Here is a 123227-nt window from a genome sequence, read left to right on the forward strand (position 1 = left end):
TGGAAATGGCATTAGTATGGAAGTTGTTCACAGTTGTGGTTGTAACAACTTTTTGAATCCTCTTGTGTCAGAATCACAGTTTAATCAATTTTTTTTATTCAGATAAACAGATTATATTCTTGATCATGACAGTCAAGATAGTAATAATATTTTGATTCATTATCTTGACTGATTAAAAAAATATTATTCTGTTTTCTCAATAAACCGAATTTTATCTCAAAATCGCATGACAATTAAATGAGATCATTATTTTCTTACCTTGACAGCCACAATATTTTGTTTACTTTGAGATAAAAAGTTGTCATGAGAAAATGATTTTGTTGTAGGGATATGATCTTCTTAAGATAAGGGAATTAAAGCATACTTGCAAAAAAGGCTCTTGACTTCCATACTTTAATTAACCGAAGTCAGTGTTTTTCAAATATTATGTTAATATTCTTCACAGTATGTTGCAGCAGCACAACAATGTGTTGTCATTTGTAATGTTGACATACGTACATGCAGTATGTTGACAAGACTGTACAAGAGTCTTCAGCCATGCCAGCAGCTGTGTGAGGCTGTACTTCAGCACCACAGCACTTCGGCTTTTCTCAGCATGCTAACATTTGCTAATTAGCACTAAACACAAAATACAGTTTAAGCTGATGGACATGAAAAGTCTGGGATCACCAAAAACGATTAAAAATGGAATACATGCATATTGTTGCATTTGAATTGGATGGTGGGATTTGTGTTGAAATTTTGTTGAAATTATATTAAATTTCAGACAATATATTTTGATGACGGTCACTTTGTTTTGTTTTTGCTGTAACCTATTCTTTTGTATATAAATGTGTAACCAGAGTCAGGGCATATCTTTCTAAAGCGTGAACATATTTTGTTTACTTCAGTATTTTGTTATATACATGCAACAGTGCTGGGAGAGAGCCTGCCAGCATGTGTGTGTTGATTGTACCCCTGCTACTCTGTGATAGAGAGCAATTGTGCAGACCCTGAATTCTTGTGTGACTGCTTTACTTCAGATTTAGTTTGCAAAACGTTGTTGTCCTCAGAGAGACAATCTGTGTTACAGCACATAGGGCAGATAGGTAGACACAGGGACACATCACAACAGCAACAACATGCTGTGTCAGCCATCCCAGCATCCTCGGTCAAAGCAATTCAAATCATGTATGAATAAATACATGACTTGCAACCCCCCCGTCAGCATGCTAAAATTGTGAATACTTATATGCAAATATTGAAACTGCACCCTGCACATGTGCTCAAATCATCAATCAGTTCTTTGGCCTGTGAGCTGCCATCTTGCAGCTGCTACACTGTCATTCAAAAATATTCATACCTGGCGTATGTTATGTCTGTGCAATTAATCAGTGTGTGCTTGCAGGTGCTTGCTGTCTTATATGGGAATAATAACTGGAAAATATGCAGACTGCAGCTTCAACAGCACTGGTATGATGAAGTCTAAGATATCTAAAATGGGTTGGGGTCCAGCTTTCTCTGACCGGACCCCTCTCTGTTGTTTAGGAAACAGTATGTATCATCTAAGTATCTGTCTGGAGAGCTGTAAAGACACAACATAACAACATAATGTCATATTATCATGATCCAGTTTGTTATTTCCTGTTTTATGTTGAAAGTTTTCCTCATGTGTCATCTTTTGTTTACTTCCTGTGTTTCCCCGGCCTTTTGATCATTTGATTTGTGTCACCCGTCCATCATTTGTTTTCACCCAGTGTATGAGTTTTTTCTGCCTCTTTTTTTTTTTTTTGCATTTATTTTGGAATTATTACTTTGGTTTGACTTTTACCAGCCTCTTTCTCCCACAAGTCTTTGTTTGATCACCTTTGTTACTAAGTTATCAAACTGCATTTGGGTTCCTTTTTTTTTTCTTGCAAAAGAACATTATGCTTTACGCAGATAAGAGTACAATTTTTTTTATCATGACAATATTTATATGAAACCTAAATATATATATTTCTGCAAAATGAAACACAGTCTACCTCTATAACCAACATACTCTGGCTCTCATCGTCGCCACTGCTCAGTAGCATCATTAAATCATGGCTCAATAATGCTTCCTGATAAGTCAAAAATAATTTCTGCTTCAGTTACAACCAATGTGACCCTTCAAAGAGGAAGATGAATCTTCCACAGCATATTGCCACAGGAATGTAGCCCTCCCCTCCCCTCCCCTCCCCTCCCCCTCCTCCCACAGTCACAATTCCAGGTGCAGGCAGTAAATACTATACCTGATATGTGCAGGGTATCTTATAGCTCCTCATATCAGCTCATCTTCTCATTTTGGACAAATACTTCACGACTGCCAAGAAATAATAGGGCTGGCCCCTGTGTTAATTGCATTTTGAGATTCAGAATTATACAGCAGTTGGAGCCTGAATTAAGTTATTTCCAAGCAGCAAGTGGGAGGATTCCTTGTGAATATTAAGTTTGTATAATGTGGGACACAAATGTGATGCATACTGCTGGCAAAGGCAGCAGTGGGGAAGGTGGACTGTGGTTACTGTAGATGCAAATATTTGCCCAATCTCTGTATGACTTTTAAAACTTTAATTCAGGGTGACTAAGATGCCTCATTTTTAGAAATACTTGATCATTTGTCACCTACTTAATTCTCAATGGATAAAGTAAACAAACAAACAAAAAAAACATAATGTCTGGATGCACCAGAGGATTCTTCACAGACACTGAATGTTTAGAAAACCAAAGTTAAAGCTTTCCCAAACTGTTTAAGGGCTGAGTCATCACTGTTTTATCAGTCGGCAACAGTCACAGAACAGATATGTATTTGTATGAAAATGTGAGAAAAAGCCATGCAAAGCAAATATGAAAGAAAGCAACTGTGGAGTGGTGTTGAATTTAAAGCAGTCAGTAATGGCAGGTCACCAAGAGAGTGTTATGAACTACAAAGGCTTTGGTGCTTGTGGGTACACAGGCCGTTAAAATTAAAGAGAAGTTGATCCAGCAACAGCGCAGTTCATGAAATGTTCTATAATCAGGCTTCAGAGTCACTTGCCACCTGCCATCCCTGCTTCCTCAAACACATTACAGAGAGGAGCATTGCAGGCCTACTGGGAAATGCTTATTTTCCATTTTCTGGGATTTACACAGGGACAACAATGAACTGCCTCGCCAATTCAACATATGCCAAGCCAAGGAAATGTCATGGTGACAGTTCATGGTACGACTAAACTAGAGGATTTCCAAGTTATGAGGAATGAGAGGAGCTTGGCAGGATGATACATTAAACACTGATATACAGTCTGTTAATAAGATGTCCAAGCAAAGTTTTGCTCTGAACAGTGCGTCATCAGTCAAAAGCTTCTGGTCCAAAACTTCAGTTCCATATTCTGCATTTAATTATGGAGACTGTATGTGCCGTGATCCAGTTTCCTCTGAGACTTGTAGTCATCATGAAAGGCTCCTGCACACCCACACAGGTGTTTTCAGTTACTGCGGTTGATTAAACTTCTGCCCAGGCTGAAGTTGGACACAACTGCACAATGCTGGGCATTAGGCCACATTCATGTCATGTTATTCTAATCACCAGTTTTCAACTTCTTAACACCAAAAACATTGACAACCAAGTTGCACTTAAGACATGGAAACTGAGTTTTGTCTGGTTCTTTCTGACTAGGATGAAAATGCCTGAAATACAAACAAACACTGATGGCTCACAAAAAGTCACCTTCACTTAAGATAATTAAAGTTGAAATTTGATGGATAATGCATTACATTGTTTATGCTAAAGTATTTTCAACGAACACAGTGTAAAGGTACAGTCGCACATGTGCGAATGCAGGTAAATGTTTATCACCTGCTGAGGCAAAATTAAGATGTGTGTCAGATGGTGTGGTAGGAGAGACCAGCGCTGTGGACGCTGCTGTCTGGTACACCTGTGGCAGGTTGGAGATGTCAGACATCTGTCTGTGAGGTGGAAAGCTCCATCGCTGCTGAACTCATTTGACTATTTCAAAATAAAGTTAAAACATCCATCCATCCATCCATCCATCCATCCATCCATCCATCCATCCATCCATCCATCCATCCATCCATTTTCTATACCCTGACTATCCCTTTCGGGGTTGGGGGGGGGGGCTGGAGCCTATCCCAGCTGTCAACGGACGAGAGGCGGGGTACACCCTGAGCCGGTCGCCAGCCGACTGCAGGGCAACATATATCGACAAACAACCATTCACGCTCACACTCACACAGGACAATTTTAAGTTTTTAAATTTTAAAATCAGTAAATAGGGCAGGCAAAGCTTTATGACAAAGAACTGGAATGCACTGAATGTCACAAATAGATGATGCAGTTTATTGCACTGCAAGAAGACCTGAGTGTGGATTTTACCCTTTAAGAGAATATTAGTTGTCCTGAAATGGTTGAGGGCTAAATGCTGACAAGTCTCTGTAGAGGTGCTTTGAGCTCAACCTGCATACAAGCATACTCACAATGACAATGCTAACAAGTTGCTGAAGTTCAGCAGTATAATATTTACCATGTTACCCATCTTAGTTTAGCATTTTAGCATTATGGCATTTGATAATTAGTACTAAATGTACAAAAGTAAAGCTGAGGGTGATGGGAAAGCCACTCGAGATGCAAGTATTTAGTCATAAACCAAATTTTTGGACAATTTAAAAATTTACCCTGATGATGGCGCTAAAGGAAAAGCTAAGGGATTATCAAAGTTATTACTATAATAAGGTGGGCACAAGAAGAAATTTAATTGGATGACAAATGTCAGCAGGATTACCCCACCTCTTTGGCTGCACAGGAGAACTCTTTATGTGATGTCCTCCACCCACACTAGTGCTTTCCCCTGTAACAGCCCTAAGACATAACCATCCATCCATCCATTTTCTATGCCGCTTATCCCTTTCGGGGTCGCGGGGGGGCTGGAGCCTATCTCAGCTGTCGATGGGCGGGAGGCGGGGTACACCCTTGACCAGCCGATCGTAGGGCAACATATATACACAAACAACCATTCACGCTCACGCTCACACTCACACCTAGGGGCAATTTAGAGTCACCAATTAACCTGAGCATGTTTTTGGTCGGTGGGAGGAAGCCAGAGTGCCTGGAGAGAACCCACGCATGCACGGGAAGAACATGCAAACTTCACACAACACACACTGGAAAACATGTTTATGAAATCTATGTATTTTGACAAGCTGCAGTCTATATGGTCCCATGTGGTCACATGATCGAGTTTGCATCACATGAAAACATGCTGAGATCCACAGAAATATTGTCTTACCTTCAACATTGGTGGGGGCCTTCCTCCCAGTCCTCTTTCTCTTTTTGCCCGACACAAAAACAAACACATAAGACTGACATCAGCTGGCCAGAACACCACTCTTTTCAATGACTTTCATCAGCTCTAGTGGAGTGATGGAGTTGGATGTGAGCAGAGTATACATACATAATTGTCTCTACATGACCAGCCTGGGTGGAGCTGTGCGCTCTGTCTGCCTCTTCATAGTATTTCTCCTGCTCTTCTTTGGCCAGTGACTTCCACTGTGGATAGATGACAACACACTGTGTTGTGTGTCTCAAACATAGAGAACAAAAACACTTATCCTCTGTCCCGGGACAGCGTTCACCGCCGCGCTGTCAGTGATGTTCAGTTCAGCCACAATGTTTGGCCTCTGCTCTGCTCCTTCCTGAACAACATGAGGGCGTTTGGTGGTTTCTTTATGTATGGCCCATCATCCTGTTGGTTTTGACTTTTTCTCTTTCAATGGGAATCCAGAAAAAAACTAAATAAGAGCACACACATGTAAAACTGTCAGAAAAGAAGAAGGAAACAATAAGCAAAGCAGAGCAACACAAGACAGAGGTACAAACCACACTTCTCTGTGCTGTGCTGCAAATTAAAACAATTTAAAGAGATAATATTCAAGTATAATATTCATGCTCGTGTTTTGGTCGTTTGCATTTGCGGGGGTGTGTGTGTGTTAGTTACAGCAATCCAACAACAGGCAAATTCTGGTCCAGGAAGCCTGACCACTGGCACATTGCTATAATGGAGCTGCAATGGTGTCATGTGTCTACCAGGTGTCAGCTTCTACTCTCTTTTAGTTCTACCAAGTTCTTCAATTAACAGAAGTGATGTGTGGAGGAACAAGACTGAGAGTCATATCAGCAGCTGTAAATAGGCTCAGGAGTGTGTATTCAAAAAGCTAGGATGCCTTATTAATGCAGCATTTAATGATCCCAACCTCATTAAATCTAAATGTTACCTCTAGTTCTTTTCCAAAAGTGGCCTGTTTTTATTGGAGTTACATTTAACATCCACCTGTGAGCTGTTAGTTTTAGATTTGTGGTTATTGAATTACAGAAATGGTTTTGAGGATTCAAACCTCCTTTGAAAGCCTTCACTAACCATTCCAAACTTCAGTGGTGGATGTTAATATTATTACTGAATACTAACTGATCAGAACGTGAGTGACACAGTGTGCAACCTGTTTTACATCCACATGTCACTAAATGCAAATATGGTCATTTTTGTTGGTTTATTGATCTAATTAATGTGTAGTTCGGCTGAATTATATTATATACATATGAGGCCTATCTATCTTTTCAACAATTATTAAAAGCTTCAGTGTCCCTTTTTGGCACAGACCTATGCTTTAATCAAACTGTAATTTTCCAAGCCAAAAAATTCCAGCACCTCTTTCTTCCCTTGTTGACATTTTTTGGTGGGCGTAGCAACCTGTCAGGATTGACAGCATCCTCCTGTCTGTTTCCTTGTGTCTCTTGTTTCCCCTCCCTTGTGTTTCTTGTGTGTTCTCTCTCTCCATCAGTCTGTGTCTCTCTGTGTCTGAGCTGAACTGGTTGTGGTTCACCTGCCCCCCTGCTGCTGCCAGTCCACCTGCACACCTGAGTTTCATCAAGCAATCAATGCTCACATTATACAAACCCTGGTCCTTCGCTCTAGTCTTCACCAGATCATCAGTTGTTCCTTGTCTCCTGTCCAGATCAATCTCCAGCAAAGTGCACATTCTGAATATTGATATTGATTCAACGATCTGCTTGCACTGGTTTCTATCTCCCATTCTGCTTTTGCATCCTACACACTCACCCATTATGACACAACCACCAACTTTAATATGTATTATTTCGATTTGTGGGACAGGGGCAGCTTCTGTTACCAGTGAACCTGTTTATCAGTGGAATGTGCCAAACAGATGTTTTTTGTTTTTTGTTGTCCATGTCCCAATTAGTTTGAAACATGTTGCAAAGTTTAGACAGCAGGACATGTAATGTCCATTACAACCAAGAAAAACTGGACAAAACTGGACTGTTTGAACCTGCAGATCAGCCGGAAATAAAATGAAACAATCAACAAGAACAATAACCAGTTACCAACATACATTAGTTAGTTGAAAGGTTTCTGCAAAGAATATACATGTTAGAAGCAAATTGCTGAATTTCCTTCATGGTAATTATTAGAATGCTTTAAAGTGCATCTGATTAAACAAACTGCTTTGGGATTATATCTTATAGTTTTCATAAACAGCAAAGGTCATATGAACAGAGGTCTTATTATTACTTTGAATCAGCTTCTCTTCCAGATCTTTCATGTGAGTCAGTAATATTTTTGCAGAGTTGTCTTTTATTGCAGCTCAGCTTGAGGATGCTAAGTGCCAGAAAGTAAAAGAACTGAGTCATTATTTTCTGCCTTGCTGTGTGACGACAAATGGGGCCAAAAAACAGTATTATAAATAAGGTGTTTGATAAATAGTGTATCTTGAGTTCCTACTAGACTAAACATTTTCCAGGGTTGATTTGTGTACTGCTGGCCACAGAGACAACATCACAGGATCTCAAGTAACTCAAGAAGACAGCATGAAGATGTCTTTAAAAGACAAATCTTTTATCCTCCAAATGTTTGTTTTTGGTCTCTGTGTGAAGCAGGAACAATTACTGGAAACACTTCCAGCTATTTTGTGCACCAAAGTTGGGGGCTCGCTTCAGGGAGGCACTTTACTGTATACCTCCACCTGTACTGCATGAAATACAGAGACCATTAAGCTCTCCAATAAAGAACATTAATTACATACTGTAATTCCAGATTCTATGAGCATAGGTGTAGCCCTCTGAGCACTGTCACAATTGGGCTTACCACAGTGCACACTGTCACTACCTGAGCTCTCCTCATAAACGCCAGTTTTTCTCCATCTAATGCTTTTGGACCAGGGTGGCTAAGTCTTAAGGGGCTAAACCTATATTCATAGAATCTGGAGTTACAGTATGTAACAAACATTCTATTACTGTTAGGCTTATTGCTGCATCCGATTCTGTATCAAGACTCCTATAAAGACTTTTTCTTAACCTTCTTTGGCTAGTGCAAGCCATCACTGCCAACTCTGACAACATTTACCATTTGCAGCGGTGTGCTGCTCAGATTGCTGAGAGCTCACCTTGTGAAGCACACACCCTACCCCAAGGCTGTGTCCATACGGCTGTGGCCCGGGTTTGATCCCAATAGGGGCATGCAGCTACTGCTGCCATAGCGCCTCCCCTGCCATGGAGTCCTCCTCTGACTCAGCAGTGCCCCAGCAAAAGCCGGCAGCCAGCGTGCAGCCTAGTTGCACAACCTGCTCTCACAGAAAGCTACCTTCAGTGGCAATGATGGGATGTGGGGAACATGTGTCTTAATCCAGCTGAGTAAAGGGAATACAATGGTCCTTTTCAGGGCCAACTACGTTACCTTAAATGAGCAGCTTCCTCTCAGCCAATTAGGTCATTGAGCATTTTGTGACTTCTTTCACACACAGGCTCCCCATATAAAACAAACAAAAGAAAACAGTCATGATGAGGAATGATTTTGGACCTGTCTCTGTTCAACAGGTACATTATGAAGTGGCCTTCACATGCTGACAGTCAGACTTGCACTCAAATGTGTCATTTAATCAACCTGAGAGAGGCATACGTCCAAACCCCTGTCTCCCAGACACAGAGAATTTGTGCGCTTCTTCTTCTAAGGAGTACAATACCAGTACAATCAGCTACCATTTGGCTATTGTCTGGTCTCACGCAGTTGATGCATCTTCTGGCTATGATGTCAGCCATGTGGTTGTCTGCTTAGGGCACCTGCACATGAGGAAAATCCAGAGTTAGTTTGGCCATGTGTGCTTCAACCCATAAAGCAGAAGAGAGAGCAATGTCACACACATCGGTGTACATGGATGTGTCTCTCTACCACTTGAAAGTCTCAGATGGTGGCTTTAAGATGGGAGAATCCTCTGTCCCTCCACATAAACTGTCTGGAGCAGTCCAGTGAAAGTGTTAAAATACTTTGCTCTGCTGCTGACGTAAATACATGTTGTTTTAAGTACAAACAACATGACCACGGTGTGCTCAGCCTGGCTACTGAAGATACCCAGGAGCTTCCTGCTGTGGTCACACAGATACCCGCTGTCCATCGGAGCGGTGTACATCCCCAGGGTACAGAACTGCACTGCAGATGTGATGTCTTGTGCAGGTTCCTCCCACAACAAGTGGAAATTGAGCCCTACACGTGTTCAGATGTTGTGGGACAGGTTTGGGAAAGCGACGGATCTGTCTTTCTCAAGAGAGAATGTGCAATGTGGACTGTGATTTTCCATAAATGCACAGCCCTCCACTGGGAGTGGATACCCTCTCTCACCGGCTGTGGCCCAGAGCTCTCCCTTACATGTTTCCCCCCGGTAACAGTGCAAATTCAGGAGGAGAATTTAGAGGTCATTCTCGTGGCATCAGAATGCATGGACATGTCATGGATTCCCAACCATGGAGCACCTACTGGGAGGGAAACTGTGGCAGCTCCCATGGTGAGGACCTGCACAGCTGGATGCTGTGATCTTAGTATTTGGGTATAACAGCTTCAGTTTCCTGTTGGAAAGTGCTTCCTGATGGCAAAGTAAATCACTGAAAATATTCCAGTGCAAAGGTGGCACTCGGTGGCTAAACTGCATTTTGCTCTCTTGCCAGTAGCCTATTTCAAAATCACAACTGAAGCATCATTTGTAAGTGATGTGTTCATATCCTTCAAGTACACACATAAGGAACATGTGGACAACAGTAAGGGTGGTGGGATAACCCAGAGTGGGGCATTGCAAAATTTGGTTGCCAACCTGTTGAGCCACAGCTTAGCCAGCAGAGAGAGGGGAGAGCATTTAGATAGACTTCATTCTCACAAGACCTTACCAGACCTTTCTCTTGAGTATCAGCTGATTTATTTGTGTCTAATGAGACTCAGCTGTTGGTACCAAATATAAGCCACTGTAAATCAAGGAGGGCATAAGAGATGAAGAAGAGGCCAGAGACGTTCCACTGTTGTAGTTTCTACACGTCTTCGATAAATAGGATAGGACTTACAGATCATCTAGTTCCCTTTTACGCCATAGATTTTCTCCATGGTACTGCAGCAACAAACATCATAGCCTTTGTGCTTCTGCTTTCCCCTCAGCCCATTCTCTGTGTAACATGTGATGAGTGCCTGAGACAAGAATATTTCTATGCACACTGTTATTATCTATGAGAAGAATAGGCACCCTGCAAGGCTTCTGTATCTGTATTTAGACCTCAAGTTCTGCAATTATCCATGTAGATTAGAATGAGATGAGCAGGCAGGAGATCAGTCTTTAAAAAAAGCTTCTAAGGCACTGAGGGAGGTCAAAGCTATTTCTGCACATTGGAATCATTTAAAAGGTGCTTGATGATTGGTAGATAAATGTCCCCCAATCAATTTCACATTGGATGCACATGCTGACACAACTCTGGCATGACATAAGACATGCGGTGTGTATGCAGTGTGCATATGGTTTGTTTACAAATAAAAGTGAAAGAAAATGAGGGAGTACACTGTGTGGGAGAAAAATTAGCGACACACAGTCTGAAAGATATGTTCAAGTGACATTTTAAGAGGAGGAACAAGCAAGAATTTAAACACAAAAAAAATCGACACACATCACACATTTGAAAAATAGACATGAAGTGCACAATGTTTACCTCAAAACTGATCAAATACGAAAAGATGAATTAGACAACAAGAAAGCAAAAACCACCACCACAAGACTCAGTTCTTGATAACACAGCATCAGAGAATCAGGAGAACGTTCTCCACAGACAGTGCCAAAAATAAAAGTATCACAAGGTGATGGAGTTCATCAGATTCTATCTATCTATCTAGATAGATAGATAGATAGATAGATAGATAGATAGATAGATAGATAGATAGATAGATAGATAGATAGATAGATAGATAGATAGATAGATATAGTGCCCCAACATACACTTACTCTACCTAAAATGTACAATGTTGTGGCTTGCGACATTCCCCCCATCAGTTTTTAACTAATAAATGGCACACAGCACAGTGGATTGACAAGGATTTTAACTTGATAAAAGTAGTGTTACACTCCCAGGAGTTCAGTGGCTCCCACTCCTCTTCCGCTATCTCTGAGGCATTTTAGAAAATGTTTGAAATGTGGAAAAATCACAAATTCAAACGCATGCTGTCAGAGATAACGCCCGAAAAATGGCAAGAGCTATGATGGTAAGTGGTCTTGCTGGTTTTTGCTGCATAGCACACACCCTGCAGCTGGCTCTCCACAATGGTGCTCTGAGCCAGTGCAGTATCTCCGAAGTGGTGGCAAAAGGCCAAAAGACAGTCGGACACTTTAAACACTCACCTCTTGTCTACTCGTGTCTGCAGGCTGTGCCAATCTAGTTGAGGATGAAAAAAAAAAAAAGGCTACAGCAAGATGTTACCACTTGGTAGAATAATGCTACATGATGGAAAGTCTTCTGGCTGCTGACATGATCCCCTCAGTGAGAGCCATGTGATGTCTTTTAAGCATGGAGGCTGGCACAGACTAGGGTGTTAATCCAACAGATACCATATTATTAGAAGCTGTAAAGAAACGCTTTGCTCAAATGTAGTCTGATCCCATTTTCTGCATTGCAACTTCATTGGTGCCTGGTTATAAAGACCGCTACTTTGATGTGGATGCTAAACAATGCATACAAGTAATTGATGGATAGCTGGTGCTGGTGATAAGATCCACGGTAGAGAGAGAGCTGATCACTCACAGAGCAAGAGGGCACGAACAGACAGGGAACGGCCCACTACATGATGTGTTGAACAGACGCTTTTGTTTTCCAGCACAAATGGCAAACAACTACCTATGTGCTCCATGCACCGGCAGAGGCAGCGAGCTGCTGTTCAGCTCTGAGAAAGGATATAGACTGAGCGGCAACAAAGCAGAGATGCTTGACTTTGAAAAGCAAAATCTCACAAGTAGACGATAAAGTACCAATGATTTTTCTCTCTTTTAATCATTATCGTTCAAAAGAGGGCGAGACTTTTCCTAAGAGGCCCGTTTTTTGTGTTGTTAAGTTTAACTGTGGCTGTGCCGAGCCTGTTGGTCATACCGGGTCTTTTGGGCTTTCTGGGCCTCATGCAGATTGAACTTTGCCTCTTTCTGGTATCTTGTCAGCCATTTCCTCATCTCAAGAACAAACTGCCCCACCCCTCTGTTGTTTGGAGTGGTGGGAAGGGCCTCCCAATGGCCCCTGTACATGCCTGCCACACAGCAGTTCAAATGGGGAGAGACATTTGAACAGGCAACAATCCCAGTCCTTGCAAGCATCATCCCCAAATTTCTTCAGCGTTTTTTTCAGTGTCTGGTTGAATCTTTCAAGAGTAGCATAAACCTAGAGGTAAAGTTGGTCCCCTGGTCCATCAAAATCTCTTTTCGTTTTCCCACTCTCGAGAACAGTTGCACCAAAACAGCAAAACTAATGTTTGTGTGAGTGTATGCGTAAATGAAAAGAGAACGGGGAATGTGTGGTATGTGTGTGTGTGCGTGTGTGAGAGAGAGAGAATGAGCATATGTGGGTGAGCTGCCTGCACTCACTGACAGGGCCAACCCATCACATTCTAATTAGCAGCTTTCAACTTTACACTTTTCACATCAACATCCAAGTTGCAATTAAGACATGGAAACTCAAATTTGTCTGGTTCTTTCTTATTTGTACAAAAATGCACGAAAACCACCAAAAGTGCCTCACTTAAGATAAAATAAAATGTAATGGATAATTCATACATTGCAGCCAAACAACCATAAGATAATGTGAAGTTCCCAAGTTGTAAATATGGGAATCTTTTCCACCTCTGCCATCCATCCCATATATGATGTGAATGCAGTGTAAAGGTACGATCACACAAGTGCGAATACAGGTGAAAGTCTATTTTCTGCCGAGACAAAATTAAAATCAATTGCATAATTGTGCCTTGAACATTCATGACAATAGTATGACAAGTTTACACATTTACCAGGTGGTAATTATGGAAACTATGGTAATTTATGCAGCATTATAGCGAGCTGTCAAATCCATCCAACATACAGCTGTAAATCAAGGCAAGTGTTGAGTAGGTAGTGTGCTCTCACTGGAAAAGTGTTTGATTTTTCTTCTTGTTTTTTTTTCTGTAATAAATAGAAGATGATGTTGAGACTGCTTTCAGAAAACGGCCCAAAACAAAGCTTTCTTTTTGTTGAGGTTAATCGGCAGTGACATTCAGAAGCTGCCATTTGATCGATGTCCATCAGTGTTCATATTGCATCATGTTGTTGTTAGTCCACAACACAATAGCTCATGTATTATGTGTATTAGTAAGAGTAAAAGTATCACTTATACTTTTCGAGCAGGAGCAGCAAACCGGAGAGTCTTGAGAAGTCAGTCAACTGCAGGCTGTATGTACTCACAATGAAGCAGAATGAAAACACCTGTCTATGTGGACTACAGAGGTACAGCTCATGTCAAGGTGTCTTAAAGATGTGAGTGTGTTTCTCATTTGTTAAATGATGGATTGCTTATTGAATAAATTATGACTAAGTCCTCAAGTTCATCTTGTTTTCTTTTGAAGATGTTAAAACCACAGTAGTTTGTTGTAAATTGTTTCATCTGCACCTGAACTTTGGTCTCACTCAACAGCTGGGTTTGTTTTGACTCAATGGATTTCTGTTTTTTACCACCAGCTTCAAAGTAATAATATATGACAATTAAGCACGAGTGTTGTGAGAACATTTAATGAAAATATTAGTGTGTTCGCATACATAGTGACACTCCAAATGTAAAACTAAACTCTGCTGAGGTCTTTCTCTTAATGGAAAGGCCAGTTCTTTCATATCTTGACACATTTAAGTACACATTTAAACTGTGTTTGTTCGTGGCTATTATTTTGATCCTTGACTCCATGGACACACTTATTCTGAACCCCAAAATAAACAAGATTCAGTGTTTCAGATTACAAACTTCATACCAAAGCCATCATATTCACAATTTTATATTTGGGACACGAGCTGATTGTAAACACAATTGGCTGCTTATGGCTTCCACAGCTTACCATCCATACCCAGTTCACACAGTCAGTGATGGAAAGTAACCAAATACAAGTACTCAAATACTGAGCTTCAGTCCAGTTTTGTGGTACTATACTTTAAAGTAGTGCTTACACATTCATACATTCTAATTATAATCCAATAATATAATATATAATTCTGAAATGGTTTGTTTGTTTCAATTAAAGTTTCTGCTCTCACATTTTCCTTTAAAAAAAAAAAAAACACAATGGGAATTATGCTGATAAATCATAATGAAGTTACACTGCATGGCAGCAGCTTTGAGTAAACAGGCAGCCTACCTTGTTGCTGTCAAGCTGTCTTTTATCATCGACTCCAAAAGAGGACCGATAAGGCTCGACGTTTGTGGTGATGAAGGACTGCATCGGGGCCTTTGTTCAAAATAAATATGTCTGATGTATGAGAGAGGTCATTCTCCTCTGGGTCGTTTTGCTGCTAAAGGTTTTTGCTCTCTAATGCTGCACCTTCAGGTATCATAACCCTTATGGACAGGAAATGAGGCACAGATAATTGTTTCAGTTGTCAAGTGATTATTACCAAAATGTTCAACCTCATACCTCAGATATCACTGTAGATACATCTTCTTTTTTGTTTCAATGCAAACAAGAGTTACATTTACATTTAAAGTATTGTTTTTCTTATTGTATTAGTATTATTTCATTTGATGACATATTGGGCATATCTGTTTTTTTAACAATTAGAAATACGTTTGAATCAAACTGTAATTTTCAAAGCTCAAGAATTTCGAGCGCCTCTTCCTTCTCTTGTATTGAACATGCCAACTTCTGGCTTAAAAATGAATTATTTCCATTTGTGGAACAGGATAAGTATCACCTGTATAAGTAAACCTGTTTACCTGTGGAACGTTCCAAAGTGCAGTAGTGCCTGGCCCAAGTACTGTAAGATGTGTAAAGTGCTCAGTTTACAGTCTGTATCATTCAGTTAAAAAAATTGTATTTTTGGTAAAAGAAGCAAAAATGTAAAGATAGAGAAGAACAATAGAACAATACAGATAACAGATGTGTGAGATTTGTGTGCAAAGGAGAGTCTTTCATGGGTAATGTGTGTCTCCAACACTGCAGGCTCAGCTACCGACAGTTTAGCAAACCATGTGCCACAGATAGGCTGCGCTTATTAATACGTTGTGTCACTGTTGAGATATATATGGCATTAAAACTACTGTTTGTCTCATTTGTGCTTCAACCACTTTGGTATACATTATACAGGATTTAAGAATTTATTTTGTTGTTTTGAATTCAAGCCTTGAAAAGCAGTTAACGCCAAAGCTATCCAACAATGAAGAAAAACTCCAGAGCAGCTCAAAAACACTCCAATCCCTTCATGCCCTCAGAGAACAGAGAGGCAATCTAAAGCTAATTATAATGAACAGCGTGCAACAATGGCATCAGAGTGTTTTGGTTTTTTTTCTTTTTTCCAGGGAGCTACAGCCTATCATTAATCCCATGGCAACCGATGCGGCATCAAGGCTCAGCAGGTCCCCACTTATGCCTTTGAACCAGTCACTGCACAACAGTTGAACTCAACCAAATCCATTCATGGAACAAAGAGTGAAGTTTCACAGTGCAGTACTGACTGTATCTCTTTGAAAATATTAAAAAAGTTGGGTCTCATGCAAGAAGCGGTATGAATGAGTGATTTATAAGATCTGGTTGCATTCAACAAATTTTCTGAGTTTCTGAGCGCAGGATTGTTGTGCAAGTCATGTACAAATCACCTGCCTCTCTCTGAGAAATTTAAATTTGAACATTTCAGTATTAGCCTGTGATAAATTTGGAATTTAAATATGTTATGGAAAATATTCTGTTCCCTTATCAATGTAAAAATGGGTTCAGAGGAAAAGGCACCAAGTCCAAAGAGAAGTGACTGAGAATCCACAGGTTGGCAGGAATGAGGCAGCAAAAGGTGCAGGCCCCGGCACAGGTTCAGGTTCAGGTGGCCGGGCCACAAAGGCACGCAGGAACATTCAGTCAACTGACTGAGTGAAAGGGCTCGATGTTCTGATAGGACGATCAGAGAATGAGACGCTGATGAGCCGGTGGATGTGGGAGTTATGCGACTGGGAGAAATGGGAAAATCTGAGAGTGTGGATGGATGGAGAATAGAAATGACTGCAAAGCTTTATAGAAATGCAGGTACTGTGGCTGAAGAGACTGACAATTGGCAATATAAAAGCAACTGAGGCAGTCATTATGACACTTTTGTAGAAGTTTGGGGGCATAAATTACGCTAATATTCAGCTCTCACAAACCGTGCCCACTCTTGAACAGGTGGCATTCATCACACTGAAACAAGCAATTTACAACAAGTTTGCACAGTTAAGAGGTTTTGCTGACACTGACTTAAAACTGTTGTGTAACCAACCTTCGTGGGAAACAGGGAAGAGAGGTTAGGCTAAAAATACAAAAATGCTTTCAGAGTGTTTTTACAGAAGGGCCTTGTTCAGTAAGACAGAATCATGAGAGACATGAGTGTTTGAAAAGCAAATTCTGTAGTTAACCTTGTTCCTGTGATCCCCTCTCCACCCCAGAATTCATGAACTCATTCAAAGACATCAGCTACATTAAGTTCACGATAAAAGACTTTGGGAAAATATTATGATATAAAATACCATCGCCTGTGTAAGCAAAAGTCTTCATTAAAGAATGAAAACTGCTGCATACTCTCAGTCTTAATATTGCTTTCATTTATCATAGCCCTGAAAGAGCAGCATGGGATGCAGAGGGATCCATGTGGGACATCAACATTTACCCGAGAGCAGCCTGCACTCTTTGCATTGCTTCCCCTTTTCAGCCTCACTACTACAACCTCACAGTACTTTCCTCAAGTACTGAAGAGGAAGAAGAAACTTGTCCCTGTCAGTACGTAACTGTACATTTGTTTGTCTCCCCCAGCTGGCAAAAGCCTGGGGTGTGACAGTGAATGAAGTTTAATGATACCAGCGAAGTGCTGATTGCGCTACGTGATCATTTTTGAAGCAGCAGTTACTATTGTTGTTGTCGATCAATATTATCCATGGATTCTACTGCACATTTAGCTCCCTTGTGTCATTTATGTGTTTGTTTGTGTTATTGTGTTTTGTGTGCAACAAGCTGCTCCATACAAATTGCCCCTGGTGGGATAAATAAAGTTGTTTGTGTTGCATTGTACTTAACTTTATTATATATGATGTGTTTCTGTTGTTTTCTCAAGCTTGTGTTAATATATGTGGAGAATAAGAGAAGGGCAGAAGCTGAGGATGATGGCCAAATAAAAACACACTCTCACATGCAGTTACACAATGCCCTTATTGTGATTGGAGCCAAACATATACTACACACATGTATCTATGCTGAATCTGTCATTTCTTGAAGATGTAAAAACTGCATTAGTTTCAGTTTCAGTCTGCTTCTGGATCTTATTACCTCTTTGGAGGGGTTAGCAACCTAAAAATAAAAGTATATGGTGCGATTAATATAATGTGTTGGAACTGATATAAGTACACATCGTTCATTCCAACATGGCACACAAAGAGTGTGTGTGCAGAAAAGGTGAGTGCTGATGAGAACTTTGCTGCTAATTGGTTTTATTAAATGAATGCTACCAAACTTTCACCCCATTTACACCAAGTATCAAAATCTGCATCCAGATCTGTTATCTGGATAATTAATGGTGTGATCCTGCCTTTGCGTTTACAGCCGGTATTTTTAATGCATTCTCATTATTCTCAGTGAGACCGTCTCTCTGTCCTCCACAGCAAAATCTGTGCATGAGTAATTAAGGGTAGCCACAAATCAACCCCAGACTCCCTTAAAAAAATCTAAATTTGTGAGTTGTTGATAAGGTGGAGTTTCTAGTAGTTGCTCCAGAAAGGTAGCCCACAAGATCAAGTATTGGGCCTTTTGCTGCACACTCCATCTTGCATAATTTCGGGGTAATATTTGATCATTCCTCGTTGTTCAACATTCAGCAGCAGACCATATCTTGTATTTTTCACTCCCTGCTGTGTGTAAGATCCAGTTTGAAATTCTCATTCTTACTTACAGAACATTGCACAGTCTTAACTACTTGACCCTCAGTCATCAGAATGCTTTCTGAAGGGGCAAATAAGCAAAATCTTCTGTCAATCCAACACATGATAGTGGTGATAAAATATCTGAGACCTGCAGTATGGAATGCTCTGCCTGCACTCTCTTACCTGCATGCACCAGGTCTGCATTTGATCTATTTTATCTCCCTGCCAGCCCCCTGTGTTTCCTTTGTGTTTCCTGTGTGTTTTCTCTTTCCCTGTGTGTCTGTCTCTGAGCTGAGCTGGGCGTGGCTCACCTGCTCCCCCCTGCTGCCAGCCCGCCTGAACACCTGAGGCTCATCAGTAATCAACCCACGCAGTATATAAACCCCGGTTCTTCACTCAAGTCTTTGCCTGATTGTCAGTTGTCTTGCATGGTGCTTTGTGTCAGCTCTTCTTTTGCTCTAGCTCTGGACCTGGATCTCCTGCCACAAATCAGCCAACTCTCTCTGCCTGGTCTCCCTGGCCTGCTGCAGTCTGCCATTCTCCACTGGCTGCCCAGTTCAGCTCCCTTTAATTGCACATTCTGAATATTTGTTCTGTCATGCAACAAACTGTGCACTGATCTCTGCCTCCCGTTCTGCCTTTGAGTTCAACAAAGCAACACCCTTTAATGAGGGCCCAGGTTCAAAAACACCAAAATTACCTGTCAACAGCAGATCAGCTACAAAGATGAGTGCAACACACACCTTCTCACATGCAATCATGTCTCACTGTATACCTGTACTGCTTTGGTTTTGTTTTTCTCTTCCAGCCTTCTCACTTGCTCACTCCCTAGTTTTTAACAACCTATATGTTAGCTAAAAACAAATATCTCTATCAGTGTTATGTTGTATACTGATGGCAGCAGGTTGTATGTGTTGCTTAATCACTTGTCTAAGATCTGAACACAATGTGAGCCAGACTCCCTCCAAATGTGGTCAGACAGATTTAACTGCTTTTGTATCATGACGCATCACAGACTGCATGTCAGATAAACGAACCATAAAAAAAAATAGGGCTTTGTCTTCAGATACAGTGCACGGTCACATTCCAAGCAAATGTTGGTACATGAAGTTTACTGAGCAACATTTTTTAAAAACAGGATTGACACGTTATGTCCACCAAAACAGACTTGTTTGTGAGAACATGTCTTCCACAACAGATGGTGATATTAAACCTCAGATTTTAAGGAGATATTTTTGTCATTAGGGTTCGTATCAATTACACTGGCAGCAACATATGTGCATGACAAACAGATAGGGAGGCACAGTTAATATGATAAATAAGTACAACAAAGCTGCATAAGATCAAGTTAAAGCACAGCTCTGCAATCTACCCTCAAGTGTTTACACCGTGCACAAACCACAATAACTGTGGGATTAACAGAACTCTATTTTATGAATGAACACAAAATTAATTATCAGAAAACAGAAGAAAATATGTTTTGTGTTTTTGTGATTCTGCCATTTGATCAAAGGAGAATTCCTGGTGGCATAACGTTTGTTTGCCTCTTCTTGTGTTGACTTCTCTAACCCCTCGGTGTACACGACCGTATGCAAGAACAAGCGTGCAAATATCTCCAATAGCACACAGGAACGTGTCATTAGATCTGTCAAGCATGTCCACAGTATTCATGAATTTGTTCATGTATGCGTTCAGAAAATGATTTGCATCTGAAACATGATCATCATTACTTCAACTGTGCTCACACTGCCGCCTGTTTTCTCAGTCTGCCAGGAAGCATGTCATGCTGAGGTCAATACTGTAGGTTGAGGCAAAAAAAAAATGCATCGAAATTTACGAAATAATCTGTATTCTTTTAAGAAGGCAACACATGATTAGCTGTTTTTTGTGAGCTTATCAATCACAAAACGAGGCAGGCTTTATTGCTGTCTGTTATTCAACATTGCCATCAATATTCTCTGAGTGGCTGTGGAAGTGGACAGAGAGGGTGAACAGAGTGCAGCAACGGTTTGCATTTTCCTGGCAAGCTAATGGTCAGTAATAAATTAAATAGAGTAAAAATATACCTTCAGGATTTTAGTTTAATTGGGGGTCTCAAATTTGGTAGGACCAGTCTGATTCAATCCACTCAGGTCTTAGAGACAAGGATACCAGCCAATTTCAGGGGTCACATGCATAAACAGAAAGCATTATAAAGCTGCACATATGCCTGATTCTGTTTTCTAAATCTCAGCCATTGTGCATCAGGGACACATGCACGAGCCTCATTTCCACTCTCACAGTTAGACATAAGTAAATGTAGATACACCATTTGCATATTGATACTCGTGCCTCCTTGCCTACTTATCAGACCTGTCAATAAAAAGGACGGCAAGTGCAATTTCACTGACTGTGTTGCATCTGCCTGATTCTCCAGAGCAGCTGTCATTACATATGACTGTTACGCATGGCTGTGGATATTTATTTACCACAAAATCATCACTTCTTGATGAATTTGACCATGGACGGTGATATCTCAGCCGTCGTTCAACATCAGACAGATGATCAATGGCTCATTTACAGCACTCATTTTGAAACTCAGTGGTTCGCAATTCAAGGTAAAATAAGAAGACCATTAACAGGAGAAAGACGGCTTTTATCAAAAAGAACGTTCAAATGAATCACTCACACTTTATTTAAAAAATTTCTAGTGTAACTGCATCATTTAAAGACATTTTACAGAATACTGTGTGAATTTCCAAAAATAATAACGCAATCAGTGAAACCTACGCAAACAGTATTTCACTATAAATGTATGTCTCTCACCTCCTGCGTCATGTCCATCTTATCGTTATAAGGTTACATTATCAGCTATCTCTAATCTAAACTAGCTTCATATATATTCTCGCTCTAGGTTTCATTTATAGGCCCATGAATGACTCTTACTATTACAGTCTATCCAATTTCTGTCATAATGGGGCATAAAAGCAACAAATGATATACTAGTTGTTTGTGGAGAGTGGGCGACATGAAAGAGGTTCTAGGAATGCTTAAAATGTCACTGACAGCAGTTGGTACATGTGATTACAGCCATCATCGTCCTAACCCTTAGCACAGAGCCCTAGCTGGTGGAGAATTTGTGAAACTAAAGCCTCCATTGCTAGCATCCCTCTTTGTTTATCTGAAGTAAAATGCACATTGATACACAAAGTAATAAATCTTGCCTTTTAAGTGTGATCAAAGACATTTTCCAGCATCAACGTCCCTAAAATCCAATATTATCACTTCGAAAACCAACAAAACTCTGTTGGAGAAAACCAGTGGGCTCCCAAATCAGATTTAACCCAAGATGAACTCACTGTTAGTACTTTTTGTTAAGCAGTCCAGCGATTAGTGATGTCTGGCGGGTAAAGGCCATTTGAGTGAAGAGGAACAAAACCCCTCATTGCCCATGATGCATTTCAACGAGAAACCACACATAAAAGCGATTTGCCTTCAAATGATTTTTCTTACGGGGCCATCTTCTGTGAGTGTCCTCTCCCATTGAGTTCTTCTGGCATAAGAGCTCCATTACAATGATTTAGTCTGCACAGAACGAGCGTGCACTTGAATGAGCGCACACACACACACACACATGCAAGCACATACGCACTCATGCCTCAGGCCAAGGGACCCATCAATTAGAGTGGGCTCAGTCAAGTCATCATCATCTTCCTCCTTTCTTTTTTTTTTCTCCCTCAGTGCACAGAAGTGGCACAATATGGACTCTCAGACCCTCTGAGGGCTTTAAATCTGGAGCACTTGCATAAGAGTCTATTTTATAGGCACGTAAGCAAAAATAAATCCCAGATCCCGTCGACGTCCTGGGAGTGGATCTTGTTTTATGTCAAGGAGCTGAAGGTGTGAAAGTCAGCGGGGTATTTCAGGGAGGAAAGATTGGCAGAATGAAGCTGAGGCCATCAGATCGTGTTTGTCTGCTTTTTTCTGTTTTGCTTTGTACTTCTGCTGTTGGCTGTCCTGGATGCGAAGGCTGGTGAGCTCGTCAGGGAACTACGTTTACCTTGTGCTGTCAGATGTCATCTCAGGAAGATGTTGAGCACAGCACACGCACACATACACACACTCCACCCTCCCACACCTGTCTTTGATTTCAAGTCCTCTTCACTGTTTACAAGCTTATGCACCACTGTGATGTGCATGTAGGGGTTATTAATGGGCAATATTTTTTTATTCAATGCAGTTTGCTCTGATGTTGCAGCGAAATTCAAAACTGGCTTTAAAGACAAAAACTAAAGCTGCACTAGGTATTTTTAGCCCTGCTAGCGGCAGGGGTCTCTGGCAATGTCGGTCATCACCACTTCGGTCCAGAAAAGTTGGCCTGTTTTGTGAGGACAGAAATGCATTCACTGCTTTTATTTGACCTCGAGAATAAATACAGTGAGTTTTTTTGAGTAACAAAAAAAGAACAAGAAAACCCAACAGGGCACTTTTGAGACAGTCAATAAGGAAAACACAAATATCTGCTAGACATTAGCATTATCGCTGTGAGCATGTTAGCATGCTGGTATTAGTGCACTGCTGTTTCTATGTGCAGCCTCACAGAGCCGCTAGCATGGCCGTAGACTCTTGTTCTTGATTAAATATAAAAATGCATGGCCTAAATAAAGTAGAGTGCACATTCAATATCTAGATTCACTTCTTTACCTGCAGTAAGACACAGGTGTTGGCAGACTGTTAAAAATAGCGTGACTGCTGTTTGCTGGTGTGGAATACAGCAAAATTCATGCCTGTACAGTATAATGCATTTCATTTCAACAGTCCTGCAGTAAAGCCTCCCTTTGAAGTTTTTCTGTGGTTATTTGTGAGAGTGCAGTTTGTGGCTGACTGGTATTGGACTATTCCAGTCCTTTGTTCATCCCTTTTAATGTACATGAGGGGGGCACAATAGGGACAGTAGAGCACGTCCATTTTCAATCTGTTTTTTCTCAAGCCATTACCACTGTTGACATTTGCAGTTACCAAAGGGAGAGTTCGCCTTTTTGGGAATTAGCACTGATTTGCTTTCTTTCTTAGAATGAGACTGTCTTTTTCTTGTGTTTCTTGTGTGACTGCAGTGGATAGGAGTGAATTCACATTCAAGCAGTCTTTATACAACAGTGTTGATTTGAAAAGACCACTACATCAGGTGTTAGAACACACTTCTAGAGCCCCTCTGTAAACTTACTTTGTCCTGCACCGAGCGGTGCACTTCCTGAACAACCTGTTTGTAAGTGAATCCACTGATGGACTCCTCTGGCCCCAGGGTCAGAGCAGAGGCCATATTGATTTTGCTGTTTATAAAGACAGTTGCAAACAGGGCAGACTCTGAATGCCAACAGGAGTGGCTTGAAAAAGGCATAGCCTGGAGGTATTTCTCTATTCCCTGTCTCTGCCTTCCTCTGTTTACCTTGAATGCATTTTGCTCTCTCTCTGCTTCTCTGTGCTTTCACCATCACTGTCACTCGTCTGTCTGTGTGTCTCCCTCTTTATCTTCCATTCACATACTCTTTGGATGAGTAATTTTAAATAAGATAAACAAGAATCATGACAATCTGAAAAACACAGCTGTTATGAAACTGAGGTCCATAAGAGACGTGTTTGTTGTGGGAATTTCTCTGCCGTCCAGCTATGGATTTCTCTGACAAGTTGATAAGTAATGCAATTAAATGGACTGCATGCTGCAGAACAGGGATTATTTATTCACGGCTAAAGCTCATTAATTTTTTTTGTTACAAAAGCTTCCTCTGAGTCTTTTTATGGCATGTGTGTTTTATCTCATTTATGTTAATTCCTGACGGTTGTGGCCAGTGTATGAATTATTGCATAGTGTACGTGGTGCAGGTTAGCTTAGCACACTTAGCTCTTGCTACCAAACATAAACAAAAAGGTGAAAAAATGCGGGTTACCTATCTACCCAGAATGTGGGTCTCTTTGTCAGATGATTTGATACACAATCTGATTTTAAAAAATGAAATACAGATATTTGTTACGATACAGTAAACTGCAATTCAGATTTGTCTCATTCATAATTGAAATGTGATTTTTACCTCAAGTGACTTCAGTTGTTATTATTATAATAACGCCGTATCAAAAAACAATGTGAGAGTGTGAAAGGGGTTGCTCATTGTAGTGAACCTACACAGTGAAATTGACAGAACCTGTGGTTCTCATCGGCTTTACAGAGTGTAAAAGCTCTAAAAACTCTCTACACTACCTGTTCATTGTCAGAGAGTACACAGACAGAGGTAGAGACTAACATAGTGGAGCATTTAGCAGCTAATGAGCCACATATTTCCTTCAGGAGTTGGTCGAGACCAAAACCACGCGTAAAAGACTGTGAATATTGGACTTGCATGTCTTGCATGCTGATTCCTTTTATTTCAAGATAGTATTTCACTTTTCTAATTAATCACTGCCAGCAATTTAGCATCAACAATGCCCTGTCAGAGCTCAAATCGGTCAGCACTGGTGCTCCTCGAGGTCAGGGCAGGGCTTGCGGACAGGCAAGCCAGGCAGTTGCTTGGAGCCCCCTGCCACTAGGGGGGCCCCGGCCACTTATTTGAAGCAACGATTATTGATAGGCCTGGGCTTTCAGGGACCTCTGTTGGTCCCTGGACCTCAATTTGAGAACCACTAATCTATAAATTTTTGCGGTGTGCACGGGTGGGATGGGGGGCCCCAGTGATTTCTTGCTTGGAGCCCACAAGAGACACTAGCAACGCCACTGCTAGAAGTTGTGTCAGTTCCCTGGTCCTTCACACTGTAAATAAATTACAAGAGAATCCACCCTGAGAGCTGAATAATTAAGTTCTCAGACAATACAACCCATCCCGTGCTTCATGCACAGACAGCAGTTCATCAGTTTACCACTCTGAAACAGGATAGTTTTGAGGAAAGGTGTGACACTAACCATCTTGAGCTGAATGTGAAGAAGACTGAGGAGATGGTGTATATGTAAGGGATAATGCCCGGCGACGTGTACATTATCAGACTTCACGGAAGTTCGCTTCGCGTCGGACGGTTCACACCTCCGCGTCGTCCATTCATTTCTGATAATGGACACCTCGAAGGGCATTATTCCGCTTATAGCATGGTCACTTACGAAAGAAATGAATATTAAATCAATTATGAATACGTTAATGTTGTTTGGTTTTTTTTACTGTTACGTTGCCAAGGTAACCAGCTCTGGCTGCAAACCTGCAGCTTGGTCGGCCGCAGCTGTTATATTAGGCCTAATCAGTGGAGGGAAGTGAGATGATTGCTTAATGTTATGTTACGTGTTACAAAGTATCATTTCAGAGGGCAAGTGCACCTCTCACCGCTTGTGTGTGTCCTCTACTGTCTTGCTGTTGTGATAAATAAACTGTGAAATAACGTATGATAACGTATGTTCTGAGTTTCTGTTGCCACGGGTACCAACTAGCGTTTGAGCCAGCGCAATAATTTAGAACAATCAGGCTATTTGACTGGAACTATTTTATAGGTGTCCTACAACACTTTTTAACGGACACCCTGCAGCCAATCAGAATTGAGTATTCACCCAGACCATGGTATAGGTATGTGTAAACTGTTGCATGGAAGCTATGCGTATTTTTGAGATGTAGAATTTTTTCTTTCATGTGCAATATGTATGATTTTATCTTCTGAGGAACTGAAGAGACTCAGAAGAAATTTCCCTGTGGAAAGCTGCCCCCAGCTTTCTCAATTTTCATTTGAAGAGCTGCAAAAGAGATCCCTTGAAAACTCTGCCACACACAAAGATGAATAGTGTTAAACTGCAAAACTTCTGAGCCAGACCCAGAGGTGGATGAATTTATAACTTAAATGTTGCTGAATGAGTATTGTGTACCAGAGTTCATGGGTCAGTGTCATCCCTCTGAGTATCAATAATATCACACAGTGTGTGATAGTAAACTCACACAGCTTCAGTAACAGGGAGAACTTAGAGGCAGGTGGAAGTGGCATCAGCAGCTAATTCAAGCCTTGTGTTGACTGCCCCTGTCATTGCTTGTTAGTGCCCATGTCACCTTCTTATATGAGGATTTTGAGGTTTGTGTGCCACCAGCATATTTTATCATACTGCTGCACATTTGAAGGCTGCTAATGCACTGAACTGTAAATGTCAGGCAGCGGTGGACGTGGCGGTGCCCATTTTCCTTTAGAAGAGGGCGTCTTGAAGATTTGTTTTTGTGAAAAGGCTGCCAACTAAAAGGAGAGAAGCATGTTAAACACACACACACACACACACACACACACACACACACACACACACACACACACACACACACACACACACACACACACACACAGAGTCATAAGTCCATCACCCTAACATAACATAATAAGTCTTCACCCTAAAATTTAATGATTTATGTTATGGGGACTCTGTTTGTCCCCATTAGGTATATGAGATCCCACAATCCACCTGTGTAAACAACTTTATGTCCCCACAATATGAGTAATACACACACACACACACACACTTATGCCAGAGGCAGAGAGAGTGCAGAGAGGGTATACTTGGAAATATTTCTTTATCAGCCATATCGATATTTCTCAGAATTTCATGCAGAATTCGGGTCAGATCTGTGGTTGTGTATTGATGTAGCCAAATCTCTGGCTCCTGTATCGGCTAATCTTTGCGCCGCTGCTGTGTAGTATTCCCTCTTGTTCATTTGAGCACAGACCCATAGATATCAATTACTCGACCTGTAATTGGGTGACGGAATCCCTCTTGTGTATCCAACCACTTCTCATTCCCAGACTGTCAAATACCGGCACTTTTTCACGCTCCCTCGGCATGTCCTATGGACACATGGTAGCCTTGAGCATCTGTTTGAGAGTCACCAGGCTTTCAACTAACTCCACTGTAAAACCCATCCACATCAATATCAGACAGCCAGAGCACCTGCTCCAACTGTCCAACGTGTTCTCGTCTCAGTGACGCACGAAGCCTTCTTGCCAGAAAGCCTTTCCAACACCTGGTTAATGTTGTGAAGCTGTCGCGGGGTGTTTAGATTCAGTCATCAGTTCTTCTGGTTAGGTTTAGCAAAAAGTTGTTAAAATTTGGTTTCCCACAGGACAAGAACCCTGGTCTCCTGAGTGAAAGTTGTGTGTTTCTTTGACCCATCTGTCAACATCACCTTCCTTGATTTTTGGACTTTCTGCTGTGTATATTACGTGACATTGCTTTGAGTGTCTAATCTTGCCGCTGGTGGGTTTACAGTGGAATTAGCTGAAAGCCCAGTGCATCTCATACAGACGCTCAAGGGTACCTTGTGCGTCTGTACGGGCATGAGACGAGGCAGTCTTTGGCACTCTACTAATGAATTAGTAGTATTTAAGTATTTCTAAGTATTTCTAAAATATAACATATTAAGTTAACTATTCATCCAGTGTCTGATTTCATCAGCAAAAGAACCACACTCTTGTATTCAGGGCCTTCCACTTTCCTCCAGTGCATGATGGGAAATACTGACACTGACTGTGTCAGAGCCGTGGCCTGTGTCACAGCAGGTCCTCTCGGGGCGGCAGAAAGTCTCGCTCTGCAAATGAATATTAGACATGAGGCCACACCTTCTACCTTGTCTTAATTGCCAGCTGTATTTATAGATAAAGTTCTGAGCCATGTAGTGCTGGAGGGCAGAGCTGCAATCGACTAGAGCAACAATTGCATCAGCCGGATCTTTGTCATCTGTCAAGGGGGCTGATTTTCAGAGCAATGTTTTGGCTACGCTGAGTAGCTTGTCTATGGACATGTAAAGAAATGACTAAAAAGTTATTTAATCATACCTCACTCATTTGACTGGTAAAAACTATCATGCATTACCTGGAGGTATCCTGTAAGACAGTATAAATGCATGTAATCAACAAGAACAATAACACAACTTTGCTGCTCTAGTAAACTAAAAGAGGCATTTCTCTACTGAAAGTTATTACAGGCCCATTAAAAAGAAGCTGAGCAGACTCCAAAAATTCCATATTTTACAACAAAGAGACACAAATAATTTTCTCCCTTTGTGGGAGAGGTCTGTAAATTCTGGGTGAGTCTCACAACATGACCGCTGTCCTCTCAGATGACAGCGTATGAGGTGACCCTCAGCTTGTCTTAAGGGGCTCTGTGTAACCTCCAAGGGCCCGCGGTGACACTCACCACAGATGTGCGTTATTTTCTGTCTCCGGGGCCCCCGGCAAAGCAGATCTGCTGTACAGAACCCTGCGGTTTATTTACCCTAAAGGAGACTCGTAATTTCATTTGGCAAGATGGGAGTGTCCTCTTACCCTTGCTCTGTGGTGCAGCTGGGTCTCTCCTTCGCACGGCCCTCCCTGACCGCCTCTTCACCTGCCTGGCTTGCTTACACTGTGCTGAGTCACAAAAAAAAATATTTTAGAGTCTGCACATCTGGTAGGTAATGGGAGCAGCCAGGGAGGGGCTTTCAGACGATTGTTACCCTCGTTTTGTTCTCCGTTCTTTAATTATAACATTTGAATGAAATCAAGTCTAGCTGATGCTTTGACCTTATTGAGGCATTCCTTTGTGTAAGTAACGCTCGGGTGCACAGTTTCTTCATGACGCTCACTGGTAACAATTAATGCTGTAATTGTTTCAAGTTAAAGGTTACTATGAATGTATCTGGAGAGGAAACTGGTATGAAAGTTTCTGGCCAAATATATTGTGGTGTGTCATCAGTTATGTGAAAAATGCACACTCACGGTAGCAGAAGTATTTCAGCACTAGCTAGTGCACCTGTGTTCACCTAAGGAATAAGAGCAAAGTCATTCATTTGGCAAGCACAGGTCAAAAACATTGCTTTTTTGTAGTGTGCTATGGAAAAAAATATATCTGGATAGTTTAAAAAAAAAACATCTTTTTTCTAAGACTGACTGCACTATATGCACAATCACAATCAAACACGTGTAATACAGTTTGATGTAATACTGGTCATGCAGGTAGCCAAGGATACAGTTTTTGCTAGTAGTGTGTGATTATTGAACCTGCTGAAGAAAAAATGGGAAGAAAACAAGGGGAAATGTCTGTAATTTCTCCAAAAAGCCCCTTGTGACCATTCCAAAAACAATTCATGTGCACATGTGCTGAGAAAGCAAAGGCCAGCCTGAAGATGTTCCCTTCTTGACCTTCTTGACTCGGTCATGGTTTAATTTCTCGCAGCTTGCGATTATTAGATACATGGTATGTGAAGGTCAGTCCAATGTCGTGTGCTTGCTGTCATTGAAGTGTCTGTCAATTTGTTTAGCCGAACAGCAATCTTTGCTTATCAGAGCAATAAGACGTATTGATTACTGACAGTGTATGCAGATGTCAGTCATAGGAGGAGGATGTATCCTCTTCCTGAACTGTATTATTGAGCCTTTATTTCGCAAAAAGCTGTTCTGGTGTATGTGTTATAAATTGTGCAGCCTTATTGTGCAAGTTCATCATGCCCAGTTCTTTTGTTTTATACAAGTAAATCAAAGTAATTTTTATATGTTCAATCATAAAGAATGAGCAACCTCTCAGTTTGATTTCTCTTGATCATGGTGATATTGTATGCATGCTTCTCCCTCTACCCTAAAGCCTCTGGACTCGGCATCACAGTGGGCTACGCTTCATCACAGCTGATAGATTCCTCACTCACCATGGCATCTCACGAAAAGGTGAGGGAACCCTCTTTAACAAACAGACGGGAGCAGCATTATATGAAGTTCAAGGCTTCTCTGCAAAAACTACCCAGTTACCTCTCTGGTCATATTTAAGTACAGTACTTTCGATGTCAATGTCAAGACATTTGAACATTAGCTGTGCTTCTTGTTGACACTGAACTTGGAGAAAGTGGCTTCAAATACTGTTCTGCATACACATGGAATGAGCCACATTCTCTTATTTCTCTTGAACATGTTAAAGGCTTGTACTATTTAAGTATTTGCAGTCACACTTAAACGCTTTCCTTAATTCATGAAAGTATATATTGTGTGTCTGTTAAATATCAGTGCCTCTGTTTGTGTTTCAACTTGATGTGTTTATTTCTTTGCACACATCCTGATCTCAATCAGACCGCCTGTTTTAATAAAGAAACAGACATTTTCTGCCTGTCGGTATTTGCTCTTTGGTTGAAGCACAGATTCAACTGGTCAATTTTCACATTTTTATTATCCTTAACTTGCATTAAGCTCCAAGTTTCTATGGTGACAACCAGCACGGTGAGGTAGTGTTAGGTTGGGTGTGAGGGATTATCTTTATTTTATCTCTTCATGCACCTAGAGGGAAGGAAAGGAGCTATGAGCTGTACAGCATGATGGTAATTACACTGCCAGACTGACTGCTTTGCTGGTTTTATCCAGCGTTTCTGAAGCTGAGACACTTTTCTACATGTATCCACCCCTCTCTCTGTGGCGGTGCTGATGGGGAGATAGAATTGGAATGGGAATGCATTTATATTCTGTATGATATGCTAATGGGAAGATTCAGAAAAGCAACTTATCCCACTATATTTCCAGTCAGTCTGCACTGCTCTTATTGTAAAGCTAATTCTAGTCATTATGATAGTGGTGCTGTTATGTGTCTGTGTTTGGTTGCACTGTTCATTTCAACAAACATACCAACAATATTAGCTCCCCGAGCTGCTGCACTCATTGTGCAGCAGCGTCAGCATTTGTACCTCTTCCCTTTGTTAATTTTACTTTTATCAGACATCCTCCTCACACCTTGGCCCCCCAATGCCATGTCACACAATAGAGTCAGACCAGGTCTATTTACTTTCCAAAACTGCAGTTGCCTGAAAATGAAATATCTTATCAGCTTTGAGCAGCCTGAGCCAAAGCACCTAGAATTTGGGGTTTACATGTTAATGAGGGGATTCTGAGTAAACTGTTAAACCAATTGAAGAGTCTGTGTCTTTGTTGGCAGCAACACAGTAACAGTGCACGCCTGGCTTTCTTCTGTAATGTGTTGGCCCTGCTTTAAAAAAGTTATTTGTAGTTTATAATTGGAAGAAGAGCCTCAAAGTTTAACTTGAGGAGATTTGTTTTAGTCCTGTCAAATATTACAGAGCTCTGGTGGTGAGGGACCACCTTTGTGATTGTGTACAAATTCATTACCTGAGTGCACAGTTACATTAACAGTGAGGTAAAACAGTGTTTGGGTACAAAGCACCAGCCATCTTCACCTTTGCAGATTCAGATTAGGAATGCAAAATATAATAAAAAATATTGATTTATTTATGTACCTTTACCTCAACATTAAAGTGGTGTACACGTTACTGTATCACCAATCATAATCCAGTAGTATAATGCAAATTGTTATAAAATGAGCCATTCTGCATCATGTGTTCTTTTACTTTTGGTATTTTCAGTGTATTTTGACACTAATATGCTTGGACTTTTACCACTACGTAATCTGTATTACCTTTACATTGCACTATTGTGCTGATACTTTTGCTTACTTTTACTTGCTTCTTCCACCACTGAGCACAAGTTGTCTGGTTTTGTATAAGCTGAGCAACTACAGGAAGTAGTAAAAAATGGGTCACAGATAAAGTTTTCATTGATGTAAACGATTTTCTGAACAACAGTTTTGACTGGTGCGTACCAGTGGAGAAGAAATTGATTACAGCTGTTCAAAGCTTTCAAACATCTAAAACATTTTTTGAAAGACTAACGGGATGAAAGGAGAATGGATTTTCCTTTGTTGGAATCAGTTGTGAGCTGTGGAGTGTTTATTTATTTTATTTTTTTTATCCTACATACCAATGCACAGTCACTCTGAGGATACATTGACAAGCACATGCTGCAGAACTACATAGCTTTTTTTGCCTGTTCAAAACTTTGTGGCGTTGTAGTTGCAAAAAATATCTGTGAGGTTATTATCACATAATTATGAGTTTGACATGTCAGAGATCGTGTGAGTCATTTATGCATATTAACGTATATTAAATGCATATTTGCTACTTTTAAACCACATACGAAATACCTATACCATACAAACTAATTCTTAAAAGTGCACACTTACTGTACACTACCGCAGTACTAAAATAAAAATGCTGTACTAATAGTACACTGTAAAAATACCACATTGAAAATGTCCCCTGTAACTTATGCTATTATATGTTTTTATCATTAAATTGTTATTACTCATGCATTAGTGTAAAAGCAAGGTTTTACCATTACTGTTGGTCGAACTGGAGCTCTTCTCTAACTAGTGTGTCTACAGTATATGAATGTAACGAATGTTTATTTTGATTATGGATTAATCTGCTAATTATTTTCTCGACTGATTTTTTTTGGTTTGCAAAAAAATCAGAAAATAGTGATAATATAATAGTGACACCTGTGTTTTGTCCGAGCACTAGTTCAAACCTCAAAATTATCAGGAATAAATTGTGAAAATGATTTCAAAGAAAAGAAGCAAATCCTCACATTTACATAGGTGGAACCATGAAGTGTTTTTATATGAAAAACAGTTACAGTAGATCAAAATAATGAGTCTTTTGTCAGTCAATTAATTCACTTGCTGTTTCACTTGCTATTCTTGTACATTTTTTACGTTTTGGATGCAAAAATCGTTATTTATAACGTAACTATTGACTAAAGCTGTCAAATAATTGCAGCGCAGTTGAAAAGTGCAACTTTTCTCTGAAAGAAGGAGAGTACAGCTTCCTCAAATTTATGTTGAAGTGACCGGATTAAATGTTACATTTCACCACTGGACTGGGGGAATTCCATCTAAAATATAAAAATCTGTTATTGGATATTGATCATCACAAAAATTAATGCTTGTCCAAACTGACTGAATACATCATTTCTACCACTTTCTCTTGCTCCCCTCCTGATACTCCTCCAGGTTCTGGCATTTCCCCCCTAATTTTTTATGGCATCATTTTTTCTATTCTCTGCAAGCAAGGGCTTTTTCAAATGACTGCAATATACTTCAGCTTCATCTATTATTCTCCATTTTGACATCTGTTATACCTTTCCTCCTCGGACAACAATGAGAGAAAAAGTGCTGCATTACAGCTTGAGCTGGAATGTGTTCATATCATCCTTCCAAGGCGGCGCTCTCACTTGGACAGATGCACAGCTGCTGCGATCAAACCAGTAACAATAAGTCAGAAGAAGGCACAGAAGCATTCGATTAATCATCCTGACAATAACATGAATCACAGGGGTTCAGAAAGCAGAAATTGTCAGATATGGAGGCTGCACATTTCTCTTAGTTTTCAGGGCTCGTTAGCTGAACTATAAAGCTCACGGCTGCATCCTAAACTTAAAACTAAATGTACAGTAAGGCTGCAGAAACAAGTAGAGCGGAGAAATGTTCTTACTGTCATATCTCTTCAAAACTTTGACAAAAGTAAGCTTGGCTGTCCCAAATGCTGTGGTGACAGCTTATCCCCAGATAATACCAGCGATTGATTTCTCTTGAAGTTATGTGGAGGTGTGCATGCTGGAAGTGAAAATGAAATAGACATGAACAATGGTATGAAAAGAAAATAGTTCTCAGGGTTTTGAAAGAAGGGTGAAGCTTAACGTCACTGTTTTCTTCTGAGTTTCACCAGAACAAAAATACAGTAACTTTCAAATTATGCATCAGTGGCACAAAAACATATTGATTTGAACACTTGCTGGTACAGAGAAAGAAACATTACATTCCTGAACAATTTGTCTTTCCCCTTTCTTGTTGAATAGATTCAAGGCTTAAAAAAATCCATAGAGATGAAACTGTCTGCTCTAACAACTGCAATTACTGTCAGCTTCTAGATCTGTCTGTGCAAAGCCATCAAACCCCACCAGTAACATTTCATACATTCTTTCTGCTTCTTCTTAAAAAATCCACTAATTTGTGGTTTACTTTGAATGGAAAGCACTTCATGCTTAGCTGTGGCAGTGTATCAGCTCACCTAGAAATTACAGAGGACTGTTCAGTTGCCGGGCTGCACGGTGGCGCAGCAGGTAGTGCGCGTGCCTCACAGCAAGAAGGTCGCAGGTCGGGAAGGTCGATTCCCGGGTCGGGCCTTTCCGTGTGAAGTTTGCATGTTCTTCCCGTGCATGCGTGGGTTCTCTCCAGGCACTCCAGCTTCCTCCCACAGACCAAAAACATGCTCATTAGGCTGATTGGTGACTCTAAATTGCCCCTAGGTGTGAGTGTGAATGTGAATGGTGTGTGTATGTGCCCTGCGATCGGCTGGCGACCGGTCCAGGGTGTACCCGCCTCTCGGCCATTGACAGCCGAGATAGGCTCCGGCCCCCCCGCGCCCCCAAAAGGGATAAGCGGCATAGAAGATGGATGGATGTTCAGTTGCCTCGTTGATATGCTTAATGAGGTGATGACGTGCAGGGCTCGGGGATTTATGTGAAATTGATTGATTTATTTTGAAAGATGTAAACATTCAACAGAGGCTCACCCGACACTTAAAAACTGAATTCACAGCAACAGAGTACAGTTGCATATCTTCAGCGATAAACACTCCTAGTGTATTAGTCATTGCTGCAGCTTGCACAGACATGAGCTGCTGCTGCTAATCAACTCTTTCAGCTGATGCTGTCTTAAACAACATGTCTGAATTGTTTCCACAGACTTCAGGTGAACGATGTCGGCACCCAGTTGTCGTCGGATCCACTTGTCTCTGTCCATCTTTGCTGAAACTAACAGAGAAACACACAGAGGATCTAAATGTCTCAAGAGGATCCTCCAGCTCTGGTCTCTCATTTGTGTTTGCCAGTGGTATAGCAATGACAGCACATGAGCTTGGCTAATCAAGCTAAGCTGACTGGTGTGCTACAACTGGTGCACTGCCAGAACTTTCCAGGGAAAACTCTAGAATGCTCTAGAATTTCTGTTCTGTGCATGCAAATACGTGGACACAGTTTTGACAGTAATATTTTGGGTCACGGGATGTCCCGAACAGAGGAAGTGGCATTCCGGCCTGAACTTCCTGTACTAACAGGATGAATACGCTCAACGCTGCACCCCTGCTAGAGCTGTGAGCAAAGATGCTCAATTAGAAATGATTTCAGTTTTTCGTGGCGTATTGATGCCCTGTCTTTACCACTATAACACAAGCACTATTCATCATAATTGGTGCTATTAATTCTTGTGTGTATGTGATGCCATGTAACACTTCAAAACCAATTACTGCCACTAGGTGCAATTCTCTCCAAGAAAACATGAAGGCTAAAACATGAAATGATGTCTCCCCACAGTTTAATGACTTTTCCTACAACAGCTCTGTGTCCTTCAGCTCAACTTTCCATATAAAACCACTGCTAGCAAAAGCACTTCATAAAAACACTCAGCAGGAGGAAGTCCACCTCATTGCCCTCAGCACAGCCCTCCAATATAACCTCGACTTCATCTCACACCAGAAAGGGCTGTTTGATATTCCCCACCATAAATGAAACATATTCTGTGTTTTGCCGGAGCGGTTCATCTCTGCCCTCTGGTTTGATTCAAGAGCCTCTGCTCCATCTTTATGCAAAGCACACTGATGAAGCAGCCACTTATCATTAGGTGACTGCAGTTGTTATACATCAGGGTTTCATGTTATCAGCTAATATATGCATTATTAATCCAGACAAGGTACCGCACTATGTCTTTATGCATACCTATTAGCAAGGAGAGCTATTAATTCCTGCCCACGCCTATAACTCATCATCAGGGGAGAGAGAGGTTCACATGACAATGCTGTCAGCAAGGGAGTATTGTGATACAATCATCCTGGTTCATTCTGTATAGAAACAAGGTGGTACACTCGTCCTCATATACACAAATGTCCAGTCAAAGTCCCCCAGAGCAGATGTACAATAAGCACGTGTGAAGAAAAAGAAATTACACAATCATAGTAGTCTATCATTTCATCTAAAGAATATGAGGTTGCTAAAACCTGCATCCACAAAACTTTGTAGATGAAAGCTGGATCTATCAGGCCATCTTGTGTTCATAGCTGATCGTTGTAGAGCCTCTTGACGAACATCGTTCATTATAAGGTTGTGTCATCCTCTAATGATAAATGTATCTTAAAGTACAAAAGAGGCTTTATTTATATATGATTATTTTCATTATTGATCACTTAGTGTGTTATTCTGTACCAGACCATCTAATTGTTTAGTTTATAAAATGTCAAAGAAGAATGCACAATGCCAGTCACAGTTTGTTGACAGTGATGTCTTCAAATGACTTGTTTTGTCCAACCAACAGCCCAAAGCCAACAGATGTCCAGTTTAGATATCCAACAACCTGTCACTTTAGAGAAGCTGGAAACAACAAATGTTCCTGCCTCTCCTGATAAATGACTTAAATGATTCATGGATTGTCAGAGTTTTCTGATGAATTGTTTCATTACTAATATAGAGCAATAATGGGAAGGTTTGCCTTCTCTCACTACGGAAAATGAGACTACCATTGTTCAATCATGGATATCAAATTAATAGTGTTTACATGCGTTGAGTCGAGTTGAGCTGTACCATGCAGTGTATTTATTATCAACAGCTTCATCGTGAGAAAATGAAAACTTGGGCTGGCCAATCACAGTACAGTACTCCCCCTTGTTTATCTCTAGTCCCAGTTCCAAATGTTTGGGCACATAAGAGATTTGAGCTCTCAGTAGGGCTGGGCGATAAAAGGATAGCGATATGTCTCACGATAGACACGTCATCAATATCAATATAAAATGCGTTCGATAAAGCATTCTATAATTTTTTTTTTTTCTGCGGAAGAAACCTGAAGTTGCGAAGCGAGGTTGGTTGCATGAACAAAGGCACTCGCTCTCAGGTAACCAAGCAACGTAGGGAGTAATCGCTGATCAGTGAGAGAGACACGCTAACATGCCAATCATGTAACAGTATCAAGTTCGGTTGCGCCATGTCGCTGTCACGTGTTTGTTGCTCCGCAAGGAGTGAGATGAGAAATAGAAAGTGAGCGCTGCAGCGAGTGAAGAAATCGTCGATAGAACAGGGAAAGTCAGCTCGCCAGTATGGAGTTTTTTGGATTTTATAAGTCGGACCGTAGTCAGACTAATGTGGTCTGTAACTTATGCAAGACTGTCGTCCCCACCAAGACCGCTAACACCACAAACTTATTTAACCACCTTAGCCGCGCTCACTCTTTGGAGCGCAGTTGTATTCACCAACGTCCAACATCTGCAACCACAGCACCACCGCACAAGCAGCTGACCACCATGCAGAGGTATCTGCTTCATTGCCTGATGACAAATCATCTAAAAGGCATGAAGACGTAACTGAGGCAGCGGCACATCATATAGCTAAAGCCATGCTTCACTGAGCACTGAGGAGAAGCCAGGTTACAAACATCTCTTACACGTGCTTTTTTTTTTCTTAAACACACTTGCAATGAAAATATAATTGAATAGTTCATGTATGTTTAGAGTAAGAAGAGTGACTAAAGTTGTTCATATGTCTAGGCTGGGTTTATAGTTCAGTCAGTGTTACTGTACGGTCTATCATGTTTGTTTGTTTGTTTGTTTGTATGTTACAGATGTCAAGTCTACCTCAGTTTCTGCTATGTTTACAAAACACTGCACATATTTGAAAACATTTTATTCACCAGAAGGTGAATCAGCTTGTGAACTTCCTGCACTAAACCTGCAGAAAAAAAGTTCTCAGGTTTCTCTCTGTTTACATTTTTACACTTTTATTTACATTTATTATTTGAGTGTTTTCCATGGTTGTGTTGACATTTCCTTTCTGCCTTGATAGCTGAGGGGATTATAATCAGAGGAAGGTTAGATTTAAAATAAAAATGTTTAAATTGAATGTATTTTTCTCCCGGTCCTTATTTTAAATAGGTCATAAAAAATATCAATAATTATCGATATCGACCAATATAAAACACTTATATCGCAATAGAGTTTTCTGCCATATCGCCCAGCCCTAGCTCTCAGATAAGTTTTACCAAGGTCTCAGACCTTAATTAGCTTCATAGGTCTATGGCTTGTCCACAATCATCATTAGTTAAGGCCAGGTGATGCAAATGTCAAAACCTTTTAAATACTGCGACTCTTCAGACCTCGTCCCAGCAATCAACAGCCGTAGGTTCCTCTAAGCAGCTGTCTGACTCTCTGAAAATTAAAATAATTCATGGCCACAAAGCATAGGAAGGCTATAAGAAGACAGCAAAGTGTTTTCACGTATCCGCTCCCTCAGTCGAGTCATTATGTGATTAAGAAATGACAGTTAACAGGAGCTGTGGAGGTCAAAGTGAGGTCAGGAGAACAAGAAAACTTTCTGAGAGAGCTGCTCGTTGGATTGCTAGAAAGGCAAATCAAACGTTCGTTTGACTGCAAAAGATCTTCCTGAAGATTTAGCAGAGTGTATGGGAGTCATGCTCTGTTGTACTGTGCAGCCTCACCTGCACAAATATGAGCTTCAAGAGTCATCAGAATAAAACCTTTACTACATCCTCACCACAAAATTCAGCATCAGAAGTTTGTAAAGGAACTAAACAGGCCTGATGCATTTTGGAAACAAGCCCTGTGGACTGATGAAGTTAAAATAGAACTTTCTGGCTGCATTGAGTGAATGTATGTGAGAAAAAGGGTGCAGAATTTCATGGGGGAAAAAAAAAACCTCTCCAGCTGTCAAACATGGACATGGATCGATCATGCTTTGGGCTTGTGTTGCAGCCAGTGGGCACAGGGAACATTTTAGTGATAGAGGGAAGAACAGAATCAATTAAATACCAGCAAATTCAGGAAGCAAACATCACAGTAAACATCACTGTAAAAAAGTGCAGACTGCAGATGAAAAGAGGATGGCTTCTAGGACAGGAAAATAAACACACCTCAAAATCCACAATGGACTACCTCAAGAGGATCAAGTTGAAGGTTTTGCCATGGCCCTCACCCTCGCCTCACCTAAACATCATTGAAAATCTGCGTATAGGCCTCAGAAGAGCAGTGCAACCCAGCAGTCTCACAGAACTAGAAGAATTTTGCTGGAAGAATTGGTGGAAATTTCACAAACAAAACCTGAAAGAGTCCTAGCTCCCTACAAAAATCTTTATAAGCTGTGGTAGTTGCCAATGGGAGTGTCACTAACTAATGACCGTGCAGGGTGCCCAAACTGTTGCTTCTGGCCCTTTTCTTTTTTGTTATTTTGAAACTGTAAAAGGAAATAAAAGCAATAAACAAAAGGAAGCAATCTTGCTTAAAATTTTAAAGTAATATGTCTTTATGCTGTTTGGAAATCAAGCCATCTTTTACTTGTATAGCTATTCACAGTGACAGAAACTTTGACCAGGGGTAATATGGTTGTATGCCACCATATTATACTCTGGATTATAATTATGCTGTTGTGTGAACTAAACAAGCAATTGTGCTTCCAGAAATTATTATGTTTTCTTTGCTTTTTGTTTGCCATTTTTTTAGACTAGAAAAACAACTATTTGTAAAATAACAAGCACTGGAGTATGGTTATAAGTAGAGTAATGCAAAGGCTGTGATTTGTTGTATTTAGTTTTGCAAGCAGGCAAGCATAAAACATAGAAACAGACACATTTTTGTACACTGCTTGATGTGAAATGAAGGTTTTCTACATTGCAGTTATAGTATATCAGCCACATTTGCTGTCTCATGTGACACCTTGCAAGCAATTCCAAAAGTCTATAAATAGTATTTATCCTTCAAGGTATTACACAGACTGTTTGTTGTAGCTTAAACAGGGGTGGCATCCCTGTAGTACTCAATAATCCCCCCCAAGATTTCCAAATAGAGTCCCACAAGTTACAGCAGTGGCAAACAGCTGATGATACACAGCATTAGAAATGGAGCTAGGAAGAGAGGGAAAGGGTGGGGATGGAGATTATTGAGCTGCTGCTCTGTGTTATGTGTCGTGTAGAAGCAGACTGGAGAGGAGAGGAGGAGGTATCCGACGGCAGGGAAAAGCTGAAACCCCCGGGGGGGAGGTTTGTGTCAGCCACAGGCTCCTGCTGGTCCTCACTGAGCCAAGCCTTTTGTTATGCTGATTTACTCGGCCTTTTGTCCAAGACACTGATGGAGAGTGTGTGTGTGTGTGTGTGTGTGTGTGTGTGTGTGTGTGTGTGTGTGTGTGTGTGTGTGTGTGTGTGTGTGTGTGTGAGAGAGAGAGAGAGAGAGAGAGGGGGGGGGGGGGGGAGAGGACAAGAAAGAGAGAAAGACTGACAGAGTTTACAACATTTTGCAGACTATTTGTAGAGTGGACCTATCAATAATCGTATACTCAGGGGATATAGAAAATGATAGCATCATCCTATACAACACTTAATAAATACAAACTGAAAAGGGTTAATTATTGATGAGACTGGACGAGACAGTTGTTGATTCAACTCTTTGGTAATCCTTCAGGATGATGTTAAGAGGGTTGCAGTATTTCATCAGCTCTTTGTACAGATATCATTCGATAACTGCCGTGCAGACAAAAGATGTGGCGTCAACACATATGGCTATACGATGACATTTATTGGATAATTTGACTTGTTCACCATCAACATTAGTCACGGTGGTGGTGACAGGAGGTTCAATATAACAGGCATAAAAAAGGCAATGCATCGCAAAGCGGTAATGAGCAGCAGCATAACACGTCACAGAAAGGTTGACTGGAAGATGGGATGTTTTGGAGGGAGCTGATAGGTTTGACGTTTGTCACACAAAAGAGATGAGGAGGCTAAAAGCGTGGTGATAAAACAATGGGAATGTCTGAGTGGTTGCATTGTCATTGCATTGATTTGTCTGCCGTCTGTACACCCAGTGTACATGTAAAGGAAATGTAAAAAATAAAAGTGTCAATAATGACAAAAAATACAATCATTTACTGAGCGAAACCTTGAAACTTCATTTTGTCAAGCATTATTTGCTTTAAGAGGGGAAATTGTCAGGCTGAAACTTTTTATTATCGATTTAGTTTTTGGCCTTTAAATGTCAGGAAATAGTAAAAAATAAAAAAAACACATCACAGTTTCCCAAGGCCACAGGTAACACCTACAAATGTCTTGTTTTGTCTGTCCAACAGTCCAAAACCCCAAAATGTTCCATTTACAGTGATAAATAAACAGAGGAGAGCAGCAAATCCTCACATGGGAGGGGAAAAAAAACTCAAGAGATTAATCGATTGGCAAAATAGTTGCTGATTAATCTTCTCTTCCCGAACTCATCGATTAATTGAGTATTTGTTGCAGCTTTAGCAGTTACTGAAAAAAGAAAGGATGGAAGGAAAGAAGGATGACAGAAACAGAGGCACAGAGAATCAAAGGATAAAGAGAGGGAGAAGCTGATGCTGGCGTTGGCACGATGAGACGTGAACCTCATCAAGGGATAGTGGATTGAGACAAGTGTAACAGAGAGAGAGAGAGAGAGAGAGAGAGAGAGAGAGAGAGAGAGAGAGAGAGAGAAGGTGTCCCTCTCCCCAGCGTCCAGCCCCCAGCCCTGACGTCACAGGCTGAGAGACACAAAACAAGCGTCTCTCAGCTGAGCTTCTCACTCCATCCTGCACTCTCGCGCTCTCCAGCGGACCCTCACGCCTGCCCTCAGACACTGACACCCGCTCAGCCCTGAGCCGGGCTGCGTACAGCCATTGTCTCCCTGCACAGCAGCGCACTCCAGCAACAAGACAACTGCCTGGTCCCTCACTCCTCAGGACTGAAACATGCTCCGTCTCTTGCAAGTGATGCCTGGCTCTGTGTGATCCTGCCGACGGGAGTGCACACGGGAGAAAGGAGTGCTCCGCAACCCCCAACCCCCCCTCCGTCCCCGTCCCAATAAAGCAGATGTGACAGAAGAGGAGAGGCGAAGAGAGAAACACAATCTCCCCCACCCCTCCTTCCCTCATCTGGGAGAACAATACCCAGCCTCCAGTTGGAGAGGGTCAGCTTTTGTCCCTCTCCCCACGCTCCCGCTCCAGAGCCAAGAGCAGACAGACGCGCTGACACACTGACCTGCTGCTCTGAGAGGAGAAGACGGCGCAACAACAGTTGCTGCGCTTTTTACGCGGTTTGATTCAGTACTTGGACAGCTCCTGAGCAACAACCAGCCCGCGAGCGCGCGCGTGTGTGTGTCCATGAGCGTGTAGACTCTTCTGGTTTGGTTTGGAGATCAAGAGCTGCAGATGCAACCCGCGTGTTCCCTCCAGCTTGGCCCCTGCGGCCCCTCTGCACCCCTGGGGTCGCAGGACAGCACCACCGGCCTCCAGCAGCTGGGAGAGAAACAGCTCTTTGAGAAGTTTTGGAAGGGGACTTTCAAAGCTGTGGCCACCCCGAGACCGGAGAGCGTCATCGTGGCCAGCATCACCGCCCACAGGAGGGTGACCAAGTGAGTCCTCTACTTTCTTAATGCAAACACATCTGTTTGTAATCCATGTGTTTGCTGTCCAGCTTCTTCAGTGAGAGTTGTCAAAGATCGTCAAGCTTTTTGTATTTTCGAGTAGCTCTCCATTAACACATGCTTGTTTCTACAAAACATCAGCAAGCTGTTTTTGAAGTGATTGCTGAGGATGCTGACAAGTTATGTAAATGTACTGATCAGGTTCTGTGTCACATACAGTATGTATTCATCGGATTTCTTCGAAGATTTCACACAAAGAAAAAGTCCCAGAGTCAGTGCATCTCCAAACACCATGCTTTTGGTTGTAAAGTAATTATTTTAGACGTCTTGGTTGCATGAAACAGTTGTTTCAGCAACATTAGAACACACTATTGTCTTGCAATGCGGTCACGTAAAGATAAAAGTCATTCTAAAAACCCTTCACCTTTCATCCAAATTCAGGCCAGTTTTGACACATAGGCATCTTTTGACCCACAAATCAATGTTTATCTGCGCCTTTTAAGAGGTTAAGACCTCAAAACATGTCTTTGGTGTTGATTTTTCACCAAACACTATGCTCTCTCTCCACTTTTACATACAGTCGTGCACATGTGACGTACAGCCAAACGCAGCTGGCACGAACAGTGTGTCGTTCAGTTAATTGTCAACTGCAAAGGTTATGTGGCAGCATCATCATGCCTCTAATGTCAGCCTTGTCCCCTCTTCCCCACTGTGACATGGCTCTGTGCCAGTGTCAGTTGAAGGAGCAACATGCCACACGTTTGTTCCCCCACTTTCATCCCTCCGACAAAAGGTTAGCTGTAGCTCTCAAAGCCTCAGAGGGGAGGAGAGGGAAGGACGAATTATCTGTTGCCCTTTCTCCTCCTTATCCCTTCGTTTTATCCGTCTTTGCTCCTGTGTGCACGATCAAACATCAGCCATCTTTTATCCATGCACTGCTCTGCCTGCTGGGCCTGTTTGTCAAACACTTCACAACACCGGCAATGACACCGCTTCCTTTGAGAGACGCGTACAGTATTTGTAACAGAACACCTGACAAATGGTCCAACAGGTAGAACGTTTTGCTCAAGCATACTTGCAGACACACATTTGCACTTGCGTACTTGCATATCAAATGATGCAGCTTGCTTGGATGACCTTTGAATGGTTTTGACACCCACTATCAACTTTCTCTTATGTGAAATTAGCAATGTTAATGAGGATTAGAATGGCCCATTTCATCCTATATCGGCACAGGCAGCGGAAAGACACACTGAACCAGATAATGTGTCTTTAATGGGTTCTATTACAGCAGGACCATAATGCTGCACATGGCCTGGTTATAAAGGATTTTATTAGCTTGTAGGATATAACCAAAAAGAAACACTTTATTGCAAAAACATTACCAAACCAGCCTCTTTTTCCCTTTGTGCGCCAGCTCAGCCATCTAACCAAATAAGCTGCAGCCTCAATTTTCCCGTCAATCAACCACAGCCCGGCACTGACGAAAGACTCAAATCTATTTGGAGAAACTGGCAAAAAAGAGAATGAAATTAGAAACAAAGCAAATGAAGCCACAAAAAAAGAAAAAGAAATGTAATGTCCCTGGCTGCCGTGAACTGAGCAGCCTTTTTCAAATAGCTGCAGACTCTGGAGCGGGGCCCAGCTGTCTCTTCAGCTTCAGCTTCTCTGGGAAGGAGGCTCTCCTCAAGTGGCTTTGCCCCTCCACGGGCTCCGTCCGGGTGACAGTGACAATGATGACAGCATGGCAGGGGCAGGCGAGAGCGAACGTCCCCAGAGAGCAGACATAATGTTGCTAATTCGCCCGAGTCTCTTGGTGAAAGAAGGCAGAGGCATCTCCGTTGTCTGCCCGCCCTCTCTTGCCCCGCCTCTGTGTGTGTTAGCAGGAGGGTATAATGCAGAGGGACTTTCGGGTGATACAGATTGTACATAATGAGTAAAAACACAACAAACAAACCCAACGCCCAGAGAATATGGATGCAGGAGGAAGCTTAGGCGTCCTCCCTCCCTCCCCGCTGCACTGTTGATTTTGCCCGAGCTGAGTGTGACTGGGGAATGCTTAGACCATCAGAATGCATGGCCTTAGGCTTGCTCCTCTGCCTCGTTCTCTCCAAGAGGAAGCATCATTATTCACTGTGGATAACTGAGGGGTGATGAACAATTGCAGTGAAAGTGAGGGGGCATTATGTACAACAAGCAGAGAGGGAAAGAAGAGAGGAGACGGAGGGGGAGCCACGGGGAGACGTTTCATGTTCAATCAGCACAGGTCTTTTTTCTGCTCCTGCTGTCCTCGCCTCGCCTTTCTGTTCTCCTCCTTCTCTCTCCCTTAACTCCCAAATTAAAAATGCTGGAGGGGCCCGAGAGCCACAGAGGAGTAATTAGAGTTTGTTGTTCTCCCTCTGTCCTCCCCTCTCCGTCCTCCCTGTCTCCTCCTCTTCAGGCCAGTCACACCGTGGAGGGGAGGAGTTCATTGGCTCTGTGCAGCGGGGTGGGGCTCCGCTCAAAACCATTATGACCCTGCAAGCTGTTTTGTTCACGGGGGGCTCCTCATTTAATATGCAGCCTGGCTAACTGTGGGTTGTGTGTGTGCGTGAGCGCAAGTGTGTGTGTGTGTACTTGCGTGCATCTGCACTAGAAATGTTTTGCACCAACTGCAAAGGTCTGAAATGAGGGTGTAAGCTTCTGCGTACGTGCGTGCGCGTGTGTGTGAGTGTGTGGCTGGCGTGTTACTGGGGTCTTGTCCAACTCCATGGCAGATGGCAGGCTCGAGTGAATGCAATAGAAGGGAGGGGGGAGTGTGTGTGTGTGTGTGTGTGTGTGTGTGTGGTAGGGGGTTTCAGGCCTCTTACCTCAGCAGATGCTGGTTTAACGAGGAAAAGAGGGAAAGGGTTTGGAGGGGCTTGTACACTGACAGCACCAGTGGGAATATCCAGCGGGGTGGACAAAATAACAGAAACACCTCAGAATAGAAAGCAGTGTGATCCAAATACAGCCCAAAAAATGACCATTAAGTCGAATCAACGATCATGGGGGGACTTCTGCAGCAAAGGCTGGACAATCACAGGCCTAAACCCAGATGGGAAAGTGCCAGTGGAAAGATAAAAGCTAATAACGGACAGAACATTGGGTCCAATGGTGTGAAAAAATGATTTTAAGACCCAAGTGGGTAAGACATCCAGAGAGCAGGGAGAGGATTTCATGGAGGGGACTATGTCTTCCAGGGTTGACAGACCGTTTAGCCCATAATGAGAGTAAAAGAGCAGGCTCAGGAGAGATGTAGGTTTCACATGAGAAATCTGTAGTCTGATTTCTGCTGTTTTTAATGATAAAGTGATTAAGGAACTCTTTACAGGTTGCTGTGGTGACTTCATGAAGTGGCTCAGAGGAGGGCTCATCACTGAGTCAGTGGTCTGAAATAAAACCCTGGCATTGTGGCTTTGAGAGGTAATCAGCTGGGAAAAAATATGTATTCTTTTCTTTTTGTGTGACACTAGATTTTCATTGGACTTCAGAGGGTAAATAAAGGGTCATTAAGCTTATCTTTCTGCTTTCCTGCACTTTCTTTTATGTGATCATTTAGCTGCAACATCTCATATTAAACCCATTGTGTTATATTGAAGGATAATAAAAGTTTATTATGGCTTGAGCATTCATTTAATAACTTGCCATCCTATCAGTTATAATAATACTGATAATAATACTCAACAAGTTAATAGCTGAAATCTGGGAATACATTGCTACAATTAAGTCTGACAGACAGGTTGTAAACATGCCAGAACATGTTAACCACTTTATTTTGAGGTAAAACTGAAAGTGAGTCAACCTGAAATTACAGTAATGGAATAGACGAGCTGTTTCGAGTGCCCCTAGTTTTGGAAGTCAAAGTCAATGTTAGGTGACTGACAGCGAGCTCTGCATTGCAACTTGGATCTGCAGGAAACTCTCCCGGCCAAAATGTTAGTGCCAAATATGAACAACTGTGTGAGAAAATATCAGTCAAAGAATTTAAGAGAAGTTAACTGTGATTCCCAAGGGGCATTTCTGCATCAAACGTCCATCATCAAGTTCAAAACTCAGTTAAAAGCATCTCTAATGAAAGCTAAATACGACGCTGTGGTGAAAACTAATGTGTCTGCAGCTGAAATGTTGGATTCTGGGTCTATTTTGGATGGATTTTCAACTGCAGCAACAAATATTTTAAATTTGCTACCACTGAGACTAATGGGTATTGTAATATATGCCACTTTGCAACTCTATTACCCCCCACTCACACACAATGAACAGGAAACCTGTGTGTGCAGACAAGTTACGCAAGTACGGCCGATCAAATCCTTCTGAATGCCTTTCTTTTCAAAATAATAATGCGGTTTGTTTACAACCTGTATGGCTGTCAGCCTGCTTTGGTTCCTTTCGCCATCACAATTCATATCAGCAAAGTCACCACAAATGTGTGATTGCAGTGGAAACGATTTGTCTTGAGTTTGAATTTCTATGATGGCCACGTTAGTCCTAAAGCACGCTGGAAATCGTCCGCAAATTGACACAAATACAGGCATAAAAATGTTCTGAGCGTGGGAATAAATGAATACAGGATATAGAGTCTCAAGAACATCAAGCAGTAGCAGGCAGAGCTCCCCCCCGGGACGAAGCGTCTCTCTCTCTCTTTCTCTGCAAGAATGACAAACATGATTTAGTGAGGAACGGGGGGTTTGTCTGCCGTTATATATCTCTCTGTCTGTGCTTCTGCTGTCTTCATCACCGAGTATCTTTAGCCGACTTCCCTCCGTGTCCTCACATCAGTATCTCTCCCCTTTCTGCTCGCAGTATCTTTCCAGCGTGCGTTAACTCGCCCTCTCTGTGTCTGTGTCATATTACTCAGAGCACTCATGATGCGGCTGCTGAGGCATGCTGACAACAGAGTAGGAGATGATGCCCGCTCCCCGGGCAAGAATCAGACTTATCACTAAAATGGATTCACATTTGATATTGATTCCCACACAGCCGATCCATTTGAATCAAGCCAGTGTCAGTGACTTAACACTCGATGTACCGTTCCAGTGTGTCTTACAGCGGGATGCATTTCATATGTGACAGGAATGGGGGCTCGAAGAGAGATGCTAATAGGTGTAGATTTCTATTTGGCATTGATTTCTGCATTGCCAATCCATTTGAAACAAACCAGTGTCACATGATTGATACCTGCTAACACTGTCACAGCATGTATTTGAGCATTTGGAGGCATTTAAGGAAACTAAGACAATGATGTTTAAGTTTCAAAACCGGAGTTTAAAAAAGCATGCAAACATGCAAAGTCATATCAATACGTGGGAAAAGTTAAACATAAAGATTTTGATTAAGTCATGTACAAACATGCAGTGTACAAACTGGTTGCCAATAAAAGGGGAGTGATCTGCTCTCTCTTCTTGTCTTTTGTCAGTAGTCTGGCTGCTGCTGCTTTTGTCCAATTTGCAAATTGTTTTCTGATTTATGCCTGTTAGGAGGCCGTTACAGTAATCTCACCATACAAAAATAAAAGCACGCACGGTTGACAATTTCCCTTAAATGCTAAAGCCAAGACTGGACAACCTTGCTAATAAACAATCCGAAAAGAGGGTTCAAACAAGACAGAAGGCTGAGTGCTGTTGGAAAACAGGACAGTGTGATGCAGAAGACTGCTAATTTGTTGTTTGGGTGTACACTTCTTGAAAAGCCTTTCAGTAACAAAGAGAAAGTTGTTTATAGCTTTGAAGATCAAGCATTCTTGAGTTTGTCCAATGCGCTTTGAAAGGGTTTCATAAGAACTAAGATATGCACAATTTCCACAATTTCCCCCACAAAAAGTGAATTGCTCAGCTGAAATAAAAAGAATTTCAAAGGATTCACCAAAATGTGGTTATAGAAAGCCAAAATTGTACTCCAATTTGCTGTATTTACAGACCGTGGAAGCAACCCTGAAATGGACGATTGGAGTCATTCTAATTAAATCCTATTTTCTTTCATATCGTATCAGAATGCTAAGAAAGTAGGATCACTGAATTGGGTCTCTTTGGGTCGCATGCATCGAGAAATTTTGTGGGGAAAATAATAGCCAGCAGTGGCTGTTGGAGGATTGTTGCAGAAAAGCTGAGGCATATTGATACTCTCCAATCATTTAATTCATTTTGGGAGTCACTGCCAATCAATCTATTCAGTTGATTGATTATTAAGATATATTGATATTTTTAATGGATATGCTCATAACAAGCCAAGTAATGCTGTAGTGGCAAAACTACTGAGCGTACCGTATTAAAAGAAGTGTTTTATAGCTTAAGAATTTAATGTTTTATTTGTTTTTTAAACTGTACGTGTTGCCTTGCTGTACTGGAGCAGCATGTGTTTCTCACATATGGCTTATTGAAAAAAATCCTTTTCCATCCATCACTTAAACTCAAGACATGAATACTTTGAGCTAATTTTTAGTGGCAATTAAGTAACGCCACCATATATTCTAAAGTGAAGGCAACCTGCAGAGGCAAGCCAGTCAGGGTACTTCTGCTGTTTCAAGCAGCAGCGTAACCATCTGTATTTCCTGTGAATACCTGCAGCGTGCTATTGCACCACGTCCAGTGCCTTTCAAGGACTGCTGCAGTTGGATAGAGAGGGAAACACGAAGGTTGTTGTGATTTAATCTCATCTTAATCTATAACAACTGTGTATTATTTAGTGGAGGATTCAGCGAAAGGGTTTTTTAACTTTATCAACAGGCCCAAAAACCTGACAGCCAAGACGACAGCACATTAAAGGTAACATAAGAGAGACATTCACTGGCCCATAGCACAAAATGACTGTAATATATCAGTGGTGGGGGGTGGGGGATAAATGCCAATGACTCAACAATTACTTCCAAAGGTGATATGTGCAGCTCTTAAAGCTCACTTTGACATTTTCAAATTTAACCCTTGTCTCTGCATCACAAAGGCTCAACCTGGCAGTGTGAGAAATTAGCTTAGCTTTGACAACGCTCCTATCGATTCTGGGAAAAAACATACTGCTAACTTGTGAAAAATGTTTAATGTGGCCTCAGCATGATGGGTAACAATGGCCGTGTCTCCGAGCAGCACGTCTCTGTGAATGGGAACCTCAAAAAGTCTTTGATATTTGCATCTAGCCCATCTCTTTCTTTTTTGTTCTCATATACGCACTTCATGAAAAGATGTAAGATTGTGAGCTTGATGAATCAGAGGATGGAGCTGCTCTGAATACTTTTGTGAACACACACACACACACACACACACACACACACACACACACACACACACACACACGTTATGTGCATTGTTATTACTGTATTCAATGGTTTAGTGCATCAAAAGCCCTCAAGGCATCAACATGCAATGAAGAGTTATATCCCTCAATAGAATCAACACATGAACAAATGTCTGTACAGTCGTTACACTTTCATTGTTTTACTCTGCATGCCAGGAAGGCAGCATGGACACCATATAAAGAGGGGGCTCTAACCTAGAAAAAAACATAAAGAGAAATGACATAAACTCAGAATTGACATCAATGGCGGCGGTGAAAGAGCGATAATGACGGCTTGGGCAATTGTAAGACTTGAGAAGCAGTTTGAATCCATCATGAAGACAAAGGCAACCTTTAATTTGTTCAGCAAGACATACTGAGGAATTGAATTTTAAACTTCTGCACTGAAACAAAAGCAACCGACGCTGTCACAAGAAAGAGTCATTGCAGCACATTTTTACTCAAACTCAAACATGCATGTTGGTCTGTTCAAGACTGCAGCACAATATGTATTTATCTTTATTCTCGCAGCAAGTACACTGTCGCCTTAACCTGACCCCGAACCTTCGTCACAATATAATCCAATATGGTAACCATAATGATAACAAGCCTTGAGGAAGTGAGGACCTCACTTTGAAGGATTTCTTATGCCGCCTCTTCTTGTGAGGATATTTGGTAAACAACAGAATACACGTACACAACTGCTTTCAATTGCAGATACCAACCTATACACACACCAAGGCAAATACATATGTGGGCATGCACATATAGTACATATCGACAGTGACACGTCACGCCATGGGGGGGTCAATGTGATAATTCCTCCAGAGCTGAGCAGCAGCGACAGCATTTTCCAAGATGAAAGCAAAGAGCTGAGCGTTAACCCTTTCCATCAAACATCAGCTCAAAGCTGCTGTGAAATTTCCACCTCAGGGATCTCAGTTCCCAGCCTGTGGTTCACCTCTGTGAAGAAAATGCCACACACTGACTTCCTCCTGCAGCTGCTGCTGCTGCTGCTGCTGCTGCTGCTGCTGCTGCTGGCTACTGTGAAGTCTCATATCCTGAGCAGCATATTTAAAAAATGTATATGGTGCAGAATTCTAATTTTTCTGTTGTTTTGTTTCGTTTTGTTTTTTTTTTTGTGGAAAAAAACAAAAACAAAAACCTTTCTTACAAATCTGAAGGTCGAGCGTAATGACGGCCTGACGGGGGGAGGGCCTGTTTCTGCCTCAGGCCAGACATCATCTGACCTTATAGCCAAGTAACTTAATGATGTTTTAGTTTATTTCAGCTGACACTAGTATTCCTGTTTGTGCCTCATACTGGTTTATATCCAATGTCACATGGAACAAAAGAAGCTCACATTCTTTCATTTCTGTCTTGAGGTGCAGGCGATGTCAGACTTTAATTCACAGATGGTCAAAAAATTTAGCATCTTTACCAGCTCCTTTTTAATGGTTTCCTATTGTGTAATATTTACTAATCATGTCCTGAGGTGTTTTATATAATTTGTATACTTTTTCTACAATTTCTAAATTATACTTCCAAAAGTCCTACATTAAACATTTTTCCAAAATAAAAGCACAGCTTAGAACTAAAATGTACTTATGTACTGAAAGTGAAAATGTCCATTGTGAAGAATTTCAAGGCAACAATGTGATTCAAAGAAACAATCCAGATGACAATAAGAGGCTGAAAATTAACCCAAAAAAACATGCCAACACATTTCTGTCTGTCACTAAAGACAGAAATGTCTCTGTGCCCTCATAGATGCAGAATTTATAAGTTTGTTCTGTATATCAATCAAAGATATAGATGCTCACTGAGCACCAGTAAAACAGAAGGCCATGATGTAATCTGGCTGCTACAAAGACAAATGTTCTGCCCTAATGGCAGAGAAGGGTGTACCGATTTAGTCTAAGCTAGTTTTTACGCCTGAGTTGTTTTATTTCCATAATTATAACACAAAGAAATAAACATTAGCCCCGTTTGAAAGTTTACTGTCTTCTTCAATGGAATTTGAAACTGTTCATGTGTACAAGTGAAGCAGAGCAGTATGGATCTGTTCTGCACCTGGTTGCACTTACTTTATGTTAAAATCGAGTGCAGTGACATTTAGAAAGACTCATGGCATTTAAGTCCATTAACATAGTAAATTGTGTTCACAAGATGTGTGTGTGCATGCATGTGTGTGTGTGTCATGTTTTGTCAGTTTGCCAAGTGCAGACTCTGCAAGAATAAAAGCAGATGAAAAGAATCATTATCAATGCGAAAAACGTCTCTGAAATATAAAGACACTGATTTCTTCTGCAAAAAGTGAAGTATTTTCTCAGTAGTTTGGTTGGCACAGACTCTGAGGGCTTGTTTTTTTTTTGTTTTTTTTTTTAAATAGAAACTGTCAAGAATCACTAGCTTTCGTCCTTCAACCCTTATTAGAGGTTTCTTATCTCTATGAGCTTTGGCCCTGTAGTGCTCTGGCTACTCAACTTTATTTGGGGATGTGAGTAACACATACGGACAGATGCTGCCTTAGATACGTCAGCTTTGTTTCTTGTGGTTGCTGCATAACTTAAAGTTGTTCAAAGCCTCTGAAAAAGTATATTATGTACTTTTTTGACATTGAAGAACCTGTACACAACAAGGTTAAAGCTGACTCAGCTGAATAGCTAAAACAAGACAAAGAGCACAAACTTTGCTTTGGTTTCTTTCATATTTTTACACATTTAGGTGACAGGCAGCCCTGAATGACCTCTGTGACCTTCTGCCCATACCATAGATAAAAACACATGTACCGGCTCACTGTGTTAACTTGCGTTGCTACACTATTTGCACAGGGCATGTTTTGTTTGTTTGACACTGGTGTGTGCAGATGCATACTGTGTATATTCAATTTTATTATTAAATGCTGAAGTTGCAGCATGCTACTCATTGTACTCATAATCTTTCAAGGAAAAAGTGTTAGTGCATACATTTTTATGAGAGTTATATATCTGTAAGGCTGTAGGCTGCATGCAACAGATGTAGTAGGTCTAGATGTGATTGAACAATTCAAAGTAATGATTTATTGTGCCCATACCCAAAAATTTTATAGCCACCCCTTCCCAATAATCCTGCTGCCAGGTCTGTTTTCTTACATTTTGTCTCAAACAGAAATGTGTTCAAGGTTTTGTGCAAAACACAGTGTAGATTGTTAGTGTGTCCAGCAGCAAGCAGTTTAATGTAATTGGTTTCTGTATTTTGTGAAAGAAACAGGGTGAAAGAGAGAAAGAGTGAGGGAAAGGAAAATGAGACATAGGAAGGAGAAATAGTTATTATTTTCAATAAGGAGCGGGATGGAAATCAATATAACAGCAGAACAAAGCATGACTGTAATAACAGTCTGAAAGAGAAGAGAGAGAGACAGAGGGAGGAGAAGAAAGAGGAAAGAATGAAAGCAGGAAGGAAATAAAGAAACAAGTGGAGACTCCATGAGTGACATTTTGAGATTGTCCATTTCAGGACACTGGGGCAGCCAAAGTTATTACATTTTACTGAATATCACATTCCAGCCCATATATAGAAATCCTTTCTTGAGTCTTGGCCAAAGGGAATTGAATTATATGTGTGCACATAATGTACAACATTGTATAAACTCATAATAGATGAGAGAGAAGGTGAAACACTCCTTTGTCCTCTGCTGGCTCTACATGAAATGGACGGTTGTAAATCTTGCAGACAGTCAGAGATGACCTATTCCTTTGAGCAATTCATTACCAATGAGTGCGGTGGCTCAGAGAGAGGGACGGCTCGCTCATTACAACCTATTAGATCTTCACAAACCCGGGATGTCCCTCGACGTGAAAAAGATATGAGCCAACTTTTAACTTTTAGCTGCTAATCATCTGACCTGTAGAGAGGCACCACACTGCAGGAGAAACACAAACAAAGAAGACAGCTTCTGCGTCCTAATGGGATTTTTTTTTTTTTTTTAATCTTTAAAGCCATATATAATTTGTAACAACCATTTGCATAAATGCTATCACCAAACTGTTGACTTCACAGATCTGCATGTTCTGTCTGTCAGTTCACCCTGATTAAAAATACAGGCCAATTCTTTCTGCAGCAATTACTGATGCAAACAAAGCTTTAGACGTCAGTATAGTTGTAATTTAAAGTAGGAAAGCATGATGGAAAACCAGTAGGGATGATAAAGCCTGGAACTGTTTATTATAATATTAAACTTTATAACAATGATTCCTAATGATATAATTAATTCATTTACTTTGGCCTGCAGAATAAAATGGATGGATGGATTAACCAATTTAAAATGATTTATTCATTTAAATTCAAGCTTTGCTAAAACCTACACTTGCCTTTTATGTCACAATTAGCTCCATAGCTACTGTAGCAAGTGTAGTAACAGTGTTTGCTGTAGGTTTGATGGTGAAAGGTCACAACAATCCCACTTTTAGTGGAGTATTTGAGACTTTGTGAATTCAGCGTTTGAGTTTTTAAGACCTTCTAAGGCTTGATAACTGAATGAAATGCTTTGTAAGGCTTTTGAAGACCTGTAGACCTGCAGATATCCTATGGACAATGTGTACAGTTCATTCAAGAGACATGTTTATACAGACTGGTTCTGTAGTGGAGCACTTTATACTAAGACAGAGTCATGTAAAAAGGTGCAACACGATGGTTGATGATGGCAAAGGTCACCAAAGTTGAACTTGATGCAACAGATTTACAGTTTTTACAGTGGAGCAATGATCTAAGGCTCCCCTCAATAATGTAATGTGCCTAAGAAGAAAAGTACAGAACTAAATGTGAAATGAGAAAAAGAGAATCTGAGATTGCAGAAGTTAAAATATATGTATGTTCTTTGTAAGCGAATCCACGAAATATAGCATTTCTGTAAATTGAAATTAATTTGGTGCAAAGGTTTTGCACAAGCACAAGCTGTTTGTCATTTTTTATAGTGTGTGTGCCTTTAACATACAGTATGAACTGAAACGTACACACTTTGCACATTCACATAACATACACTCCTGTGCGACGATCTCCCAAGTTTGTGAGAGCCCCAACATTAATGATATATGACAGGTTTTTGAATATACAGCAGCTGAAAAAGTCATAATCATAATAAGATCAGTGGTGCTTTGGGGGATAGACGGATAGTTATTGCCACATCCAACTGGAATGTGCCACGAGGAAGCACGATCACTCATAATGACAGTAGGCTGAAATCCTTCTCAGTCTAAAATCGCACCGAGGCAAAGACCTCATTAAATATGCATACACACCCCAGAGTTGGTATATTGCAAAGTTTGAAAAATCCTACATAATAGGCTGAAGCCTTTTCCCCTTGGCTGCAAATTTAACTCCACAGTCAAAAACTCCCAGGAGCATCTTATTTACTTTAGGTACACACAGACACACACACACACACACACACACACACACACACACACACACACACACACACACACACACACACTGGCACACAGAGGACACTTGGACAATCAGCCTCAGTTTTTCGGCCTTGTTGGTATCTTTTCTTTTTTTTTGCCAAGTATGCTACATCTTTGTAACTGGACCCCTGAAGCGGTCACAGTGTTCATTATTAAAATGCAAACTTATCAAAGTCAACTCCTCATCACTTAAATTAAATCATTTCAAGGCTGACTGGCTCCCACGTCTCAGCCTCCTCCTCCATTTTTCATTTTCGCTCCTTGCCCATCCTCATTTCAGGAAGACGGTCTGCCATTCTTGTGAAATTGCCATGATTTGCATAACTGATGCAGGGGTAAGGGTGCAAACTGTGGCGGTGTTGATGTCACCAATGCAATCGGAGATGGGAGTGGAGAAATTAATTAGCCTGCCGCACTACTTCCTTCCCTCCACCCCGTCCTCACCTCTGCCGTCGCTGCTTGACACGAAATGTCACTCAATGACAAGCGATTCCAAACTGTGACACCTTTGAGGTTCACGCCAGGTGAAAGACAGGTTTGCTCTGTGGAAACTTCCTGGCAAAGTTGCATCAGAGAACAGTTGCTTTGTTGAGAGTCTGAAATGTTGTTTTTAGCTGCTTTCTTTTCAATCAAAGAAAGAACATTTATAGCAGCCGCAAAATGTCTACATTAAGAATTTATGCCACTAAACCTCTCATGATTCCAGTTAAGTAGTCCTAACACTTTAGCCTCATTATGTTGTTATTCCTGTTTTCAATATTCAGTTATAAATAATGAATTTTGCCTTGTGCCCTGCCATCTTATAGGAGCATAAAAATGTTCCCACCTGCCAGGATTCATTTTTGCTGCATGCTTTTTAAAGTGATAATGTAATTTTTACTGCCCTTTAGCAGTAAAATGACTATATCATATCTGAGGGGTTGACAAGGTTGTTGATCAATATCACTGTCTTCCAATTTTAAGACACTCCCAGCATATAACAGCTAGTCATTAGTGCAGTTAGAGCTGCTCTAGGAAACATTTTAATGTCGCAAGGACACACAGTGTCACAGACGATGAAGCCCCCTTCACAGTTCACCAATGTGAGGTATGTGAATGATCCTGATCCTGCTCTCGGGCACCTCAGAAAATCAGTCACACATTGGTTTGTTTTCACAAATTAGATCAGTTAAAGGCATTAGTTATCGCTTAAACATTAACATTTCATAATGTTCTTTTGATTAAAGCTCCATCATACTCAACATGAAAAGTAATGACTTGGTACTGAAATGGAATTGGAATGCAATATGAATGACTTCAGAATGGGACGTGATTGGCAAAGAGAGGAAATAAAAGGGCTGTGATTGGCTGAGAAGAAATTAATCATGACCAAACGGGATGGGAAGGTCATTTCACTCCTGCCTCACCTCCAGATTGACTCACTCACCTAGAGAGGAAGTCAGTGGATGCAAAGCCTCGGCCATGCATTTAAAACGGAGTAGTGAAATTATTTAATTTAAATGTAATCCACTCTGTCGGTGGATTCGCTCACGGGGACAAAATAAACCTGCAAAAATCAAATTCATCAAGTTCAACTTTGGTTACCTTTCACAGAAATTTGAGCTGTTAACTATTAGCAAGCTGTTTTAACAGGCATGTGGTCGAGAGCCTGTCCTCAAACTGTTTATTGAACCTCCTGTCAGAGCACAAACTGCTACACAAAAGAGGAATGGAGGAAAAAAACAAAGAAGTACAGAGAGCTACTGGAACTGTCTAACACTAGCATGTTCCCAGCTTGCTAACATGTTAGCTATTAGCTTGACAGCTACAGTAGTTCACCAATTTACTCAATTTGCCTAAATGAAATTCTGGTGTTACATGGACACTCTTCTGCTCACATTAAGGGACAAAATGAAGATGCAGGGTGACATTAAAACTTATTAGCAGTGAGTTAAAAAAAAACTTGGACTCACTAAATCCACATTATTTATTCTTGATATTTAAGTTTAAATTTCAGCTTTAACTCCCATATCCCCCCTCCACCCTCAATGTGGACAGCTGCCTTACAGAGCTTCCAGTCACATTTCAGAGGCACACACTCCCTAATGCCACATCAGCTGTCCACAGATCAGGTATGCCAAGCAACAAGCTGATTCTGAGCAGTGGAAGATGCTGCCCTGTCAAGGTCAACATCAAGGTCAAAGAGTGACAGTGTGGCAGGTGGAGAGCTGTGCAGAGGGCACAGACTGTTGTTCAAAGGCTCATCCTCCCAGTGTGCTACTTCCAAGTGTGAGTCTTATTCCCATTGACATTCCAGTAGCCAGCACATCCCACTGTGAACTGATTAGGACAAATGGAGCTGACAGGTTTGTCGCTGTTCTCGGAGTGAGAGAGACATGCAAGGAAGTAGAGTAGAAATTGTCTGCTCTGTCAGGCCAGATCACACTGAGAGGAGAGGCGAGACATGATCCTTTTTTAGACAATTGATTTTACAGTTTCTATTAATTGCGACAAAAGCAGAGACTTTCTTGGCCCAGCCCAGACGACTAGCAACAAAATGTATTTGTTTCTCCTTGTCATCAATAAGTGGATGATCTAATTATAATGACTTCAGCAAAGTGTAGGGCTGCCGTGCAATTTTGCCGACTACAGAAAATCATTAAAGAAAGTTATCATTTTTACATGACATCAGCATACTGTCCAAACACCACAAGATTGGTGTTTCTGTTGCTTTGGCTTCTGGAAATGGATCATTTCTTTCCTTAATTAAGTTTAGAACAGCCTTGTGAACGGCTCAGTCGTTAGACATATGCTAAATGTGGTCGGTAGCAACTGGTGCAGAAATGACTTTGCAGATGCAGCTTAGCAACACTATTGCAGATTCATTCTCTCAGTGACCATTTTCGTTTTGTTTCGGTTTGGTTTCTGAGTCATTTGAGGGTTTGGTGATGAACTATTTAAGTATTAATGAATGGCAAATAAAGTCATGTTAAAATAATTTTTCGTATTCAGTGCAGATGTGAGTACTTATTTTACTTGGTAAAAGTTGTAAGATAATCTGGGCTCAGCAGCAAGGCTCTGTGCACAATAATGTCAGTCCACCACTTTGTTCCAGACAACTACTACTGAATGAATTGCTTTGACATTTTGTGCAGATGTTACTGGTCCCCTGATGAATCCTAACTGCTTTGGTGATCATTTTGTTTCTCTTCTCACACCACCATGAGGTTCACGTTTGTGGTTTCAAGTGAAATGTCTTGATGTTATTGAAAGGATTGCTAAGTAAATCGGTGCCGACGTTCATGTCCCCCTTTGGGGTGAATTATTGTAATTCCGGAGATCCCTGAACTTTTCATCTCACACATCATCAGGTCAAATTTTTAAATGCTTTGGTTTCTGACTAACCACCTTCAGAGTTAATGACAATCCCATCGTCCTCAGCTACACTTGTACTTAATGCTATTACCATGCAATATGGTAAACAGCATAAACATCAGAATGCTGGCATTGTCATTGTGAGCATGCTGCCATGCTAGCATTAGCATTTAGCTGAAAGCACAGCTGTGCCTAAGTACATCCTCACAGAGGCTTGTTAATCTTGTTAAAATATAAATCATCCTTTTTATATGTAATTCTATAGTCTGTGTGTCACTGTTCTTGGATTCAGCTTCTTGAGACCATACTGGAAATAGTTGCCCTCAATTTACTGTAACATGTTGCCTTGTTTGTCAAGTAAATCCATAAATAATCAATGAATCGATTAAAATTTGTGCCATCAGCGTGGCAAGTCCTCCACAATCCGAGTTTAATTAACTTTTCAGCCTTCAAAGTCAGCCTTATTCCTCATCATGGAGAGGTGATCTGTTATATATTCAGTGCCAGGAATTCATTTGCTATAGGCAGCCTTCATGAAATGAATCATGAATTCATTCACTCAGTGACAGATTTGGTCTGACAAGCACAGTACAAGTCACCGTGTGTGTTGGAGTGCTTCAGAAAGAATTAGTCATTAGACCATTGGGTTAAAATCTCTAATAAAATACAGCTTGATAGCCTGCTGTGGTGGAAATTTGTCTTTTACCATACCTTGTCAGTAAAAGTAAGACATCTCGCCTCAGAAGGACGGCTTTATAAAGAAATGGACACTGCATGTGCCGTTGAATTTGTCCACTAATTAAATTTATCTGGTAGCGATCAGGGTGATCTGGGGATATTCTGCCTAATTATACGAAATATAATTAATGTCTCTGGCGTATGAGCTCATTCCGCTGGCTTCCTATCACTTTTCATAGAAGTGAGGGAGACTTTTTTTTCTTTCAGTTTGCATCGATGAAAGAATTGGTTATCGCACTCGCCCCGATTCATTTGGAAAACATGAAAGCCTCTCTGATAGCCACATAATTAAACGGTTATTTTGGGGCATTCAATTTAAACTTGGGCTCAGCAGTGCCCTTGTAGGAGAAATAGAATTGCTTTGTCTCAGCACTCTCTTTGACTCTGAAGGCAGTTTAAGGAAATCTAGTCGCAATAAAACACCAGATCTGACTGCAACAGGAGGCTCAGAATTAATGCTTTGCCTTTGATCCGGCCAGGGCGATGCACGAGTGCCTTTTGTCCTCATCTAAATGAGTTCCTAGTGCTCCGGAAGACTGCTAAATTATTAAGGCTGCGCTAGAAGTTTGGCTGTTTGATTTTGCCTTTCTTGCATTTCACCGAGGGAACCTTTGGCAAAGAATCCAAAGGTTTAAAATAGAAAGAAGAGAAGAAGAGTTGCAGAACATCTGCCTGATCAAATCAACTTCCACATTAACCTACATTGTCTTTGTTTGAATATTATTTCAGAACTTACTGCGGCAGAATGCAGCGCAGTACATTATATCATGTGATGGACATGGAGCTGCCGGCTACAATTTGACTGCAGGATGGCCTCATCATATTTGATATATTCAGTCGGGAGGGGGGGTGTTTGGCCTATCAACTGATGATTTGCGTAAACAAATAGATCTTGACTGGTGGCATAATCCTTCTCATGATGGCCAAAGGGAAAACTTAATGCACTGAGATATCACCGTCAAAGTCAAAGAGCAGAATAGAGTCTATTTTTAATCCACTTATCGGAGTCCTTGATTTTCTGTGCATTTGCCTCGTTATTCAACCTGATGAAAACTGCTTTTGAAATGCAGCGCCTCTGACATACAGGTGGTGCACATGAATCAAAGCCAATGTGTGTGTGTGTTGATAAGGAAACATTTTATTTAAACTCATTCTGCATAATAATGATTCAGCAGGTATGCATTGTGGTGCGGTAATAAGTCTGAATACTTTGAATTTAGAGGCGTTGGAGAGGAAGAGAGTTGGCTTGTTGACTTTCCTCTCCCCCTCTTCATGAAAACCTCTCAGCACTTCCACTGATTGACATATTTACTCCTTCTCCAGCAAAGCCCTCCACCATCCCTCTCCCCATCCGTCGCTGCCCTTAACGACACCTCATCCTGTTGAGAATGGGCCGAGAGAGGCAGGAGATTAGGGGCTAATATAGTATTGGAAAGGAGGAATAATCTCACAGACACCCTATCTTTTCTCATAAACTCCGAGGCGAGAGGACAGTCCTCCAGCTTGACTGACAGCCGCCAAGGTTAGGGTACATCAGACTGGAGGAGTCAAGTCTAAAAGCCAGTTAGCAGTTAGCGTCTTAGCCCGCAGGTCATCATTGTGGATGGCTGCCTGTGCTATCAGCTCTAATCCTGGCCTAAAACCCCGTTCCCCATTCCCACAGGACCGATATTGCTCCGGAGCGTGAGATGGTTTCGCAATAGTTTCAAAGATTTATGGTGATTTTAATTCTGTGCAGCCTACCATGTCTATAAAGTTTGAGGAAAAATATATCGAAGAATGACAGTTTCCCCCAATCATACTAATCCACTGTGAAATTCAGCATTATTTTTCTCCTTTTAAAATCGACGTTTTTTTACATTTTTTTTTCATCTAATTATATTTCACCTAAAAGTTGATTAAAAAAATGTTACGTCTGAAGTCACGGCTGACATTTTCTGTATCAAAACAGACCATGATTGTTTCCTAATTTTAAGTGTTGCCAGTGTCTAAAAACAGCACTGAATAATGCTGTAGTCACTGTGAGTGAGGGTGCATTGCAGGACTGCCTTTTCTGGTGGAAAACAAATGAAATATGCTATCAGTGAACATTTTACTGATATGTGTGAATCACCAGGTCCATTTATTAACAACATTTGCCCATTGTGTTAATAGAAAACACTTCGATTGCAGTTACGTTTTTCTCAAAACATATGTGCTGCTGCTAATTAGCTGTATCTAAAAGTAATTTCTCAGAGACAGGGCTGGGGATGCAGAGGTTAACAAGGTCATTAGTTAATTACATGATGTTGCCAACATATCACACTGTAGTGGCCCCACGTGAATAAGGCTTCAGTCACTTCTCTTCAGGCCTCTTCTGTTTTCCATAATCTGCTTCCGCTCAAAACACTGCCAGATCAGACTCACCTTCTTTTAAACTCTGTCTCCTTCAGTTCCCCTGAGAACGCAGACTGGACTCCCCACTCCTGAGTCACTTCTGCCTCGCCCTTCCCTCGCTATTATTTCCTCCCTGGAAAATGGGCTTATAGGATTTCTGTGACAAAAGGGAGAGATTCAAGTTTACACCTCTACACACTTCTCAGGCACCGCTGCTCTTCTCTGCTCTCACAGAACGGCGGCGTTCGCCAGCTAAATGACAAAAAACATGCTGTCAACACGCTGATGGTGTTTAAAGCAGCTGACAGGCTTTGCGCCAGACGCCTCAAACATGCCTGAAGGGATTATTTTATAACATATCTTATTTCCCAATACGTCTTGCACAGTGGATAAAGATATGAAATATGCAATTTATAATATCATGCCTGTTTACCTATGTTATGAAGCAGTGATGCTTCGCATAGCTCTCAAAATAGATCTGAATTCAATATGCCTACACATGTCACATGTTGCATTGATGGAATCTGTTTCCACCTTGAGAACTGTTGCAGTAGAAATATGAGAAATATTGTATAGTCGGACTTCAGACCACTTGTTCTTAATAGTGGAAAATATACAGAATTGTCTTTATATTTTTATTTCTGTATCTTTACTCTTTACTTATTTTATAGAGTATGTTCCAACATTTCCCAGAATGACCTTCAACAACCTAAAGCAGACTGGTGAGAACTTTAAGCTAACTGGCTAGGAAAGAAATAGTTCGTTCTTGCCAAGAGATAAAAAGATATGGGAAAATTTCATGGCCAGGAGCCGTGGCGACAAGACTCTCAGAGGTCATTGCTCCAGGAATGACATGAAGCTTTTTCTGATGTGACACCTCTCTCAGCAGGACCACAGCATTTCTCTTTGCCTTCCAAAACTATTGCAATCACTTTTGAAAAAAGAAAAAAAATATATTTATTTATATATATATATGAGCTGGCGATGCAACACTCTGGACAAGTTAGGGAAAAATTGTGGTTTTGTTATTTACCACTTGGATAATTTTAGAGAAGTGTTCCTGATCATGGCTACAATAATAACCACTTGGTAAAGGTTGGGTGATTGTTGTCAAGGCTGAAAGAAATCAACACTGAGTGGTGGTACACAACAAGAAACAAACAGCAGTGTCCTGTGTTAAGGTCTGACCTTTTGTTGCTTTATATTGATCACCTTGCTTCCTCCTTCGTTGCTGACAGACAAGAGTGACAATTCCTCCAGCTGCTGGGGGGGCTCTGTCACTTGAACGTAAACATATGTTGTTTTGGGGCACTTGCAGAAATTATTGATAACGTCATTTTTTTGGTAGGACAGTCTCGTAAAACCAAAACTTTCCATTTTTATACAACAAGAGAGATATAATGTTCTAATCTGTTATCTTTAGAGGTGCTGGGAGGCAGATTCTGTTCCCTTTGCACATAGCCAGGCTAGCTGTTTTGCTCATTTTCCAGCTTCATGCTAAGCTAAGCTAACTGGCTGCTGAGTGGAGAGGATGCATCTTCTACAGAGTGCAGGAATTCTTGATCCTGTACAGTTTATTTCTCGCCAACACTTGCCAGTTGTGTAAAATTGATGTTTCTGTGCTTTATTGCACAGGGGGGCCACCTGACCTAAAACAAAGCAAAAATCCTATTTCACACAGCAAATGTCATATATTAGATATATGGCTGTTCTTTAGGCCAAAATCTATTGACTAAATTCATCACAAGACAATACGTGCCCAGACCTGGGCGGCTTACCAATATCTTGGGGATAAACCCTGAAAATAAAAATATATATATATAAAAAAGAGTGTCCAGAAAGAGCTTTTTCTATTCATATTACATTATTCAAGGACAGATTTTTAATTTGTGAAAATAGTGATTTAGATTTTGTTTTAATTATTTTTATTATCTAACCTTCCTGCAGTGGCTGAAGTTAGTGCTATAATCATCAGTTGTAATGGCCGGACAGCTGTGTACCCCACAAGCTACATTTATTTGAGTTCTATACAAACTACAACTAATACGTGACAATACGAGACCATATGTGCATGTCACTTTACAGTTAATGCCTCTCGTGCACTCGTACAGTACATGCAGCCTGACTACGCTGCATGATGAATACTTTAAACCCAACCTTTGACTTTGAGGGGGATTATCCTTTAATAAGGTATAAGCCAAATATAAGAAGACTCTTTAATTAAGTCAATCAATCCAAGCCATGTGGCTAACCGTAACCCCTATTTCAATTAAACATCATTGCAGTTTTCTGTTTGTAATCTCGGCTTCCAACCTGGGATATATTTATTCATTAAATAAATACATTTACAGCACAACAACCTGACAACAGCACCAACCTAAAAGGTAATTATAAAACCAAATTTTCATCAAAACAGCTATAGACTCTAATTCAGTTGAGTGCATGTGAAATAAATGAGATATTTGTAATGGTAATGTAAAAATCTAGTCTGGAGCCATTTTCTGCACTACAAAACTACAATCAAACTCATTTAAAGGAAGGAAAGCATGCTCGAATGAGCACGAGGGATGCTATTTGTGACTTTTTACTTACTCATATTGCTTTCACTTGAGGAACAGAGGTTACACAGCTAAATAAATCCCCTCAGGACCATGACAGCTTTTTCCTTCCCACACATTAAAGATAATGGAATAATTCACTTGCCCTTGAGCCCCTCGCTGTGCATCCATACATAACTTCTTATTGGGTCGCCAGCAAATTGAATGAACCTCCTTTCCATAAAAAGGTAATGGACTCCCTCAGATAACCCTCTAAATAACACAGACGGTAGGGGAGGTGAGATGAACCAATTTATTATCTGACTTTCAAGGGGGTGCGTATGGAGGTGAAGGTCACTCTCTCATTGATCACCAGTTTCCCTGGAGGGAAATGTTAATTATGTGGACCAACATGGACCATGGTCACCTCCAGCCATCGCCAGGAAGGGTTAGGAACCCTACAGAGACAAGGTAGAGCTGTGTGGTGGAACATTAGGGTTTTAGCATCGGTTAAAACAGCTGTTTGTCACAGAATTTGTTTGATTTTATGGTGATGTGGAAGTCATTGGTTTTCCTGTGAGGCATACAAATTTATTTCAACATGCTTTTCAAAGACTGGGTTTTAATTTAACACTATGTGGCCGTCAAAATGTTCTGCTCAAACAGATAGGTTGTTGAATTATTGATTTACAAAAGAGCCACATTTAAAATGTTAACTGTGCCCTTTGATGTGCCCTTTTATTCCTCATGCTCTTTTCCATGTAATGCAAGAATGACACAACACCAGAAAGTTTTAACTACAATGGGAACTTAATTAATGAAATTACTTAATTAAAAAACCTTTCAGTTGAATTTTGTCTCTCATGTTTAAGAGCTAATGGCTCCACACTTATATTTGTGCTCTTTGGGGTGCAGTTCAGACCCAACATAATAAAACTAACTATATATACACAGCGTAGAAGAGGGATTCCAATGTACAAGATGTCATGGAAAATCTGCACCCAACATGTTATTTTAGGTTATGCAAGTGTAGTCTCATCATGATGTTGGGCTGCAACACAAATCCCCCAATTAATTGAGAGGCCAGATGGTAAAATTTCCATTTGGAATGTTCCCCTACTTTAATACTTAAACCTAGGCGGGATAATGGTCAATGAGTCCACAGAGCTGAAAAATAATCAAAAATAAATTGCAGATAATTTGCAACTCATTTCTCAGCTCAACTGCTGTCAACAAATGTCTTGTTTTGTTGAACCAAACTCAAAGATATTCAGCTTACTATCACATAATGTAAGGAAAGACACCAAATCTTTGCAATTGAGAAGCTTGTTTGAAAAGTGACTCAAACAATTCTAAGAACAATCATAGATCATTTATGTAGCAAAATTTAAAAAAATCCACTAATTATTTCAGCTCCAAATGAAACATTTGAAGGAAGGCTTTCCTTTTGCTTCCATAACCTACAGAAAAGAGGTATGAAGATAATGAAGTAATAATTGAATAACAGAGCCTATGGTGTAGGCTGCTCTGCTTGTCTTTTGCAGACGAACAACACTTCTTTCTCAAAACCAGATCAAGTCTACCAGACAGCCAGCAGCACCCACACTGATTAGCACTGGGGGGGGGAGTGGGTGAAGGAAGGGGAAGTCAGCGGGTGTCTTGATTGCTCTCTGTAGTCGTCACACACTGCCTGCCCTGCTCCATTTTTAAGATGATTATTTTAGATGTGAATGCAGGTTGCATAGCTAATGCGTGCAATGTCACGCTTGTAACCAGCGCCCGCACACACTCCTACGTGCAAATACACACATGCACGGTCATGTAGAGTGGGCATGCATGGCGATGCTTATTCCACAGATCCATGTCAGCAGTGGATGTTTAGTTCAGTTTAGTTTAGTTTATTTGAATGATAAAAAAAAAAACAAACACAGATACAACAGAAATTCAAGAGAAAAAACAAAACTACACTGAAGGAGAGAAGGGAAGCTTAAAGGGCTCATGTACAGCCCTGCTCCTATTTAAACAAATTTAAGACATGATGTTACTCAACAAAAACAAATCAAAGCAAACAAAAAAAAAGAACAGTAGCAAAAGAAAACAAAAAAGAAAAAACCTACAATAAGTAGACAATGTACCACCAACAGAATTATTATTATTAATCATTTCAAAATGACTTTAAAAAATGTTTTGACTGTGTCGTAAAAACTGGCAAAGAAGATTTAATAATTAAGCAAAAATAATGATTTCTTCATGTACGACATCAAGGTAAATGGAAATTGTTTTTATGTCAGGATCACTCCCCTCAAATGTGTGCAAGTCGTGGACATTGTGAGGTGTTCGGAAGCAACAGAGAGGATGCAAAGAGTGCTGCGAGGTTACTGCAGCAGACAACACTGAAAGCTGTTTCTTTGAACACACTGTGAGATATGAGTGGGCATATGGTAAACTACAGAAGTAAAGACAATGTGAGGAACAAAGACCACAGCCGAGTGGAGAGAGAGGAAGGAAGCAGAGAGATTGAGAAAGAGAGATGACTGAGCATATGACACCTGTGGCCCATGTAACGGCCTGCAGGGAGCAGCCACAGACGTGGGAGGAGGTCCCGTCTTTGATACACCACAGACAGCGGGGTGGTAGGGGAGTGTGGAGCTCGACTCGCAAAAAGCACGACTCAGCTTCTTGGACGAGACTCAAACAGACAAAGACAGAAGGTTAAAGCAGCGCAGGAACGAAGACGAAGCAAGCCTGATACAAGCATGAGAGGAGAGCAGGGAGTTAGCTGGCAGGTGATTGCATATGACGGCATCCACTGAGGTGTATTTATAGCATCAAAATGATGGTAGATCTGTTGGATGCTGTGCCTCCATCTGCCTCGCGTGCCACACCTGGTAGGTGGCGACAAAGCGGTGATGAGGGAATGAGGACGGATCACGGGGATGGTTTACCTGTTCATGTCCCAGCTCCAAAGCCAGCATGATGAGACCGAGTGCACAGAGTGAAAACTGTAATGAGCGCAGGTGAGGGGGAAAAGCACTGGTGTCAGGCAACTGAAGCTGGTGTTTGAATCTAAAAAAGCTCATGATGCATTTTGTCTTAAGTTGTGCAGGATTTTGTGATGTTGAGCGGCGAGCCAGTGTTTGGTTTGTCCATTCTTGGTTACTGTAGAAACATTACGGTGCATGTCAGATGGCTTGGAAGACAACCCCCTCCCTCTGTAGATATGAAGTGCACATTATACACTAATGAAAACATAATTATGAATATTGTATTCCATTTTTGCTATATTCTGCCAATAGATTCCCCTCTGGACCTTTAATTGCTCATCTCAGTGATGGTGTATTTGAATTGATTGTGATTATTTGATTTTTTGGTGCTTTCCTGACCAAGTTTAATTTTATTATTTATCTATTTTCTGAAAAGGTGTCTTTTGCTCCCATAGGCAGGCAGCTCAATTTTAGGTATAATTTAGAATAAACTGAATGCCATGAATCCAATCATCGCCCTCATGATTATCCATTTTCTGGCAGCGGCGTAATTTATTATAAACATGCCTATTTGTAATTTATACAGCTTAGTTTAGACTGGCATGAGAGAGAGGAGTGAAAACACGCTGTTATCCAGGAATCCAGATGTTACCAGTGACATGATTTTAAGCTTCACCCCTCCCTGCCAGGCTGCACACCGCTCCTATGAGGACACATCAATCAACAGGCAAGAAAAAAGAGAAAAAGATCCTCTTTATTCTAAATCCTGGTGCACTTTCTATTCTACTGACATTGATTATCTAATGAGGGAACAGATACTGTGAAACATGGTCATAAGCAGGCCTTCGTGAATAATTCACATGGCTATTTTGCATAGGAAAGGGCTTTGCAGTTGAGGATGAGGTTGAAGAGAGAGATGGAGACAGAGAGAGAGAGAGATGGAAAGTCCAAGGTAATGGAACATGCTGGTTCCATTCTGAACACGTTCTGTAATTACCAGCATATATCCAGATCTTGTCAGGAGTTCCCTTACTCTCTCCCATACTGAGGCGTCGATTGGCCCATTGAGTTTCATTCTTCCTGTCATGGCCGGCTGCAAACTTGATATGTTTACTGACACAAATTAGTGTGGAACTCCAGCAGCTCATTAAGGCTGGGGGGGAGGGTTGAAATAGCAAAATGTAGGGTCCCAATCTGCTTGCCCATCAGGATCTGTGCATCCAGACAGGTGTGTGGAGAAACCCTCCAGTTAATGCAAGGAATTATTCCCTTAGAGCAGCGACGAGAAAATGTGATGGTGGATAATTGGAGGCAGAAGTGGAAAAAGGCAGCTCAGAAGGTCTTTAATGCACAGAGCTATGGCTGCTGATCTGTCAACACACATTCCAAATTAGTTTCGGTGTCATGGAGGAAGTTATTTACAGTTTTCTTTGCATTTGCTGGTAAATATTACATTCTAAATTGGCTGATTAAGTTTCAGCCAGATGGCAGTTTTACTTTCTGCCTGTTCCCTCCATTAATTAAGAGAGGTGTGCTGCAAAAGTTGGGAGTGTTTGTTTAGTTTCTCAGGAAAGTATGGTTCCTTCACACAGGCCCCAAAACTCCCATTCAAAACAGCCACTGAGATGTCCAATCATGAACCCATCTGTCAGCTGCTGTTCGAGTGAGCAAATGAGAGTTCATTGGGGAAAAGGAAGGCCCTTTTCACAGGCCTGTGTCCCACTCTTTCTGAAGGGCTCCGCTCTTTGTCTTCTTCTTTGGTCAAACTCTTGCAGGAGCTCCTTCTGCCAGTCATCTGCATTCTTGCTCCACAACAGCCCCCTGCCGGCGCGTTGTTCATCTCTGGTGTCATAGTTGTGCTAATTAAACGCGGGGTGTGCAATGATTATTTCTCGCTGCACTCCACATATATTAGCATCTGCAGAAGGCTCTTCAGTAATCTCCTTCATACAGGAAGAAGTGCAGCGAGGAAGTGTGCCTCACAAGCAGCTAATTAAACCCAACTATCCCACTTCCCTCCCTCCACCTTCGCACATTGAACCCTCTAATCACTCATAACTGGATTTGGAAGCAACTAATTGATGCACATATAAGGTTTATGATGCGTGCAAGAGGAGAAACTCTACCAGTTTAGATGTTAACAATCGGTGCTAAGAGGACCAAGCGATGCCAGTGTGATTCGTCTTGTAAATGCTTCTGAAATAACGCCGCATAAGGGGATAACGACGATAACAACATTATAACGTCATAACGGCGATGGTGACAGTGATGATGATTATGGCAGCACCGCAGTGCTGGCATTCATATGAGGTTTCAGGGCTACTCAAGAGTCAGGCGAACTTTGTTGTGCATGTTGCTGTTTGCTGGGGGTGCAGTCTTTACGTGCATGTGAAAATGCTTTTCCTCCGCTGTTGGAGGTGAACTGTTGCCAATCACTCCGTTGGCTTTGGCCGTGCGTTCCACGCTGGAATGAACTTTGCCTGATGTTTTGCTTCTCAGGTCAAAGTGGCTTGTAACGGGAATGAAAAGAAATGTAAAGCAGCAGCTATTTATTTATTTATTTATTTATTTATTTATTAGAGCCTCTTGCTTCAGCCTCCAATTCACAGGGAAGTGCTGCTGCTGCTGCTGCTGCTGCTGCCCCAACTCTGACACGAGCTCACTCTGGCAAAATATCACCAGGCAGACAGCACTGATGCATACATGAGACCGTATCTGACATGTCACCATCCAATAAGACATTTTCTACTCAAATCACTCTCCCTGTGCAGCAGCAGGATGTTGGATGAGGACGTTATTGAAATTTTGACATTCCTCACCAACTTCTTCCTACGAGTTCTGCCCTCCTCTCAGCCTGCAGTAGCTGCTATAATGAACTACAGCACTAGCAGCTCTTGTGATTCTGAACGCTAGCACTGTGATTTGATTGGATTTGATTTGAGCTCTAGAGAGGGTAGGCAAATAGAAAGAGCTGCCAACGAAATCCAGCAGGTGTACCCAAGTCAAATGAAGCCTTTAGGCTATGATTCACTGGCTAAAATAAATGAATTTATTTTCCAAAAGGGTTCATCTCGCAGTTGATGTTACAGTTCTCATTTGCATAGCTTCGCAGAGGAACCTCTAGAGATATTTATATTTTAATGAGATGTTCTCACTTTAATGCTCAAACTCACAGAGCAGCTTCAGGGATAGAGCGGTCTGATTTTACTGATGCTCAGATATTTTTGTGGTAACATGTGCTTTTGTCCAATATGTAAGTTATTAGCTGGTGCTGAGCTGCCACCAAAGAAAAGATGCCTCTTAATTTCCTCCAACTAAACCCTGACAAAACTGTTTTAATTGATTCTGATCCCCTTTGCTCTGCAGTTGATCAATTTATTGGTCCATTTCACTCAAATATCAAATCTACCACTAAGAATCTTGCTATCATCTTTTAGCGGTGTGACTTTTGACCAACATGTTACAAGGCTTGTTCAGTCCTGTTTTCTTCAGCTAAGAAATATTGCAAAGATCAGATGTATGTACGTGTTAATTCACACTCATTTTCTCCCACCTTGATTATTGTAATTCCCCCGACTCATGTCTCAGTCTCAGCTGCTGTAAACAGTTAATTCAGAAAGCAACTGACAGACTGTTAACTAAAACTATAGACAGTCCATATTACCCCTGTTCATGCTGCCCTCCATTGATTTCCTGTAATATTCAGAAGTACAAGATCCTGTTGAGGCTCTACATGATCTTGCACCCAGTTACATTTCGGATCTCGTACTGTATTCCGCTTCTTGACCGCTCCGATCCTCTAATCTTAGTCTTTTATCCGAATCATTGCTGTTTCAGCCCCAACCCTCCGAGCCTCAACCCTCCATCCTGGGCTTTGTTTTTGTTGTTTTTGTTGTTTTTGTTGTCTGGTCTGTCTCTCATTGTGTTCTTCTTATCTTATTTGTTTTTTCGTTTTCATCTTTTCATGTGTGTGAAGCACGACTGCATGTTTCAAAAAGTGCTATATAAATAAAGCTTTACTTCCCTACTCACTTATTTCTTTGTCAAACCTGCATTTCTCGCAGTTATTTTTCCTCCTAAAGTATGGATTTATTAATGTAACAGCTGTTTAGCTATTAGCTATTAGTTTTTAACCAGTTTCTCAAGTTGTGGCTTTATTTTCTATCCTGGTCGCAGTTACTTTGTATGAAAATGATCAGGGGAAATAGGTAAGAAATAACAATATATTTACCATACTTTTTTGATTTTGGTTTATGGTTTACAAATTGAGCAAGGAGATATGTCATTTCCTTTACTATATTTCAGAACCATCATATTAGTGTAGTTTCAGTTGTTACGCAGATGATTCTCAGATCTTCTCCTCTGATTTCAGTAACATGCTACTGAGCAAACTTCAGGTCTATTATACAGAAGTTAAAAGCTTGGTGCTTATCTCAGGACTTCCCTCAGTTACAGTACACTCAAGTCAATCAGAAGTTATTTTCTTTGGTTCGAGCTCCTCAATAAGTCATGTTTCCTCACATTTAGGGTCCTTGTCTTCAAGCATAAAGCTTCATTGCAGAAAATCTGTGTCACAGTTGATAACAGGCTTAATTCTGATCACCAAAATGAACTCAGCTGTCAAATCCTCCTTCCGACGTCTTTGGAATATTTCCAAAATTTGATCGTCTTTATCTGCAAAGCACGTAGAGTCTGCAATCCACATTTTATTACATTCCGATTATTCAGCCCGTCCTCAGGAGAAAAGTGACTGTACAGGATGCAAGTAGCTTATCACCAATATTTATGTATATTGTGGTCATAGTGCTTATGATGGGAGCAAAGGAGGAAGTCAGGTGACGTCTCATAAGGAGCAAAAAAAAAAGTCTGTATGGAGGAGGTGGAGTGGGTGGATGGGTCAAACAAATGCAGACTTTCATTCAAGACGCTGCTCGTGTCTCATGTGAAACTGAAAGTCAATGTTATTTACGTCACATATGTGGCAGCAACATACTTAATTTAACCCAGAATCTTTTCCTACTGTTTCACAGCATTAATCACATGATGAGTCAGTCCGGTACGCCTGTCCCTGATCCTCTCTAGCAGTCATATATGTTTTTTGGAAGTCATTGTCAATCAACCTATCGGCACGTTGCGATTACTGGCTTCGCAATTCTGCAGCACGTGTGCAGATGAAGCAGAGATTATAGCATCTCTGCATTGGTTGCTTGTATGTTTAATGATCGCCTATAAGGTATGTATATGATGAGAGTCTGAGCGCAGCCTGAGATCCTGTGGTAGGTCTCTCTATCTGTGAGTCCAGACTAAAAACCAGACCAGACCAGGTCTTTAGAGTCAGGACCATTATCTTAGAATTGCATTTTCTTCAACTGTTTTATTCTGTGCTTTTCTTGCATTTGCTCTTCTTGATTTCATCTGTTAAATTGCTCCTTAATCTTAATTATTTGCATTGTATTGCACTTTACATCTGTTGCTTTTATGTCCTTCACAAAGCGCTGTACAACTTGCTTTCGAAAAGCAATAAATGAAGTTATTATTACTGTTATTATTTCTGGCTGCCATCTTTGTTTGGATTAGAAAAAATACTTTTTTTCTTGTATTTGGAAACAGGTTAAAAATCTTTTTCATCGCATCCAGAGTGAAATGTAGGTGTACAGAGGACTGTTTTAAGATTCTGAACATGTCGTCTGAACAGAGATGGATGACCTTCCATCTGTCTAGTCTGCAGAGGAACCAATCCTCAGCTCTATGAGTTAAATTTGACAAGCACAAACTGACCATAATCTGGCTGTAACATGTCCACCTTTTTGCACAGAGCCACTATTTCAGCTCATCGTGCCAGCGGTCCTGCCAGTGACCTAATGAGCAGCCATGTTCAGACTGAATGCAGAGGTCAGAGGTCACAGTCGTCTTCCTGTGTCATTCCCACTCCAACCTCAAAGGCCAGAGAGCTTCACTCGATAACTTTCGATAACAGTGACGAGAACGGAGGCAGGAATACACACACGCAGTTTGATCGAACGCTTCCTTTCTGTGTGGTTTGTGGACGTGGGTGTGTTTGGAGGTCATGGAGTTGCTCGTGCGTTATGACGCTTTGTCATTTGACCACAGTCTCACATTTATGCAATTTTCGTGCTGGTTTTGAAGCAGCCAGTTGTCAAGATTGTTGTGAGCTTTAAAGACTGCTTTAGGCAAATTAACTAACACACTGGCATTATAATCATGCATACACGATTTCTATTAAGATTTCTGACATGTCCAGAGCTTTCTAATCACCCTGAGTAACCTTTGCTCGGAGTTGCAGTTCTTAGGTAAACACTTCCCTGGCCGGAGGCGGAGGTCTGAGCCAATTGACTCATTTGTTCTGTTTGAAAGTGATTGCTGCCGAGTGGAGACTGCTTTAATTTGATTGATGTGTGGTTCGCCAAGCGGTGGATTTGGTTGTAATTACTCTTTGTGCTCACCGTGATAAGGAAATTAATCAAGCCATTATGTTGCCCCCATTTTATCATCAGGACACAATAATTGAATAAACCAACCTCACTTGTCTTCAAAGTCACTCCGGCTCGCGTTGTACTCACCTGCTGGAAGGGGAAAGAGCTCGCTGTTGCTGATTGACCGATAGTGAAGCGGGGATGTTCAGCTTAGACAGCGTCGTCATTTTGATTGAAATAATCAGCGCCAGTTGTTCTCCAAATTTAATCACAAACCCACATGATCAATTATGTGTAGGATGTACAATCAAGTAATCTGCTTTGTTTTCAACGAATAATGTTTAGTTCATTGATAGCAGTGCAAGTAATGAAATCCTGAAGTACCACAAATGAAAAATACTCTATTACTACTCCATCAAAAGTCCTGCATTTAAAATCCTAATCAAGTAAAAGTATAATATGAAAAATAAAAGGTGCTCTTGCCTGACATACTGGTGTATATGACTTTAATAGATTGTTCATAGTCAAGCATCAACGTGTAATCAATATTTCACTGTGGTATCTGCTCGAGGTGGAGCTCGCTTTATCCACTTTATATACACTTTGGTAGTAAAGTGGTTCCCAGCACAGGGGTTGGGTCTTTTCCAAGGGGTCACAAGATAAATCTGAGGGGTTGTGACATGATTAATGGGGTAGAAAAGAAGAAGGAGAAAACTAGTTCTTTACACACAAGTTTGTTTTGTGTTTTTCTGGCTTTTCTGTGACATTTGCTTTTTTTACTAAATATTGGATCATTTTTCTTTTGGACTTGAACAGTTATTAAAAGGACACATCTGAGAATTTTAGGGGGGAAATCTCTTTTTGGTTGAACTGAAAACAATTTTAGGGGCCGCAAATGCTGGAAATTCAATGGTTATATGTTGAAAAATGTATACTTAAAGCATATGTGTTTTAATAATCTTAATAATTAAAGCTGTAAAATGGATGCAGTGAAGTAGAGACTATAATATTCAAGTAGCATAAAATGAAAATACTCAAGTAAAATACCTGAAAAAACACTTGAGTAAATGTACTTTACTGCTTTGCATCATTGTTTACACGGTGTGTGAAGCTCTTCAGTACAAATTGTTACAAAGAATTCCCTTACATATAAATCATGAACCTTGAAATTAAAATGGAAAGCATTATTAGAGCCTAATGTAGTGTCAGAGCTTAATGCTGAAGCTGGATGTTAGATTTGGAACAAACTAGCAAAGATGGGAAATTGCCTGGAGCCACTGATACCTCCTAACTGGGGCTCAACAGCCATTAAATCTTTGATGTTCACTTCTATCATTCTGCCTTCCCATCATGCAATATAAGGAAGAAGAGATGGCCCATTTGGGGCTGATCTCAGCTGCCCAAAAGGATTTGCATTCATCATTGCAATTTATTCTGGCAGGAGGGATGTCACCAAAAATCTATTATCTATCTGCGTGCGTTTGGGAGAAGGAGAAAAAAAAAAGCTCCGCTGGGGAGGGAATACATGAGGTGATGTTCTTACCCATCAGAAAACACATGAACAGACTTGTTCCAGGTGACATGACAACTCCCAGAACGTTTTCCACAAAGCAAACTGGATTCATTTCATGGCAACAGAAGTGTTCAGTAGTCAGATATCTTAGATCATACTTCAGCAAACAGTCTGACGCTCATTTAAATTCAAGTGCCTCTAAATTCCTGAATGTCATTTCATGAATCTCAAGCTTTCGGTACAGAAACCCGATGACATGTCCCTCAAGCTTTGACATCAGCTTTGGTGATAAAGTGGTTGAATCTTTTGCGTATGCGCCTAATTAATTGGGACTGCCTGATTGCATGGGTGTGTTTGTGTGGCGCTTCAGCTGAATGATTGCCTCAAAATCTCTCTTCCAAAAGCACCCACTTTGCATTGAGAAGTTTGAACAGCGTTTGAGAGCCTGAAGAGTTAGCCTTGTGAGGGATGTGTTTGATTCACTTCGTGTGGGTTTAATTGCTCGCTTGTGTCCTTTGGGTGGTGATAAAGTTGTTCTTGACTCGCATTTGAAACTTGGATAAATAAACTCAGTGTAAATTAAAGCAAAGTGCCCTGGGACCACCCTGTTTGGGTTTTAATTGTGGTAGTAGATCATTTCTTTCCCTTGTAATTATCTCAACTATCATCACTCCTATAATAACGATAATCAATTGTTCCTGGTGGCTCTGACAGGGATAATGAAAAGTTTATTAGCCTCCCTGAACCACACGAGTGTCTTGGGAACTCTTAAATCATCGGTGGAAATGGAGAGGAAAAAAATAAAAAGAATCCCACTTCTGCAGACTTTACTGTCACTTACACAGATTTGTCCTCAGAGGATGAAGGTCATGCACTTCCTTCCTCGGTCTCCATTATCAGCTCTGATAGCCTTGACGTGTTTACAAGCTTGTAACTTAGAGCAGAGCTCCTTAAGTGCTAATTTGGTCAATTTGGCAACCCGCTACTTTGAATAATCAGGATGTTTGGATTGTTAGACTGAGGGCCGCTCCACTGTACAGACTAATGACACTCTGAGGAAATCTTTTCCGGGGTACTCCAACTGCAGAACTCTTGAAAGAAACTTTACTCCAGCATAATGTCAACCCCTATTAAACAATTAGTAGCATGAAAATAGCCAAATTTTTATCTGTATTTTCAACATGACCACTTCACTGAGTTACACATCTTGAGACAAAATATTGAAAGATGAATTTTCTTCGGCTTCAGATTCTTCGTTCTCTTGTTTGCGACGCATCACCCATCGATCGACTGAGGTTGTTTTCTTGGTTTTGCTTTAGGGTTTGCTGTATTGATTCTTCCATGTACATGCCCTAATTTATTTGCCACAGTTTGTTATTCACTTGCTCTATTAGGCATGGGTCTTCTCAGCGCTCAGCAGGACAGAGACCTATGAGGACAGCATGGCAACTATAATGGATTTTTGGAGGCTGGAACCTATGTCAGTATTTTACAATGATGTGACTGGAGATAAAAGCCACATATCTTGTTTCTCATATCTGTTAGTAGCACAGGAGAGATGTGTCTAAGTTATAAAGATCAGGATTAGACACCAAATCTATCCACTGAAACCAGTATTAATGACTTTTAGAATCAGTCTATCACCTATTCCAGTAGTTCCCAGTATGGGGATCAAGACACCAAATAGGGTCCATATAGAAATCTAAGAGGTCACAAGACAATCAAAGGGATCAGAAAGACAAGAAATACTTCCGTTACACCAAATCATATCACATTTTTTTCTTTTCTTGTGAAATTCTGAACCCTTTTTTTTTATCTCTCTGACCTCTGAAAACCTCAGAGGAAACTAAGAGGAAAACATCACTCTTTGGTTGAACCGCTAATTACTCGTGTCCACACTCTGGCCATATACTGTGAGTCCATATTGCCTCATTTTGAAGGAGGTCTGGCATTTTTGGGGACAAAAAAGATTAACTTTTAATTACTAGATTAAATTATTCGCTGATTCATCTTATTGACAAGAGTTTGATGAGAGTATCGACGTATGGCTGTTTGGTAAATATGGAGCTACCTCCAGCATAAAGACTGAGCGTGTGCATTTACTCTGGCTCTGTCTAAAGAAACAAAATCTGAATACCAGCACCTCTAAAGCTCACAAATTAACAAGTTAGGCTGTATCTCATTTGTTTAATTTGTGCAAAAAGCCAATATGTTTGCAGTGTTATGAGGGGTTATGTGCCATTTCTTGGCTGGGCACAGTAACTGCCTGGAGTTGTTCCCTGGTACTCTCATGGTGATGACAAAACTTCGTGAAACGACTGCGCTAAGCTTGGGAAACAGCCTGCTGGCAGTAGCTTCATATTTACCATTGAGACATGAGAGTGCTATCGATTTTCTCATCTACATCTAAGCCAGAAAGCAAATAAGCATATTTCCCAGGATGTCCTTCAATGGGTCACAAGCGAGATGCAACACCACCCTAAAATGAAGACTTGAATTAAGAGTATATGGATAGACTTGCGTTGCACTCGTATACGAAGCAAAATGAACTCAACTAAATGGACGTCAGAAGCAAAGGTTGGGAGTGTTTACTGATTTACAATGAGAGAGCAAAACACAACAGCAAGAGTGCGTTTGTGTGTTTGCGCTTTCAGGAATAGATGAGATCACAGAATAGAAAATGTACAAATGTCCCTCGAGTGTCTCTTAACTCTGTCTTGTAAGATCTCATTCTGTCACAGTGGGGAATCTATAGACACAAGGGTTGCGAGGAAAAGGTTGCGCTCGAGTGCTGTGTGTTTTGTTGTTTCCCCACAGATCCTCTACACTCGAGTGCTCCAGAGGGCCTTCTGAAGCAAACTGTCAGGCATTTCTTCACACTCTTTGAGTAAACACTTAATTTGAAAGAGCCGAGTACAGATGAAAACATATCTTGCAGAATGTAATTGAGGCAGCTGAGAATGTGATCTGTGTTAATCACCAGTGTGATTTTGACACATTCTTAATGCAGACACTGGAGCTGTGTAACTCTGTGTTGCTGGTTAGTTTAATGGCTGCCAGCATGCTTCTTGCACACCTGTACAATGTCAGCTGATGTGAGTCTGAGCCCTCCGACAGCGAGCCGGTGTTGTGTAAAGCAGCTGGCAGATTACAGAGCAGCTCCTGGCAGATATTGTAGCAGTTTATCTCAATTTTACATCGTAAATGGGGTGTAGACAATGAAACTGTACACAAACTATGATGATCCTCCTGTGGCTCTGGCAGTCAATGACGTTTTATGGAAATCTCAGCATAGACCTGGAGGTTCAACAGACAAGCAGATGGTTAGACAGAAAAAAAAGGTTAAACATGTACAGCTTCTCCTGTTTTTTTTTTTTTATTGTTCTTGACCAAATAACACTGGTGATGTGACACATTTGCTCTCCTGCACATACAAACCAGTCCAAATGTCGAAGGGGACGTCTTCAAATTGCTAGTCCAACTGACAGACCAACATCCAAAGATATTCAGTCTTCTATCACATAGTATTTTAAAGGAAAATATCAAATATTCACAACTGAAGCTGAAACTAAAGACTGTTTTGCTTGATAGATGACTTAAACCAGTGATTCCTAGTGGTTTTCCTTCAGAGACCCCTTTTCTGTCATTGAGTAAACAGACGACCCCGGACTAAGTGGCATAGTTTATGGATATAACAGTACAGAACAACTTGCAGACCGTACAATTAACCCAACTGGTGAACTCAGTAACTGCAGGAAGTTTGTGTAAAAGGAGCGATTTGGGTGAATTTTCGAAGTATCCTCAGGCAAGATGCTGAACCCCAAAATTGCCCCCGATGCTGAGCCGTCGGTGTGTGAGTGTGTGTGAATGGATAATGCTCGTAATGAGCAGGTGGCTTAGCTGCCATGCGAATGGGTGAATGCAGACTTGTGTTGTGAAAGTGCTTTGAGTGGTCGTTAGGCTAGAAAAGTGCTATACAAATACTTCTAGACAACTTAAACACATTTTAAAGGGAAACAGTCTACAGTATATTTTAGTTTTTGTCTGAGGCTCTCCATGGCACCTCAGACCCATTCATTACTGACCATGCAAATAATTAACAATGACTCTATACTTTTATTTTTGAAAAGGCTAAATAATAAGCCTGAGCACAGTAGTTTTTAGAAATTCTTATTCAAATAGAAGCAAATTGTGTATTTGTCGGGGACTATTTTTAGCCGTGGATTTGGGCACCCGGAAGGTACTGTGTATTTGGGATGGACAATAAACTACAGTGCCCGTTCTCATTGTAGTAAAGGAACATGTCATCCAGTGCAATGGTCTGGCTCACTGATGTCATTGACAACAATGGAGCTTGCTTGAAAAAAAACACTGTCAGCTAAATCCAGGCAGGAATGACCAAAATGCAGTTGGCAAATTAGTAGCATATAAACATGTTTTGTAGGAGACAGCATCAGTGCATACACACACACACATTCACACACACAACCAAAAAAACCAAACACACACACCATCGCTCCATCCAAATTTAGAAACGCAAAGAGGTGAAAATCACATTCTCACCCTCTTTCAAAAAGTGTTCTCTTCCTGTTTGCTGTGTGTTTCTGTGCACCATCTGTCAGTATTTGGATAGCCATCCACATGACATGAACAGCAGAGTTGTATGCCGGAGCAGAGGGGCCCCATGTTGAGTGAGATTGAGACACTCCCTCTGTGACAATGACAGAAACAAGACCGAGTCACAGCGTGGTCACTCCTCTCAGCCTCCAATGACAGAATTACTCATCTCCAAGGGAGCTGTGCTGAAGCATGCATGTACAGTGTGACACAAATGTTGAGGGAAAGACGTCAAAAGGTCAAGAAGTGGGATTCGACCTGCCTGTACAGTGTTGCTGTACACAGTCAACAGCTTCAGTGAGCGGTATGGGTATGAGTATTCCCATCGCGCCATATTTCAACAGAGATTGCAATGGACCTGATCCCAGCCTAAGACTTCATTTTACCTTTTTTATAGTAAACAAATCCAGTCAGGATTTTGGAGGATTAGTGTCCACGTAATTCTTCGTCATGAAGTACTCTCACTTAATCCATTCGGTATTTGCATTCATTTAAAGCTTTTTGCCCATTTGGTGCTTTGAATTGTCCCTTTACATTCTTCAAACCGCTGCCCGGTTATGAATTACGACAACACAAAGCGAAGGGTGTCTTTGAGCCCTGTGGTAAATCCAGGTGCTTATAGCTTTGAAAGTTTGGTCATAAATCGCAGAGCTGGATCGAGGGAATGGACATCCGTGATAACAATACAGATTTTATTTAGATCTCATCAACCACGGCTCTCAGAGTGACAGCTAATAACAAAGAAACAGAGAGCGGGCCAGTCAAAGGAGCTTTGGGCCACTTTCCACTCCGGCCTCCTCAGAGCAGAGCATTTAACAGCGCAAATGTTTCAGCCTTTTATTCTCCTGTGTCAAGTAAATTGCTTATATTGTTCAGATCTCCGCAGGATACATTACCACCGACTGCAACATCAATATTGTTTGTCATGCTCAGCAGACTTCTATATGCAACCAAGGTCTTATTCAGAGCTGCGAATTGACTGTAATTTAGCAAGTTGGATTTCTTATGATGCATCAGATCAGTTAGAAATGGAGTGGAAATACTTTTTATTGGCCAGATATAGGCTGTAATCAAGTCTTTGGGGTGTCCACAGGGATATGATATATTTGCATGGTTTCATGGATTTACATTCAATGACATGACCACATACAGAAAGAAACATATTGAATTTCATATGAGTCTAAATGCCAATGTAAGAGGTAGGTGAGGTGGAGGAAGTTAAATTGCTCAAAGTAGGAAGTGGTGTAGCAGCGAGATGCAGTGCTTATTGATGGATCAGTCTAAAAACATAATTTTCCTTCTGAGATGGTCAGTGTTCATCACCATAGACTCATAAATTCTGGCCTGACTTGCTCTTGAGACATGACATACATGCCAAAGACAGCCAATCAAGCACGACTTTCATGATGTAGCTACCCAAGTGATCAGAATAGAGGAACCACAAACCTTCGTCACTGTTCCACCAGACAGCCTTCCCTTTTCACTTCACCGTGTTTACGTCTGTGCAGGGACAAGCACTATGTGCTCCTATGATTTCACATCATCGACCACACTGTACAGGCTATCAAGGCGGCAAAAAGAGGAAAAAAAAAAAAAATTATGTTGCAAGGTTGTTCGGTGTCACAAATGTTGCATCAGCTGTCTTCCTCTATGACACCCTGCACAGGATAAAACAAAAAGTTGTTGCACCTGGTGCTCATTTTCCTTCCTGATGCCCCAGTCATGTTGTGTGGTCTCATCATTATAGATATGTCATTGCCACATATGATTGTATGTTGTACAGAATGGAACATGTGACGAGTAAATGATTTCTGTGCATGCCTGAACTACCACGAGGCTTCATCATGTCATGTGTTCTGATTGATTGTATTTAATATGTACTTTTTTGTATGCTGTCTCCATGAAACAGTTATCTCCTTTGTACAAGTCGTGATATGCACTATGCCAGTTCATTAGGTGCACCAAGCTAAACTTGCTTTGACTGTTGCTTTGGACAGCATTAGTCTTCACTCGGTGTACCTAATAAACTGGCCACTGAGTGTATTTCACAAGGCAATGTCAATTTGCAGAGAATTTGCCATACCATGTATGCCATTGCAGCTATCCCTTTAAAATCTCAGGGCAGATGAGACCAATGTGGTCAATTTTTTTTTGCAAAATAATTAGTAGGTTGTAGACAAGGACACTTTATTTATACAGCACAATATACAAGGCAGTTTCAAAGTACTTTATAAACATATCAACATAAAAATGAGATGAAAAGAAACTTTAAAAGACTGACTGAAAGAAAATGTAAAAAAAAAAATATCAATTTGTATGTATTTAGAAAACAATGAAAATAAAGACATAATAACGTAATAACATATAATAGCATAATACTTTGCACCGACCGGTGAAATCTCTTTTTTCAATTGCTGAATTGCCGAAAATGCAGATGCTGCTACATGGTCATTTTATTTTTTCTCAGCTTTTTCAGAAGCTGTATTATATCAGGCAATGTCAGTATATTCATATTTTGATATCAAATTCTATATACTGTGCTGGAGGATAGTATGTACATCTCTGAATTATTTCTCAGCTCGTTACTTCAAGCATTATAAATTACGTACAATAATCCAGAAACAATACAAGCAGATATTTATTTGCATGTGCAACAACACTCGGAGAACATGAAGCCAAATCACCAGGATATTAGAAGGTTCCTCACCCATCAGACTCCTTGATCAGACTAATCATCCTACCGGTAGCTGTCTTTATCTCCCTGATCACCTTTCAAACACTTGGTCATGTTGGAGCACCCAGTGTGCCGTTTTACATTATTAGTTCCATGCCGGGGGCACTCCATCTTATGTGGAGAAGCAGAGGAAAATGAAGGTGAGGAAGATAGAAAGCGACGGCTCCTGCCTGCTTGTCGCTGGGGGAAGAGGACGAAGACGTGGCGTTGATGGCCTAATCTCTGGCTCTGATTATCTCCTCATTACAATCAGACGGGAGCCACTCCAAGAAGAGGAGAATGTGTAATTACGCTCAAATCTCCCATGACTAAAACAGAGCATAATAAGCAGGGCCAGGGCTGTGTGCTCACATCTAATCATTCAGTTTATTTAGTCATTCGTTCTGCAGCATTTGACTACGGATTAGGGTTTTTGGGAGGCTCAGGTAGAAATGGGTGAATTAGTAAACACCTGATTTATAGCAGCATTATTTTGAAGCCAGAAATAATTTGCCTCAATTTTAAAACTGCAGAAAACATGTTTAAACACCAGGCTGGGGATGTGACTTGTACTTTTTCTTGGCTTTGCTTTCATGCCTGTGTTGATATGTTAATACCTAAAAATGCATAAGCTCTGGTTTATCGGATATCGGGAAAAAAATTCAAGGAGACGTGAACTATTCTTACGGCTGTGCGTCTCCCATGGCTGCATCTGCCCGGCACGAGATAGAAAACAACATTTCCCAAAATGTCAGGGAAACTGAAGCGTGTAAATAACTACATTTCAATTGACACCTCGATTTGAATGGTAAATGGCCGACCTCCAGTTTTCCTGGAGAATGGCTGGCTGGGAGAAATGGAGGGGAATAAAACACATATCCAGTAGACCAGAGGGAATAAGGCTAAGCAAGCATGCTAAATCCTCCTCCCTATTGTATGATGGAAGTGATAACTGTGTGGGCAACTGGCGGAATCACTTTGAAAAAGTTCTCATGAGAAGCCAGAAGAGTGAAAACTAAATTGTTTTCTTCTTCTTCTTCTTCTTCTTTTTTTGCTTCCCAGCTTCGAGACAACAGCCTGCCAGTCGCTTAAAACCGATGAGAGGAAAGCGGCGGATCGCAGGGCGGACCGCTCAGACAGATATGGCTGCATCAAAGGAAAAGGACGCAAACACCACAGTCATCGCAGGGCCAGGAGGTGAGATAGTCTTTATGCTTTCACAAATGCCAAACAGGAGCACCTGAAAACCATCAAGAGGGTTTTCTGACCTCAAAGACAGAGCACTTGCGAAGAAGGAAAAAGTCAAGGAATCGATGTCCTCTAAGGTTGTAGGGTTTTTGATCACAGTGAAACATTTCTGGTGATGAATGGTTATTTGTTTCGGGGGGTTGCTTTTGTAGCTTTAAGTGCTGGTGATAAAGCCTTTTTAACAGTACAACAAAACTCCTTCAGGGTTTGACTCTCAGAGAGAAAACAGAGCTAATCTCTATATTCTGGTGCGGGGAACGTAAACAGTCTTATCGGGTTGGGCCCAGTGGAGAAATACATGTTGTGAGGAATTCCACACTGTGTCATTCAGATCCTCTCTTTTCACCAGCACCTTGAACCAAAAGTCTCCTTCACACACCGGGAATCATTTTCAGGCTTATTCTGAGGTGGGAAAAATCAATTCGGGCAGACTTCTTTTTTTTTTTTTTTTTCAAAGAAACCTCTTAATTAATCTGACACCTTCAAAGCCTTCGCAGTCACATAGCAGGGAAGCAGCCAGTGATATGTAAAACACGACTGAAGCCGCATCTGAGGTGTGTTAGAGAGGATCATAAACATGAATCGCTTCTCTTTGGATGAACTTTACCCAGCGGCTGCCTCTCTTTGTTTTTGAATTTAACAGCGAGCTCAGAGAACACGCAGGCGTGCAGGCTTCTAATCATTTTTCTGGTTTGTGTACAAGAAAAGACGTCTGGTAGAAAAGATTTGCAGTGCTCTTTATCCTTGATACGGAGAGCTCTTTTCTGTGAATTGATCTTACACTAGAGGGCTTTTCCATACGGCAGTGAGATATGCAAAGTCGTTTGAAACTTAAGTACTGAGGAATCACATGAGATGTCTTCAGTAAAGTGGACACAACAGACCAGTTTTATTCCTATGGGAGGATATCAAGACCATACCATAAACATATCTCGCCTTCTTATCAACTTAGTTACAAGATGGCAACATGAGTACCTTTGCTGTCTTATGTTTTGCGTTCAACATCGCTCTCATCCCAGGTCATCAAATACCATCACTTTGTCGCCTCTTCAGCATCTCATGCACAGGACAGCTTTTAGCGTCTGTGTGCAACATGCAAAGACTTCCTGACAGAAAGCCATCCTAACACACAGCTAACAATTTAAAACCTTTGCTGCTGTGAAACGGCCACAGTTTGGTTAGGTTCAGGCAGCAAAACTACTTGGTTAGAATGAGGAAAAGATTGAAGACTTGTGGTTTCTCACAGGACACGAACCCCTTTCTCCTGGGTGAAAGTCCTGTGGACTGACATACAACTTCACACTGACCTCCAGCCCTCTAAGGACTTTGCCACTCAAAATGCCACTTATTATTACTGTGGATAGGTTTTGGAGTTAGTTGAAAGCCTGGTGCGTCTCATACAGATGGTAAAGGTTACCTTGAGCGTCTGTATGAGACGGTGAGGGGAGGGACAAGATCAGTATTTGACATCCTGGGACTGAAATCACAGTCTGTGTATTCACTTCTTCTGATGTTAGCAGAGACGCTCTTAACTGCAGCCTAGACACCATGGAGAGGAGCTGCACTGAGGAGATGAGGTCCAGTTTCAGAATGTTGTACAAATGAGTTTAAAGGCTACTCAGATGCTGAAACACTGTACAGTGTTTTATATACTGATATGACACAGGATTTGGCTACAAAATACTGTACCTGATGTTGCTGTGCATTGCTGCTGCAGTTGAACCAGCTTCAGCTGAGGCATCGGTGTCCCAAAGGTTATGGAAGTGAGCTTGTCATTGGAAGGTTTTTGGTTCCATCACCTCGATTGACTAAATCTGGGTAGGGAAAGTGAAAGGCTGCACTTGCCCCTCCCTCATTATGAACAGTGAGGTGACCTTGAGCGAGGTCCTTAACCCAATTGCTCCAGTGGAGCTGCTTTTTAATATACAAAGAAAAAAAAGAAGAAGCTGCATTTTTGATGTATTAATGTGGTTTGAACACAGCCTAAAAATGCTGAATTCAAGCCTCCATCTAGCTGGATTCTCTTCGAATATTGTAATTTTTGTAACAGCAGTAATAATAGTTGATTCATAGAACACTTTTCTGACAAAAAGCACAAAGTTATGAAAATGAAAGTGTCTGAACATAAGCAGCAATAAAAAATGGCTGTATGGGGTCAAAAACAATTATAATCAGTTATACAAGGTAGAAAGAAAGAAAGAAAGAAAGAAAGAAAGAAAGAAAGAAAGAAAGAAAGAAAGAAAGAAAGAAAGAAAGAAAGAAAGAAAGAAAGAAAGAAAGAAAGACACACGCACACAGACACACAAAGGGCTATTGAATAAAAATGTTGAGATTTAAACGCAGAGACAGTGTTAGACAGACCTGATGCTAAGTGGAAGGCCGTTCCAGAGACAAGTCAAGAGTAATAATCACCACAAGACTACTGTTTATCAACTTTGACCACAGGGTCAGCTGCTGTGAGCAGAGACTGAGGAGAGGGCAGCTACATGCAGTCGTGATTGAGCTTCTGCTTCACACAGAAGCATCACGGCCACCAAAGGTCACTGGCTGTAAGCAAATAATTAATGGATCACATTTGCCCAAGAAGAGAAGAAATGCATGAAAAAGGCTGTGCTTGTGTTTATTCCTTTCCACTTAGTAAAAAATGGCTTATGAGGTGGATGCATTTCCCAATTCTTTGTCTCGAACACAAAGCACCACAAGAGCAGCCTGAGAAGTCTCCTCTGTTGAGAAGGACGTTTGCTCTTTGGATTGTTATGTTGCTAATTGGCCAACAGCAGCACAATTAAACAGAGCACCCAATGCTAATTATAACATTAAACCACAAGCCACTGAGGCTGGCTTCCCTCTAGTACAGGGCTGCCCAAAGTGGGGCCCACGGGCCAAAATTGGCCCAGCATAAGTGTCTGTTGTTTTATTTTTATCAGGTAAAAATGATCTGTAAATATATAGGATCCGGAACAATTACTTATGTCTCAGAATCTGAGCAAGGTGGGCAGAATGACGAGAGTGTCAGAGCATAAAACGTCAGTCAGTTAAGGGAGCTTTGGATCTGCATCTTGACAATACAATAGGTGTTGTTTTTGGCCCGTGACCCACCATTAAGTTTCAGCTTTGGCCCTCCAAGGGGAAAAGTTTCTGCACCATTGTTCTAGAAACAAACTCCCAAAGCCCTGATCACTGTGCTAAACATATCACAGCGCCTCACATCAAGTGAGTGATGTATTGTTCTTATAATGGCATGTCTGGGATGTTCTTACATGTATGCATTTACGGTATTCATGCATGATTGTGGCAGTGAAAAAAGCAACATGCTCCTCAGGAAAATAGGCTGCATTCAGCATTGAGCATATTCTCATCAGATGTACCCAAATCCCTTTTTCATACACCATTGTTTCGCGCCATCACCATTCCAAGTGTAGCTGGCAATTGACTGCACTCTTATTCCGCCTTTCATTCTCTCCGCCTCATCAAAAGAAACTGTTTCTGCTGGCAAGAAAAAATGCAAATGCTTGCCTTGTGCTCTCTTTCCACAAGGCCAGAATGGTAGAGGTGTTAATGAGTGACAAAGCGTTCTCATTACCAGGAGAGGGTACTTGGGCTCGGTCTGTCTAATCAGCCCTAATGCATTTCAGTGCCTAATGCTCCCAAACTGCCGACTACAGCAAGCAGGGCCATTTATTATAGCAAGACCTTCTTCTGCATCCAATGAAACCGGCACATAGTCTCCAGAGCTCTGTGGTCGCATACATCAAGCAGGAGCGCAGTTTGTCACTGTCTGGATCAGTTCACGCTCACCTGTTAGCGTGACCTGCTGTTTGGGGAACATAAAGGTACATTTCCTTGAATTTTGAAGTGAATGGCCAACAGTTACCCTCCAGTAGGCATGAAAGTGCTTAACAATGATACAGCTACTATTTGTAGACATTTAAATATATTCTGCCCAGAGCTAAGCTAAGCCTAATTCTGTGCTATGAAAATGTTATCAATGTTATAATGTTATTCAAAAAGTTAATCTTTTTTCTTAATACACACATATATATATATTATTTGGTCTCAGAGGGATCTGCTGATCTACTCCTTTTTGTCTTTAATGAAGATACATTTTAAAGCACATTTTTGTAGCTTGACTCTTCATTCATAAATTCAGAATAGCTCTCATGAGCCTGAAGCTTGAGTGATCATAATTTAGTTTCCATGCATGGTTTTTTTCTTATGAAGTCCTGGTAACAGTTTTATTTTTTTAACCTTTTTAACCTTATTTAATCAGGGACGATTCACTGAGAGGACGCCTCTCTTTTGAAGGAACACACTGATCACAGTTACAGCCCTGGACACTGGCCAGAACAACCATAGGTTCATCTGCTGGTCAGTGATTAGCTCTAACGGAGCAGCTGGGGTTAAGGGCCTCGCTCAAGGGCATCAGCGACCTTCCAGTCATAAGGTCACTTCTCTAACCTTTATAGAAGAGAATTGGGATGCCATTGACCTCTCTCACCGATCTTTTCCTCCATGTTTCCTCCTCCTACTCCTTTGTATTTTTTACATTATTCAGTGAAGAAGAAAACAAAGCACATGATTGGCTGACACTCATGCATGTCTTTAAATAAAGCTGAGGCTCTCTCATCTTGTGAGTCATGGTGGGCAGTGCCAGATGCTTTTTGAGGTTTAATTCCCAATGAATGGGGTTAACTCTTGTAAATCTATTTCCCCTTTTCATGACTGAGCCAATGAGACCCTTTATACTGCATGTTGGGAAGATCATCTAACTGTACCAAAGCTATGATGAAACTAATATGGAGACAGCTACAGGACTCATCAACTGGTCTGCAACTAACAATTACCTTCAGTGTCAGTTAATCAACTGATTTTATGAAGAATTTTTCACTATAAAACACCAGAAGCTGCCAGAAAAAAACAAGAGATTTGCTATGTCTGGTACTCAGGGGGATGGGTTGGGAAGTTTCAAGGCTTAGCTGTTCCTCCCTTGATGGCCTTGATGGACAGTCAAGTAAAAGAGAGGCTTGACTTGACTGCAGGTTTCAGTGAACAATAACACTGAAATAGTAAATACTTAAAGGAACTTTGCTTGACATTTGACAGATGACATGCTGCTTTGATTGTCGTGACAAACCGTAAGATGTGACAACTGAAAATGACATAGTGGACGAATGTGTCATTTGTGTCAACAGCTTCATTTGTTCGTGTCAGTTTACAGTTCAGTGTGTCTGCATGCACCCTTCCATTTCTTTCTGTACTGCCTCATGTGTCCATGTCTGCTCCCTCCTCTGCCTTATTTACTACCCTACCATTAATGATGTAAACACGCCAAATCACTCCTGCATGGAATTCACATCAATTTTGATTGAGCCAACACCACACACCCTTTCCATTTTTACCAATAAAGCATATGTTCATCCTCATTATCAAAGCCAAGGTGAAGCTGTCCTAGTGAGTTCCAGTCAAAAGCGTCTTCTTACACATCTCTTCTTTAGTGTGCATCACCCCAGCTGCTTGCTCACACCCTCGTCTTTGCTTCTTATGAATTTCAGTCCGCCTGTACTTGAAAGGCTCATTCAATGAGCCCGTGGCGCTTCAAAGGCCTTCATCTCCTTTTCCACATCAGTCATTTTCAGAGAGCAAATGAAATGGACCTCTGGACAGCAATCAAGCTGGTCAACAGATGGAACCTGACAAGTTTCTCTTCTTTATAATGATGACTTAACACTTGAAGAGAATAATGGACAGAGGACACAAATATCTCAGGCTAGCATGAGCATGTGTGTCTGTGCACATGAAGATCTGTGCAGGCGTGAAGTGTCCGTGAAATCGAGGAATGCCAATGAATCGCACATTTCTTGCACCCACAACTGGCACCTATAAGCCTCAATAGAACTGTTTTTTGGGGGTCATTGTTAGCTATTCATGTTGGTAAACCAACCTTTGTTTATAAAGTTTGTCCTAACAAGCATTAACATTAGCCTCTATTACAATAAATAGACTAGTCGAACACTGCTAGTCGAATACTGGTCAGTTAAACTATTATTTTATTAATGTACACATATAAATTCTAGGATAAGGTCCAATGTTCATCATACACGGTGGAAAGTGCTTCAGCGGCATTTAAAATACGATTCACTTGTTGAGGAATATAATTAACAGTTTCAAATACATAGACTGTGTTTAACCTTATAGATTAAATGGTGCTCAAATTTGACTGTTTTGTGAGTGTTTTTCTTGCTTTTAGAGTAGTCAACCAGTCAGAAATTAGTCATTAGGGACATCCCGAGTGGACCTATATTACCCGTGTTAGGGACAAAAAGTCAGGATAGGTTGGCTTGGACTAATGGTTTGAACCATTGCAAAAACTTATTTCAAAGTTCTTGCACTCCAGAAAGTCTCAACAACAGGTGCATGAGATCAAAAAATCTGACAGTGAGTATTAGTGATTGGCGTTGTAGGGATTTTTTTTTTTTTTTTTTTTTTTTTCGTTCACAGACGTTTTTTAAAAGAATCTGTCTCTTCCAAGTACCCCAACTGGATGGAATAGCTACTGCCGGAGTCTTTGAAGATTAGAAACTCTTCTCTCCCACATTTTCCATACCTAGGTCATCGAACAAGATTAACAAGAAGTTTCAGTATCAATGACAAAAATAACAAATTGCTAATTAAACATTTCTGTTCCATTCTGGCAAAATAATAGAATCACACATTCATAAGGGCAATTAGCTGTTCACAGGCATTGTGATTTTTTTAAGTGAGGTCCTAAGGTTCATTGTATTAAGTGAAAGCCTATTGTGCCCTCCTGCACAGTGTGTTTTTATGTTCTAAACAGCAGAAGGGGAAAAAAGGATAAGGGACAATCGAGCATTCCTCTGAGTCAACAGCCAATAGGCAGCCAGAGCACAGAATCAAAGGCTAAATAGGAAGTGAAGGCAGCTATGTGCATTGGCAGGGGATGGAATGTATCACAGATCTATCTCATGTTTTCAGTCTTTACTTCAGTGAAGCTCACTGGCATGCGATCTGTTTTGTGCTTTGTACCAGTCTGGATAGGATTTCATCATTCTGTTGTGATGGGATCATCTCATACGGGACATTTGGCTCGCAGATAATCTTGCTTATGTGTGTCAGGATCAATCAGGATGCATTTATGTGCAGTTATGTGATGCCAGTGATGAGTCATTTGGATTATTTTACCCTTCTCAATCTGTTCTGGTTATTTGTCTGCAAAGATTTTAGAGAAAAAGAGTTTTGTAGAGGGAGTTTCACACTTTCACACAGAGAAAAGTGTTTGCAACACTTAAGTATGTGAAGAATATTCCTCACACAGTACAATCATGTATTAATAGTGTTATTAATGTGCCATTCACACTGAATCACTGATGTGATTGTTTTAGGTTATCACTCACCAGTTAGTACTGTGAACATGAGTTATTCTTAACTGGTGTTGATGGGATCTATAGGTTGGCTTTGCAAATATGTTATTATACTATACTATACTTATTTACATATATTGTGCCCTCTAGTGGCCGTAGTAATAATGACAAGAGCAAAGGAAGTCAGGTGACATAGCATGAAGAGCAAGAAAGTCTGCTTATGGAGGAAGGTGGGTCGGATGGATGGCTCAAACAATCTGCTGATCGTGTCCCGTCTGGAACCAAAAGTCAATGTTGACCCGTTTTAAGCTACATAACGTACTTATCAATGATCTTTTCCTAAACCTAAGCAAGTAGTTTTTGTGTCTAAACTTCAGCAAATGAAGAAGAAGGCTTGTTGCTGGCACTCTCCTACAGTGATATATGTCATTTTGGGAATCATTAGTTATTTGGTCGTACAGGTACGAGGATGTTTTGGCTCAGCAGACTCAGAGTCTAACATTGCAGATGTTGAGATTTAGAAGCTGTAACTCACACCCCAAAATCTCCTCCTCACCCTGCTGGATCCTTGCGCCTGAGATTTCACGTCATATCCCATCACTGGAATAAATCCAGAGGTGTCCCCTCTGCTTTGTCTCTGCTTGCAGCCCCTCCTTTGACGAGGAACTCTCCCCTCGGCCCAAGGGGAAGAAGAAGAAGAGAAAGTCCGATCGGAGGAGGAAAAGGAAAAGGTCAGTTCCCAAAATGAGATGACTCTGCAGTGAGTTATACTGTTGGACACCTTTTGTCGCATTTCCTGAAAGTTAATTAAGAGAGGAGGAATGTTTGGTGCTCACTTGAGTTCGTGTTTATCTGTTCTCCCCCTTTAGGTCTCCTTCCTACAGCCTGTCGCCACTGAGGAAGAAGAAAAAGAAGAAGAAGAAGAGCTCCAAGAAAAGCAAGCGGCATAGGTAGTTCTTGCTTACTATGACAATATTGGAAAAAAAGGCATGATGTTTATTTTTAGGTCACCAAAATCATCTGTTTTTCCCTATTCCAGGTACACCTCCAAAAAGTCAAAACACAGGTATGTATACTGCTATTGCAAAGGTTTGTGTATAATTTTAGCATGTCTAGTGGCTTTAATCTCAAATTTAATAAAAGAGCAAAGAGTTCACATCTGGATTTCTGTCCTAAGTGTGGTGTAACATTTAGTGTCTGCTAAGATTATTGGATTTCCAACTTAAAAGCCAATGTCCTTTACAGTGTGTATCAGTAAGAAAACAGGCTGTCTGTGCAGGCTTTGTCAGTCTTAACACTCCTCACTCATGACTCTATTCTCTTTCATCCCACCAGCTCTTCAAGTTTAAAACATAAGAGGAAGGATGAGCGCAAGCACAAGAAAAGGTCAGTCTGTGACTGTTGCATCAGAATCATGTACTCTCCAAATCCTACAACTTTTTTTATCCCCCCCCCCACACACACCACCACCACCTTCCTCCGCCATGGTAAGCCCATCCACCCTTTTCAGAACACCCATTGCTGAGGAAGAAAGAGAGAGCATCCTCCAAAATGCTCTCATGTAGGGGCACGCTGGGTGAATAGAGAAACGTCCAGCTTTTATTTTTCTGAGCAAAGCGTGAAAAAAGCCTCGTAAAGAGGAAAACTGATTGAAGGCTTGAGCCACAAAGAGAGGGGGAAAAAGGGGTGAAAGAGGGTAAGAGAAACCAATTTCATGCTGTGATCTTTCAACATTTTATAATTCGACTTTGGATGAGCGGGCCGTTGTTTGTAAGCACAGAGCCAAGTTCAGTTGTTGCATACTTCAACAGAAACCACGGTTTTCCAGCTCTGTACAACTCTCTCGCCTCTTTTGTTCTCTTCAGGCCTTTGTTATTCCTTTACACTCTAATCTTCTCTGACGCACTCTCCTATTTTTAAAACACGGTTCACATACATCAGAGGTGGAGATGGACACTGGGGAAAAAACATTGCATTATACATCCTTAAAGTCATGTGGGCTTGATCTGATTGTTCCTTTTAAATCTTGAAATGTGCTGCTCAGAAAACAACATCCAAACAAACAAAAACAAATACGCGCTCCGCCGTACAGCAACTAATACTCATTTTAATGTTTGATTGATCTATCCATATTATCCTGTGTATCAGGTGAACTGGTTGATATGGTATACTGTATGGTATGGTTGGTATTTTCAGTTTACTACATCTTGGGTACATCTTATTTTCCTCATTTTAGATCTTAGCACGACTGAATTGCCATCTGTTCCACTTCATTCATTCAGCCTGACGTATCCATCCCAGCAGGAGTTGCTAGGAGTAGTTAACTTCATGTTTCTCACATTGATTTGAAAAGAAAGATGTTGATTTAGTTATTTCTGTAAGTCGCCTTGCATCAACCTCTACAGCCGTGCCGATCTCATCCACACTCATAACCATTTTTCTGCAGCAGTTTTTCATGGTTATACCTCTGTAGGTGGTTAGCTGTGGAGGAAACGTCATCCCCAGTCTTAATCACAAGCACAACCCCAGACCAGTTTTAACTCACCAGTCCATCTTGCTAGGCTTTGAGTCGTGCACTCGTGGCTAAACCACATCCTGTGAGGAACTGCTGGAGGCTATGCACGGGTGTAGTTTAGATGTGACAACAACAATAATAAAGAGATTAGCGTAGATGCTGCTATAACATCAGCTTTGTCAGAACTGGAGTATTTCTTCATTGACAGAAGAGCGCCAGCAGCAGCTGTGGCTGGAGGCATTATGTCTTCAGGTTGTCCACCCCTCCGTCATTCCCATTCTCGTGAATGCGCCACAAGAATAACACCTTGACACAGATGCTCCCTTGGACTCAAGAATGAACTGATTAGATTTGGTGACCTCAAAAAATACATTTTTGACCAGAAATCAAGAATTCAAACACCAAAACACATGTAAAAACACTTTTCTGGCTATTATTCAACACCATAACTCAGGAACAGCAGGGGAGATTGTGACCATATTTCACATTTGGTCAGATACTGAAGTGGTGACACTAATCTTTGATGTCCACCTTGAAACTGTGCTGATTGTGTAGATCTTCTGAGCTGCTGAGTTGAAGGCGTGTAAAACATCCACGTTTTACAATTTGTAGCCTCTTTGCATCAACATCCATATTTGAAGCACTGTAGTCACCACCAGCTCACTGGATCTGCTGATGTTGAGCTTCAGGTGATTGTTGCTGCTCCATGTGATGAAGCTCTATCAGTCCTCTGTCTTCCTCTGTAAAAGTAGTCTTGAAGTGAAGACAGCATGTTTCTCAGTGGAAAATATTCACTGGAATCATACATGCCACTTTAGTGAGATCACCAAAAAACACACTTAATGCCCTTTATTAATGTCCCTCAAAGTCTTCACTACATATATTACATGAGTCTGGACAGACATAGCTGTAAATTCAACTTGACTGGTTGGCGGTGACATATAACTACAAGGCAGTCATTCTAGTTTGGAGGTGCCTGTCCTTTTCATAGTGGTTGACAGTAAGCACTTGAAATCTTAGGCCACCAGAGCACCACAGATCAGCCAAACTTAGTATGTGGGAGAGAAAACAAAGTCAAAGTGTAAAACGCCATATCACAAAACAAAAAGTGTGCATGGACAATAAGCACAAGTTGGACAGCAGACACAGACCATCAGCTACAAACTTACAAAGCTGCAGAACAGATAGAAGCAGCAAATGTTCATCTGAGAAGCTGGATTTTGTGCTTGTAAATCACAAATGATGAAGTGATGATAAAAATGATTGTCAAGTAGCTTCAGTCGATTGTCTAATCATAGTGCTCTCTTTGCTCCTTATCCACTTGTGTCCTCTCTCCTCTGCTCTCTTCATCACCTCCTTCAGTTCCCGGACTCACTCAAGGCGGAGACGACGCTATCGGAGGTCAGAGTCGGACAGTTCTTACTGCCAGTCTTCCACAGAGGACAGGTAGGAACCCATTCCTCCCCCTCCCCGTCCCCCTGACTCCCTCACTTTATCTTATCAGCCCGAGGTGTCTACCGAGTTCCTGGTCACACAGCAGCGATGACTGATAAGGCAGAGGTGACTTCCACATCTCAGGCACGACCAGCCCTTATCACAGCTTCACAGGAAATGGCCCCAAATTCTCTCCACAGATCAATGCTCTCAGTTATAATGACATACTGCAAAAACTTGGACACATGATGATGATGATGATGATGTTGTTTTTTGCAGGTTTTATAGATTATAGTGAACAGGTTTGTTGACATGGCGATGAGGCCACTCCTTGAATAATCATCCATCGCCACTGAATGGAAAATATTACATTCAGAGTTTCTCAGTCTTTGATTACACAACAGATTACAGTTCATTTTTCAGGATGGCCAAAACGAAACAACAGAGAGAAATGTTGCTGAAGTAAATTCAGATATTTCACTGACATCAAATGTGCTCAACTGCCAATTTCTGTCCCATTCTCTGAGGTGATGAGTTGGCTGAAAATGAAAAGAAGCACTTGCATCACGATGCTGTATTATGAAAACTAAATCCAGCTTTTTCCAAACAGACACCATGTGCAAAAATCTGTGGTGCATCAGGATTTAGGAGACCTGGCAGCTGTAGTGGAGGAAAGCAATGGAATGCTTGACCACACGGACATGAAGTGGAGACCTGCAACCAAATCAGTGTGTAAAACGGCCCCAAAATATCGCTCCATCCTCTCAACTGCCACCGTAAGTACACTTTAGGACTCTTACCAATGCTGCTGCTTGTTCACTTTGATTTCTCAGTTACGGCCATGTAAACAGCTTATTGTCAGTCAAATAAAATGCCGACAGCGACACGATTTGGTTTGGAAAATGATTCTCACTAAAGAAAAAAAAACATTTTCTTCTTTAGCTCATCAATATTTTTCAGAAAATATCCTTTAATGGATCATGTTTACAAAATGAAAAATCGTGCATGGCCTTACTCTGAGCTCCTTTCATAAATAAATTATTTTTTGCAGTAATTTTGTCAGCGTTTGTTTTCCTGTTTTCAAAACTGACGCCATCAAGTTCCTGGTAGAGAAGATTTTCCGTAGTAATAATGATACCACTGGAAAAAATTACACGTTTTGAAGTTTTATTTACCCTCCTGTTGAGAAATCAAGCGTCCAATTCAAGTGAAAATTAACACCACCATCAAAAAGAGCTATTTCTCACTACACATTTGTACTCCTTCATTAAAGGTATTACTGGAAAGTTATGAACATTTTGTTCAGTGTGAATATTCGATGAATTATTTAATCACAACCGTGGTCAAGACTAGGAAAGTAAAACCTTTGGTTGGCTTAAATATATATGAATGTTTGCTAGATTTGTAGCTTTTTTCTGTGCTGTTCTGCAGAGGTGCAAAGTACTTGCACTGCACAGTTGTTACCGTTCTGCTTTTTTTTTTTTTTTTTTTTTTTGTCAAACCATAATGTGTAAGCAGCAGGCAGGAAGTGTGACAGACTGTGCTTAGCTCATCTGTAGAGTTTTAAGTTAGGGACGGTGTGAGACGGGACATAAACCATTAGTTTCTCCCAGGCTACATAAACGTCACACTGCTCCTTGTGCTTGCACCCATCATACTCATGTCAGCATAAACATTAAAGAGACTGGGCTGAAGACTAAGATAAAGAATGATCCTTTAGACTCATTTTGGAATAATTAGTTTTCCTGCTAATTTGGAAAAAAAAAACAACTAAAGAACAGGTCAGAAAATCTTTTTTTTTTTTTTTATTTAAATACTACATTTTATTTTATATCATGGGCCGACCCATGTGCTCAAACAGTAAAAAGGGCTGTTTTCTTTTTAATGCAGTATTTTGTTTGTGACCGCTAAGTACTAGTACACTAGAATTCAGGACTGACATGATACAGAAGCAGGGAAAAATACACATTATATTTTTACTTTGGTGCTTTTCAGTCCCCTCTTGTCATTGCATCTGCTTTATGGTCCAGCAGACAGTTTGAGTGCAGACTTTGAACTTTAAAATTGTGCTATATTGCAGGTTGATTTTCCTTTTTTTTTTTTTTTTTAAGTGATGTTTCCCAAAGACCCTCACAGATACAGCGGCATGTCAACTCATTGTCTTGTGCTTATTGGAGCGTGAAATATATTTAATTTCTCTCCAGCAATCATTAAATTATGCTAATTGCACAGACGAATGTTTTTAATTACACACCACAGGGTTTTAATTGAAATTCAATAAATTAATCCATATATTGAATCACGCCTGGCGTTTCAAAACCCCAAAGTCCTTCAGGAGGACTTTACAGTCGGTTACTGCGGGGAAGCCTCACTGCTCACTGTATCTGAATTATTCAGTGGTGTTTGCATTTATTTATGGGTTTTAATTTGGTGAATAAAAGACACACAGTTTCAAAGTGATGGAGAATGATCTTTGCTTAATATTTCTTTCCCAAAAAAGCAAGCGATAAAGGGAAAGGTAGGTATGACCGGACAGAAAAACCATCAAAAATATGAATAATCGACATGAATGTGGTTGATGTTAACATATGTCAACCGTTTCTGTAAATATGATTGGGGGATTTCTTTTGTGGTGGAAGCATAAGAAACGTTGGGGCAACAAAAGGAAAAGAAAGCACACAAGAACCATTAGCAACAATACCAAGGCAGAGATAAAATGTTTACTTGACGGCAGCCTTGTCAAAATTCCTCGAGGTGACATTGAAGAATGTCTCTGTTTAACATTTGAAATCTTTTCCTCTTGAGTATGCACAGACTGTGTGTAGATGCGAGTGGTAAATTTCCCTTAGGGTTGGTTTGTTGTGTCGACTATAGACGAGATAATGGGAAACCGGTGGGAGGACAGACTGGATAAACCTCTGAGGGTCTTGTAATCAATGAGTAAAGAGAGATCATAATTTTGTGAGATTAGTCAACTTTGACTCTTGGAGAGTCAGTATCCTTTTCCATCTGTGGATATCTGCAGTAAAAATACACGTTTTAATTCCGGTGTGCAGTAGTTGTACTCACATACAAGCACGCTTTAAAGTATTCTGGGACTTTTCGCTCCTGACAAACTCCAAAACAATGCACCATTAAGGAAAGAAAAAGGAACATGCCAATATAAGTCTAACTGGCTCTGGGTTTGAAGAGAGGGTTATTGTCTTTTTCTTGCAATTTACGACTCTAATGATGCACTTATGTTGCCCGCTCTTCCCTTTTTCTTACACCTTACCTACTTAAGGAGGAAATCTTGATTGGTAAGTCGATGCTATCCGCAGATTTAGGGGTTTACCTGTAGGTCGGTGCAGGCTAATTATTTACTTCTTACAGGAGAAAGAGCACAGTCATCTGTCCTATTGTGAGGGCTTTCTTAGTTAGACTGATGGGATCTCTCTTTGTCTGCAATCCTTTTCATTTCTACATAATACCCATTTTGTGATGTTTGTTCAATGTTCTTTAAATGAGGCTTTTCAATGGGGCTATTGTTTACTCCTTTTCTCTTCACTCGAGTTAGAGTCGGTAGATTTTTCACGCATAGTTTTTCTTTCTTCTCTGCTCTTCTGTTGTTCCTTTCATATAATTGTTTTAGTTTAGCCTTACTTTATCTGAATTTGTTTCTTGTTGATTTCTTTGACTTTAGTTGAGTTCAGACTTTCTTTTGAGGTTAATCGCATGCTTCAAATTTGCATGATGTCTTTATCTTTCAAAGTTTTCTGTCCCAAGAAAAAAGAAATCTCTTCTCTGTGTTTTCAAGGGAATATGTGCCTTTGTAATAGACTATTCACAGTGCATCAAAAGCAGATAGCAGGTTCCATTTATCAACACACCTTTGGTTTTAAGCTGCAGCCTCTTTGTCTGTTTGCAGATTTTGTCATCAAAACCTGGAAGCGAGCTTTTACACGGAAAAGGGTCTCAGCATTTATCGAGCCAGACCGAAGGGCCACACGATTACGATTCCGGGAATGACACGTCTTCACCGCCATCAAGCAAAACTGGTGTTTCTCGGGCGAGTGTAACTGTCAACAAGAGGAACCACTGTGAACGTCTGGCCTCGCCAGAGAAGCTGAAGTTCACTGACAATGTCTCTGATTCAGGGAATTCTGTGACCAGCTACGCCTCCTTGTGCAAACCTTATGGGGAGGACGGCTTGTCCGCAACCCTTTTCAGTGGAAACGGCAAGAGGTAATGTTGTGTTCATAATAAATAATCCATCTGAATGAATGCTTCCCAGGAAAATTGCAAGCTGTTTATCTTCTGTTTCCACGCTCTGTTTCCTCTTTTGAAATATTCATCATATGAGTGAAAATAAAGGAGAGCATTTCTTAAAAACAAAACAGGCTCCAGTTTTGGCTTTATCACTCAAAGCAGTGAAATGTCGAAATGTGTTTTCTTTGCAGAGAGCAGATAACCTTGGGGTGCCGGGTAGAGGTTGTGAGATCTCCAAAGACCTCCAGCTGCTCACAAAGGGTGAGCAAGTCGTCTCGAAGGCGACTGAAAACCCGGTCATCCAGCAGCAGGAGCAGGAGCAGATCCTCGGGGAGTTCCAGATACTCCGGACACTACTCACGCAGCCTGTCACTGTCATCTTGCAGGTGGGTTGACTATTTTTATGTTGTACATCACTAATATCCAGTAATACCCAAGTTACAGGAAGTACATCTCCACTCATGTATGTCAATTTACACTTAAAAAAGTAGAAATGTGGGAAACCCTGGTGACCTCGTGATTAAGCTTTGATCAGAAACCACAACATCCTTGATTCACGATGAGCCTGGGGTCTTTGATGCATGTCATTCCCCATTTGTTTCTGCCCTTTGGAAAAGAGAAGATTAAATAAAAGCTGATGGAAATAGTTTTTTAGCCATGTTCATGCTGTGGTTTGAGGGATGTCAGTGTCATTTGGTTTGTCCATTTTAGAGCGCCACTGTCAGGCCAGGATTTCAATGTGTCCAATACTTTGATTTACCACCAACTCAAGACATTCCCATCATCCTCAGATGTACTTTATGTTTTTTGCTACTCAGCAAATGTTCACATGTCAATCAAGATTGACAACTTGGTGAACTTTATACGTGCTAAACAGCATTAGTATGTTCACCATGAGCATGAAACAAAACATTCGTCCACTCAGTGTTACAGGCCTGCGCTGCACTAAAAAGTCCACAAAGTGAAGAGTAAAATGAGCAAGCATGTTGGGGTGTACGTAACGGTCCTCATGTCCTCATTTCCAGTCTAGATGGACACCATCAGGTACACGTGAATCAGAAGAGACAAATTGATTCATTTGCAAAATACAAATGCTGTCTTAGGTGGGAAAAAGCAACAGATGTCATAATGAATCAGAATTAGTGGTGTTCCATCAGTGCAGCATTATCATGCATATGTGATATAGTTGCAAAAAGAAGTTGATAGAAACAAACACAAATTTCAGGAATTCTAATAAGAATTTGTGGAACATTTAATAACTACTGCTATTTGGCTCAATTCCAGGAGATAACTGTTATTTTTTTCTCCTGGCCAGCTCATATTCTCGCTCGCCGAGTTATTCAGCTGATCTGAGGCGACGAGGCAGCGTAGCCAGCCTGAGCTCCAGAGGAAGCTACTCCAGATACAGTGCTGACAGGTGAACATCACCAAATGTTTTCACCGCTAATCGCTCCTCATTAATGGCGTACAAAAACAAACAAATATTTACAGTGCTGGTGAACAATTTTTCACATGAGTATGACTGCTCCTCAGACTACGAGACAGAAAGAGAACACCGAGTTCCAGAGAGACAGATGTGAAGCATGCACATAAGGTTAGTGGGAAGAGACGAAGACGCAAATCCTACTCTCCTATGAAGAAAAGGAGGAGAGACTCACCAAGCCATCTGGAAGCACGCCGAATCACAAGGTAGAGCTTTCCCAGCCAGGGTATTTATAGTTACATTATCCATTTTTATGCCTTAAGGCAGCAGAGATGTGCTGCTGGTCCCACCCTCCACCCTCAGTTGGACAAGTCCCCAACCCTGGTGTTGATGAGTTGTGTGCGATGACGCGGCATTTAGCCAAAGGATGAGATAAGCGTCAGCCCTAAAGCCACCACAGGTGCTAAAGAAGCAGATGGTGAACAGAGCCAACCTGAAATGTAAAAAAAAAGCCAAGCAAGTCGAATATAACTTTATGTAGTTATTGCTCTGCTAATCTATGTGGTTTTAAAACTGCACCATTAAAAATTTTTAGCGTCCAGTTCAGCTCATTGTTTTGGTTTTATTACCCTCAACTTTTGGCCAGTACGTTCCTGTGAAAGAGGTTTTTAATTGTACTGAAGCCTTTTCCAGGTTCAATAAAGTTCCATATGCAGCAGACAAAGTTCGTGACTAGCTGGTAGTGGAGACCAAGAAAGAGCTAAAATGGGAGGAATCTGCCGTTTTGTAACATGTTAGCTAATGCAATATATACTGCGATAAGTTTGGGGATTTTTTAGTGACCACCTTTAAACCTGTATTAATTGGTGTTTGTGGCAATTAGGGGGTATTGCAGCAAGCTGTAAACCCCATAATATTGATGATGTTAGCAAACATTTGCCAGTTTACCAACAGACAGAGCAACCTTAGCATTTCATTTTGTGTGTCTGGCCACGTGGCGCCTCCTGATGGAAATGTCTGGTTCTTTAGCTGCTAAATGTTCCACTGTGTTCACCAGCTAGTTGTTAACTTTGTCTGTCTGCCCGTTTGGTGCTAAGCAGGTGGTAGACAGTGGATTCATTAGACTTTTTTTTTTTTTTTTTTTTTTTGCTGAAAACAGCTTCCTGCTGTGGCTGAAAACAAAGTGGTGGAAGTGAAAAAACAAAACAGTGAAATTGTGGCTGTAAAACCAAAACAATTAGCTGAAAGATGCTAAAGTGCCCTGCAGAGCTGAGAGCACAGACAAAGCTGGCTGATAAGACTTTGTGGGTTCTCTTCTGAAACATTAGTCATAGAAACACATTGATTAGTGCAGCTTTAATGTTTAGGAAATTGCACACATTGCAGCTTTAATTCTACCACTGTTTCACACCACTTACCTTTTTGGCCTCTCCACAGTGCCAGGAAGCGACCCATCCCTTACTTCCGACCCAGTCCGTCCTCCAGCAGCCGGTCCACCAGCGTGTCGTCCTGGAGCAGCCTCTTCACCCGCAGCCGCAGTCGCAGCCCAATCCACAGCATCAGCCGGAGCAGGAGCCGGAGCCGGAGCCACAGTTACTCCTCCTACAGGAGCTACAGCCGCAGTTCATCCTGGAACTCAATCTTTGGCACCCGCAGTCGCAGCAGGAGTCGCAGTTCATTGAACAAACGCAACAAAACCAGGCATTAGGCTTCTCAGAGAACATTAAGAGACTGAAACACCAGTCATGTTTCCAGTTGAGAGCGAGGACAGTGGATGTTGGAGCAATCGACTGTGTGCGTCTTCGAGCTCCGCTTTGACGCTTGAGTGGAAATGTCCCAGCAGGGGTCTGACTGCGTCTTTCATTGATACAGTCTTGTTCTCTCTGCCCACAGAGACCACTGGAGAATGAATGTCTTTTTGTTTGTTTGTTCTCTTCTTGTAATGCATCCTCTTGCATCAGCACCCACTAGGGCCTGAGACTGTTCATCTCTTAGATATTTACAAAAGCAACTGCACATAAGACAAAAACAGCATTCCTGTATTTGCTCAACTAACATCGCTGTTACTTATTTTGAAGTCCATGCACTTCACATTGAATTTTTATTTCAAATTCAAGTTAAAATCACTTATTTCCAGATATTTCTTTTTTTTCACCCACTAAGTATTGGCTAATGCAAGTGCAGATGCACCAGTTAAACACTTTTAGGATTTTGGACATTTACTGCCCCATGTCAGGTCTGTATGTTGTAGATTTTGCAGAGAGAAGTGAAGCATTGGTGTAAGATTCAAGCCGTTTGATCCGAGTGTTTACAAATGGCTTCAGAGGGATCGTTGTCAGGAATAAGGAAAAGGTTCATTGCTCTGATCTCAGCACTTCACAAGGTGGAGAACAGACGTGTTTCCTCTGAAAAATGAATCGGCGAGGGTGGCCTGTCGGCAAGCAAACTGCCTGTCAGCTCAAATGTCAAATTAATTTATCCTCTGATCAGGTGGAAAACAATTGAAATGTCAGGCTATGTAATACAACAGAGAGCGATTGAAACATTGTGCAGGGAAAGGGAGGAGGGGGGTTCTTTTGACAAAATCTTCAGGGTGTCAGAGGAGGTATTTTCCTTGACAATTCATGGTGAATAAAACATGTAATGAATTTATTTTGGGAAAAGGATGCTTTAAGGTAAATATGATAGACTGTCTTCTTCAAAGCTTAAATTGTCGCCTTGACCTGTCTCTACATATATCTGTCTCTGAATTTTATTTGATATGTTTCATTTCAAAAGATGGCACAGAAAGAAAAAGCTAAACCTCATTTGGTTGCAACATGTTGAAAATAAGTCTGAACTTATGGATAGCACTGATTCTCAGTTAATTTGAATAATGTTTTCTTGCTACAACACTGGAACCAAACATAAATGTCACCTGTGTTTTCATTCTTGAGTTATATCATTATGAAAAGTCAACTTTTGGATTGTGCAGCACATAAATATTTATTACTTATTTAATATTTATTGGTTTGTTGTCTCCCTCAGTAGTGGTCAGTCTTTCTATGCAACACTGTCAATCTCCAGTTATTATGACACTGCTGTAATTTATTTTTGATTTGTTGTAAATTATTCTTGGGTTTTGCCACCTCACTCGCACATACACCTCAAAGTAGAAGAAGATGATTGAAAGATGGAGGAGCAAAAACTGGAGGGGCAGAAAAGATCCTTCCTGTATGATTTTTGGCTTTGGGTGCGTTTTGTGTAACATTTCGGGAAAGATGCTTTTTTTCCTTTCTTGCCGAGCATTAGATGAGAAGATTGAAATCACTCTCATGTCTGTCTGTTAAATATAAAGCTACAGATAGCAGCCAGCTAACTTAGCTTAGCATAAAGACTGGAAATGGGGAAACAGGTGGTTTGGCTCCAAGCTCACTTGTCTTATGTGTTTACTTAAGACAATAACAAGTTGTGTGTGTGTGTGTGTGTGTGTGTGTGTGTGTGTGTGTGTGTGTGTGTGTGTGTGTGTGTGTGTGTGTGTGTGTGTGTGTGTGGTAATGTGCTGGATTATTTCTCATCAGGGAACAAGGATATTGTAAAATCTTCACCCTTTGACTTGAAATCTCAGTCCCTGCACCAGCCAAGAAATAGTCTGGCACATAACCCCCATAAAACCACAACTTTTTGTTCTTACTCTTTGGTTTTAGTACAGATTAAACAAAGGAGATATAACAGGTGAATTGGTGAGCTTTAGAGGGTGCTGACAGATGGATATTTTTTCCCCCCTTTTGACAGAAACAAACTAGATGTTTCCCCTTGCTTCCAGTCTTTATGCTTAGCTAAACTAGCTTCTGATCAGAACTTCATATTTATTGCACAGACATCAGAGTGGCATCAATCTTCATATCTGACTCTCGGCAAGAGAGCAAAAAAGTGCGTATTCCAAAACGGCAAACTATTCGGTTATGTTTGAGGCTGCTGTGACCCCACAGTTTGAATCTGCAAAAAAGTTTGAAACTGCCTTTCCATATAATTAAGAGAGTTATATTTCTCAATCATTTCAAATCCATCATCCTGTCTGTGTAACTGCTCCAGGCCTGACAGACTGCTCTCTATGCACTCAATACTCTCAGCTTATTTCCCTGAATGTCAACTAAATTGGATGAATGAGGGAAATATGATGCCGGAAGAGGAAAGAACTTGGCACAAAAGTCATTCATAAACTGATGATGACTCGTGTCGACCAGTGTTGACTTGGTGCCAGTGGAAGCTCTGTGCAGTCATGTCGATAAACTTTCTAGATGCTCCCCGTGTCAAAATGTAAAGTTTACATCAGTTATTGTGCAAAATAATTTTGGAATATGTAATTACTGTGGTGTAAATATGAATCTGCGTTGTATAAATTATATGAAAGGTGTGACTGATTTACAGAATGTGATTTTGCCATGTTGGATGTACATTGTATGGTACGGACATGATGCACTGAGCAGTGAAAGAGGAGGAGAGGAGAATACGGCAGTCAGGCATCAGTCAATGGACTCTAAATGTCTTTGTGCTAAAGATCTGATCATGTCTTCTGTTATTTTAAAAATTCCCAATAATAAGGTCACATAGCAATAGTGAAGCAGTGTTTCAGTGTTACATTATGCATTCTCTCCATGTTTTCCGTATGAACAGCATATTGCAAAAGCATAGTATGTTTTTCATGTCACAGTATGAACTCCACATAGTAATAATATGTTACCTGGAGACTGGATTGTCCGCGCCATAACCCCATGAAATCAACTTACCTTTCACTGCGTGTTTAGAAATAGCTATAGAAAATCATGTTTCAATAAAAAGGCAACTGCAGTCTTGCTTGATGTTCTGAACGCTGATGAACGCACACACCGCACCAAACCTTCTTCACAAAGTTGACTTCTTAGCTGTTTTGTTTTATCCGTACTGTGACATCAGTGCTCGACCTGAAGCTCTGCGTTATCTTCTATTAAAAAGCCAGTGAGTCACCCACAGGAGCGAGCTCCAACTCTGTGAGTGACATGTGGACAGTAACTTCATTTGGTAAAAGGGAGGCCGGCCTCTGGTCAGCTGTTGCGCCTGCACTGCAAGAAGTGTCCACATTAGCAAGCCAATTAGGCTCAACAGAAGTCTTAACCTGTTTTTTGATCCTGATAAACAGCTGAAGCTGTCGATTTGGATGAGAGCAGGCCGTTATTTAATCCAGTAGCCCTACTTTAAAGATCTGAGGATTCTGTGGAACTTGTTCGCTGGATATTTTTTGCAGTGCCGCTTCTCTCCAGACCCTCCCAGCACTTTCTCGACACTTGCTCTGTCGACTCACCGTCTGGGAAATCGCTGTCCAGTATAAAAACCCACAGCCAGGAAGAATTACCTTTAAGTTCCAGGGAAAGGCAGCGCGCAGAGAAGAGATTGTCGGAGGATCAACGGGTGACTGATTGCGTAACGGTGATGCGCGTAATCCAAAAGGCATAAAGTTTTACCACGCACAGACACAAGCAGCTCTTTTTTTCCTAAGAAAAAGTTTTGCTTAGTGGTTGCTTGGCACAAACAGAACTTTAACTGGTTTTGAAGTCAGCGGGTCATGGCAGAGGGAGACTTCTACACCATGGGAAGCCGGCAGAGGTTTCCCAGGGACCCGTTTGGAGAGTCACCGTTCAGAGAGCAGTCTCCGTTCAGAGAGCAGTCTCCGTTCAGGGACCAGCTCGCATCGCCGTTTATGGACGATGGCTTTGGGATGCCACCTTTCCCCGACGATCTGGCGATGAACTGGCCGGGCTGGGCTCGGCCGGGTCGGCTCAGCACGCGTCTCAGTCCGTCGCCCTTCAGCAGCAGTTTACGCACAGGTTTCCCTCCGCGTCAGTCCACGGGAGGCCCGACGCTGTACACCAGCAGGTACGGCGAGCCTTCCTCCCGGAGCTCACCCATCACCACCGGCGGGGAGCCCTGGAAAGTTTGTGTGAACGTCCACAGCTTCAAACCAGAGGAATTAAACGTCAAAACGAGAGACGGATTTGTAGAAGTGTCAGGTGAGTGGGGAAGCTGTGGCCACAGGTTTAACTAAACTGAACCATTTTTCCAGGAGCACACATGTTCTTCATCAAGTTCACTGGGAACCAGGGCCTTTAAAGGGAAGAACAACTTCTTTCCTTTTGGTAAATGTGATAGCTTATGATCAATGACTGGAGGTCAAAGTGAACCCACCTGGCAACCAACAGAAGATGAGTGTGAGAAATAGAGCCAGTGAAACAGAATAAATGCTGTTTAATATGCAGAATTAATAGGTCAAATACATCATTAGAATGAGAATGAATAAAAGACTATTGCATAGAAAACACATTGAATAAAATAGAAACTAAATAAATTGGGCCAATAGTATCACCTGCATGCATTTGCAGGGAGGTAGCAGACATAAAGGTCATGTCCTCAGTTTTGCTTATGAGAATTTGAGGGTTAAGATTCTGTAATGTTTAAGACTGAATATCTATAAAGTGACTTTTTAGACAAATAAATAAATATTGTTTTAGCAGGAATGAGTCTGGCTGAGTGGAAAAGGACTCGAAACAGCCCTTAGACCTAAATTTAGGGAGATAAAAGTTCAAAGAAATTGTAATTGAACATGTTTCATTTTAACAAAATCATTAAATATTTGGACCATTTTCAAAGCTTTTTTGGTGACTTGTCAGATTTCTTCTAGCAGATTGGGGTTTCACTGAGGGAATTTGGACTCATGACCTTCCAAAACTTCTCACTCAATGAACCTTTCACCAGCTGGAAACATAGTGCCATCCACACATGTGCATAAGTAAATCCATTCAAAAGCATAAAAAGTAAGGGATTAAAAAGCAGCAGTCCAGCCAAATCAAAAGACAGCATTACCTGGATACCAATGAAACAAAGCAACTACACCTCGCTGAGTGTCTCTCAGGATCCTCACTCTAATCTGGCAAAGACATATTAGCTCTTTCACTTTGGCAGCAGATTTGAAGCAGCACAATGAAAGCAGAGGTGGTGTAACATGGTCTCAGTATTAACGAGTCCTGACATGGAAGAGCTGGACAGATTTTGGGGACTGGGACTTGCACGTTGGCAGGCAGATCCTCAAGCTTAGACACCTGTTTCAGATTCCTGGAGAATCACTCCCTCAGTCACCCATGAGCTCGATTTAGATTTAAAGCAAGGCAAGGCCTGTGACAACAGTCTCTGTTTACAATAAGACAAGCCGCTGGCTGCCATTAAACTCAGGAGAGAATGTTCTGGAAATAGGATCGCACTTTTACCCAGCAGTCCTCACACAAGCTTTGTCTCTGCTGGTGTCGGCTCAGTCACTGATTATGGGAGGAAATTGTAGAAACTGCTTCTTAATGTCAGTGCTTCAAAAGACAGATTAATTCCAGGGATGCCCAGGGCAGAAGGGGGCACAGAGGACAGCAGGCCCCCCAACTCAGAGTTTTTTATAAACACGTTGTTGGTATGCCAGTTGGGTCATTCACTCAGCGCCATGTTGGGCCCGCCTGCTGCAGTGACTCGACCCTGTTCTAAAAGTGTGACAGGTGGTGTGATACAAGCGTGTTTGAGGTGTTCAGTACATGGACGAACAAATGTTAAACATCCTACAGATGAACTGAGTGTCCTCTTTGTTAATGACCAAATGAGCACGTGAGTGGTGCCATGAACAGGTTTGTTCCTGGTACAAATCACTTAAAGTGTATTGAAATGTTACTGAATCTTACTAAAAGTTCATTGTTGAAAACCTACTGAAGGATTTTAACACAATTTTGATCTTACTGAAAGTAAGATTTTAACACAAGCAATCAAACTGCGTAGTTTCTGCACTGTTAATGCTACAAATCTTTGATAGGCCTTGTTTTGTAGTGTGTTAAGCGAAATGTTTCGAACAAGCAACAGACTAAAGCTGAAATGAAGGAGTCAGAATCAGTGCTGCTACATTGCAGCACTTATCTTGAAGCATTATTAATTCATATTTTAGTGGAGCAAGCTGCATTTTATGTATTTCATTTATTTGTGCTACATTTATAAGTACTCCACTATGTCACCAACCAGTAGCTAGCTTTGTCTGCCTGACATTTTTATGTAGGGTACATAGCATACAGTGCTATAATCATATGTCAGAGCTTTTCCAATGAAAACAGCTGTCTGCTGCCCTGGAAAATGAGAATCGTAAAACAATGAGCTGAAGATGTTCTGTAGAGCTGAGGCGGACTTGGCTTCGTCACTACGAGCCATTCCTTTTGATATTTGATATTTTGTTTATATAAAATAAAAGAAATGGGAATGTGATTTTTGGAGGATTCCGCCCCTAACACGTAGTCAACACCGACACCACCCATCCAGCTCGGCTGTCTTAGCCTGTTCAACTTGTAACTGTGTTAAAGTTTAATTTCAGCATGGTCAATGAACACTGTTTGTACAACGGGCTGTAACAGCTGATCACATGACCAGCAAACACACACACAAAAAAAGAGATCATACTGAGGCACCGTGAGTTCGGGACCTAAGGTCGGCCTTAAGATTTCAATAGATGGATAGCTACATTAGGTAGGCAGTTAAAATGAGGCATTTTACTACTTATGTGGGCTATACCATGTCATGTGCCACACAAAGAGAAGGTGCATGTCTGCAACAGTAAGAGTGCTGTTTGCTAGCTGTTTACTGTGGGTGTCAAAAAGAACAGCGGAACTAACACAAAACACACAACATGTTAAGTGAGACTCACAACACAAAAAGTTGCAGTATACAGTCGGACAGGTAGGCCAACGTGTCATGTTAGATTCCAGGAGATCAATTTGGAAAAACAGTGGCGCCACCTTATAATGCTCCGCCAGTCCTTTTCCCTACTGATTAGTGCAGCTTTGTTTAAGAAATGAACTACTTAGCTAGTGACACATGTGATTCTTTGAGCTGAGCAGCAAAGTGATTTCAAATTTCTACTCGTGGTCATAGCTTCTGCTGAGCAGAAAAACATCGTAGCACGTAATGATAAGATCTCCTCCCGGAACATAGAGTGTGACATATGGCGTCTGGAATTTAACATCTGTGTCACGAGAGACCTAAAAACAAGGAGAGGCAGCGCCTTGCTGGACTACTCTCTGACCAAACCTCAATTATTCATGAAATATCTCAGGGAGACAATCAGGGAAGCAGTTTTAAGTCTTATGTAATGACAAGTTTAAATAATAATCTCATGACTTCACCGCTGATCTTAGCAGAGGTCTCTCTGGAGTTTTATTCCAACCTCGTTCTCTGGTGGAGTCCAGCACTTTCGGCAGGCAGACGTCACTATGGGGGTATAGGGTTCCGCACAGTCGAGCCTAGATGGGTGGTTGAGGGGTGGAGCGGTCCACACTGCTGGTGGCGGCAGTGATATTTAGCAGCCCCAGAGCAGCTGTTAGCAAGCCCAAGAGACAGAACGGCCATAAACAGAATTTAAGGGAGAAGGTGGCGGGGGGGGGGGGGGGGGGGGGCTTTCCAGGCTTAGCTCAACACGTCTGACTGTCTTTCATCAGGAGAATCGTTCTTGGAAGAAAGCAAAGAGAATGAAAAGGGTGTTTCATCATTTGTGCAACCCACCCAGAGGTCCCAAAGCAGACAGACTGCTGGGACTGAGCAATGGAAAACTGTGTGTGCCAAATGAAATGCGTTTTGATGTCAGTGTCATCAACACCTTTTGATTTATATCCACACTGAAGCTCACAGAAGTGGAAAGAGTCATGTCCTATTGAACTGGTGATTGTTAAGACTAGTGAGTCTAACTATTTGATTTTGACCCAAGAGGCAGAAAACATAACAGTGATAAGGACACTCATTTACAATCCATGACCTCGCTGAACTATTGCACACTGTTGAGGTGTTTAAGGTCAGTGGTCTCGCTCACTTATTGGCTGATGTGTTTTTTTTCCATCCAGGAAAACATGAAGAGAAGCAGGAAGAAGGAGGCATAGTGACAAAGAATTTCACAAAGAAGATACAGTGAGTATCGTTTCAGTCAACTCCATTGTATCCTTGAGCTCTAACAGTTCTACTGAATGCATTTCCTTCATCATAAAACATTTGCAAAGCCAATTTTTCTTTAAAGTTAGCAATGTGCACCCACCCATTCCTACCTATCCTTTTTCCCTTCTATTTTTGGTGCATTCCTGGACCCCTTGGTGCGTTACCACCACATGTTGATTGTGTGAAACCATTGGCTAAAATGTGTATGTGTGTCCCAGCATGCATGTGTGAACAAACAAAACAGGACCCACGGGTAAAATTGTTTAGATTAGCTCTATGTATATAACTTTGGTTGCTCACGGAAGACTGGGTTCAATTTAAACTGTCCCGTACAGTAAGAGACACCCATTTAGCTAAAAACATGGACAGAAAACCCAAGTTACACTAAATGCTAGTTGATCATCAAAAGTTACGACTTTAAGAAGGCAAGACTTTGGCTTTTTATGCCGAGCAAAAATACATATAGTCCACAGATACACAGACAAACATTTCCTTATTCAAAATGTCAACATCCAACTCTGCTTCAGAGTCATATCTGCTTTGAGTGGACAAACAACTCTCCAATTGAAAGTTGTCAACTACAAACAGTTGCCACAGACAAAAGCAACACTTCCAAACACTAGAATCCTGAAGCAGGCACTACACGGAGAAGTGCTGCTGTGTGGAGCAGGGCCGCACAGATGTCTTACATATCGCAGACTTATCATATCGTGACTCATCCAAACCAAACGGGCCATAGAAGTTTCCACAAGCTGCCCGGCTCTCTGTTTCCGCTCCTTTAATTGGGTAGTGGGAAGACTTCAAACAGCAGCGCTAATCGCTGGTGCGAATCGCCGTTTCACTGGCGCGTCATTCCAGTTCTGCTAATTTCCTGTTGGCTAATTAGTAAGCAGTCATGGTAGCCCCTCACTGTTCATATCACAATGGTTTTAATTGGAAAGCCGCCAGATCGGGCCTGTGCTCGACAGCTAAGCAAAACCTAAAACCTATGACACACTGAATACATGGGGGGGGGGGGTCATATATAAATAACTGACCTCGATACCCAAATGCTCAGAGAGCACAGAGAAGTCACATTACTTGCTTATATGGCTGAGAATGTACTTCTAATTGAAGCACAGCTAATTGAATTGAAGCACTCTTGTTATTGTAACTGCAGTAAACCTTTCATTGAAGCAACAAAGTGCTTTAAAGTTTGGGAGAAACCATCTCACTTGATGTTGAATTGTAACGTCTTCTGACTATTCTTAATAACACTACCATCACTGCTGTCTGTGCCTGTATGTACCACACTGTAAAAATACTCAACTGCAAGGAGACAACTGATTCATTATTTACATAAATTTTCAAGCAAAAATGGCAAAAACTGTCATTCCAACTTGACAGTTCTGAGGATTTGCAGTGTCTGCTTCATCGTATGTGACAGTAAACTGAATCTGAATCTTTGGATCTGGACTGTTGGTCAGATGAAATGAGCAGATTCGTAGATTAACTCGGATTCTCTGGTATTTTATAGATGAAACAAAGATATTGATTAATCAATGAGACACTTGACAGATTAATAGATATAAAAATAATAAGTGGTTGCAGTGCTGAGGTGAAGCTATGAGAGTATTATCCTTTCAGAGTAATTTATAATACTGTATGACTGGATTATTATCAAAGATGCAGTTTTACCTAAGTAGCATTTGATTTTTTTAGCTGGTCGAAGTGGAAGCTTAACCATTGTACATACTTATTATGCATATAAAATGCAATATTTCTTCTGAATGCATTAGAGTAGAATGGTAAGGTAGCATGAAATGAGAATATTTTATATACCTCAAAATTATACTTACTATAAATACAAATCTACACTAAATGTACTTTGTAAATGTTATGTGCCGCTGCTGCATGTATAACCTACAAATAAATGCAACAAAGAAGCGGAGTCAGCAGATTAAGGGAACATAGATGCTCAAAAGTCCCAATGCTAACAGTTAAGTACAGAAATCATTGATAGAGTACACCGATGATGTGCAGATAACAAGTGCAACAGGGTCTGAAGGTGGATTTTTCTGTTAAACTCTCGAACAAGTGGGAAATATGTCACTTATTAATCTAATATGTTGTCATTAGATCTGTTTTGAGGGCACAGGTTGCTTGAAAACCGCAGGTCATGTGGCCCAGCAGTAACACATTAACTCCCATCTGTTTGTATGTGAAAGTCTATAGTGTGAGTGGTTTGTTGTTCTCCGGAGAGACTTGGTAATACTCGGCTGATTCACGTGCATTGTGTCTGGGTGTGTGGGAAGGAGCATATGGGTTGTATGTTTTACACACTCCACACACACACTCCATGAACACATGCTCACCTTGTCCGGTCTCACTGTCTTGTCTCTCTCTGTCCCAGTATCTCTGCGGGGGAGACGCATATTGGACAGGTTTTTGGCAGCTGTACAAAATCAATGCATGCGATAAAACGTGCGCTTGCCAAAGGTAAACAAACTCCCCAAGCTGGATAGATAAGGTTTTTCCCGGAGTCCCACATAACGGGCCGGCTGAGTGATTTGACTTTGTCAGAAGGGGCGACTTTGCTTCGCAGCAATTGGCTGCTTGAAGGAAGGTGGCTCGGCCTATACTGACATGTGTAGGTGTGTGTGTGGCTTGAGGGGAATCGATAATAAAAATAATATATCAATACATTCATGGTCCTCAGATGGTGAATCCTCACTGGTGGTTTTCACTGAAATGGTGCAATCAAGTGTTGGATGGATTGTCATAAAACTTTGGTAAGGACATTCATGGTCCCCACAGGATGAATGTAATAACACCAGTGATCCTGTGACTTTTCATCTGTCACTAACATGAGGTTAAATTTGTGGTTCAGAATGAAATGCTGTATAAAGCAGGTCAAAGTTTTAACTAATTTAGTGAAATATCTACCACATGGGTTGGCACAAAGTTTTGTTCAGACATTCAGGGTTCCCAGAGGATGAATCCCACTGTAGTGGGTTCTTAGTCTCATGTCAATATTTGGATTGAAATTATATTACATTTCACAGTCGATTCCATTATTTTTCAAAATACATTGCGAATGTTTTCCTAAAGTAGGATGAGGTGACTGAATGTGTCACTGTAAAAGTAAATTGACCCAAAAGTAGCAGAGTAGCTGCTAGACCCTGATATCTCATTCAGACGATGAATGATGATGAACGTTGATGACAAGACGTGAACTGTTTTCAGAAAACCCTGCTAGAAATATTGGTGGGTTAGATGTTGTTGTCCTGTAAACATTCAGTATTCTGCAGTGTTTTCAAACCTCTGGGCCTCTTCTGTCTTTCACACTACCTTTTTCCCCCCACACATCCTTCAAGCTGTCGCACCCACTTACCCCCGCCCAAAACCACATTTACCTGACTGCCCTCGACCTTGGAAGGATGTGAATACATTTTCAGGGACCTATTTCCCGCAATTTGTCTCTGGATACATTATACTGTTCATGTTCTATCTAAATTAGGTTTACTATAATCATACAATTGGAGTCTGTCTTTCTATTATTACAACTTTATGTTTACGTTTCTTTATTTATTTCTTTGTAATTGCCTTTTTCCCACCGATGGCTCCTATTGCATCCTTCGCCATCAGAAGTGGGGGGACCTCAAGTTTATTCTGATTTGTCTTTTTCCTTGTTCATTTGTCTGGAGGCTGCGGTTGGAGTGGGCCTGAAGCTCACTGAGACACTGCATGTAATATTTGGCTCCACAAATACAGACCTGACTTTTCCTCCCTGTCTGTCTGCTTCTGTGAAGTGAAGTTTTCAGTCCCTTCTGACTTGTATTTCTCAGTGGAGTGAGAAGCCAGTGGAGGGTCCTCTCTAATTAAATGGAGGGTAAATCCACAGTCTCCTCGTCTGAACAGGGCAGCCTGATGTTTATATTAACTCCCAAAGACACTTGGCTGCTCTCGCAGAAAACTTACAATACCCATATTTGGCCACACTGTCTGACAAAGAACAGAGCATGCCTGGTTCTCTGTGTGTTTGTGTCTACAGCAGGTTTTGGTGGACTTTCATTCCAAAGGCATGTGTCTTATTTTGCAAGTAAACTTGAATTTAGGAAGTAAACCTTTTCATACTGCAGCATTGGCTGACTTGCCATCAACACTTTGCATCTTCCTGCAGGTTTTGGAAGCCAATTATCTCCCTCTGTCAAAGAAGAGGGGGAAAAAAACGCCTGACACACAATTAGCTTTTGCCTATATGACAGATGTGAGCAGCAGGTTAGGAAAGTATGCACTGATAAAAAATTACAGTTAAATTTCTGCAGACAGACGCTGCCATTAATTGGAATCAGATTAGTTTTTTCCAAACTCTACACCTCGATCCACTTTATGTTTTCTCTCCCTCCTTTTTGTTGCAGAGCTGCAGGATTTTTAAAAGACAGCATAAGATGGCTTTCAGTTCATCTCCGAGGTGTGAGAGTTTTTGTGAGCCTAGAATGAATGCTAGCCAAAGAGGGCAGGGTGACCGTTTTTAATAACAGTCAAAATCCTGAGCCAAGTCATTTTTTTTCCCCCCATAGACATGCAATGCTGAAATCATCTGACTGCAGGCTGTTTATGGGCATTGACGAAGTCTCAATAAAAAATCTCAGCATTTAACAATATTTTATAGCAGCTGTTCTGGAGGAAGATGTCACAGAGTTTTGCATGACCTTCAAGCAGGAACTGAACTGTTTCTCCAGGCTGTTTCTCCTCACCGCTCTCCTTGTTTTGTTCCTCCTGCTCGTGCTTTTAAACATGCTGAACGCACACAGCAGCTAGCAGATTTTCCACCAAGTAAACTTGTTCTACTCTTACGTCTCACTCAAACTCTTTCTCACTTCTCATATCCTCTGTTTCATCAGGATCCCAATAGATGTTGACCCTCTGACTGTTTTCGCCTCCTTGTCCCCTGAGGGCGTCCTCATCATCGAAGCACGGCAGACACCTCCATATTACCTGTTCAGCAACGATGGCTCCCAGGGTGGCGACACGCTGGACGTGGAGGCCTCCAAGCCCCAAGAGGCCCCTCTGGTTTAAACCCCACCTTTCCACTAGCATAACTAGTCATCCTGCACAACTGATTACAAGTTTGATATGAAATGTGTGGCCTACAGCTTCATGTTATTAGACACCTGGAATGAAAACGTGTGAAACGTGAGGAAAATACTGTAGGTATTGTTTGACATGCTTATTAAAGCTGCACACAGTTAAGTTATGAAAAATATCAGCTGTATGATACTAAAAAGGATTTTTAACCTGTTTTCTTTGTTGCAACTTCCCAATCTAAACAAAGGTGATTGCTATAAATCACACATCGTCTTAACCAATTTGTACAATTTGAACCAAGCGTAAAAATACATATATACACATATATATATTTAGTTTGAATATGTATAATACGAAGTACAGATAGATAGATCGATTTACTTTCTATTATATGTTCAAACTAAATAACCCTTTCTTTGTATTGTGCATGAAGAGCAAGGACTTATGAGATCATACATGTGTAAATAAGAAATACAGTCAAAACTTGAGAAACAAGGGAAAAAGAATCTTTTTTTACAGTGCAGAAGATGGACATTTTTTATCCACATGGCTAGAAGAGGCTTAATAATTTAGAAATGTCTTCAGAACAGCAGTAAAGTGTTTTAAAACGGCCTTCTGAATTTTTTAAGGGTCGTTGGTTGTTAATTTTTGAGAAAACCCAAAAGCTTAACGACTGTAATGGTAATAATGACAAACTGTGGCTCGATGTTTGAGCACTGAAGCTCACAAATGTTGAAACAGCTACAGCTTTCTGCTCAATGAGTTACTGTCTGGTGCAGCTTTAATATAATCTGGGTGCATCTTGAGGTTATGCAAGAGCTGTTGGGCCACTGATACATCATAAGTCAAGTTAATATGAGACGGTGTGTGAACTTCTCAAGATCAAATTTATATTTGTATTTGTATTTATATTAACATGCAATTCATTTAGCGGAGCAGCATTTGCGTCAAACATATTGTATGTGATGTATGTGGTTTAACAGAAATCACAAATGTGCCTTTTTCTTCTTGAGTGCCTTGACTTCCTTCAGCTGTGTGGTTGTTCATCTTTTAAGAGTTAATGAATGTCACTTAAACTGACAAGAAACGAAAGGAAGTTACCTTTTGTAGCTTCATTAGGGGGTGAATTGTGTGCATGAATACCGTATTCTACCAGAGTGTATTGTAAATATACTTTAATATGTGCCAATTCATTATAAATATTAATCTGAAGTGTTCCAGGTTTTGCAATATGGTTTGCATTTTTTTTTCTATTTGAGCATTCAGAAAGATGGCTGCATGATTGTTGGAGCAGACAGGCCGACTTGTGTGCCAAAGACGTTTGTTTCCTGCCTTCTTCTCTGTTGATGTCTTTGTATTGGCTGATGCAATAAAAACGTCCAGCCAATCTCCCAGTGTGTTTTAACATCTGTGTCTTTTATTGAGAACCGTGCCACTCACAGGCCTGCTTCCAGGGATCCAGGGAGCCTGTGGTGTTATTGTTGGACAACAGAAGGAATTGGGCAGCAGATTAGCAGAGGGCTTAGTGCTGGGTGAGATTGGCACGGCTTTGTGCTGCAGAATGGGCCAAACGCACGGAGGCAGTACTGCCAGAGCTTTTGTATGCAAAAGTGCAAAAATTGGGGCAGTTCCATTGTATGTTGTGTGATGCAAAATAATGTAATCTTCTCTGTGTATTGGAATCAAGAGGGATGATCAGTTTGAATTCAAAAAGTTTCCTGACTTGAGCCATACTGTGGAAACAACAAAAGGCCTCTGCAGTTTGGGCTGTGCAAAGGTGTCTCGTTGTGTCATGTGCCAGCTCACATAAACTGCTGTATTTATTGGTATTAGATGATATTGTGTGGACTTGTGCTGCCATGGCAACAGCATAATTGGAGTCTTGCCAGTTTCCCCTTGGGCAAGTTACTCATGCAGAAGTGACTAATGCACAGCTGTGCAAATGTATAGTATTTGATAAACGTCAAAACCTCTAAGCTGAAACAGCATAATTAATCTCCTTTTTAATTTTTGCACTCCTGTATTTTCAGGGGTAACTGTGAATATGTTGCCCCTGAATGTGATCACTTATTGTGAAACAGTTACGAAATTCACACGTGGATCACCCACACTTCATTGTAAGATTGAAAGTATGCAGAAATATTGAGCAACACCAACACAATATTTAACATTTTCACATGCTATTGCTTTATTGGAGCTCCAAAGACAGCATGGTTATATGGCTATTACATCTATTGACTAAAATGCATGCAAAATGCAAAATCTGTAGAACTGGTGCAAGGCAAGCGGCGCAGGCTGTGTATTTTGTCAATATGTGATGTGTGCAACATTTTGGTGATATCTGTATTTCTATTTAGTGTGTTCTTGCTTGATGTCGGGATCCTCCAGCTCCTGGCTCGGGACCTCGCTTGGTGGACTCTTGCCCAGCTCTGGATCCTCGGCCTGCGTGATCTCCTCAGCAGCCTCCCCTGAGCCTGCCATTACCTGGATCTCTCCATCCACAGCCGGTTCTTTGTGTTCCGGCTGTTTGGACATGTCTGTGTCCTGGCTTTCTTGGCTTTCAAGGGTTTCTTGTTGCTTAGAAGAATCTTGAAGACTGTCTGTGCCTTTGCCATCTGCGGGCACTGAAGGGTGGGACTCTCCAGCTGGCTTTTCATGGGTCTCCTCCTCCTGTTCCCTCCTCTCTTCATACTGCTGAAGCCCAGCTGTGGTGCTGCCAGGGTGGGCCTGATCACCATGGACTTCTAGTGGAGACTCTTCCCCTTCATCCTTTGCAGATGGAAAATCTGGGGTCTCTGGTGCTCTCCAGCTCTCTGGTTCTGTATCAGGGGCTCCTTCTGTCTCCTCTTTTTCTGCTGTTGCCTCCATCTCCACCTGCATTTGTGCATAAATGTCATCAGTAAAATGAAATGAACAGTTATGATCCACCTCAGTGCTGAATCTGTATGCCAGTCCTTGAAACTCATTTTGAGAAATGAAAAAATTGACACCATCCATATCTGTCTGGTAAATACAAGGCTACAGTCATCAGTTTGTCATATTAGCTTAACATTAAGACTGGAAACAAAGCGACACAGCTTGCTTGGCTGTCTCCAATGGTACCAAAATTCACCTCACTAATTAACACACAATATCAAACAAAGGAGATATATTAATTTGGAGTTTAGAGTTGCTGGGAGGCTGGCTGTTTCCCCCTGTTTCCAGTATTTATGCTAAGCTAAGCTAACTGGCTGCTGGCTGTAGACTTAACACTGACCTGACACATATGTAAGCAGCATTGATCTTTTCATCTAACTCTCTGCAAGAAAGCAAATAAGCATATCTTCCAAATGTCAAAATATTCCTTTAACTGTAACTAAACTTCAAAGATGTGATCACCTTTATGGGAATAATGATGGCAGCAGGAACAGAGGTTTCAGGAACTGGAGCTTCCACAGTCAGGACACCATCCACAGAGAGAGCGGATACAATTTTGGTAGCATCAATCTCAACTGGGAGCCTGAAAATGAAAGGATGGTGTTAACAGTGTCTCTACATGCAAAGTGCGAATGTTTTCTAATACTGAAAGTGATGTACAAAAATCTAATTTTTCAGCTCAGTGAGCATTTTAGAGATAGGATACTGTCAAAAACAGGCCTCCAGTGCTGCATTCTTGGCTGCTGGGTGGTGTTTAGAATGGTTTAAACAGGATATTTCATCATCTACAGGCTAATATCAGTGTTTACTTTACATACCTGTATTTCCTTGTAAAACATCTGGCAATAAATCCATGCTCGTCTGGCCTCTCCGCGTGTTTCCCTGAGGATGGATTACCGTTTATGGGGAAGAATGTGAGGACTCACACAGGAATCAAGCAACACAGAGGAACCACTCAACATAGAAATTAATTTCTGTCACAGAGCTGTGATTTCCCCAAGCACATTATTTAAGCAGCTTTCTAATTTTCTTACATTCAGTTTCCTTTCCATCTTCGTTTAGTTTTAAGAGGCTTATTCTGTGAACTGTCAGAGAAGTCTATTTAGATAACTCTGTTCCTCTTTGAGATAAAAATATTAGATAGATAAGATTATTAATGCTTCATTAGCAGTAGAAACTTTCTTGTGTGTAAAAGTAATTAGCAACGTATAATGAAGTGAACTTTTAGAGCTGTTTAATTAACAGAGCTGTAAGCCGATGTTCTGTACCTCCGACCTCCAGGAATCCATCTCTGACGCTGAGAGAAATCTCTGAGGGGGAGAAGTGAGCCAGGTCCAGGCTGACCCTCCACTTGTACTGCTCCTTACTAATCTTCTGACTGGGATGATGCATCGAGCCAGAGATGTAGGGCACAAACAGAGGAGCAGGTATGTACCCGGGCCAGGAGCAGGCTGCCAAACTCCTCTGGAACCCATCCACCTCCGTCCACCAAGGGTCCCATGGCTCCAGGAAAGGTGGAAGGCCGACATCCTGACTGAAAAGCCGGCTGGACTGCCACCATTTTCTCAGGGGGTACCAGGGGACGCCCCTGCCGTACTCACCACATGACGGCTCTGTTTTGGCCTGTTCGCTCATGTTTCAAAGAATGATACAGGAGAAAACCTGGGGAGAAGAAGACAAATGGCAGCCCTTTTTTTGATGACACTCGGCGAGTAACTGCTGGACTTTTGGGATTGAATCACTGAAATTTTAGCAATTAAAAGATCCGCTAAAGCTGAGGCTGGTGAGATGCAGAAACCTCCGAGGGGCTTTATATAGTACTCCTGTCTGTTTTAGCACTTAATAAGCACTCATGCCGATCCCATGAGAAGGGTGTGTGGGCATGGGGTGATGGGTGTGGAGGGGAGGCCGTTACCTCTTGTTGGCCTGAAGAAGGCGGCAGACTAATTAGCTGTATTTATAACTTTTAAGGGCGCAATGGCAAATAGCGAGCAGTTGGCCGAGGCTGGTTTGTGTTTGAACTGTTGCATTTGTTACCTGAAGACCATTCTTCTCACATCCCAGTGAACTCTATTCTGTCAGTGGTGACTGGGCCGCTCAGTCTTGTCATGAGCCAGTGATAGTGTCTCATCCTCCTGTGCTTCACTTGTCAAAGGACACACAGTGGCAGAGTGGTTTGTCTGGGGTATGAAATACCTCTACTAGAGGCTGAGAAGGACACAAAATGCAATTTTTTTTGTGTTATCTGAAACACTTCAGTGGCATGTGTGTGTATAAAGTGCACAGATCTCACTTCCACTCCATTTTTCTTTCGCTCTGCAGTTTCAACAGGATTATTATTGTTCCCTCTTTTATCAAGTGTGACAGACTTGTCAGCGTTTCATTTTTTGAGCTGTGTGCCCTGAGATCTTGGCATACTGTCCACTGGAGCACAAAACAGATTGAACAGATGTTTCTGACACTTTGTGTGATGCCTCACCCACAGATTCTGTCTGTAGGACATGCAGTGAGAGGTTAAATTGGGATTCGCTGCTGCTCTTTGAGTTGCCTGAAATATTGGTTCCTCTGTTACAGCCATCAATACAGGCTTCAATCCTGTTCACATTAAAGGCACACACACCCACAGTGCACCAAAATTTTTATGTTTTTCTTCAAAACTAGTTTGGAAGGCTAAGGAGGCAGTAACATTGAAGAAAGTTTGCAGATTTTTTTGATGTGATTATGGTACAACGTCATTTTCTGATTTCAGCCAATTTAGATATTCCTATTTCACCCATTTCCACACTTCAATAAGGCTAAATGTAAGTATGGCCAGATGTTTTAAAAATAAACGAAATTTTATTCCAGTGTATTCAAAACTGCTTCCCATCCTGCTGCAGAAAGATATTTCACCATTCACCAGTTTACAGTCAATAAGGCCCTCTTGATACAAGGAGAGCTCACTAAATGCTTCCATAAAACTTGAAAAGAAAAATGGGAAGAAAAGGCAAGTGATGTGCTGATCTACCAAACTGTATTTTCAGAGGACATTTTTACCCTTGATTATCTTATTTTCTCTAATCTCATCTTTTCTCTGTGCTTAGTGGGGTAAACTGGCTTGTTGCTGTAAGTAACAGAAAACAACATTTAACGCCAGCAGCCGATTTCACCGATTAGTTCTTCTTCTCTGCCTCTTAATTAGTGGTAAGGGGTCAAGTCAATCCAGCTCAACAATGTAAACTTATTGTGTCTCACTATCCTGATTTCCAACCCTTTTTTCTTTGTCTGTGTAGTAAAATAGATTGTCGGTCACAAGGTGATTAGAGTGTAATTTTTACAATTAGTGTAGGTTGAGTTTTCCAGGTTGATCTCCATGATCCATGGACTGAAATGGTTCTGATGAGATGGAGTGTGAAAGGGTAGATTAATGGACTGAGGGAAAATTATTATTGATTCTGCAACATTATCTTGATTTATTCATTTGTATTGATTGAGTGCAGCCTCACACTGAGCAATGATTTTGACAAAACCAACTATCACAAAACCTTTGGCTCAATTCATCTAACACCAATAAGGTCACAATTTTTTGAGGTTTCATAACATCTATAATCTCAGAGGTGAGTGATATAAATCTCACAAGTGCAGTCAAGCACAGGCATTCACTGTTCACATCACTAAAAGACAATAGGTCTTTTTCATGCCAGACATTTTGAAATGCCACAACATTAAAGCACAAATGCAAATAATAAAATTAAGGCTGGGCTTAAAGGTCCAGTGTGTAGGATTTAGGGGGATCTATTGACAGAAATGAAATATAATATTAAAAAGTATGTTTATATTAGCATATTATTGCCTGAAAATCCAATCCACCATGTTGTACCGGTGTGTTTCTACAGTAGCCCAGAATGTACAAACCAAACACTGGCTCTAAACAGTGCCTTTCGCATTTTAATGGCCACTGTAGGAGATGATAAGGTGAGGTGTATTCAGCTGGTTGCAGTCTACGACCCCACTGCTAGATGGCATTAAATCTTACACACTGGACCTTTAACTGGTATTGTGCATGCTGGTTTACTGTTACACTGTCAGGGCTTACTGACACTTGAATAGAACAAAGGTTGGCAACATCTGTGCTTTCCCTGCTATTTGACCTGCCATGGAGGAAAACACAGGTGTAATTAATAGCATTAATCGCAGCTGCATTCTGTTTAGATTTGCTATCTCATCATCAAG

General features: G+C 41.1%; 2 protein-coding genes across 2 annotated transcripts; both read left to right on the forward strand.

Annotated features, from left to right (window-relative positions):
* The first annotated feature begins 41904 nt into the window (after positions 1-41904).
* Positions 41905-105838, forward strand: srrm4 (serine/arginine repetitive matrix 4). The gene is made up of 13 exons (XM_070964706.1): positions 41905-42762; positions 83834-83968; positions 92046-92129; positions 92268-92348; positions 92438-92464; positions 92734-92784; positions 95276-95359; positions 95958-96123; positions 99255-99571; positions 99787-99981; positions 100911-101012; positions 101129-101284; positions 102456-105838. The coding sequence occupies exons 1-13, from the start codon at positions 42560-42562 to the stop codon at positions 102724-102726; spliced, it is 1872 nt and encodes a 623-aa protein (XP_070820807.1). The 5' UTR covers positions 41905-42559; the 3' UTR covers positions 102727-105838.
* A 481-nt stretch (positions 105839-106319) lies between these two features.
* hspb8 (heat shock protein b8) lies at positions 106320-117490 on the forward strand. The gene is made up of 3 exons (XM_070964857.1): positions 106320-107044; positions 110942-111005; positions 115916-117490. Exons 1-3 carry the CDS (start codon positions 106600-106602, stop codon positions 116088-116090), a joined length of 684 nt encoding a protein of 227 aa, XP_070820958.1. The 5' UTR covers positions 106320-106599; the 3' UTR covers positions 116091-117490.
* The last annotated feature ends 5737 nt before the right edge of the window (positions 117491-123227 follow it).

This window comes from Chaetodon trifascialis, chromosome 6 (assembly GCF_039877785.1).
Source record: "Chaetodon trifascialis isolate fChaTrf1 chromosome 6, fChaTrf1.hap1, whole genome shotgun sequence".
In the NCBI taxonomy this organism is placed as follows: Eukaryota; Metazoa; Chordata; class Actinopteri; order Chaetodontiformes; family Chaetodontidae; genus Chaetodon; species Chaetodon trifascialis.

What these genes read in the sequence shown, in the direction of transcription:
- srrm4 (XM_070964706.1), top strand. Translation starts at nt 42,560, where the DNA reads ATGCAACCCGCGTGTTCCCTCCAGCTTGGCCCCTGCGGCCCCTCTGCA. An exon ending in GAGCGCAAGCACAAGAAAAG is followed by an intron (nt 92,785 to 95,275) that starts GTCAGTCTGTGA and finishes CACCTCCTTCAG; the next exon opens with TTCCCGGACTCACTCAAGGC. An exon ending in CTGTCACTGTCATCTTGCAG is followed by an intron (nt 99,982 to 100,910) that starts GTGGGTTGACTA and finishes TCTCCTGGCCAG; the next exon opens with CTCATATTCTCGCTCGCCGA.
- hspb8 (XM_070964857.1), top strand. Translation starts at nt 106,600, where the DNA reads ATGGCAGAGGGAGACTTCTACACCATGGGAAGCCGGCAGAGGTTTCCC. An exon ending in CGGATTTGTAGAAGTGTCAG is followed by an intron (nt 107,045 to 110,941) that starts GTGAGTGGGGAA and finishes TTTTCCATCCAG; the next exon opens with GAAAACATGAAGAGAAGCAG. An exon ending in AATTTCACAAAGAAGATACA is followed by an intron (nt 111,006 to 115,915) that starts GTGAGTATCGTT and finishes CTGTTTCATCAG; the next exon opens with GATCCCAATAGATGTTGACC.